The following is a 144179-nucleotide window of genomic DNA, read 5'->3' on the forward strand; positions in this document are numbered from 1 at the left end:
GTATCGATGACATATCCTTGCTGAATACCATATTTGATTCCCACTGTTCACTCTCCAGGGTCCTCATTAATGAACGGAAATGTACCCTGTTACCATTTCGTGCTGTTCATCACGTTGTAATTCCACAAGCAACGTTTGTTGCGCGCCAAAAATTATTGGGGGGTCCCGTCAAGCAAATGGTTCAAATGGCTCTGAGCACTAAGGGACTTAACTTCTAAGGTCATCAGTCCCCTATAACTTAGAACTACTTAAACCTAACTAACCTAAGGACATCACACACATTCATGCCGGAGGCATGATTTGAACCTGCGACCGTAGCGGTCGCTCGGTTCCAGACTGTAGCACCTAGAACCGTTCAGTCACCTCGGTCGGCCCCGTCAATCGCTGCCCAGTGAATATGGCTGCACTCAATTAGTGGGAGGTGACGAATCGAATTCAAGGGGCGATTCTCAACGCGAACGCCATTCAGATACTTTTCTTCACTAAGTGCGGATCTTAGATTCCTACACTTTCAGCAAAATGCATTATGTTACACAAATATATCCACACCCCGCGATGATGCCGTGCAAATTGATGTCATTCTCCGATCGTTTCCTTTGGAAAAATTATATTTTTCGCCTTCAGTATGAATTGGTTGCGAGACCCCGTCCCCTTGGAGTGTTGTAACGTCCACATTTCGAAGTGAGGGCTTCAGCGTTATTTATACGGCGTAACATCTTAACATGTACCCGTGCTACTCATTCTAGTACATCTCGTTTATTTGCGTGTCTTCGACCGGCCATTCTGACTGCCCCTGACGAGGCTGTCCGGATCAACTCTAAATTGAAGCAAATACGTGAATTTTACATTACAATAAGTTTTCTGGGAGCTTAAATTTTATCAGTGAGTCACCTTACCACTAGATCTTTGCTTTCTCGTTGGGACTACAATCATCTCTCTTCGCAGTTGGAACGGCCGCGCCATTGATATCCTGGAAAATAGTATGCTTTCACGTTAGTCTTCGCATCCTCCCTGTCGAAGTCGCCTCATCGTGGTATAGAGTCATTCACAATCTGATACCGACTAACGACCGCCTCTATCGAATTACGCTTAGTTGCACTGGTCTTTTCGACACATGTCATCAAGCTGACAAGTACCATACAGACTTGTCTCTTGTGAACGAGAACACAGGCACTGAATTCGATTACAATTGGATTTCCTTACCCGATCAACTGAAACTACTTTCTCCGTTGAACAGCTTCTGTGAGCGGACTTTCCCCTTTTCCCTCGGAAGAGGAATCATTCGACAATGTGGCTCCTCGGACACTATGCCCACTGTGTAGTAGGTGTGACAACGATCCCAAACCCTGTGTTTTTTTATCAATATGTGATGAACGCTCATAGGAAGTGGAAGAAGCTTCAACGTTATCATGCTTCATTTGCAAACAAGTTGGCAGCTTGCTATAATCGACAAGGAACTGGATAGCTTTGCTTTTATGTTTCTTTCTTTTTCCTTTCTCTTGTTCTGGAGACCTCCCCATGTGTTCTTCCTAGAAAACAAATCTCCTTTCTTTTGAGGCCCGTTATTTATGTCCGCCAATTTTCTTTTCTTAAAATATAAAAAAGAATATAAAGAAAGATGTAAAACGGAATATCAAAAAACTGATAAAAAATCGAGTACCATGTGCATTTGTGGGACGAGCACAGCGGCAGCGGAGGGAATCATGGCGAGATCACAAGATTTCGACCTTTGTCCACCTTGTCTCGACCCAGCCTGAAGCAAACTGTGTCTGTGTACCGTATTTGATTTGTAATCAGAGAGTATTCGGTCATGTGTTCGAATCACGCCACTGCCTAAATTTTGAATAAAAATCACCAGCCATATGGGCCGAAGTCATCCGGCACAAGAAGTCATCTTCTTGCTGTCAGAGGCCTTGTGAAAATTGGCGGAGGAGCGGCAGAGGTTCAGGGCACTGTCTTGCTCTTATCGTGTTAAACTGTTCCTAATGACTGAAGAATCAGCAATGATCAACGGGATAAGGATGCAGAGGGAATGCAGAGGGAATGAAAACCACTGCAATAAAGGCAATATGGCACTGTAACTACAAGACTTTTTTCCCGTAACTGAAAAAAAAGTGTCATGACGACCTCTCCATTGGCAAAAGATTTCGGAGGAGTTCCCCATCTGGGTCTCTTGGAGGCGACTGCTAATGAAATGTAATTAAATAAAATAATCTGAAATATCATGGAGTTGTAGTCAGCTTCAGAGTGAGGAAGCCACAGAAAATCGTACTGTCACGGATTAGGGATGAGTTACGAGTAGTCATTGAAAGAAGACAGGTATATCGCTGAACTGAGCTCTTCTTGTTGCTATTGTTGAGCCCAGGCAGACGTCACAGAATGTCAGTAGTGAATTGTCTATGAGCAGGGCTGTATGGAGATGCGAAGCAATGTCGCCTCGTAGTATTCATAATTGCAATTCTGCGTTCTGTTCTGAAATTAACGTTAAAAGTATCTACTTCCATGAAGTGAAATAATAAGTGAGTTACAGAAAGAAAAAATGAATATAAGATATTGTTTCAAGTTCTGACCCGAAATAGCATTACAGGAAAACAATTCTGCAAGAAGGAAATGAAGTCCATATAATTGTACGACGAACTTCTACACAGGATGCAACGAACAATTCATACGTTATCGCCCTTTAAACAAAATAAGAGATACAAGATACTGTCATAAGATTCCAAAAGTTATAAAAATAGAGAGCAGTTCTGTATTGAAAAATACTCTGTAGCAAGTCTATTTGATTACACTGCGATTGGGAACCAAACGATGGTTTTGTAGGACGTACCTATTGGTATTACAACTTCCAATTCAATACATTTAAATGGCACTTATACTCTCATTTATATAACTATGTAACATCTCATCATTGGGGTGTAAAGTTAGTTCGTCTCCACGTGGTGCACCCTGGGTATCGGTTAATTGAACTGACACAGCAGACGGCAGACCCAACGAAGAATTCCTTCCACCCATCACAGACAAAGCTCTATGCAAGATATACATACCAACTGACTAATGATCTCGGACCGTGCATCCGAATCTGCCATTTCAACATTGAGGGCACAAGCAGAGCAAAATGCCAAGTATTGCAGAGAATTTTACACGATAATGACATTGACCTGGTAGCCATACAGGAAACTCATGCTGAAAATAGAGCCCAACTTGATGCTAGATGAAGGATACTGGGATATGACCTACTTGGAGCCACGTATGACACACACTATGGCGTTGCGACATATGTGCGTGGGGACATAGAGGACGCCTTTCTAGTTGAAGCCTCCATTGCAAATGACATCCATGAAGTTGTCATCAAAATAGGAGAAGTTACAGTAACTAACATTTATAAACCTCCTGCTACTACATGGCCGGCTGAAGTGATAAAGGTCCACCCACACCCATGCGTATACGTTGGAGACTATAATAGTCACCACGGAATGTGGAAATACAGTACGAATGATAGCAATGGAGGAACATAATACATATCTGGTCTTTGATGCCAAGTACGGAGGGACATTCAGATCAGCCGCACGGAACTGCGACTATAACCCGGATCTGTGCTTTGTTTCGAAGGATACAAACGATAAACCACTGACAGCCTCTAGAAGGGTCCTGACGGACTTCCCTCATAGCCAGCACCGCCATGTGCTTATTAATATCGGTATATCCATCCCGATAATAAGGTCTTACCCTCGACCTTGAGGAATTTTACAAAAGCTGACGGGACACAATTCTCTGAACAGCTTGATTATACCTTGAACTGGATCCCTCCAACCAGAAAGAGCTACGAGAGGTTTGTGGGAGCGGTCATTAACTCTGCGAAAACTGCGATCCCAAGAGAGTACCGCAAAAAATACATTCCCGGTTGGACTGGGACATGTGGTGTCCTGTACGCGGAGTTCCTCAAGAAAGGGGACCGGGAAATAGAGGATGTACTATTACATAACATCGACTTTATTAGACGGCAAAAATGGGAGAATACTGTTGAAAATTTAGACTTTTCTAAGCCGGCAAGCCTGGTCGCTACTGCGTAAACTTGGAGGCGCAAATCCACCTGAACGTAGAAAGGGCGAAATATCTCCCAACAAGGTTGCATCCCGCATAGTTTCTGCGTCTAGAGCCCCACGAGATAGAAAGCACACAACAAAAGTGAAGAAGGACTTAAAAACATTAAAAAGTACCCGTGCAATGGACTCAGAATATTCACCAGATATTCCTATCGAGGAGGTTACCAATGCCCTGAAGAAGGTTAACCCAGGCAAAGCTCCGGGTTTCGATGGTATCCACCCTGTGTTCCTCATACATGTCGGAGCCTACACAAAACAATGGCTGGCTAAGTTCTTTACGGACATTCTCCAAGTGGGTAACATTCCTCCCTCACTTAAACGAGCAAAGATCATCGCAGTCCTGAAACCTGGTAATCCAGGTAATAGACCAGATAGTTACCGCCCCATTGCCCTTCTCAGTATGGTCTACAAATTACCAGAAAGACAGCTCCACAGCAGAATAGGCCAAACTTTACCCAAAAAAATCCCTATCGAACAAGCAGGATTCCGTCCCTATCGCTGCTGTACAGATCAAGTCCTATCACTGACAACATACATAGAGACGGGGTTGCAGAAGAAACGTAAAGCAGCTGCAGCATTCATAGACGTAACAGCAGTCTATAAGACAGTTTGGAAACAGGGACTCGTGTACAAATTAATCTGTGCCGTCCCCTGCAAGAAGATAACCAACCTCATTGACGATATGTTGTCAAATAGAACCTTCCAAGTAATAATGGGGAATGAGAGAAGTAAACAGATGAAACTCAATAATGGACTCCCACAAGGCTCTGTCCTTGCGCCCCTTCTTTTCAGCCTTTACATCGCTGACATGCCTGCAACCAGATCGCGCAAATATCGTTATTCTGACGACTGGGCTCTGGCAACAGGCCACGGAAATATAGAAACTGCCGAAGATATTCTTACGAGTGACCTAGGGATTCTCAGTTAGTACTTTAGAAAATGGAGACTACAACATAGTGCTACAAAGACGGAAGTATCTGCCTTCCATTTGTACAACAAAATGGCCAACAGAGAACTACATGTATATCTAGACGGGAAAATACTGCATCACAACAAACACCCAAAGTACCTCGGGATTACCCTAGATAGGACACTAACATTCAAAGAACACCTGACGAAAACTGCAGCGAAACGTAAAACACGCAACACCATATTGCAGAAGCTTTGTGGCACCACTTGGGGCTCCACAGCATCTACCTTAAGAACATCCGCAATTGGCTTGGCGTATCCAGTGGCAGAATACTGTGCCCCAGTGTGGCTCAACAGCAAACACACACTCATGGTAGATATCCAACTTAATGCAACAATGCGTGTTATATCAGGCACAATCAGGCCAACTCCTACAGTGTGGCTGCCCATTCTCAGCAACATAGCTCCTCCTAACCTGCGCCGAGAACACGCTCTGGCTACAGAATTTCAAAAAATCATGACCAACCCTCAATTACAAATCCATGAAGATACTCACGACATCCAAGGGAACCGACTCCGGTCTAGGTATCATCCACTAAAGACCGCACAGGCGCTGCACCAAACCAACTTTAAAATAAATGACCGATGGAAAGAGGAATGGTAGATCAGAACAGCAGTAAACTGCCACAGTATGCTATGCTATCTTTAGTAAACTATGCTATCTTTAGCAGTATGCTATATTTAGTAAACCAAAAGGATTTCATTGTCCTCGCAAAGTTTGGTCAACTCTTAATCGGGGATGCGTAGACTCCTTACACAGTTGGGGTAAACTTCCTTCGGCCGCTTGCGACTGCGGCGCTGAGAGACAGACGTTCAAGCACATCGTGCAGGAATGCCCACTAAGGGCATATGTGGGTGACCCACAGGACTTCCTAATGGCGACCGAAGAGGCAATCGACTATACATTATCTAAGCTGGACGTTTGTTTGTGATTGCTCTTCTGTGAGTGTAAATTTACAATTGGTGGTGTCCTTATATACAAACTGTTACATTTTGTTCTGTTTATACATATGTGTTTTTTTAAATCGTGTTTCTGTAATTTTTACTGTGATGTTATGAGCCATACGCTAAATAAATAAAATAAATCTCATCATTACTCATTTTTTAAAATGTTATTTTTTCTTTGTATTAGATTCTGTTACAACATGTTTTCAGCACGGTTTCGCCACACGTTGAAGACATTCACCACAGCACTTCTCGAACACCCGACCGGTCGAGCAGTTTCTGAAATGCCCGTGTCGAGCCTCCGCTCCTTCACAATCTCCCCTCGGGCAGAGACAGGTAGATTGCGCTCATTCCCCATGCTACACACGGACCGCAAGCCCACTGATACTAAACGCACCGCGCTGCCAGTTATTACTCGCCACGTTACGATGCTATAGCCGGCCTGGTTTCTATAGATATTAATTCGCTGCCAATACGTTCTGACTGATCGACGTAGAAGAAATTTGGAACGAGCATTAGAATCAGAATTTAAAAGATCTTAAGAGGTCAAATAAGGCAGGAGGGATAGACAGCGATCCATTTCAATTTCTAAAGTCACTGGGGAAGTGATAACAGAACGACTGTTCAAGTTGGTTTGTAGAATGTATGCACACTCATACATTCAGCTTAAAAACCCATGCATTCAAGATGCTGAAAAGAATGATATATAGAAGAATCAGAAACAGTTTGAGAAAGTGTTAAGCGATGTTTGGTTTGGCATTATGGAAGGTAAAGGCACTAGAGCGGTCTTTCTGACGTTGCTGTTAATACTTGAAGCGAGATTAAAGAAAACTCACGACACGTTCATGGGATTTGTTGACCTGGAAAATGCGCTCGACATTGACAAGTGGTGCAAGAGCGAAATTCCAAAAAAAGACGGTAAGCAATAGGAAAAGACGGTAATATATAATATATACAAGAGCAAAGAGGGAGGAGAAGAATGGAAGACCAAGAACGAACTGCTAGGATTAAAAAGGATGTTAGACGAGGTTGTAGTTTTTGACTCCCACTGTTCAATCTACACATCGAAGAAACATTTACGGAAATAGAAGATACGTTCAAGTGTGGGAATAAAATTCAGTGTGAAATTATATCAATGATAAGATTCACTGTTGGCTTTTCTGTCCTCAGTGAAAGTGAAGAAGAATTACAGGATGTGTTGAATAGAATGAACAATGGAATGTGTGCCGAATATGGACTGAGAGTAAATCGAAGGGAGATGGAAGGAATGAGAAGTATCAGAATGAGAACAGAGAGAAACTTAACATTATTATTTGTAATCACTAAATAGATGGTACCTATTCAGCAAAATAGCTCATTATCGACGAAGAAAGGGAGACAAGAAAAGCAGACTATCACTGGCAAAAAGGATATTCCTGGCCAGGAGAGATTTATTAATATCATACATATGCCTTAAGCTAAGGAATAAATTTCTGAGAATGTACAAATTTGAGCACAGAATTGTGTGATAGAGAAACCTGGACTGCGGGAAAGCGAAAAAGGAGGGGGTCGAAGCATTTGAGGTGTGGTGCTACAGAAGAATATTGAAAATCAGATCGTCTGGTAAGTTAAGGAACGAGGAGGCTCTGGGTGGAATGGGTGAAGAATGGGATATGTGGAAAACACTAAAAGGAGAGAGAATAGGACGACAGGACATCTGTTAAGTCATCATGGTATTAGAAAGAGCTGTAGAGGTTAAAAGCTGTAGTGGAAGACAGAGGTTGTGATATATCCAGCAAATAATTGAAGACATAGGTCTAAGCGTTACGCTGAAATAAAGAGGCTGGCACAGGAAAGGAATTAGGGGTGGGCCGTAAGAAATCAGTCAGAAACCGATGACTCAAAAACAAATAAAAAGAAGAAAAGTATTGTCATCTATATTAAAAGTACGCTGCTTGTTTTATGACTTTATAACGAAGCTTGAATGGCTTATGGTTTTGCCAGCCGCGGTGGCCGAGCGGTTCTAGGCGCTACAGTCTGGAACCGCGCAACCGCAACGGTCGCAGGGTCGAATCCTGCCTCGGGCATTGATTTGTGTGATGTCCTTAGGTTAGTTAGGTTTAAGTAGTTCTAAGTTCTAGGGTACTGATTACCTCAGAGCCATTTGAGCCTTTTGAGCTAATGGTTTTGAATTTACCATCTGTATACACAGTAACATGATACGTATAGTCTACTGCATTTACTCAGTTGTGGGGATGTTTAGATGTTGTTTAACTTGATTTCCAATCCTGTACATTGTAATTTGTATATATGTGTAACAGCAAGATATCTCTGTACGTACGTTTGTTAGGTATCAAGATTATTATCATAGACTGTAATTAAAAACCTAATTTATAAATATTTCTGGTGAATTACTGAAATTGCACTAAAATAATTATTTACTAGGTCACTGTAAAACTTTACAAGGGCTACGTTGCAAGTTTTGAAAAAAGAAAAAAAAGTGTAGTAGATATTGGTTGAAGTAATTGTGTGGTGGTAAAACAGGTAGCATAATAAAGGAGAAGATAGGGTACAACATATAAGCAGTTGAAGGAAAAATGATTAACATTTAAAATAAGTAAAGCAAAACGGCTCTTGCTAGTATTAATTTGATTACACAGTGAACAAATTTTATTGAAGTCATATTAAAGGAGACTTGGTCGAAAAACGTGCTGAAAGGTAGCGAGATAACAAAATTTGTTAAGAAAAATGCGATTTCGGGTTGTTGTTTGAGCATCCTGGTAATTTCTGCAGGCGGGAGGGTGGGGACACCTGTCCAGCGCTAGAGGAGAGAGATTATTTTTAAGGAACCGAGAAACCAGAGAAAGGACTATGGCGCGAAATAGCGAGTCCTAAATTGCGTATTATTAGTGCAGTGAGCAGTCTGAGGTAATAAGTTGACGCTTAGGAGAGACGTATATTGTGTGGATGTGTGAAATCTCATTTTGCAGCAATGGCAAGGGCCTGACATGTGTTTGGAGTATCTGGGAAACGCCATATTTACTCAATTCAAAAAAATGCAGTTGAGAGTGACGCAGACACCAGATCACTAAAGCGTATGTGCAGGACCACACAATTATCTGCAGTTTTTTAGAAAAAGTATGTACCCTACGTGCTCCACAAGACTGGCTACGTACAGCCGATGATTAGTAAAAATTTCCATAGGACACTTAGATATTTAGATATTCTAATGCAATTAAATATTCCTAAGATATTCTTGCAGCACATGGTGATAAACTTATTCAAATTGGCAGTGAGCGAATGCTTACTTTGCCTCACGGTACGAAATTATTATCGTAACTTCTTTGTAAGTGTACTGAACATCCTGCAGTGCCGGCGGCCGTTGTGGCCGAGCGATTCTAGGCGCTTCAGTCTGGAACCGCGAGACCACTACGTTCGCAGGTTCGAATCCTGCCTCGGGAATGGATGTGTGTGATGTCCTTAGGTTAGTTATTTTTAAGTAGTTCTAAGTTCTATGAGACTGATGACCTCAGATATGCTCAGAGCCATTTGAACCTTGGTGCAGTTGGCGTTATGTTCTGTTAGGAAGACTGATTTGCTGCTTTGACATGAAAAGCAGAGGCATTTACTTCCGTAGATCCTAGATAGTAAAAACTTGTACCGACACTCTTTTTACTGTTTAATCTGTTTGTGTTATATTCCAGAGGTATCAGACGCCTTGTATGATTTTGCAAAGGATTTAGGGCACTAACCGAGTACTGGGGCTTGTAATGAGAAAGCAATACGTATCCAACCCCAAAAATGCACATAATCCCATAATAGGTTTCCATTTTATAGTATTTCAGTCTCACTAAACAGTGGAACATTTCTCTTTTCTTAACAGAAGTTGGCCAGGTTATTTGTAAGATTTGTGGACTGTTCTTTCGGTGCTGCACACATTGCAGAAGTGGCAATGAATTAAAAATAAGAGAAATAAGAACAAAGAAATTTCCCGAACGACCATTAACATATTAAAATTCAATAAATCATCACAGGCGACAAACTTCCAAACAACTCCACTGAACAGTGATTTCGAAATGGGTAGATATCATACGTTCAAACTCTCCTAAATGAGCCAGCATATTTACACACATGCATTGACGCAGAACGCAGCTCTTGTAACACAGTAAACACATGCAACAGCGTATTAAGTTCAACTGAAATTACTGAGGCAGAGTGGTGTAATGTTACTTCGCTGTAAATAAATATCAGATCACGAGGCTATCTCTTCTAATAACGCAATGCGCCATGATGGTGCAATATGGCAAACGCTGAATAAACCAAAACTGCACTCACCATTAATAACTGCGGTATTACGATAAACAGTTAAGCTTAATCACGAACTACATTGGTAGTCAAGGCCTTGCAGAAAGCTTAGCAGCTCACTATGATTCAAGCTCTGTTACACTGAATGATAATTATTTTCTGCATGTTAACTACAAATAGGAATGAGACCCATTTCAGAATAGTTATACGCAAGACACGAATGCTTGCAACTACCTTGCCCACCTCCGAATCATTTTTATGTAGCAAAATAATGGCGTAATCTGCATCAGATTATTAATGAAAATATTAATCTTCTGCTCGATAGCGGTTTTCTTAGCTATGCTGCAAGGTCTATTGCTGATTGTTGGTAAGATTACTCTGTTACTGGATCTTATTCCACTAACGTACGGAAACAATGTGAGTTTTATTTGTGTTCACCTTTTAATTAGAATCCAACATCCAGCATACTGCTAACCCAAAATAGCATCTTCATATGACGATAGTAAGCCACATAAATGGTTTGTACTGGAGCACAGGAATAACTACGACTTCTATCTCGAGTGGTTATTTACAATTAGAGCTGTCTACGTCATTAATCAAGTTAAAAGATGTTCCAAATGAAATAATTTTCTGTCAGATAGCATATTCAGATATAATCCAATAGGGTAAAAATCTAAAAGCTGACAGTTCGATTAATTTGGAATAATGGTTTATAAGTGTTTGCTTGAACTCTATTTGAGAGCTGAAGGAATTATCGGTGACGCTTCAAAATAAAAATTAACAACCGCTCACCTAAGACACAGAATTACAAGAATAAATTGTTGATCCATATCATGATTTTGCATCTCAAGGTTAAAAACCGTTCGTGGCATTTAAAGCTTTCTCTGTTGCATACATAAGAGTGAAATGATAATTTTGTGTGTTCACATATGTTAATGATTTCCTACACCGCAGAAGCTCCTCGCGATACAGCAATATCATTTGGGTTACCTACATTACAGGGGCAAGCGGCGAGACAACGTACAGCTAAATCGGTGGTTCCGATCTGGCCTTCAGAGGGTGTCAACTTTGCCGTCCTACTTTGCATCGCCTGTTACGTGTGGTAAAACAGAGCGCTATTTGGTATCTTTTCGCCCACCCGGTATTTATGTTGGCTGCACAGCGCAGCAAAAACAGTCGACTCGAGTGTCAATTGGTGAGTGGACTTGCGGAGCCGACTATCAGCTTAATAGCGACGACGAGTGCCAGCTGAAAACAGCCTGAAACCCGGCTTCCAGGGCGCAGTTCGTACACCAGTACATTCACACGCGATTTGACTTACAAGGGGACCATGTGAGAATGGGAATTTTGTATTCTTTATATTTCTGGTACGTGAATTTCGGAACTCTAACCTCAATTACAAAAGCAGTATGTTACAACTGTCAAAAATTTTCAAGAAAATCTGCTTTGATGATTTACCACAATTTTTAGTATGCCAGTTTCATTTAACAGGTCATGTATCTGTTGAATCACAGACGTGCCAAAATTTTAAACAGCGTGGTGTGTTCTGTTAACATTTCCATGAAGCTTAAAATATATGAGGATGAAAAAGAACTTAATTTGTAATGATTTTTCTTTCAATTTAGACACCAATTTACATTTGCAACGAAAACTGGACTTTTGTGTGTGGCATGTAATTATCAATAAGAAAACGTGAATTTTTTCGTAGAAATATCATTACTTTCTTAAGTTTAAATTTAAATTCGCGTAGGTATTCGAACTCAACGACAAAAAAGAAGAATATTAGCCGAAACGAGACACGAGCAATCAAGCGCTACAGACTGTTTTCCATCTTTATCCACTTTAAACTTCATGGAATTGATAACAGACCACGCACCTCTTTCGAAAAATTTCGGTCAGCCCGGAATCGAACCGAAAACGCCGATGAGGCAGGTGAGCATTCTACCACAAAGCCACCTGGCCTATCGAAACAACTCGATCTCACTTTAGAGTATTAAAGAAGGTCGCAGATCATTAAAGTCACTTTTCTCGAGAATTTTTTATAGTTACATCGAAGGTAGAGATTAATAATTTGGCGAGGCAGGACGTTATGATCACTGACTACCGCGAGATTAAATGTCGTCTCATAACGCTGAATTTTGCGCTCGGCGGCGGAGTGTGCACTGACGTGGAACTTCGTGGCAAATTAAAACTTTGTGCTGGAACGAGACATTAACTCGGAAACTTTGCCTTTCGCGTCAGAGTGCTCTATGACCCAAGTTCATCAAACATGACCTCCTTACATCTTTACTTCGGCCACTGCCTCATCACCAACCTTCCAAACTTCATACAATTTTAATCTGCCATGAAGTTTCATATCAGCCCACACTCCGCTGCAGAGTGAAAATTTCATTCTGGAAACATCCCATAGGTGGTGCCTCCGCAATATCTTTCTTCCAGGAGTGTTAGTCCTCCAAGTATTGCAGGAGAACTTCGGTGAGGTGTGGAATGTAGGAGATGAGTTTACTTTGGAAAAACAGCTATGAAAATGGGTCGCGAGTCGTGCTTGGCCGAGGTCGACGAGAAAGAGAGGCTGTGGTGCCTACGTCACAGCACACGATACTACAGGTCTTACGATTACCAGCAGTCACGTCCAACGGAGAGCGAGTAGCAATTTCAGACGACTTTAATAATTCTTAAATAAATGAAATCCGTCGATAGCACAAAACACAGTTAAGGCCTTTAGTGGGTAACTTCACATTAACATGTTGAATTCCTTTAGGTCCTGCACGGAACATAGCATTCGCGAAGTACGGCGAAAAAGGGGACTGGTTTTTCATCACAAGTCCGTTTCGGAGTCCGTATTTCTTGTGGGGTACGTGCTTCGTTTTGTATCCCGCCTGGAAGGCACGAGCACAAGCAGGAAAAGGTATTAATCTCTCGGTACTGCAAATGCAGTTAAAGCACCTTTACTAGTGGATAAACAAATGCAAACGTATTACATAACTTGGAAGATGGTGCGAAGTTGAAGCGCAGTGTCCTGGCTGTCTGCACCTGATGAAATGGGCAAAACTGTAGCGATGCTCGTAGGGCTCTCCAGCGCCGGCTAGAGGGCGCTGTCGTCGGCGTCTGTCGTAGTGCCAACCTAAGCAGTGGCATCGTAGCTATCGATACCACACTTGGGTATCTCAGTCGATAGAACCCTCGTCTAGAATTCGAGTCTCCGTCCGGCACACAGTCTGAATCGGCCACACAGTTCATTATCAGCACATACACCGCTGTACAATGAAGAGTTCCTTCCGGGCTTCTTATCAAATTCCTATGCGACTTGATTCGTGATTTAGTGTCACAGTGTTATACTGGGGTTAGCGTTATAGGCCCACCGCTGTTCTTATGGTACAATGACACAAAAAAACGCAGCGTTAAGAAGTAGTTGCGCGACATAAATGAAAGTTGGTAGGCGTGTTTCTATATCGGAAAGATAATAGCCATCCAGATTTCGTACCAGTCGCATAAGACTGGTGCTTATAGTACCACTATGAAGATGCAAATCACGTTTCCTGTAAATACACACTGAAACGATGATGAGCGTTAGATACGATTGAGATTGGACGTATTGAGTTGATGTTAGTCAAGAACGCCTTTAAGGGAACAAGAAAGCCATCACTGAATTTGATCGAGGTCGTTTAATAGGGCTAGGAGAAGCTGGATGCTCCTATTAGTGTGGAAAGACTTGGCTACAATACAGCCTCTGTACATGTTTGCTGGCAGCGATAGCCAAGCGAATCTACTGTCGCAAGAAGACTGGACTCCGGATGGCCACATGGTACTAACGAGAGGAAGGACGATCGTGTTCGACATATGGCTCCGGCGCATAATATCGTATCTACAGCAGCAATCTGAGCAGCAGTTGGCTCCACAGTGGCCCAACGTTACTTCAAGAACAGCTCCAAGGCAGATTCCCTGCAGCGTACATTTCACTGACACCAGACCACGGCCATTTGCGACTTCAGTGGTATCAAGCGAGAACTCATCGCAGGGCGGGGTGCTGGTGAGGTGTATTTCCTGATCTGGTTCTGTTTCGGCGTCAGTGATGGCCGTGTGTTGAATAGGAGGACGCCAGTTGGGGGCCTACAACCATCGTGTCTTCGTGCTAGACGCAACGGTCGTACACCTGGAATTGTAGTCTGGAGTGCGATTTAGTATGACAGCAGGAGCAGTCTGGTGGTTAATCCACGCATCCTGACTATAAATTTGTTCGTCAGTCTTGTGATTCGAACTACTGTGCTGCCAATCATGAACAGGAGTCCAGAGGTGCTTTCTAAGAGGATAATCTCGCCCACATACCACTGTTCCAATATGCTCTACAGGCTATCGACATGCCTCCTTCACCTCCAGATCTGCCTCCAATCGATCGCGTATGAGACATCATCGAACGACAACTCCAACATCATCAACTTCTAAGTAGGCTGTTTAGGTTTTTATGTAGGTAACGCCACGTAGCGCTCTATATGAAAATCACTGGCTGTGCTGTGTGAAGTCTGTGGCTGGTTTGCATTATTGGAATATTTGCTATTGTAGAGTTGGGCAGTTCGATGTGAACAGCGCGTAGCGTTGCGCAGTAGGAGGTGAGCCGCCAGCAGTGGTGGATGTGGGGAGAGAGATGGCGGAGTTTTGAGAGCGGATGATCTGTACGAGTGTCCATCAGAGACAGTAAATTTGTAAGACTGGATGTCATGAAATTATATATATATATATATATATATATATATATATATATATATATATATATATATATATATATATATAATGGCTTTTGAACACTATTAAGGTAATATTAAGGTAATACATTGTTTGTTCTCTATCAAAAAATGGTTCAAATGGTTCTGAGCACTATGGGACTTAAGGACTTAACATCTGTGGTCATCAGTCCCCTAGAACTTAGAACTACTTAAACCTAACTAACCTAAGGACATCACACACTTACATGCCCGAGGCAGGATTCGAACCTGCGACCGTAGCAGTCGCGCGGTTCCGGACTGCGCGCCTAGGTTCTCTATCAAAACCTTTCATTTGCTAAGTATGCCTAACAGTAGTTAGTGCCTTCAGTAGTTAGAATCTTTTATTTAGCTGGCAGTGTTGGCTCTCGGTGTATTGAAGTAGTTCGAGTAACGAAGATTTTTGTGAGGTAAGTAACTCATGAAAGGTATACGTTATTGTTAGTCAGGGCCATTATTTTGTAGAGATTATTGAAAGTCAGATAGCGTTGCGCTAAAAATATTGTCTGTCAGTTTAGCCGGCCGGCGTGGCCAAGCGGCTCTAGGCGCTTCAGTCTGGGGCCGCGCGACCGCCACGGTGGCAGTTTCGAATTCTGCCTCGGGCATGGATGTTTGTGATGTCCTTAGGTTAGTTAGGTTTAAGTAGTTCTAAGTTCTAGCGGACTGATGACCTCAGATGTTAAGTGCCATAGTGTTCAGAGCCATTTGAACCATTTTTGTGTCTTTTTACTGTTGATCAGAACAAGTAAAGATAGAAATGTCGGAGTACGTTCAGTTCTGCTAAGCTGTTTGAAAATCAAATAACTTAAGAGGTTTATCAGCACAGTAATTAACTAATTTTTCTAAGGGGCTGTTTCAAACTAACAGCATTAACTGTCCCCTTATTGACTAACCCAGTCCAAGAGGCATGGAACTGCATACCACAAACTGACATCTAGCACATGTACGACATGAAGCATGCATGTTTGCATGCTTGCATTCAACATTCTGGCAGCTACACATGTTGTTAATGTACCAGCATTTCACATTTGCAATGGTTTATCTGATACATTAAACTGTGATCTTGCAACGTTAATCACTTAAATATGCTACCTGTACAAATGTATTCTCGAAATTTCATTACTCCACATTAATTGTATTTTGTTGTTGCGATTTTTGTCCGTCAGTGTATAGAGTAGGCTTAGAAGACTATCTGAGAGGCCCTCTTTAGTATGTGCAGATGATACATTTGTTTACCATCCAGTGATGTGGTGATAAGATTGAAACGAATTACAAAATGATTAGTACAAGATTTATACATTGCACAGAATGTGATAACTGAATCTGAACACTGTGAAGTGGTAATATCCCCACATGAGTCCGAAACAAATTGAGATTGGACGATAAATCACACAGCATAAAAGCTGTCGATTCAACTAAATGTCTAGATATTATAATTACAGACAATTTAGTTTCGAACAATCACACAGCAAAAATTGTGAGTAAGCGAACCCAAGATGACGTGTTGTTGGCAGACCACCTAGAAGATGCAACAGATTTACTACCGAGACATCCTGCATGACGCTTCTCTGTACTATTCTCGGGTGTTACTGTGGAACATATGATCCTTACCAGACTGAACTGATACAGTAAATCGAAAAAGTTTAAAGAAAGGCAATTTGTTATGTAGTAGTGCCGTTTTGTAGTATTGTCGTTAAGGTAAGGGCATTTTTTGTGACAGTGAGATCTTTTGACGTTGTCCCAATATCCTACTTCATCACCGAGTGGCAAAATATTTAGTGAACGTCCGCTTACACAAGGACAAATGACCTTCGTGATAAAAATAAGAAAAGTTAAACCCCACACGGAACGACTTGGGTGCTTATTTATCCTTGGTGCTATTCTAAAGCGGAATGTGGTGTTATCTGTCATGTTTGCTCGGGGTGACTGATTAACTGTGTGTTTCTGGGTGCCGAGTTGTTGTTTGTGTTTTCTACGCAATATTTCGACGATCTATCCAGCAGCACCTGAAGCAAACTACTGGATCGTTCGTTTGTTTATTGTGCAAAAACTGGAATCAATAACTCGGATGGACACAAGGAAGCACACCATCAGCCTGAAACTTGAAGATTTTTTTCTTTTTATATTTTTTCGACGATGACTTGTGTTACACAAGACGGAAAATTTTTGTCTTTGTAGGACTTGAGAGTGGGCTGAGTCTTAAATCTAGGTAACGAAATAAACACATTACATATAGTCAAATGGCAGATATATTTTTTTCTACAAAGTCTGAAAGTCGTTCAGAAAACTCCCTGTCAAACACCTAAATAAGAACAGCAGAGTAAGCATGGCGATGCAGCTGTAGCATGTAGATAAATAGTAAGTTATCGACCTCTTACACCTCATACGTAGAACAGACCTTAGCGAGAAGGACTTTGGACACATGGAATTCTACCACAAGTTTCAGTTCAGATTTATACTAATTTTGGCTTTCCTGCTATCATGAGTAGCAATGCAATCATTAGCTTGAAGTTGTCATAGGCGATTGTGTAGCCGCTGGTATAATCTGTCCCACGTTCAGCCCACAGGTGGCACGAAACATGATAAGAGCTGCCCATCCTCTTGCCACTCGATGTTTCGAGGAGTATCCTCGCTCCAGTTCGTCACAATAGGTATCTCCTCAGAAAGCTCAGACTCGACTGCTGCACTTGTGATATTTAATAACGCCCAACTCAGATCCTTAAACAAGTACAATATTTTACCCACTTCACAAAACGTATTGGAATATAGCTATTTTGCATGTCACAACAAACAAGATAGTTACTTAACTAATGCTATATAACAGCTAGCAAATTTTCGTACAGAATGCGGTAGCAGTCACTTTCAAATACTGCTTGCGCCAAGGATATTAGTAGAAAGTAGTACTGTCTATACAATGAGCATTCGAATGCGCAGAACAGAAATTTTGTCCACAACATACGTTCTCTTCTCCCCTCCCCGCCAGATCACATAATTTTGGGGCAGTGCGTGTTTTCTCCTAAAGTGCTCTACAAATTTCATGTCACAACATCGTTAGTGAAGATAATGTTCAGAAATAACCATGGATTTCGTATATACGTATCAGAAACACCCCGTCTACTTCCAGTTGATATCTAGAATGAACTTGACTTGAATACATAGTAAAACTGGAAATCATCAAGGCCATATCGTCAAGACAACTGAAGTTAAAAAAATATACAGTAAGTACTTATGCAGAAAAAGTCTCTTAAAGTTTGCACAGATGTTTTAAAATCATGTTACTGAGTATAGTTTAGTCCTGCATGTCGTCGGTTTAGTGAAATTCACCGAAAACCGTAACATAGGAGATTCTCTAAGAAATTAGACTCTATCTGATACACCATTACGTAATGAACGTTAAATATTTGTTGAATGTGTTTCGGTCTCGGTTCTACAGATCCCTTAGTAACGTGGGTGTCATTTCCTGTGAGCTCAACACATGTCCACGAGTCTTTATTTTAGTCTGTGTTTCCCTCGCTGATTAAATGTACTGCTGATTCTTATTCCACCAATCCATTGCCAGCATGCTTCTGGCATACCACACTACTAAATACTTCCACTCTACCCTCTCCGGTTCAGTTCGTTATTCACTTCCACATAGTTCTGCCCTCCAGATGTACATTTTCATAAATTTCTTCCTCAGTATTAAGGACTATGTTTCCCTAATAGGTTCCCTTTAGCGACTAATGTCATCTCTAACAGCACTACTCTGCATTCTCTATCCTCCTTGGTAAGCTGCCTTGTTACCTTACTTCCAACGTAGCAATAGCCTTTCACTTCTTTCACAATTTTCTGGATCTATTCCAATCTGTGTCTTCTCCTGCCGATTTTACTTTCTACTGTTCCGTCTAGTAACATGGATGTTATCTTCTGTTGCCTTAACACATATATTGTCTACCTGTACCTTTTTTTCATCTGTGTTTTCCTTGTATTCCATTTTCGCTGATTCTATGGAGAATCTCTTAATTCTGCATCTTATCAAGCCACCTGATTTTCAACATTCTTGGACCATGCAGCACCCCATCTCTATTTTCCCACAGTCCATGGTTCATAACCATACAATGCTGTGCTCCAAACGTACGTTCCCAGAAACGTCTTTTTTAAATTAAGGACTATGTTTGAAACTAATAGACCTTTTTTTGACCAGGAGTGCCATCATTGCCTGTGTTAGATTTTTATGTCGTCCTTACTTAGCCCGTCATCGGTTACTTTGCTTCCAAGACGGCTGTATTCGCTAACTATTTCTACTTCCTGAACATCAGTTTTGATGTTAATCTTCAAGCTACTCTCAAATTCTGTTACTCCTCATTGCTCTTTCCTTTCTTCATTTTATTCTCAATCCATATTGTGTACTCGTTGAACTGTTGATACCACTCAAGACATTCTGTAATTCTTCTTCACTTTCATGTCATCAGCGAATCTAATCATCGATATCTTTTCACTGTGATTTTTAATCACACTCTTGAACCTTTCTTTTATTTCCGTCTTTGCTACTTCCATGTATGCAGGGTGTCTCGGGAGGACTGGTCAATAATCAGCGATATGACAGGAACGATTATTAGATGGAAGAAAACTAGATACTGCGAAACAAATCCCTTCTACTGCAAGTTCTTTGCCTTTCATATTTTAGGAGCTGATAATATTGACCAAACAAGAAAACGTTATCTAGTAAAAATTACTTCTAAATTGCATACCTTACGAGCTACGAGCACTTGTTCTATAGAAAAGGTGTTGTAGTATAGACCAATTGTTTACTAGGCTTTTCTGCTTTGAATGATCGTTCCGATCGTATCCTTGAATACTGGCTGTTCGTCCTGTAACACTGTATATATTGATCAGTAAGGCCAACAGACTGCATCCTTGTCCTAAACTTTTTTTTTATCTCTCTCTGTCTTACGCCCTATATGTTTCCGGATTTCTCTCCTGGTCTTCCATTATTATTGCACCATTTCGGATCTTGTACATACTACATATTAGACATGTGTACCCGCACGTTACACATATTTTTCTAAGAATTTCATATATTTTGTACCATTTTTCGACGTCTAACTATTTTTCTAAGATGATGTATCTGACGAAGATTTGTTGATTTGCGTCCATAGTCAAGGGCAACATCTGATCTTCTCTTCTTGTTGGATACATGTGCTGTTAGGCAGAGTGCTGTGATACTTCTCTCATTTATCGGGTTTTGCTATGTGTCTTCCGAAAATCTGACCGTATATCTCCATTCTCATAGATTTTGCACATTAATATGCATCATCGTTAAGGTAACAGCAACTTAATATGCTGATTCGGTAATGATTTGAAAAGTGAGGAAGAAATATTATCAATAATTTCTGAATTGTTTGATCATATAAAATCCAAATCTCTGTCAAATCCGGACTATAATGCTAGACCCCTATTACCTCCAAATGGATACCTTTATCCGTCTTCTCTGTCAACCTATCCGCTTTCTACCCTCTGTTTGACATGGGAATTCCTGTTGTATCGTCTATGTCAGTGTCTTTGCTTTAATTTGACCAAGGGTTATTTGCCTTTCCTGTTTGCTGAATAAGTCCTAACTACCATTATGACATTTTTCATGCAGTCATTTCGCATTACCTTCCATACACATACTATTGATTTCGTTCCTCCGTCTCATGTTTGTGTATTCTGACCCCTTTTTATGGGTGCTTGTTCCTCTTCAACTGAGTTACCTACTGTGATTTTTACTAGCGCAATACCTACAGCCTCAGAGAATCTGAAACGGTCATCATACCTTAATACTTCACACTTCGTACATTAATTCATCTTGGCGATTTCTCTAACTTCAGCCTACTCTTCATTATTACTAAATTGTGATCTGAATCCATTTGTACTCCTAGTACGTCTTACAATGACTTATAAAATTATGTAATCTTTGTCTCACCATGATGTACTCTAGCAGGTATCTCCTCGTGCAGGAGACGTTTTCCATGTGTATCTCCGCCTCTCGTTATTACTGAACCGTAAACTTAGTATTATTAGGTGAAATTTATTGAAGATTTGTAGGAAGCTTCCTTCTCTCGTTGGCACAAACAAGTTCGCATACCTCCTGAAACTAACTTGATGAATTGTGTTTATAAATTAGTTTTACAAAAATAACCAACAGTTTTGAAAGCGGTAAATATCTTAGAGACGTGTTTGACACAGCACTAAATGCAGTATATCTTCAAGTTTTATTTCCCCAAAACACCGTGAGTTTCCAGACATCCCTTAGGTGGCGTATGTGAATGAGTTATTCCAAAAGTCATCATGGAGTCATATACGGTGCAGAGTGTGGGTAGTGATGTGTGGTTTCATGAATCCAAATCCCCTACTGCAATTCAGAGACAATTCGGGACTAAATATCTGAAGCCAAAACCTTAAAAATTTAACGAGTTCGGCAGTCTCACATTTGTAATCCGGGTAAATCAACGAAACGTACCACCTTAGAATTGAATATGCCCAGTGTTACAGTTTTTAAGTTATTTCATAGACATCTGTGATTGAAACTATACAAACTGGGACTAAAAAAATGGCTCTGAGCACTATGGGACTTAATGTCTATGGTCATCAGTCCCCTAGAACTTAGAACTACTTAATCCTAAATAACCTAAGGACATCACACAACACCCAGTTATCACGAGGCAGAGAAAATCCCTGATCCGGCCGGGAATCGAAACCGGGAACCCGGGAACCCGGGCGCGGGAAGCGAGAACTCTACCGCACGACCACGAGCTGCGGACCACAAACTGGGAATGTTGAAAGCTTTAAGAGAAAGTGACAAAGAAAAAACGACCTGCGTTTTCTGCAGAAACGCTAAAGAAAATCCAAACTGAAGATGAATCCCTGAATAAAACTGTGTTAGTGACGAATCAACCTTCCATACTTTGGAAAGTGAATCGGCATTACGTTCTGATATGGTTTGAGCAGAAACCATGTCACGTAATGGAACATGCGTGGGACTCATCTTAGCTGAACATTTTTTGACCTGTAAACTGTAACTAGATTTCCCGTACTGTATGTTTTTTCGAGTGGATTGTGACTGGCATATCGTACCTGAACATGCATGAAAATTATGCCTCAATTACAACATGATTGGCCACGGAATTTATTTTGCAGCAAGATGGCACACTACTACATTATGATCGTGAAGTTTTCGCTTATCTTCGTAGGAATGAGCCTACTAGGATGCGACGTGGTGGAAAAATTTCCCGGCCACGACGATCACCTGATTTAACACAAATGGCTTTCTGTGTATGACGTTACGTTACAGTTTGTTCCTCCTCTTCCGGGAAACATCGACACGCTGCGACAGTGGATAAAACAGACAGTTGCCACCATGCAAGAAGACTTTCTTAATAGGATTGGGCGGGAAACTGATTACAGATGGGATATTTGTGGTGTAAAATATAGCTCCACGTACATTTGTAAATAAAACTGGAAGATATACTGCACTCAGTACTGTATCAAATATTTCTGTAAGATATTTAACTTTTGAAGTTTACTTTTGTATAATTAATTTACACACATCGAAAAAGTTTTGCATCACCACGGTTCCAAGAGTTCCGGAGCCTGTACGGAAAACTGGAATAGAGATCAACATAAACATCATTTCCGCCCTTTTTATTGTTCATGACTACCACACAATGCATGCTGTACCACTATACAGCGAGACCTTCAGAAGTGGTGGTCCACATTGCTGTACACACCTCTATTCCTAGTATTATGGTTCACATGGTTGAAATGGCTCTGAGCACTATGGGACTTAACATCTGAGATCATCAGTCCCCTAGAACTTAGAACTACTTAAACCTAACTAACCTAAGGACACCACACACATCCATGCCCGAGGCAGGATTCGAACCTGCGACCGTAGCGGTCGCGCGCTTCCAGACTGTAGCGACCAGAAGCGCTCGGCCACTCTGACCGGCCCTAGTATTATGTCCTCTTGCACTGATGAATGCCTGTATTCTTCTTGGCATACTATCCACAAGTTCATGAAGGCACTGTTGGTCCAAATTGTTCCACTCCTCAACGGCGATTCAGCGAAGACCCCTCAGCGTGGTTGGTGGATCACGTCGTCCATATACAGCCCATTTCAATCTATCCCAGACATGTTAGATAGGGTTCATGTCTGGAGAACGTGTTGGTCACTCTAGCCGAGTGCTGTCGATATCCTGAAGGAAGTCATTCACAAGATGTCCACAACGGAGGCGCGAATCGTCGTCCATGAAGACGAATGCCTCACCAATATGCTGCCACTATGGTTGCACTATCGGTCGGAGGATGGTAATCACATATCGTACAGCTGTTACGGCGCCTTCCATGACCATCAGCGCCGTACGTCGGCCCCACGTAATGCTACCCAAAACAGTGGGGAACCTCCACCTTGCTGCCCTCGCTCGACTGTATGTCCAAGGCGTTCAGCCTGACCGGGTTGCCTCCAGACACGTCCCCGACGACTGTCGGATTGAAGGCAAATGCGACACTCATCAGTGAAGACAACACGATGCCATTCGGCATGTTGGGCCCATCTGTACCGCGCTGCATGGTATCGTGGTTGCAAAGAAAGACCTCGCCACAGATGTCTGGAGTGAGGTTGCGCATCATGCAGCCTATTGCGCACAGTTTGAGTAGTAACACGACGTCCTGCGGCTGCACGAAAAGCATTATTCAAAATGGTGGCGTTGCTGTCAGGTTCCTCCGAGCCTTAATCCGTAGGAAGCTGTCATGCACTGCTGTGGTAGCCCTTGGAAGGCCTGGAGCCTGAGCGAGGCATGTCCTTGACAGTTCCTGTCTCTGTGTATCTCCTCTATGTGAGAACATCATTGCTTTGGTTCACTCCGAGACGCCTGGACACTTCCCTTGTTGAGAGCCCTTCCTGGTACTAAGTAACAATGCAGACGCGACAGAACCGAGGTATTGACCACCTAGGAATGGATAAACTAGTGACAATAAGAGCAGTGTACCTAAGCCTGTTGGAATGAATGGAAATTATTGGCTATTGGATCCCCTCCATCCTATTGGCCCTTCTCGTGCATGGTCGTTTACATCTTTGAGCGGGTGTAGTGACATCTCTGAACAATCAGAGGGACTGTGTCTGTGATACAATATCCACAGTCAACGCCTGTCTTCAGGATATCTGGGAACAGGGGTTATGCGAACCTTTTTTTGATGTGTGCATAAATATCCTGTATTTGCCTCTCTATTGTGACATACCAATCCCTCATGAGTAATAGATTTGTATCTTTATTTATTCACGGTAAGGAAGCTAATACATGCTACCCAAAACCGCAATGAGAAAACAGAAACAGTTGCTAATTTAGCTACTCTATAGTGGGCAATGTAGTGCTTTTTCTGACACAAACAAAAACTTTTTTAACTTTTATAGCTTTTCTAGAACGAAGTGCAAAATTTTGTACGGGACTGTAAAGAAGTTTCGAAGAAGACTCTAAGAACATAAATGTGTGGAACTTGATAAAACTTTAACAGCAATTGTCCTGTCATAAAGAGAATGAGGTCTCAAAAACCTCTGCCGCACTGTCCCAAAAGTGTTCTAAGACATCACTCAGTTATGTTTCAGTGCTCGTTATTATGTTGGTCATATCGAGTGCCCAATATGCCTACTCTAAGAACTCATACATGGTATAAGGCGACTTACGTACAAATAGACCTATATTACAAGCAGACTCTCGTCACAGTAGAGACCCGTGTTCTGTGGAATTCCATGTCTTGATCTGTAGACTGTGTCTCTTTGAAGACTTATTCTTGTAATTTTGGCCACAGTTAAAAGTACGCTTATGTTAAACTTGGTGAGATTGTGTTCCCCGAGCGATCGATTGAGTGGTGTCCGAATATGCTATTATGGTAGTCGTCAACTATCTGTACTGGAATGGGCAGGACATCTGTCATGTTCCTAGCACATGAATTGCATGCCCAATAACGGGCTGCAAAATAGTGATGAACTATAGGTTCTTAAGGCTTTTGAGATTCCCGTAAACAAAACAGACACTAAAGATACACGAGTGGGCGATGAAAGTACGACCCCAAGTCAAGTGTTTTAGCCACCAACCTTCTTGGTTACTGCAGAGGCCCAAAGAAATTTTAGATTTAATGCTCTATTACTGCATAAGTTTTAATCTATTAATACAATAATTTTAATTGCGCACCACAACTATGTAACTGCATTTACGGATGGTTCTAAAAAGAAAACTCCATTTGTTGCTCTGTTGTTTTCTCCCATCGTATCCAAGATCCGACTGCTTCAAGAATTTACTGTCCTCGATGCGGAATGATATGTGATATTGTGGGCGCTGGAGCGGAAGTGTTGCGAGTGCCAAATTCCTCGTTTGTTCCGATATCCTGCGTACCGTTCACTCTAATTCCTTTTCCCGGCAGTTACAATAGTCCAGAATGTAAAGGCCGCTCTTCTCCACTTACACAGGCTAGTAAGGTGTTTCTGCTAGGTTTCAGGGCACATGGGTATTAAGAGGAACGAAATATCACAATTAGCCGATAGGGAGGCGAGTCGCGATACTCAGATATGCTCACAACAACAAAAATTGTAACATAAACGAAAGCTGATATTCATGTTTCTACAAGGTGTATAACTTTGCTTCCGCCGTTTGCCGATTGGTGGCGACAACGGTAACTAGCAGTCGAAAGAATCAGATCACAGACGTCAGGCAGTTAGCTTGGACCTGGGTCCACATAACCTCATTCAAACATTAGTCGATTTGTGTGTGCATCATAAAGTTGTTCTTGATGGAAAATGCCAGTTCACGAGACTAATTCTCGTCATTTGCGGGCGGTGTTACTGTTTTGTTTCAATATGAAGAATACAGCGGCTGAGTCTCATTGAATGCTCTCAAGTACGTATGGTAAGGACGCTATTAGTGGCAGAACGTGTCGTGAGTGGTTTCAGCGCTTCAAGAACGGTGATTTTAACGTCGTAGACCGGCATAGTGGTGGAAGAGAGAATATTTTCGAAGATGCAGAACTGAATACATTGCTGAGTGAAGAATCGCTTCAAACTCAAGAAGAATTGACACGATTAGTGGGAGTGACAAAGCAAGCCATTTGAAAACGTCTGAAGGCTATGGGCATGATTCAGAAACAAGGAACTTGGGTCCCGTGTGAGCTGAAACCAAGAGACGTTGAACGGCGGTTGTGTGTTTGTGAACATTGGCTTCAGAGGCAAAAACGGAAGGGATTCATGCATCGTATTGTTACTGGGGACGAAAAATGGGTTCATTACGATAACCCTAAACGCACAAAAATCTTGGGGATATCCCGGCCGTGCTTCCACGTCGACGGCCAAACCGAATACTCACGGCTCCAAGATCATGCTCTGCACTTGGTGGGACCGACTCGATGTCGTGTACTATGGGGTGTTAAAACCAAGCGAAACAATCACAGTTGCTCGTTATAGAACGCAATTAATGCGTCTGAACAGAGCGTTAAAAGACAAACGGCTGCAATACAGCGTGAGGCCGATAAAGTGATTTTGCAGCACGACAACGCTCAACCCCACGTTCCAAAAGAGGACAAAACGTACTTGGAAACGTTAAAATGGGAAGTCCTACCCCACCCGCCGTGTTCTCCAGACATTGCTCCCTCTGACTATCATCTGTTTAGATCAATGGCGCATGGCCCACCTGACCAACACTTCCGATCTCATGGAGCAGTACAAAGTGGATCGATTCCTGGATCGCTTCAAAAGATGAACAATTTTTTCGACGAGGGATTCGTACACTGCCCGGGAGATGGGAGAAAGTAGTGGCCAGCAATGTAAAATACTTTGAATGATACTAGTTGGGGAAAAAAAGACGGAAGCAAAGTTGTACACCTTGTACATTTGAAAGATGACGTCTATTCAGCCGTCCAGGGTGGCCGAGCGGTTCTAGGCGCTACAGTCAGGAACCGCGCGACCGCTACGTTCGCAGGTTCGAATCCTGCCTCGGGCATGGGTGTGTGTGATGTCCTTAGGTTAGTTAGGTTTAAGTAGTTCTTAGTTCTAGGGGACTGATGACCTCAGAAGTTTAGTCCCATAGTGCTCAGAGCCATTTGAACCATTTTTGATGTCTATTCAGATTTTACGCCAGTCTGATAAGAGTGGCGCTAGTAGTGCCCTTATGAAGATGCACATTAAGTTTGCTTTAAATACACGCTGTAAAAGTCGTGAGCGCTAGTTATCTTTCAGGCTGAACGAAGTGAGTTGTTAGTCAAGAATGCCTTTCAGGTGACAAAGAAGCCGTTATCAACACCTCATTGGGTTCCAACGAGGTCGTGTAGTACAGCTACGGGTACCTTGATTTTCCTTCTGCTATATTGAGGAAAGACTTGGCAGGAATGTAGTCACTGCACGTGATTGCTGGCAGCAGTGATCACCAGAACGTGCGGTCGCAAGGAGACCTGGCTCCTGACTGCCACGTAGCTCTACCGAGACGGAATCCCATCGTGTTCGGCGTATGGCTCTGGCGCATCGTATTGCATCTGCAGCCGCAATATGAGCAGCCACAGGCACCACAGTGACACAACGAGCTGTTACAAAACGGTTACTTCCAGTACAGTTCCGAGACAGACGCCCTGTAGCGTGCATTCCACTGACACCAAACCGCCGCCATTTCCAACCTCAGTTGTATTAAGCGAGATCTTATTGGAGGCTGGGCGCAGGTGTGTTCTGTTTACTGATGAAAGCTAGTTCTGTCTTTGTGCCAGTGATGATTAGAAGGAGACAGTGGAGAGCCCTCAGCCAATCTGTCTAAGTGCAAGGCGTATTAGACCTTCACCTGGAGTTATGGTCTGGGCGTGACAGGAACATTCTCGTGGTTGTCTCACACACCATTCCTTCAAAGTAGTACATCAGTCTCATGATTCGACTAGTTGTGCTGCCATTCTTGAACAGCATTCCAAGGGTTGTTTTGCAGCAGACCGCCGATGTAACCGCCGATGTAACCCAACATACTCTACAGAGTGACGACACGTTTCCTTGGCCTGTTCGATCACCAGATCAGCCTCCAATCGATCACATTGGAGACATCATTGGAGCGTCAGCTCAAGCAGCATTAACCTTCTCTGTATTTACCGACCAAGTGCAACAGTTACGGAAATTCATGCCACAAACTGATATCCGGCACAACAAAATGCATGCACGTTTGCACGCTTGCATACATCATTCTGGCAGTTACACAGTTTATTAATCTACCAGCATTACATATTTCCTTCGGCTTATCTGGTGCTTACATTAACCGTTGATTCTGTCATGTTAATCACTTCAGTACGTTACCTAGACGAACGTATTCCGGAAATTTTATTACTCTACGTAATAATTGTTAGGTGCTACGATTTTTTCCGTCATTGTAGTTCAGTGCGTCATCCCCTAAATGCTGTTGCCTTGCTGTTGAGGTTGGGTCATTCGTTAATTGGAAGAGGGGTGGCTGGACGTGACAGACAATGAACTGCGCAGGTAAATTCCTCAACGCGGCCGTGACGTACGTCCTTCCAACAGCACCAACGTGATGAGGTCCAGATGACGTAGATTTTCCCAGCGTGACAGATGTTGATACTCTTTACGGTTATGGTTCAAATGGTACTGAGCGCTATGGGACTTAACTTCTGAGGTCATCAGTCCCATAGAACTTAGAACTACTTAAACCTAACTAACCTAAGGACGTCACACACATCCATGCCCGAGGCAGGATTCGAACCTGAAACCGTAGCGGTAGCGCGGTTCCAGACTGAAGCGCCTAGAACCGCTCGGCCATCCCTACCGGCTTTGTGGTTATGCATAAGGATTTCATCTTATTTCAATCTCTTCGCTTAACACACAGGTCCCGGCACATTTCTTCTTTCTCCGGTGAGACCTTCAGTGTGTGGTGCCTGTGACGTGCGGATTACGGTGCGCCACATTTACGTAGACTGTATTTCATATTCTGACAGGACGGCAGCGGCTCATTCGTCAACCGATTTGACACCTATTTTAAGTGACAATGAGACGAATGTGGTACATCTTTTAAGATTTTGCGAAAGTCCGACCTTTTCTCTACGATTCTTGGACGAAATTTTTAATGTGTTATTAGGACGAATGGCTCCCCTACGTTTTTTGTTAGTGCCAGTGACATATTCCATCGAATCTATTTTAGTTCTCTACTCGTCCTGCTTGTGTTTTAACTGACATTTGTATAGCATTTGACCATTTTAATTCTCTTTTACATGATCTGAGCTGGTATGATTGCGTTTGGGATCTTGGGTTTGATTGGGAGTAAATGATTGCAATTTGTTCCATATTGTTTCTTACATTTTTATCAAATTTTCTTTGTTTTACCAGATTATTTTTAACTAAGTTTTGCCTAACTCCTCTAAATCTCGAGTGCAGGCACACACTCTCACACTGTCCTTCCAAAGTCGCCCGTCATTCATCTCAGTCACCTCACCAGCTGCGTACATTGCGAATGTTAGTGTTTGACTATTCGTCAAAGATGCTACATACGGCAACGAAATATGACACAGAACCGTATCATGGTATTCCACTTATCGCAAACAACATATCCGTTATTGCCACGGAGCTGTTGCTGCAGTGATATATGAAATGAATGAAATACGTTGAAGTGCAGTATTCTCAGAACATACAGCCACAACCCTCTTGTATATTAAAGCTCCATCGTGGTGACATGCGAAATGCGTGTTATTACTACTAAAATATCAGATGCATTTCTCTTATCAGTCAGTGTTCTTTCTCTTTCGCATATTTTATTCTTCACACATCCAATTTGTTGAAATATTTTCTATAATGTTTGCAAAGACAGATGTAAAAACTTGGCACAATGAGGGTATATTTCTGCGCAGAACCTCAGTGCTGATTGAACTATTTGTTAATATTCGCCATAAACGAGAAGCATGTCCATTATTTGGACTGTCGTTTACGTTGCCAAACTTTTACAGCTTCAATAGCATGTTTTCCGATCGCTGCAACTGCAGAGCACAGACGATGGTCTTCAAGTGCACAGACAAACACAACTGTGTCAGAGTTTGAGGTTGCTTGCATTTGGTGCACGAGAGCACTCATTTGTTCGACCTCTTCTCCTGAGTGTAGAACAGTGATTTGTGGCGGTTTTATCTTCTTAACAATTGATCAAGTCCCACACATGTTATGGGGTTTATGTATTGTTCAAAGGCTCTTTTCGGTGCCACAAGAAACAATTTTTCATTTCATTTAAGAAAAAGAAATCTATCTCTTAATTCGGCAGCTACTAACGTTAAAACTTACTGGTATGCTACAGATAACTGGGAATATTGTTGACTGCAGATTACTGAAAAAGCATGACACTACAGGGTGAAACAGAGCTCCACCTACAACCTCAACTCATTGTCCAGAGATACCTGGTCTATATTTGCCTCGTTACAGAGTCATCATCATCATCTTCTCCTTCCAAAGATAAGGTGTTGTCTCTAACCATCCGTCCATCCATCCACCTTCTACGAGGTTGATCTTTCCAGGCGGCCGTTAATTCATTATGTTTTCGGCAATCTGTTTTCCGACGTTCTGTCAATATGAATCTCCTATATCACTCGATTGTTTCTATCTTGTCAACAACAGAAAAAAATTCCAAATCTCATTTTATTGTTTCTTTCCTTATTTATCCATTTTATTACAACTTCTTACATATCTCATGAACCTCACCTCTGCTGCCTGTATGATTTTTCTTTTTTTGTTGCCGTCCATGATTCAGAACCATGTGCAAGCGTAAGTACAACAATAACATTATAGAATTTTAATTTTATATCTGTTTTTGTTTTTTCTTTACAAAGTTCTTCCAATTTTTCCGAACATAGCCGGCCGCGGTGGCCATGCGGTTCTGGCGCTGCAGTCCGGAACCGCGGGACTGCTACGGTCGCAGGTTCGAATCCTGCCTCGGGCATGGGTGTGTGTGATGTCCTTAGGTTAGTTAGGTTTAAGTAGTTCTAAGTTCTAGGGGACTTATGACCTAAGATGTTGAGTACCATAGTGCTCAGAGCCATTTGAAACATTTCCGAACATAGCTTGATGTTTATAACCTTCTTCTGAATGTCTTTCCCATAGTCAAAGCTAGATAACTGAAGTAGGGTAACTGTCTTTAAATTTTCTCATTTATTATTGTTTTCGACTTCATTCTTTCCTTTCAAAGCTATTAACTTGTCTTTCCTACAGATATGGTAGAGTTGTAATACATCGTGATTTGACTCAGTCTATATTGCACTTCGTAAATTATTGTCTGTGCAGATATCTGGTCATCAGCATATAAGCAAAGACTACGGTTTATTACCAGAACACACGGAAAATTAAACAGGTCTACTAAAGAGACTGCTTACATTGCGCTTGTCCGCCTTCTTCTGCCCCTCAGTTTGCAAGATCCGGGCGGTCGCAGAGGGTGGGCTTACTGGTAGTTGGGAGCTCCAACGTCAGGCGCGTAATGGGGCCCCTTAGGGAAATGGCAGCAAGAGAGGGGAAGAAAACCAATGTGCACCCCGTGTACATACCGGGGGGAGTCATTCCAGATGTAGAAAGGGTCCTTCCGGATGCCATGAAGGGTACAGGGTGCACCCATCTGCAGGTGGTCCCTCATGTCAGCACCAATGATGTGTGTCGCTATGGATTGGAGGAAATCCTCTCTGGCTTCCGGCGGCTATCTGATTTGGTGAAGACTGCCAGTCTCGCTAGCGGGATGAAATCAGAGCTCACCATCTGCAGCATCGTCGACAGGACTGACTGCGGACCTTTGGTACAGAGCCGAGTGGAAGGTCTGAATCAGAGGCTGAGACGGTTCTGCGACCGTGTGGGCTGCAGATTCCTCGAGTTGCGCCATAGGGTGGTGGGGTTTCGGGTTCCGCTGGATAGGTCAGGAGTCCACTACATGCACCAAGCGGCTACACGGGTAGCAGGGGTTGTGTGGCGTGGGCTGGGCGGTTTTTTGGGTTAGATGGCCTTGGGCAAGTACAGAAAGGGCAACAGCCTCAACGGGTGCGGGGCAAAGTCAGGACATGCGGGGACCAAGCAGCAATCGGTATTGTAATTGTCAACTGTCGAAGCTGCGTTGGTAAGGTACCGGAACTTCAAGCGCTGATAGAAAGCACCGAAGCTGAAATCGTTATAGGTACAGAAAGCTGGCTGAAGCCAGAGCTAAATTCTGCCGAAATTTTTACAAAGGTACAGACGGTGTTTAGAAAGGATAGATTGCATGCAACCGGTGGTGGAGTGTTCGTCGCTGTTAGTAGTAGTTTATCCTGTAGTGAAGTAGAAGTGGATAGTTCCTGTGAATTATTATGGTTGGAGGTTACACTCAACAACCGAGCTAGGTTAATAATTGGCTCCTTTTACCGACCTCCCGACTCAGCAGTATTAGTGGCAAAACAACTGAGAGAAAATTTGGAATACATTTCACATAAATTTTCTCAGCATGTTATAGTCTTAGGTGGAGATTTCAATTTACCAGATATAGACTGGGACACTCAGATGTTTAGGACGGGTGGTAGGGACAGAGCATCGAGTGACATTATACTGAGTGCACTATCCGAAAATTACCTCGAGCAATTAAACAGAGAACCGACTCGTGGAGATAACATCTTGGACCTACTGATAACAAACAGACCCGAACTTTTCGACTCTGTATGTGCAGAACAGGGAATCAGTGATCATAAGGCCGTTTCAGCATCCCTGAATATGGAAGTTAATAGGAATACAAAAAAAGGGAGGAAGGTTTATCTGTTTAGCAAGAGTAATAGAAGGCAGATTTCAGACTACCTAACAGATCAAAACGAAAATTTCTGTTCCTACACTGACAATGTTGAGTGTTTATGGAAAAAGTTCAAGGCAATCGTAAAATACGTTTTAGACAGGTACGTGCCGAGTAAAACTGTGAGGGACGGGTAAAACCCACCGCGGTACAACAACAAAGTTAGGAAACTACGGCGAAGGCAAAGAGAGATTCACTCCAAGCTTAAACGCAGCCAAAACCTCTCAGACAAACAGAAACTAAACGATGTCAAAGTTAGCGTAAGGAGGGCTATGCGTGAAGCGTTCAGTGAATTCGAAAGTAAAATTCTATGTACTGACTTGACAGAAAATCCTAGGAAGTTCTGGTCTTACGTTAAATCAGTAAGTTGCTCGAAACAGCATTTCCAGACACTCCGGGATGATGATGGCATTGAAACAGAGGATGACACGCGTAAAGCTGAAATACTAAACACCTTTTTCCAAAGGTGTTTCACAGACGAAGACCGCACAGCAGTTCCTTCTCTAAATCCTCGCAAAAACGAAAAAATGGCTGACATCGAAATAAGCAACTGGAATCACTCAAAAGAGGAAAGTCCACTGGACCTGACGGGATACCAATTCGATTCTACACAGAGTACGCGAAAGAACTTGCCCCCTTCTAACAGCCGTGTACCGCAAGTCTCTAGAGGAACGGAGGGTTCCAAATGATTGGAAAAGAGCACAGGTAGTCCCAGTCTTCAAGAAGGGTCGTCGAGTAGATGCGCAAAACTATAGACCTATATCTCTGACGTCGATCTGTTGTAGAATTTTAGAACATGTTTTTTGCTCCAGTATCTTGTCGTTTTTGGAAACCCAGAATCTACTATGTAGGAATCAACATGGATTCCGGAAACAGCGATCGTGTGAGACCCAACTCGCTTTATTTGTTCATGAGACCCAGAAAATATTAGATACGGGCTCCCAGGTAGATGTTATTTTTCTTGACTTCCGGAAGGCGTTCGATACAGTTCCGCACTGTCGCCTGATAAACAAAGTAAGAGCCTACGGAATATCAGACCAGCTGTGTGGCTGGATTGAAGAGTTTTTAGCAAACAGAACACAGCATGTTGTTATCAATGGAGAGACGTCTACGGACGTTAAAGTAACTTCTGGCGTGCCACAGGGGAGTGTTATGGGACCATTGCTTTTCACAATATAAATAAATGACCTAGTAGATAGTGTCGGAAGTTCCATGCGGCTTTTCGCGGATGATGCTGTAGTATACAGACAATTTGCAGCATTACAAAATTGCAGCGAAATGCAGGAAGATCTGCAGCGGATAGGCACTTGGTGCAGGGAGTGGCAACTGTCCCTTAACATAGACAAATGTAATGTATTGCGAATACATAGAAAGAAGGATTCTTTATTGTATGATTATATGATAGCGGAACAAACACTGGTAGCAGTTACTTCTGTAAAATATCTGGGAGTATGCGTGCGGAACGATTTGAAGTGGAATGATCATATAAAATTAATTGTTGGTAAGACGGTTACCAGGTTGAGATTCATTGGGAGAGTGCTTAGAAAATGTAGTCCATCAACAAAGGAGGTGGCTTACAAAACACTCGTTCGACCTATACTTGAGTTATGCTTATCAGTGTGGGATCCGTACCAGATCGGGTTGACAAAGGAGATAGAGAAGATCTAAAGAAGAGCGGTGCGTTTCGTCACAGGGTTATTTGGTAACCGTGATAGCGTTACGGAGATGTTTAATAAACTCAAGTGACATACTCTGCAAGAGAGGCGCTCTGCATCGCAGTGTAGCTTGCTCGCCAGGTTTCGAGAGGGTGCGTTTCTGGATGAGGTATCGAATATATTGCTTTCCCCTACTTATACCTCGCGAGGAGATCACGAGTGTAAAATTAGAGAGATTAGAGCGCGCACGGAGGCTTTCAGACAGTCGTTCTTCCCGCGAACCATACGCGACTGGAATAGGAAAGGGAGGTAATGACAGTGGCACGTAAAGTGCCCTCCGCCACACACCGTTGGGTGGCTTGCGGAGTATAAATGTAGATGTAGCTGTAGATGTAGAGTATTGCTGTGTGATGTAGGATCCGAATCACATAGGGTTGAAGGAGGACATCGAAACAATTCAATGAAGAACAACTCGTTTTGTGCTATCGCGAAATGAGGGAGACAAAGAACTGGATGTGACACATAAATTGGAATGGCAATCATTAAAACAAAGGCGTTTTTCGTAGTTGCAGGACCTTCTCAATCACTATCTTCCTCCTCAGAGAGTGTAAATATTTTATTGGCGGCCACCTACATAGGGCGAAATGATTACTATAATAAAACAACGGAAGTCCGAGCTTGCACAAAGCGACGTAAGTGTTCATTATTCCCTTGCGCTGCTCGAGATTGGGACGGTAAAGAAGTAGCTTGAAGGTGCCTCGGTGAACACTCTGCCAGGCACTTAATTGTGAACTGCAGAATAATCTTGTAGATTTTGCTGTAATCATATAGATTTTGATGTAATCAAGAACATTATGATGTAGATGTAACACAGTATTTAATGGTACGCTAGACCCTATTTAAATTCTTAAGAGTATTTCATATTTCCACTGCATTATTAGGTTGTCAATGTGCAAATTAAATAAATGGGGTGATGGACTGCACCCTTGTCAAACACCTTCATTTGTTAAAATTTCATCTTACATTTTCTAAAGTTATAATTTCTTTAGTGTTAGTATAGACTCTTTACGAGATCAGTTAAATGTTTAGGTAAATATTTTAGCTGCAATGTCTTCCACAAAAGTTGTTTTTTACCTTATGATAGGCTTCCTCATAATCAATAAATAATAAAGGCGTTTCTGTGCCACATTCCCGATGTATTTCAACATTTTTCCCTAAAGTAAGAATATTATCATTACACGAACGTCCCTTTCTGAAGCCTTACAGTTTTTCTGAGATTAATCTTTGTTTAAGAATTTACCCATAAATTTTTCATCCTGCATTTAGTAAACTAATCCCCCTACAATTTCCTGTGTCTTTCCTAGTGTCTTTTTTTAAATATAAGAAACTTAGCTATGTTCCATTATTCAGGTAGAGAACAGTTCTTCCAGTACATGTTTAAAAAATAGGATAAGCAAAATTCTAAAATGTTTCCTTTGTATTTGTTTAATTTAGCATTAATGCCAACTAGGCCAATAGATTTTCTATTTTATGTTACATTTATGACTGGTTTTAATTTTTCTACATCTGTTTGATCTACAGCGTTATTATCAATTTGTACAGAATAAATTTCTTCACTATCTGCATCGTACCACATAATTCTGAAATAGTGTATCAACTGAGTTTCTGTTATTATATTAATGTTCGCAGTATCTTTGTCCATTTTATTCATAAGTTCATAAGTTTAAACGCTATATTCCATATTTTGAGAACATATTGTCCAACACTAGCAATGAACTTTTCCCAAGATTTACTATGATGCCTTTTTAATACATTTTTGTTTTATTTCTTTTTTGTTTATATATTCACATATTTCATTTGTTCATGTTTGTAAGAAGGTGTTATAAGAAATTTGTTTTTGTTCAATACTGTTAGCAATTTCTGTATTCCATATTTTCAGACCCCTATTCTGGTCTGATTCTTTACTTTTCCCTAGTATCTCATTAGCTAATTTCAACATTGCTGTTTTTAGTCTTTTCCTTTCTTCTACAATATTACCTTTGGTTTCATGCATTTGCAATTACTGTGTGGGTTTTTGTTACTATAAGTTTCTTATGATTTCTTCTGTAGGAGTTGAAGTTCATATTTTAATTTTTAGTTTTGGATTTACTTTATAACTGTTTGTTTTCTTCATCTTGCCCATATTTCAAGCTTTGAAGTAACTAGGAAATGATCAGTGCCTCTACCATGACATCTAAATATATAGTATCTTAAATGTGAGAGTTTATTCTTTATCAGCTATTACATAGCCAATTATTGAGCGTCAACCTCTTATGTACCCATGTATTTATTAATGCTTTTTTTCTGATACATGTGCTTGTAGATTTTAACTTGCCATTTTCATTTAAACTTATTTCACCAAATATGCCTACTGTATCTAGTGTTGGTACATTTCCAGTCCTTGCATTTAAGTCTCCTAATATTAAGGAATGGTCAGCAATATTGTATTGATTTTCGTGTTTCTGCAACTCTTCATGAAATGTTTCTCAATGTTCATGTTCTCCTTCTTCAGGTAGCTATACTCCTGTGGCACATAAATGTTATCTATCAGTTCTGAATCTGCAATTACTAACCTTTCATTTATGTAGTCATAAAAAACTTTCCTTTCCATTTCTTCATCTATACGAACACCTACTTCACTCATTGTTCTTTTCGTTTGTTCAAATACAACGTAAATTAATGTGCAATTATTTAAATCTTTTGTTATCCTCAGGTTCCTCTTTGTTTCTGTTATTCCAGTAATATTTAAATATCTTTCTTTCAATTTTTGTATAAGCTCTGATTCCTCTTACATTCCAGGTACCTACACCTTTTGCATTATCATGGCCTTGTCGTCGGCTTTGAGGAGTATCCGTGTTATTCCTCAGAAACATGAATTTTGGTTTTTTTATATTGATGAGTAACCAGCTCGTCGTTACAGAGTAATAATATAACTATGACGTATTCAGTAAGTTACCCCCAATTACCATCGTTTCTGCGCAAATACCTTACAATAACAAAGAAGACTGTACTTCATAATCACCAAAACCTACAACAAATACTTCTGGCGCTGCAGTCCTGAACCGCGGGACTGCTACGGTCGCAGGTTCGAATCCTCCCACGGTCATGGGTGTGTGTGATGTCCTTAGGTTAGTTAGGTTTAAGTAGTTCTAAGTTCTATGGGACTTATGACCTAAGATGTTGAGTCCCATAGTGCTCAGAGCCATTTGAACCATTTGAGCCATACAACAAATACGGTTTCTCGTTGCAGCCTAAGCACAGATACAAACGGCCTGTGATTTCGTTGTTGTCACTGCAGGAAGGGCTCAGGGTACGCGTTGCTGTATCTCCGTAGCGGGTAATCAGAGACGCTTATACCAACATTCCCATGAAATATCGCTGGACCAACTCTGAAAGTTTGTGGTTCGAGTCCTCTTTCACCTCGTATATTTACTGGGTCTGAACACATTGCTGCGTTTACTGCCTCCACCTGTATACTAAATTTTCCGTTCAACGATATTACACACTTTTATCTCTACATCTTCCACTTGTGACGTCGGCATACATATTGAAATATACTTGTCGTTGTTTGTGCCGAAAGCCGTACCTCCTCTCCATTTTATTGATTCTTACTATACCTAGATTAAGCCATTCCATTTCCCTTTTCACGTTTTTTAGCTTCGCTATCATTTCCGGTCTTCTTCAAACTTTTTAACCTTTTTCTTATCTTGCCATAGAGAGTTCAACACGCTATTTTGCTGTATACGATCGTACATACACTATACTTTTAATCTACTTGTTTCCATTCTCTTCTGCATTCTCATGTGATTGAGCATCATTGATCGTTTCGCCCCTAGAGCTAGTTTCCCATTCGAATGACGAGAAGGTCCCTTGAGGCTATATTCATATACCTGAGGTCGTTAACGGAATGTGGGCGACTCTTTATTTTAGTATTTCAGCTTCACATTGTTAAAACTTTGTAATAAACTTAATGGTCTCCAAATTAAACAAGTAAATTATTAAGATTGTGGAGTGTAAATCTTATCTACAAATTAATACTACACATTATATGTAAGCATTCAATATACTGACTTGCAGCATACTCCTACTCACTTCAATTTACTAGTCCCTTCTCCCATAAGTACATAGTCATAAAATCACAAAAGAAATGGCCAGTATATTTATGCAATGATTACAATATTCATATTTTTCACATATATGAAACGTTTCCTATTACTATTGTAATTCTAATCTACATCTATATCTACATCTACATGACTACTCTGCAATTCACATGTAAGTGCTTGGCAGAGGGTTCATCGAACCACAATCATACTATCTCTCTACCATTCCACTCCCGAACAGCGCGCGGGAAAAACGAACTCCTAAGCCTTTCTGTTCGAGCTCTGATTTCTCTTATTTTATTTTGATGATCATTCCTAAGTATGTACGTTGGGCTTAACAAAATATTTTCGCATTCGGAAGAGAAAGTTGGTGACTGAAATTTCGTAAATAGACCTCGCCGCGACGAAAAACGTCTTTGCTTCCATCCCAACTCGCGTATCATATCTGCCACACTCTCTCCCCTATTACGTGATAATACAAAACGAGCTGCCCTTTTTTGCACCCTTTCGATGTCCTCCGTCAATCCCACCTGGTAAGGATCCCACATCGCGCAGCAATATTCTAACAGAGGACGAACGAGTGTAGTGTAAGCTGTCTCTTTAGTGGATTTGTTGCATCTTCTAAGTGTCTGGCCAATGAAACGCAACCTTTGGCTCGTCTTCCCCACAATATTATCTATGTGGTCTTTCCAACTGAAGTTGTTCGTGATTTTAACACCAAGGTACTTAGTTGAATTGACAGCCTAGAAAATTGTACTATTTATCGAGTAATCGAATTCCAACGGATTTGTTTTGGAACTCATGTGGATCACCTCACACTTTTCGTTATTTAGCGTCAACTGCCACCTGCCACACCATATAGCAATCTTTTCTAAATCACTTTGCAACTGATACTGGTCTTCGGATGACCTTACTAGACGGTAAATTACAGCATCATTTACGAACAACCTAAGCTAACTGCTCAGATTGTCACCCAGGTCATTTATATAGATCAGGAACAGCAGAGGTCCCAGGACGCTTCCCTGGGGAACACCTGATATCACTTAAGTTTTACTCGATGATTTGCCGTCTACTACTACGAACTGCGACCTTCCTGACAGTAAATCACGAATCCAGTCGCACAACTGAGACGATGCCCCATAGGCCCGCAGCTTGATTAGAAGTCGCTTGTGAGGAACGGTGTCAAAAGCTTTCCAGAAATCCAGAAATACGGAATCAACCTGAGATCCGTGCGAATAAAGAGCTAGCTGCGTTGCACAAGAACGATGTTTTCTGAAACCATGCTGGTTACGTATCAATAGATCGTTCCCTTCTAGGTGATTCATAATGTTTGAATACAGTATATGCTCCAAAATCCTACTGCAAACCGACGTCAATGATATAGGTCTGTAGTTCGATGGATTACTCCTACTACCCTTCTTAAACACTGGTGCGACCTGCGCAATTTTCCAATCTGTAGGTACAGATCCATCGGTGAGCGAGCGGTTGTATATGATTCCTAAGTATCAAGTGATTTGAGTTGCTTCGCAACCCCTAAGGTATCAACTTCTAAGAAACTCATGTTAGTAGCTGTTCGTGTTCTAAATTCTGGAATATTCCATTCGTCTTGCCTGGTGAAGGAATTTCGGAAAACTGCGTTCAATAACTCCGCTTTAGCGGCACATTCGTCGGTAACAGTACCATCGGCAATGCGCAGCGAAGGTATTGACTGCGCCTTGCCGCTTGTGTACTTTACATACGACCAGAATTTCTTCCGATTTTCTACCAAATCAGACTTTCAATGCACTTTGCTATGAAAAGTAAGTGGAACTCGTTCACAAATTTCTCTTTACATTCGTAACAGCTGGAGTAATTTAGGACAGGATATACCTATAAGCAAATTTGAAAAATTGAACCAGAAACAGACTAAGGTAAAAGAAAACGGATCACTAAGGAGTTATGCAAAACTGTCCCACACTGATGTACACAAAGGTATCGCCGAAAAATGTGACATTTTAAACTTAGATGGGTGATGGATGCATATCTGACGCTACAGCGAAATTTCACCGTTCAGCTGAAACAAACAGTAAACTGGGGCATGTCCATACCAGTACATAAAGTCTTCGCGACTTTCATTCCTGTATCCAGTTGGACAGTAACTATGCCTCGCAGACAGGCACATGAACGACATACGCAGGTGTCCGAATTGGAGGAAAGACGTGTATTTGGGCTCAAAGTAACAGATTGGAGAAAACGGCGAATCGCTCAGCGCGTCCTTTGCGCAGACTACCATTCACCGCTGTACATCAACCAGTCTGTTTGCAATGTAGCGTCGGGCACTCTCGACGTGGAATCTCATTGATGGGACCAGAATTGTCTTCAGTCATGTGTACCGCTTCGATGACCAACGAAGACGTGTCTGGAGACGCCCTGGAAGCAGTGGGATGCCAAACTGAATGTGGTCCGCTATACGGCCCGACAATCAGGACTTGAAAGCAGAGGTGCTATTTCATTTCACATGAGGACCCCGTACCTTGTCAGCGCAGCGGTACATCGACGATATTCTGCGACTCGTTTTGTTGCCCTTCGTGGTAAGTCATCCAGGCCTTACATTTCAGCACACAATAACAGTTTTTACTGTTTGTCTTCTTCCTTGCAAATTCTGATTTCACAAGCACGCTCGCCGTATCTCTCCCCAATTGAGAACGTTTGGAGCACTATGGGCAGGGCCCTCCAATCAAAACGGGATTTCGACTATTTATCGAGCCATCCGGAAAGAATTTGGTACTATATGACCTCATGATGACATGCATCAGGTTTATCAATATTATCATTAAGGACCATGCCACATAACTGCTCGCATAGGGGCCAGAGATGGATAATCGCATTATTAACTTGCTGAATTTGTCTTTCCCCTGAATAAATCACATAAATTTTCTGAAATTATAATTATTTGTTTGTCTGTCTGCACGTGTAAATCACATCTACCGATTTCCATCCGATTCGGCTAATCCGTTCATGGTGTGTCGTTTTCTTTCTTCCCTTTTTTTCTTTTTCTTTTTTCCTATATTGTGTATGTGCAACGCAAAGCGTAAGCCAAGAGAGCTATCGAAGTCAGACGACAGTCTCATGTTGAGGTTGAGAACATGCGCAGTAGACTATACCCACTCCAGAAATGTACACTATGTCTAATGAACGGTACACAGAAAAAAAGAAAACAATGTAAGTAGAGGTAGGAAGCTACAAATTTACAGGACACGGCCGATATCCTTTCCTATCTTTCTCCCCTCTAAGTTGCGCTCGGTCAATATAGAAGAATCTCGCATTCAACACTATGGTACACAGCAATCTCCTTCTTCCCTTCCTCCTCCCTCTAGTTATTTATTTTAATTATTCTGCTCTCTTGTGCTCTTTCTGTTGTGCTCCCCAATCCGGGGACTGCTTTGATGCAGCCCTTTCTCTTTTCCCCATTTACCCATACTAAGGCTCACACTACGATGGCCAGCGCACTGGTATAGTATGTGAGAACGGCTTCTCAAAGTATCTCTGCATATCTCCTTATTTTGGAATGGCAGATTTTCATGCATTTTTATAATGTGTACTTTATTTACGCATACTGAATTTCATATCTTTTGATGTATAATACATAGCCGAACGCTTAGTATAGGCAACCCTGAGGCGGACGGGGGCAAAAAAAAAAGATTGTTTGTCCTTACATTTCTTACACGCAGCACATGCTGTTTTTATTAAGGGCTTCACTTTCTCCGCGTCTGATATTACGGGCTGCATGTTTACAATACAGAAATTGAGATCTCGCAAGAGTCATTCATTATTCTATTTTAGTGAGAGTTCTCATATTTTCATTGGATCTTATTTTCGTTTAGTGGGAGTAGCAGAATGTTCATATACGTGAAGAACATGGCAATGGAATATCCGAGTACGAGCAAGATCTCTTACCTGGATACACCAGAGGTGGTGATATACAATTTAACACCCCACGCTATTGTTTCAAACGATAACATATGTTTGGCAGCATTAGTGGAGATATATATTTCCGACACCACGGTGAGTGTTTTAAAATTCAACCTTACTGTCACGGAATTATTAGAGCTGCCTTATATATATATATATATATATATATATATATATATATATATATATATATATATATACTTCTCAAAATTTATCGGTGCTGAACATTTTATCATGATGCCATCTTAAAGTGCCTACATGACACTATTACATTTATGTATCTACTGTTTTGTTATTTCGTCTTGACAGAAAGTTTTTCTTTGTTGTGTCGGAAAATTTGCATCAAATTAATGTACAATTTATTATTTATAAAAAAAAATTATCAAGTATTCTGTCCATTCGTGGCCTATTGACCAAACAGACACAAAGAATGACATTTCTACACCATCTGCACAACAATGTTTGCGCTGGATAAGCTAGGGCTAATCAAAGATTATATGCAGAATAACGTATAGTCAATGAATGCAAATAATAATTTTTATGGATTTCAGTATTATATTATTTCTACATTAAGTAGTTATTAAAAAGCATGTTTTATTACTTTAACAATCTATACATCGCTGAGGAAATTCAACGGTGTTCATTTCTTCTCTTTCAGCTCTTCCGTTCAATAAATAGTTTCCATTTAGCGTACCATCTATAAATGAAGCATAAGAACTTCATTGGGCATATTAGTATCTACCACACAAATAATTTTTTTTTAAAAATCGATCTCAGCCACACTCTGTGATGTTTCTTCCTCTGCTTTTGACTGTAGGATTGTCTACCATTTACAAGAAACAGTTAATTCAAAAGAATTAAATACTTTTATTTGCGCTATGATGTAAAAGGTACAGTTACCATTTTTCTATATCACATATCTCCATGATAATATTACTAACATAAATTTTCGATACAATTCTATTTTGCCCAACCAAGCAGAGTAAAATTTTAAAATTGAATTTTATATTTATATTTAATATCGGTTTTCATTACCAAATTTGTTGTGGAGACTGGAAAAGCAGTAGCTGTACCACGTTCTGAAGTCCATCCAAGAATCTCTGACTGACGTGGCATGGGCTGTAGCGCCGGTTGTTCCACCTGGATAAGAAATAAAGTAATCAGTTATTGTACACATGTAAATTAATCATGCACAGTTCGTTGCATATAACTTCACAAACCTAACAAATTTCAACAGTAAGCAGTGACTGAATGAGTGGTGTAGTTAAGAGTGCTCCTACCAACCAAATAACTGTGCCTGACCAGTCTGCGTCAATGGAAAATAAAGAAACGAAAACACACACCTTTCTAATATTTGAGGGAATTGGATACATGTCGTAATCTACTTCTCTCCCTTGTGTCTGTCCATCTCCGCCTCCGTCTCTCTTTGTACATCTCCTCCTCCTTTCCCATCCTCTAACTCTCTCTGATCGTCTTCTCCCCCCCTCCCCCCTCTCTCTGTGTTCTCCTCTCCCTAATCTCTCTCCCCCCGCCCTCTCTGTCAATCACATCTTTCCCGTTTCCTCTGCCCATCTTCTCCTTCCCTCTTTCTTCTCAACTCCTCCTGCACCCTCTCTCTCCCTTCTCCCTTTCTGTCTCCTCCATCCCATTTTCTATGGCCACTTCCTCCCACCCCCTGTCTTTGTCCTCTTCCTCCCTCTCTCTGATCTTGAACCTTGTTTACTTTTATTGTAAATTCAGATTCTGTAGTAGTATTATATCCGTAAACAAATAATCCATAAACGCAACTTTGCTGTTTGCTCACATTTCTCTACTATATACTTTATATTCATATATTTATATATTATTACACTGACGTTTAAAAATTTAAGTAAATCGGAAACAAAAAATTTCAAATTTTTTGTTACAATGCCTTCTTTATATACACTCCTGGAAATGGAAATAAGAACACCGTGAATTCGTTGTCCCAGGAAGGGGAAACTTTATTGACACATTCCTGGGGTCAGATACATCACATGATCACACCGACAGAACCACAGGCACATAGACACAGGCAACAGAGCATGCACAATGTCGGCACTAGTACAGTGTATATCCACCTTTCGCAGCAATGCAGGCTGCTATTCTCCCATGGAGACGATCGTAGAGATGCTGGATGTAGTCCTGTGGAACGCCTTGCCATGCCATTTCCACCTGGCGCCTCAGTTGGACCAGCGTTCGTGCTGGACGTGCAGACCGCGTGAGACGACGCTTCATCCAGTCCCAAACATGCTCAATGGGGGACAGATCCGGAGATCTTGCTGGCCAGTGTAGTTGACTTACACATTCTAGAGCACGTTGGGTGGCACGGGATACATGCGGACGTGCATTGTCCTGTTGGAACAGCAAGTTCCCTTGCCGGTCTAGGAATGGTAGAACGATGGGTTCGATGACGGTTTGGATGTACCGTGCACTATTCAGTATCCCCTCGACGATCACCAGTGGTGTACGGCCAGTGTAGGAGATCGCTCCCCACACCATGATGCCGGGTGTTGGCCCTGTGTGCCTCGGTCGTATGCAGTCCTGATTGTGGCGCTCACCTGCACGGCGCCAAACACGCATACGACCATCATTGGCACCAAGGCAGAAGCGACTCTCATCGCTGAAGACGACACGTCTCCATTCGTCCCTCCATTCACGCCTGTCGCGACACCACTGGAGGCGGGCTGCACGATGTTGGGGCGTGAGCGGAAGACGGCCTAACGGTGTGCGGGACCGTAGCCCAGCTTCATGGAGACGGTTGCGAATGGTCCTCGCCGATACCCCAGGAGCAACAGTGTCCCTAATTTGCTGGGAAGTGGCGGTGCGGTCCCCTACGGCACTGCGTAGGATCCTACGGTCTTGGCGTGCATCCGTGCGTCGCTGCGGTCCGGTCCCAGGTCGACGGGCACGTGCACCTTCCGCCGACCACTGGCGACAACATCGATGTACTGTGGAGACCTCACGCCCCACGTGTTGAGCAATTCGGCGGTACGTCCACCCGGCCTCCCGCATGCCCACTATACGCCCTCGCTCAAAGTCCGTCAACTGCACATGCGGTTCACGTCCACGCTGTCGCGGCATGCTACCAGTGTTAAAGACTGCGATGGAACTCCGTACGCCACGGCAAACTGGCTGACACTGACGGCGGCGGTGCACAAATGCTGCGCAGCTAGCGCCATTCGACGGCCAACACCGCGGTTCCTGGTGTGTCCGCTGTGCCGTGCGTGTGATCATTGCTTGTACAGCCCTTTCGCAGTGTCCGGAGCAAGTATGGTGGGTCTGACACACCGGTGTCAATGTGTTCTTTTTTCCATTTCCAGGAGTGTAGTTGACCAAATGGCTAGACACTACAGTGTCCGAGCTGGCACCCACCGGTGGCCTGCGCTTGTCTTTAGAATGTTCTTGACCTTCCCATGATCAACGCTCACACAGATTTTCAGTTACTTATCTCTAAGAAGCTTTCACGTCGGGACTTTATCACCAAAGTAGCAGATGAACTTGCTCCCCTCTACAACTGCAGGCAAGAGCCTGTATCCTTTGCAAGAACTCGATATCAGTGCTGGCCAATATGGAAAAGATGTTGTCAAATTTAGGATTTTATTCTCAGTGTCTCAGATGAGCTTGCAGCCTCTTAATGACTGCAGAGAGAAAATCTCCTCTTTCAGGGACTCGATACTGGCACTGGCCAACATGTAAGTAGAAGGTCTTGTCAAATTCATGTTTCCTGCAAGCAAGAAAACAACAAAAGGGAAAGAAAATCATCAATCGTATGCTTCAAGTGCAACAACTATGTGTGCAAAAGCTGCCGAGCAAAAACTCTTCTCGAATGTCTGGATCTCAGACTAGGCAATTCTGTCAAGTCCTTGTTGTTAAATATTACGAAATATTTATAATTATAAGCTGACGTTATTTGTTCTTATGTTTTAGTTCCTTGATTGCAATAAGCAAGAAAACACAGAGAGAATTTTAGTCGCCTGCTGCATTTTAGAATCTTTCACAAATATTTGGTACTTACCTTCTTTTTCTATACAAGTAAAAGTAGTATTAATACTCACGTAAACAATATGTTTTGATCCTGTTTCGATCTTTTTATAATGAAATCGTTATAATGTTGTTCACTTACTTGTTTTAACCACGATTGATGAGAGATTGGGGAATCTCTTCTGTAAAATGTAAAAAAGAAGCTTGCATCTGAAAATTCATGTTTGACAGTCTGCTATTCATTTTACAGACATGTTGTCAACATGGAGACACTCAGAACATCACCCAAACACGAATAAAACAATGGATATCTTCCATGGGTCAAAAGTGAGCCACATGGTACTACTAGGGGTACGGCGAAGTTCGGTACTTCTAGCGCTAAGCCGACAAATACGCCATTATCAACACCTTATTTACTCTGAGCGAGGTCGTGTAATACGGCTACAAGAAGCTGAATGGTCCTTCCGCGATACTGCAGAAAGGCTTGGCAGAAATGTAGCTACTGTAGATGATTGCCGGAAGCTGTGGTCACAGAAATGTACGGACACAAGAAGACCGGGCTCTGGACAGCCACCTGGCACTACTGGGGAAAATGGCATCGTGTTCAACATCTGGCTCTGGCGCGTCGTATTGCATCTGCTGCAGAAATTTGAGCAGTGGTAGGCACCACAGTAACATAATGAACTATTACAAATTATTATTTCAAGGACCACTCGGAGCCACATTCCCTGTAGTGTGCATTCCACTGACCCCAAACAGCTGCCATTTGGAACTTAACATGGTGTCAAGCGAGAGCACATGGAATGGAAGGTCTGAGGTGAAACTTCCTGGCAGATTAAAACTGTTTGCCGTACCGAGACACGAACTTGGGACCTTTGCCTTTCGCAGCAAGTGCTCTACCATCTGAGCTACCCAAGCGCGACTGACACCCCTTCCTCACAGCTTCACTTCTGCCAGTACCTCGTCTCCTGCCGTCTTAACTTCACAGAAGTTCTCCTGCGAACCTTGCAGTAGTAGCACTCCAGGAAGAAAAGATATTGCGAAGACAAGGGTTAGCCACAGCCTAGGCTATGTTTCCAGAATGGGATTTTCACCCTACAGCGGAGTGTGCGCTGATGTGAAACTTCATGGAGATTAAAACTGTGCGGTGGTAGAGCACTTGCGAAACGCAGATGTCCCGAGTCGGAGTCTCGCTCCGGCACACTGTTTTAATCTGCCAGGAAGTTTCATATCAGCACACAATCCGCTGCAGAGTGAAAATCTCATTCTGGAAGGTCTGAGGTGTTTTATGTTATCTGATGAGTGCTGGCAGTGATGGTGTGTGTTGGGTAGAAGGAGGCCAGCTGCATGCCTGCAACCAACCTGTCGGTGTGTTGGACACACTGGACCTGCGCCTGAAGTTATGGTCTACGGTGCTATTTCGTATGACAACAGGAACAGTGTCGCGATTTTTGCACTTACTCTGACAAGGGGAGGCCGCCAATTGTGAAATTCAGATTCGATTCATACTGCGCATAATAAAAGCTCATGGCCAGAGGTGTAATGTGGCAAAGCACCAAGATGCACTTCTCAGCCGTTGTCGAGAAAATCGACAGTTAAAATAAACCGCTGCGGTGAAATACTCTCTACGATTAATGGATTTCCACAGCGTCGTGGCGCAGCGGTAAGCGCTCGGGTTCGTAATCCGGAGGTCGCCGGATCGAATCTCGCGCCATGCAACCTTTTTATTTTTTTTTAGTATTTGTTTTTTGAAATTCAAATGTGTACACACACACACACACACACACACACACACACACACACACACACACACACACACACACACACACACACACACACACACATATATATATATATATATATATATATATATATATATATATAATTCCCGGCAATCTGTTGCAACAATTATGCATATAATAAGTTGTTGAAAGTCGTTTGTCGTGGAAAAACTGGCGACTTCGAACATCATTATGTTTTCCGCAAACAAAGTTGTATTTCATAAATGTTATTAATTGTCTTCATAATGTTAACCACGTATAGTTAACGGAAGACGTAGAAACGATATTCCGAAACGAATACGTATAGCGTAAGTCAAACGTTCGAATTGGAATAGAGACCCCACGAACACAAATTTGCTGTGGCAGGTATGAAATATAAACTTCGTTACTCGCTCGTTACACTTGAAGGACAGATGTTGAATGGGCCGAAATGAGCCGCCGCATAACAGCGTAGTTGCCTGCTAACTTCGAAGGAAGGTAGATGCGGTCCCTAGCGCAACTTATAACATCGTCGAAAATCGGTGCGGACGTGAGAGCTTTGGTACACCCTGTTAAACAAACGGAAAAATGGAGGCGGTACAATTGGAGAGCGATCTGCCTTCACCAACATGCATAATTACAAAAAACTAATAATAAAAAAAAATTGCATGGCGCGAGATTCGATCCGGCGACCTTCGGATTACGAACCCGAGCGCTTACCGCTGCGCTACGACGCTGTGGAAAATTAATAATCGTAGAGAATATATCACCGCACCGGTGTCTTTTAACTGTCGATTTTCTCGACAACGCCTGAGAAGTGCATCTTGGTGCTTTGCCACATTACACCTCTGGCCATGAGCTTTTATTATGCGCAGTATGAACCGAATCTGAATTTCACAATTGGCGGCCTCCCCTTGTGAGTGGAAATAAGTAAGTAAATGTGGTGATTCGTCATGTTGTGCAATCATTCATGAACAGCATTCCACTGGGTGTTTTAGAACAGTATACCGTTCTCCCGCGTACAGTTGTTGTAACTCAACATGCTCTACAGGTTGCCAACTGTTGCATTTGTCTGTTCAGTCACAAGATCTGTCTCCAGTAGACACATGTGGGGACGTCGTAGGGCAACAACTTCACCGTCATCGACAAATAACGTTAACCGTTTCCGAATTGACTGACCAAGCGCAACAGGCACGAAACTCCTTTCCACAAACTGATATCCGGCGTCTGTACAACACAATGGATGCACCCTTGCATGTTTGCGTTCAACATTCTGGTGGTCACACCGGTTATTAATTTACCAGTATTTCATATCTGCAATTACAGTATATGCTTACATTAATCTGTGATCTTGCTGTGTTACTCACATAAATAAGTTACTTAGGCAAATGTATTCCAGAAATTTCATTACCCTACACTGATTATTTTTTGGATTTCGACTTTCTTTCCATCAGTGTTTTTATGGAATCCTCAGAGCGTGTGTCCCAATTTTCTTTTCTAAGGTATCGCCTCATTTACTTTGGACAACTGTATTTATCTAAGAATAACATTTCGGAGTCCACCACTGTGAAATTACTGCTTTAATGCAAAGAGCTCCAATCGACTTTGTGGTTGAAGATAGTTTTAATTAGATGAACTACATTTGTTTTGTGTATTGGACATCAGACACGCTAGTTCTCCAAGATAGAAGCACTAGCTGCTCGTTCGCTCATTTGCTCATCGTGATGTCTTTCATAGGGACAGCTGTTTCCGCCGAGTTTTATGTGGTGTGTGAACCCCTTTATCTCGGAATTCAATCGAGGCCCGTATTGCTCATGTGGCATTCACTGTATACGCAGTACTGTCAGATAGCTCTGGGTACCTCGGTCTAACGAAACATGTCAGGCCACGCTGAAGGAGCTGTTAACAGCTGGGTGTGGATTTGGAAGGCGAAGAAATATGAGGGCCAATGGATACCGTGGAGCTGGTACTCAATGAAATTCAGAACAAGGAATAAGTATCTAATGTTGAGTCTGGAAACAGTATAATCCCGCTGTATAAGGTAGGCACTTACGTTAAACTTAAAAAAACCACTGGTAGATTTTCAGCATGTTAACGCCAACGATTTATGTTTTTAGCGATATTTAATATATTATTTAATTTATAAGATGTAAGCAGGATTTCAAATGCAGCTGCTGCGATGAGCAAGTCCATATACAGTGTGTTACAAAAAGGTACGGCCAAACTTTCAGGAAACATTCCTCACAGACAAGGAAAGAAAATATGTCATGTAGACATGCGTCCGGAAACGCTTACTTTCCATGTTAGAGCTCATTTTATTACTTCTCTTCAAATCACATTAATCATGGAATGGAAACACACAGCAACAGAACGTACCAGCGTGACTTCAAACACTTTGTTACAGGAAATGTTCAAAATGTACTCCGTTAGCGAGGATACATGCATTCGCCCTCGCATGGAATCCCTGATGCGCTGATGCAGCCCTGGAGAATGGCGTATTGTATCACAGCCGTCCACAATGCGAGCACGAAGAGTCTCTACATTTGGTACCGGGGTTGCGTAGAAAAGAGCTTTCCAATGCCCCCATAAATGAAAGTCCAGAGGGTTGAGGTCAGGAGAGCGTGGAGGCCATGGAATTGTCCGCCTCTACCAATCCATCGGTCACCGAATCTGTTGTTGAGAAGCGTACGAACACTTCGACTGAAATGTGCAAGAGCTCCATCGTGCATGAACCACATGTTGTGTCGTACTTGTAAAGGCACATGTTCTAGCAGCACAGGTAGAGTATCCCGTATGAAATCATGATAACGTGCTCCATTGAGCGTAGGTGGAAGAACATACTGACGTAACTAAAATAAGCTCTATCATGGAAATTAAGCGTTTCCGGACACATGTCCACATAACATCTTTTCTTTATTTGTGTGTGAGGAATGTTTCCTGAATGTCTGGCCGTACCTTTTTGTAACAGCCTGTATATTGGGTACTCACGCAGGCCACAATGGAAGCCGTGAAAGCAGGCTACATCCATTAGTGGATTAATGAAGCTGATGGGAAGCAAAGTTTCCAAGGATGAAGACATTTCTCATCACAACAGTACGCCTATTCGCAAATGTTGTTCGTCAATTAAAAAAGTTGGAGATTTGTAGAAAAAATTATTAGAGTATTTCCCCTACTCGACGAGTTTGGAATCATCGCACTCCCCCTAATTCGAAAGCAAATTAAATTTTTACGAAAGACTTTGCGTGCAATGAAGTGGTTGCATCATCTGCAGAAAGATCTTTTGCTGACCTCCTATGAAGGCACTTCATGGACGGGATGAGCACTAACGTACGTTCATCGCCCTTCCCTGGTATTATAACTCAGACTTACTTAAATGTAGCCAGTCATGGACATATACCTCTCCGTCGAGCTGTCATATACACAGGGCCGATTGCAGATCAAGAAGTCACTTATCGTCTGGCTCTTCCATTTTCCCACGTATAATTTTGCAGGTGCCAGTTTTAGCGCTTAATTGTGATACTCCCTGGTGGCCTTCCACGCTAGGTGTCCCAAGTGACCCCTAATAATTGCGGTACGTCCTTTACAGAAAACGTTTAGCTATGGTACCTCTGGCACCCCTTAGCTGGGCGCCCCACCCAGCGGCTTGTGTCGCTTTTACCTTATACCGATCCTGTCCACATTAAACCTTCTTGAGTTCCAAACACAATTAAAATAAACTATGAGACATTGATACTTCCTGTTTGTGGCATCATGTGAAGCTACTCAAAGAGTTTTGTGTACCAATGATTCCTTTTTTAGAAGGTTGCGAATAATTACTCAGAAAGGAGTACACCTCAAGATACAGCACAATGTGTGGTGTGAAAGTAAATCATCCCTTGTTGTCGAAAGAATCTTCCAACGTGAATTTGAAAGGGAACCACCAGATGTTGAGAAGATTAAGGCCAGTACGACAAGTACCTAGCCACTGGGATTGTAAACAGACAGTCAGGTAGAATAAAAGTCTTTTATGTCACTAAACTATCACAAAACGTTTGGTCCTTAGACTATCGAGTCCGGTCAGTAGTGACCATCTTCAGATCCGTTTTACAACATGTCCTAATATTATAAGTTCACAGTGATATGGTCCTAAAGTACACACAAAATCAGATTAGCATCGTGACACTAAAATATGGAGTAAATTAGGCCACAGTTCCCGCAGAATCATAGCTCCTATCGCTGCTGTTATGAGCAGTAGCGATAGAGACAGTATGTCAGAGTACGACAAACGGAGCTGTGGCCTATGTTCACAGATGCTTAATTGATTTTGTGCATACTTTGTGACGATGCTACAATGGATTTATACTATAGTGTTATAAAACAGATCTTAGGATGGTCATTCCTGTCCGAAACCGTAGTCTAAGGACCAGAAGTATTGAAATCATTGGCAGAAATAAAATAAATTCATTCTATACTTCCTGGGTCCCTGTTTTAATCCGCGACCATGTCGCAACTTGTGAGACAGTCAGGTGATGGCACATAACGCACATATGACGAAACGGTAGAGGAGACCAAAGTCATTCCAAAGAAGTCCATCAGAGTCAGTTTGCCGTGCATTACGACAGCTAAACATCCCTCGCCCAACAGTTCACAAGGTGCTGCGTAAACTACTTCACTTGCACGATTACCGAGTTTACACTGCGCAAGCACTGAAGGGAAACGTCTTGTAGCTACACTATGAATTTGCTGTTAAGATGCTAGACCGGAACGGGCACAGCATTCACATCTTGGGGTCGGAAAACTCCCACGGTTTACGGGAATCTCGCAGAGTCATCGATAAGGTGAATATGTGATGTGCGTTGATGAAAGACAAACATTTTTGGACGATTTTTCTTCATGGGGCTAACAATAACGGCAACAGTTTTTCTGGATATCTTTGAGAGATTTGTTGTCCTCAGCTTCTTCCCCTTCAACAAAATGTGATATTCCAGCAGGATGGTGCATCACTGTACCGAAGTATACATGTTCGTGACCTCTGGATCCAAATGTTTCCACAGCGGTTGGCAGAACGTAAATACCAAGAAAGCGGCCACCGCGGTCTCCGGACATAACTCTTCTCGATTTCTTCCTGTGAGGTTATGTGAAAGACAATGCGTATGCCTCGCCTGTGTGATCTTGGACATAAACCCCTCTGGATTTCTTCGTGTGGGAGTACATGAAAGACATGATGCATGCCTTCCTCAGCAGGGCACTCTCCGCAGGAATTTGTTAATGCAATAGCCTCCATCACGCCTGACATGCTTAGGTCCACATCGGTGAGATAGAGTATCGTCTAGTCATTCTACTGGTTACGAAAGGAGTACTTTTAGGGTTGCCTTACCTGATGCCAAACACAGCAAGTATTTGTCTAATAGTTTTTTTTAATGACATTTGAAAATCAGAAAATTTTTGTGTGGATTCCCCCAGTATATGTGAGCATTTTTAAACAACAGTAGGGTAAACGTCACCATGGTTCATAGTATTTGAACCGAAATTATGTGATGCCAATGGACTCGCCAATCAGTGGTATTGCGCAGGAGACCTTTTACTACTTTCAATATGCGCCAAAATTCATAGAAACTTTACTTCAGCCAGACTTCGCTTCTTGGTCGGTGGACTGATAGGTTAGAGCAGTTTCATGTACAATAATTTTCTTATGCAGGTCATACAAGCTGGATTATTTTCCTGTATGGCCCACTACGGTGTTACAATTCCCATTTTCCCAAAAAGTCAAAGGTCCTGCTCATTCAGGACCTCCAGCCAACCACGCTACAACGAAAAAAAAAGTTACGAGGTGCAGTTTCTAATTTAAAGTAAGAATGACTAGTCCATGATACCCTAAAAGATAGGTGTCAGTTTTCACTAAACCACAAGGTGTTGTTAGGTGCTCTGGACCAACTGCTTCGTAGCTGGACCTAGAGGGTAGCAATTTTGGGAAATTATCTCCGAGAAACATACTGTACAGAGCTGTGCTGACCTGCTCAACATAGTATATGTTATTTGAGTACACTTATCAGAGTACAAAGTCGCAGAAGGCTTCTCGTTCCGTAGAGATCACAGCAAGGCAAAGTAGGTTGTAAATCGGTGACAGCTTACAGCGAAACGATCAGTCTGCTTTCCTTGCAACAGGAATGTGATGTGAAACTATTTACAACGTTTTAGTGTCACTCCAGTTAAAGTAGCATTGATTTAACTACCAAGTTATTCATTCATCAGTACAGTAATAATCTTTCGGCATTTAATAGTTTCTGTTAGTCAAGCAAATTAATGACGTATAATTATTACCGAAAATACATTCTCGAAAGATCACCCACCTCTAATCATTCCGTTTCAGTAGTTGGAGAATTATTCTCATTACCACTGCCTTCCTAATAGTCATTGTGTGTGACAGATACGTATTTACCAGTATCAGCGAGCTCTAATTAATTAGCCACATTGCAGAGATTTATTAGAAAAGAAAGTGAGTAGCACAGTGAGGAAAAGCAGCGTCTGTAAAAGACGCGGGATACTTATGTCCTTTCCTTTCATTGTGGTTCTGTATTTTCTGTGGTTGTTAAAGAGAATGACAGAGATATTCTAGAAACGGAAAGAACTTATTTCATTGTTTGGTTTTCATCCAACAGAATGTTATCACGCATCAATGTGACGCTTTAATTAGTGGTGAAATTTGTGTCCCTGTGAATGGCAAATTCGAAGTCAAATGTAATAACAGTAAATTAAGATAATTAGCGACCATCACCGATCGTCTGATTTCATTTAATTCCGGAATAGTTATCCATATATCTAAATGGAAACGGGGACGGAAGATAATTTCATTTCATACCTTTGCTCTACTATCAAATGGTTGACGTTTTCGGACTAAATTCAATGGAGTGAGGAGAAATGACAATTATCGGTTGTTTGGTTTCAGTCAGTTGGCGCAAACGGCATTTGTCCCCGAAAATTAGAGCGCATAGTTACGACAATTTCATTCCATTGAAGTGATCTATTGACAAGGATTTCTCTCCTTTCGGAGAATAATCTAAAGAAGGAACATTTCTGCTAAACGTGATAAAACAACTTTTAGATCAGCTTTGGAGTTATTTTTTCAAACTGAGGCTAATGTGTGAATGAAAAATATTCGAGTAAAGAATCTGTGAGAAAATTTTTTCCTAGAGCCTAAATTTCTGGAACCCCAAGCAAGAACCAGCACATCCTCCCGGCGGAGGAGACAACTTTGTACACATCATCTCCAAAGTCCTCTCAGTTCTTACAGGGAGGAGGTTTAGATCGTTAATGAGCCCGTAATGCGTGGAGATACGATTGCAAGACGGTTGTCACGGCCTGCTCTAAGGAACAAGTTCTTCGGCCATCACACTGGACTCGCATTCGGGAGGACGACGGTTCAATTCTGCGTCCGGCCACCCTGATTTAGGTTTTCCGTGATTTCCCTAAATCGCTTCAGGCAAATACTGGGATGGTTCTTTTCAAAGGGCACGGCCGACTTCCTTCCCCATCCTTCCCTAATCCGATGAGACCGATGACCTCGCTGTTTGGTCTCTTCCCCCAAAACAACCCAACCCCTCTTCGGCCATTGTGAAATCGTGAAGGCAGTGATAACACTAATGGGTTTGAAGAATATATCCGCTCTAGCTGAACTTTTATTTTTAAGTAAAATTAAGGTCGTTCTCCGCCCTAAACACCATTATCTAGTGCCTTCTGTATACTATTAAACAGCAAAACACGACACAATAGTTAGTCAAATGACAGCAATAAGCATTATCGCAAACAACTCGTATACATAAATGTTCAAAACAATTCGTCTACACGTTTCGTAGAAGCAATAAGCTAACATAATACAGTGTGAATTCGTCTGTTATTAAAACAGATATATACATTGCGTAAAGTAAATAATGTTGAAAGACAATCTGTCAACAAACATCGTAAATACAACATAACATTATAAATACTGTTTGAAGTAAATTACAATTGAGGAAATATATCGACTTTTATAGTAAACGAGTTCACAATATTATATTAGTTTATTGGTTATATATTTGAATCATTAGAGATGAAGCTAGTGGCTGCCGTTTGATTATGTCTCATGGACTTTGTTTTTTGATACTATGTAGACAACACTAGATAGTGTTCTCGCGGGCTTGAACCAGTCGTGGTTTCAAATAAAAGAAAAGTGCATCGATGCAGACTATTTCTTCAGGATCATTACCACAGTTGTGTAGTCATCACTAAGATGTTCTACATGCTAGACAACAAATTAAAAATAACAGCATTGTTAGCAGAATGTATACAGTCAATGTAGACAGAGTTCTAGCGACATGTGCTGACCCGGTCCGTAGCGGCTGTAAAACGAAGTGGCGTGTGGTGGCGGCTATCGTACCTTGGCTCAACAAGGCATGCCAACGCGCTGGAATTGTGTGGTAACCTAGTCCAAGCGGCGCTATGTTAGATACTAAATTAGCGCAGCTGTCTAAGCACCGTCAGTGTCGAGCACCGACAGAAAGAGCCTGTAGCACCTAACAGCAGCATAGAGGTGAGGCACACATGACGCCAGAGAAGGATGTAGAGAAGTGGCACGTGGAGGCGAGTCCGCAGGAGAATGGTATGGGCATGCACGGCTATGGGCAGCTGGGCAATTACTCCCTTCTTATTCATTTTGAAAAATGCCTCTTTTTGGTATGTACAAGTCCTAGGCAAGCGCATGGTTACTGTGCTCACTTCAGTGCCGGAGCAGATAGATGCTTAGCAGACAGGTTTATTAAGATCGCAGGTCTATAAAATAACTTTCATATTTTACATTACTAATTTCCAAAACATTCTGAAACTACCAAACAGGTCATAAAAATCAGCCATCCACTATCACGTGAATGTTCGCAGACAATTAGAAGGAAGATCCCTGGTTCCAAGCAGAGTTAAATTCAAAGTGTGGTACAAGTGGGATTTGCAGAGCCAAGCAATTTCTCTTCCTTCACTTAAGAGTGGATGGCGATCACCACTGGAGAGATAGACACTCCCAATAAAGACATTTATCGTACCCAGTCCTCTTGAGCTGAACCAACAATATAAAGAACAGATACATCCTAACATTCAAAGCCCACTGTGTAGAAACGAGCCTCAAAGTAAAAGCGCGGAATAACATCATCCGCAAACTTACAGGAACCACCTGGGGTGCCCAGCCAAAAGCGCTTAGAACATCTACCTTGGCACTATGTTTCTCCGCCGCAGAATTCGCAGCACCCGTCTGGAAAACCTCTGCACATGCTGCACGTGTAGATACAGCCCTGAACGAGACAGAACGCATTGTTACAGGCTGCTTACGACCTACTCCTGTCAATAAGCTGTACCAAATTATGGATATAGCACCGCCACGCATTCTAAGGCAAGCTGCAATGGAAGTGGAGAAGAAAAAACAAGAAATCGACCCAAACATCCTTATTCGGATATGAGCCTCAACAGCCAAGACTGAGGTCCAGAAAAAGCTTCCTACAGAAAACTATGGCAATTCGTTCATCTCCCAGAACTCGCACAGAGGAGCTTTGGCGAGACTCCCTAGCTGAAGAGAATCACATAACGGGCAAGGAGGAAACAGCCGATGGTTCACACCTGTCATACGTGACGTGGAAGACTTTGAACAGACTGCGAGTTGCGGTGTCAAGGTGTGAAGCCAACCTCAGGAAGTACGGCTTCAGTAATGAGGAGGAAACTTTTCAGTGTGGTGACGTACAGGACGAACGACATCTGCTAGACTGCAGGAACCTACCGGTTGCGTGCACTATCTGTAATCTTGCTGCAGCCAGCGAAACTGTAGTGATAACGGCCGAATACTGGACCCGTGAAAAAATATAATCATCTTGGTGCTTGTTTATCTGCTGCTTGTTTGTATATATTATTGAATCTGTGTCATAAATACCACTGTACATATTTAATTTTGCAAATTTTTTATGTGAATCAATACTTACTAGATTTTCTAATTATTTTATCTCCTGTACTCGAAAAAATAAAATAAAAAACAAAATAAATCAAGTTATCCTCTAACACACGAACCAGTAATCAACAATTTGCATTTACAACAAAAATAGATTCTATAAATAAACTTAAAAAAAACGAACGTTGTGCTTGAAGCACCTGATTTTAAAATAAACAACACATTTTAATTACAGGTGCGGCCAAATTAGTTACACAGCTCGAGTGCGACTAGTTTAGTCACACAAATTCACAGAAACGTAACTTGAGTGAGGTCTTGAAAGAAGATGTTTTCATGTAACGACCGATAATCAGAATGGCGAGCTAGAATAGCCACTGTGCGACACAACATAATCATGCACACGCTAATCGGACGATCATATAATTTCTTGCAGATCGACGCTTAAGCTGAGAACTGCTGCCCCAATGGCTGCCATCAAGTAGGTGCTATGACGAGTTTGCTAAGAGTAAGGAACAAGCGGATTCTATGCACTAGACCCCCTCCTCCAATTTCTTGAATCTAACAGACAGGAACCCAACCCGACACCAAAGAGGACACAGACTTGTTGCAAGCCCAAACCCAGAGAACAAGTCGGATTCCGTCATGGCGGAGACATAGCTTTAGCAACGAGCAGTCTTCAACGCCCCAGCCGACACTCCCTCCCATTGAACCCAGAGTAACAAAAAGCGCAACTTTTAGCAGCGGGCCAAGGTTACTGTTGGCCGCGACGTCCTGGCGTTTATTCCAGCTGCTGTCAAACACACCGCTCGCCCGCCCGTCCTTTCGAGAGCGCCTCCTGGCAGCGACAGCGCTTAAATGTTGCCCAACAGGCCTGCCCTGTGGAGGCGACAAGCCGCTCGAGAAGCTACTGCGGGCAGAGAGGCTAATAACGAGCGGCAACTCTCAATATCAGAACGTGCCCGCCTGGCACAAAAAGCTGTTACTATGTCTCGAGGCATTTATCAACAGTAAATGTTGCCCTTTGTAGGCTGCCAAATTTTCCGTTTACTTGTTGCTTCTAACCAATCTCGACAATGAAATTATCAAGCACATAAATAGTATATCTATGCAGCATGCTGTAGAAGATGCAGCATGTGACTTAATCTATCAATCCGCATGTGAAACTATACAACAACATTGACATGTGGAGGAACCATGTACAAAAGTAGTTGAATAGTACGTGGTTCTTCCTCATGTTTTACAATGTCTCATTTCGTGTTTGAAGCAGATCATGCCAACGATAACGTGGCGTTCCACACGTGGACCGATAGACTGATTTACATGCCACCTCACCCACAGAATTTTGCATTGAATATTATGTACGAACTTGATAATGACTTCACTGTTGAAACTTGTCCAAAGCAGAAAATAAATGGAAAAATGTACAGCCTCAGCGGACAAGGTTTTCTTTCGATAAATTTTTTTCTTTCATCTGATCAGAAGGATGTTTGGGTGGTATAGCAAGGAACCACTGTTAGAGCTGATGAAAGTCAAATGTAAAAGCTTCCACACAATAGTAAATACGTGATATAGCCGTCAGTGAAGTTTTCAGTATAGTGTACGTGTACGAGCAGTCTCACTTCCTCTCCATCTCAGTTATGCCCAAAACTCTGAAGGCTGAACCCGAACTCCACCGACGAAATATTGGAGCTTTTCCAGGGATAATTCCTGAATCGTTTTGTATTACGTACGTGTGAAGTCGAGTTTACGCACTCCACAGTGGTAGAGTCATTTCAGAAACGTCATGCGTTGCAAACATGACAGACAGAATAGCAGAAAATTACAGTCACACACGTACAGACACACACACACACACACGCACACACACACACACACACACACACGCGCGCGCGCGCGTAAGCACAAGGTTTACAATACGGTTTGCAAACTATACGAAAGGACGACACAAATAGGTAAATAAAGCATATACATAAACGATCACACAGAGAAAGAGGGAGAGAGAGAGAGAGAAAGTTATCAGAGGTCACATTTTGGGTCACACTGAAACGAAAACAAATGAATATAGAGGAGTCTGCAGTTAAGGACGGGTACTTCGAAAACAGCTGTAAAATAATACTTTCGCGCAACATAATTGCGTTTGTTCGTAAAGTGATTTGTTCACCCATGAACCAAACTAACAGGAGCATCATCTATGTGCAGATGACAAGCTGCTGGTATACAGCAACGTAAAGAGGATCCTACGGAGCCCTACTATGTGGAAAATACGGCTATAACAACACACGAGTTATGTTACACCTAGATTACTTAAAGTACTTAAAACCTGTTTGCATCTTAGAAAGCTGAATAAAACTATCCACTGATTGTTGCAAAAAATTGCTGGGTATTTATAAAACTCATTTGTTTGCGTAATAAGTGGGCATGAATTTCCACACTTGTTTCCAGTTTTGAAATGTTTCCTGCTCATAAAGCAGGGAGCGTAAAGTGCGAGGTCACGATATGTAAAATTCTTTCGCAATTTTTGTTTTCTTCCCAAAGATATAACCTTTAAACAAGTTAGTTAAACTTCAACAAATGAATTTGGAACAATTTAGAGTCAGTGTTAAAAATTATCTTTAAAACAGTAAAATTATTATTTAACACAGAGGAAGTTCCGTACATGTAAATTCAATTACATTTTTATCATTTTTACAATGAAGAAATACAGGAAATTTTCAACCAACTATGAACAATCTCCTCTTCTGAAGAAAACACGCCGATCCATTGGCTTGGTATATCACTCCAAAATGTCTTTTCAAACATCATCGCTAATTCAGTGACTACTAATTCAGTTACGAGAGCCAACGCCTTCACTCTTACGAAATCCAACCGAAGAAATCACCCCTTATCGCATTAATATTGGTTGCAATCTATTGGAAGCAGAATCTACTGCTTAGCAACTGAGAACAAGCAATAGCTGCAAGATTACGGCCCACGTGGGAGCTGACGCGGGCTCGCTCGGCGTTAAGATCACTCCTCCGCATCTCCACAAGCCCTCTGTCAGAACGTTGCAGAATCCGTCACGGCCGGCCAGTGTGGCAGAGCGGTTCTAGGCGCTTCAGTCTGGAACCGCGCTACCGCTACGGTCGAAGGTTCGAATCCTGCCTCGGGTATGGATGTGTGTGATGTCCTTAGGTTAGTTAGGTTTAAGGAATTCTAAGTTCTAGGGGACTGATGACCTCCCATAGCGCTCAAAGCCAATCCGTCATCCAGTGACGAAGTAGGAATGTCTGCACCGCATTCGCAACTTATCAACACGGCTTCTCAAACGTGATCACTAATTTAGTGATTATTAATTCAGTTACGAAAGCCATCACCATAGGCTTCCTCTATCCTTGACTAACAGTGGTCCAAATTTCTCTTCCAAACAATGCGCGTTGCAGACGTATACTGTCAGCAATTTCTTCCACATTTGCATACTAATATCTGATACCAGTAGAGCTCTTTTTGCTGAAAAAATCTCTGCCCGTGCTGGGTCATGCTTTCTAAATATGAAAATTCTTTCAGATCTTCCACCACTGTGTCACTCCTTCCAGAACGGCTATGGCGTCTGCAAACCGTCTCTTTGGCGCCCTTGCAGTTTAATTACCTTTCCATAAGTATTTTCTCACACTGCATTGGTTCTCCGACGAAAAAGTCAAACAAACTTGGTGGTAGGCTGTCTTACACCCCTCTTCCACTCCTGCCTGTCTCGGTTTTCCATTGTATTTACTCCCACCTGTTTTTCTGCAGATGATTCGTCTATCGGTACTACAAGTGAACAGGATTCCACAACTCTTTTGTCGGCTTCTGTGGGAGTCAACATAAACAAAGAAGGAGAGTAGTTGCGATGGCAGGTGTCAGAAATCCAGAATGATTTGTGCATAGCAGTTGTAGATTAATAGAACACTTTATTTCTACAAAGTAAAGAAACGTAACTTAACTTAATGTTATGGAGTGGCTACCTATGCTTCCTTTGCCTCCAACACACAATTACATTTACTATTACTAATCACAGAACGCAGGCTAAGTACGAGGGTCACTCCAAAAGAAATGATCACTATTTTGGTAAAAATACAGGTTTCATTCTGTACGTGTGAAAGTTTTACAGTGTGTAGATAAATCCTTCCCGCTTGTTTTCAAACTTAGTTCAACCTGTACCTATGAGTGGCGCCGTCACAACATGTCTTCAAGATGGCTGCTACACTTGACGTTCGTCAGAAGCAATGTGCTGTCATAGAATGCCTGTGCTGTGAAAACGAGACAGTGGGAAACATCCACAAGAGGTTGATAAAGGTGTATGGAGATGCTGCTGTCGATTGCAGTACAGTTAGTAGGTGGGCAAGCAGGTTACGTGATGAAAGTGGGGACGGCAATATTGAGGATTGTTCTCTCAGCGGCAGGCCTCGTGCTGCACACACTCCAGACAATGTGCATCACAGTGAACGAATTGTCACGCTACGTTGGGATAGGGGAAGGAAGTGTTTGCAGAATACTGAAAGTGTTGGCGTTAAAAACGGTTTGTGCCAGGTGGGTTCCCAGGACGTTGACAGTGGCTCACAAAGAAACAAGAAAAACGGTATGAAGCGAGGTTTTAGAACAGTACGAGAAGGGTGGATGGCTCTGAGCACTATGGGACTTAACAGCTATGGTCATCAGTCCCCTAGAACTTAGAACTACTTAAACCTAGCTAACCTAAGGACATCACGCAACACCCAGTCATCACGAGGCAGAGAAAATCCCTGACCCCGCCGGGAATCGAACCCGGGAACCCGGGCGTGGGAAGCGCGAACGCTACCGCACGATCACGAGCTGCGGACGAGAAGGGTGGAGATGAATTTCTTGTGACAGGTGATGAAACATGGCTCCATCATTTTTCACCAGAGACGAAGAGGCAATCAACGGAGTGGCATCATGCAAATCCACCCAAGAAAAAAAATTCAAAACCACACCTTCTGCTGGAAAAGTTATGGTTATGGTGTTTTTCGATTCCGAAGGACTGTTGCTTGTGGACGTCATGCCAAGTGGAACCACCATCAATTCTGATTCATATGTGACGACACTGAAGAAAATTCAAGCTCGACTGAGTCGTGTTCGACCACATCGTCAGAAAATTCAAGCTCGACTGAGTCGTGTTCGACCACATCGTCAAAAGCAGGATGTTTTGCTGTTGCACGACAATGCACGGCCACATGTCAGTAAAAAAAACTATGGAAGCAAGCACAAAACGCGGATGGACAACACTGAAACACCCGCCTTACAGTCCTGACCTGGCGCCATGTGACTATCATCTCTTTGGGTAACTGAAAAACTCTCTTCGTGGAACAAGGTCTGAAGATGATGACACCGTTGTGCACGCTGCCAAACAGTGGATGCAACAGGTTGGTCCAGAATTTTACCGTGCGGGTATACAGGCACTGATTCCAAGATGGCGTAAGGCACTTGAGAGGGATGGAAATTATTTTGAGAACTGAAAATATTCCAGAATGAGATTTTCACTCTGCAGCGGAGCGTGCGCTGATATGAAACTTCCTGGCAGATTAAAACTGTGTGCCCGACCGAGACTCGAACTCGGGACCTTTGCCTTTCGCGGGCAAGTGCTCTACCAACTGAGCTACCGAAACACGACTCACGCCCGGTACTCACAGCTTTACTTCTGCCAGTACCTCGTCTCCTACCTTCCAAACTTTACAGAAGCTCTCCTGCGAACCTTGCAGAACTAGCACACCTGAAAGAAAGGATATAGCGGAGACATGGCTTAGCCACAGCCTGGGTGATGTTTCCAGAATGAGATTTTCACTCTGCAGCGGAGCGTGCGCTGATATGAAACTTCCTGGCAGATTAAAACTGTGTGCCCGACCGAGACTCGAACTCGGGACCTTTGCCTTTCGCGGGCAAGTGCTCTACCAACTTGCACTTGCCCGCGAAAGGCAAAGGTCCCGAGTTCGAGTCTCGGTCGGGCGCACAGTTTTAATCTGCCAGGAAGTTTCACTGAAAATATTGTTCCTAAAGGATGTTTCTACACACTGTAAAACTTTGAAACATGTAGAATAAAAGATGGATTTTAAAAAAATATATAGTGTGCATTTCCTTTGGAGTGACGCTCGTATGATGATTATGACGTATGATGATGGGGTTCCATACTCCTTGACAGAGCGTAGAGGACGATGCGGGAGACCCGCACCGCCCTACTAGGCAAGGTCCTAGCGGAGGTAGTTTGACATTTTCTTCCTCCGACCGTAATGGGGATGAATGATTATGATTAGGACGACACAACAACACTGAATCATCTCGAGGCAGGTGAAAATCTCTGAACCCGCCGGGAATCGAAGCCGGGACCCCGTGCTCGGGAAGGGAGAACGCTAGCATGCGCTGCTGACTAGGCTAAGTATTGCCCACTACTGATGCTCTCGAATTATGCGATCGAATTGGAGCCCAACCAGCGATGGGCGGCGGGTTAAGTCAGCGTTAACAGGAGATCTGAACTACGTCTTCATGGAGGTGTGGCGCTGCCCGCTCTTTTCGTTGGTGCGCGGGACAGCGCCTTGTTAATGCCGTTTCGCGGCCCTGCACTGGTCGGTGTGCTTTCGATGCATTAGGACAGCACACTTGGTAAGGGTCGTAAGCGGTTTATACAATGAAATTTAATTTGCAATAAAAACAGGGAACAAAATAAGTAGGATTGATGTATTAACTAAACAAGGAGCTAAAAACCCTAGCTGTCTTTCTCCAATATTAACCAATTTATTTATGGTTAAAAATGGAATGAGGCAACAGAAAAACAACAAAGGAATTAAAACATATGTAGACGGTTATATAAACATTAATGTATGCTAACGACCACACTATTGTAGCTACTTCAGAAGAAGAATTGCAAAGAGATATTTTTAAGTTATACCAAACTGGCTAAATTTATTATTTAAAAATATTTAGAGAAAAGACGAAAGTAACGGGATTCCGAGGGCAGCAATGGGTGCGCTCAAAAATAGTGATACAAATAAAATCATCGACAAAGTAGGCTATTTTAACTGTGTGGGCTGCAGCTTTTCTTTTGACAATGATGAAGGTATCAATAATGAAACACAAAAATTTCAGGATATCCGTGTGAGCCGTGGGCGCAAGACGCTACCGATTACTCCTCTGGTTGAGGTTGGCACTATGTGCGATCGCGAGCGCCTCCTCTCGGAGCGGGTCCTAACGAGGGAGTGAGCGGGAGTACGGGAGTCTGGGGCGAACAGCAGGGGAGAACGGACATTGCGCCTGCACTCTGAGGCGACAAGAAAAGAGTTGTTATGCACGGCCGAGAAGGGAGCGTTGAGCAAGGCGGCAGTCAGCATCGATTTCCGGGGAACAGAGAGTTGCGGATGTTCAGCGAGCAGACACCGGCTCCGGTAGCAGTGCTCCGGTTTGTGGACGTGACGTGGGTCGTATTTTGGCGCAGTATAGTTTGCTTGGTAGGCATCTACTGCTCCGTTTATGCCCACGTGTGTTGTTCTGTCCGTATGTGCATTGAAAAGGTTACGCTCCGGCTGGAACAGTGGCTTCATGCAAAAAAATGGCTCTGAGCACTATGGGACTCAACTGCTGAGGTCATTAGTCCCCTAGAACTTAGAACTAGTTAAACCTAACTAACCTAAGGACATCACAAACATCCATGCCCGAGGCAGGATTCGAACCTGCGACCGCAGCGGTCTTGCGGTTCCAGACTGCAGCGCCTTTAACCGCACGGCCACTTCGGCCGGCTGGCTTCATGCACCCTGACTCATTTGTTTTGCTGCAGGCAGCTGTAATTTCAGAGATTTTTTTGTCGCGATTGTCTTAGCCCGGTGGTGCCTAGTATCCGCGAACAAGACAGCTAACGTGTGACCTGTTGTTTTGGGTTTTGGAATCCTGTTTGGGCAACCTAGTTATCACGCACACAAATGTATTGCTGCCGAGTGCGGTTAGTCCTAATCTTGTGGAACTGAGCTTTCATTGACTGGCTCGTCTGCAAATTAATTAATTTAACCTTTGTGGTGTTTTTTTGCTCTCAATGGTGAATTTCTTGTCATTCATTTGTGTATGTTTCGCCGGTAATGATAACTGTAAGATAGCAAGGTCTTGAAGGGCTTGCGTATCGTGACTGTATTTTTGCCAACCGTTTAATTTGATTTCTTGTTTATCGGTCTGGTGAAAACTTAGGCCAAGTTTACTAATTTCCGCCTGTGGTCCAGAAGTTGGTTTGAAGGTAAATCCGTTGGTAAATCTTTACTGGACCTAACTGTTAACTGATCTTGCGTTGAACTAATGCCATTATTAAATCGTTTCTTCTGTGCTATAAATTGTGTTACCATAGACAAGGAGACAGGGCACATTCTGTGGTCGAGCGGTAGGCACGGTTGCTGCTTTGCGCGTGGCGTCTTGTCGCTCGCTATCATTTCCCGTGTTAGTACGGGCGGCGTGAGATTTGTTTGCTCGCGGCTGTACGGCGGCTAGTCAGCTGTGCCTGCTCCCGCTTCAGGATGTGCCGTGTATCGTAAGGCGTACGCCGACTTTCAGTCACTGTTACTCCTGTGTTGCTGTCGGTCGCTTACCGAAACGTTAGTCTGTTTTAGCACGGTGGCCACTGGGCCGTGACGATGTCGGTTGATGACCAGCGTTGGGGCGGTCGTCCGCTCTGAGTGGCTTCGGTCGCTTGGACTTGGCAGTTACCTTCTGGTTAAACAGATCAAACGTGTTTATTTGCTGTAAATACCTAAGTAGTTTGTGAGAAAAGCTTTTCATGATTTTACACAATTCAAGCATTTTGGTAAGGCATTTTCCTATCTATGTTTTATTTAAATGAGAATTCTTTATTGGGGTTATTCACCTGTTGAAGCTTAACATGAAATTTCTAACTTAGCTTTCATGATTTTAGTTAATTTAAGCATCTTGTAAAGCAGTCCTTTATCCAAGTTTTATAGATTGGTAATTCTTTATTCGGGTTATTCGCTGGTTGAAGGTTAAAATATGTTTGTAACCAAGTTTGTCCTTGCTTAATTGAGATTTGTTAAGAGCCTTTATTGCTGGAAGATTATTAAAGCTTGGGTGCTTGTAATTGTCAGTACTGTTGTCTATGTTGTGGGCTACCCTTCCACTTCCACAGCCAAGCTGTCCTATCTACCAGTACACCGTGGAACAATAAAAATAACATTGAAGAAAAGACAACTAAGGAAACGCAAATATAGTATAAAACACTAGCTGTTCCAGTGCTATTTTACTGATCTGAGGCCTGAGTAGCAAGCATAGGTGGCGTAAATCAAATAATAGCGTCAGAAATGAAATTCGTTATAAAAGTTAAAGGTTGAAGATAGAATAAGAAACGAAGATAAACCTTAGCTGAAATATTTGCAGTAACAGAAAAATCGACACATACGAGTAGACACAATGCAATACGATACATATCCTAAAAAAGTTTCGCAATATGTGCCAAAAGGGGTAAAGTATGTATGTCGGCCCAGGAAGTGTTGGAGCTAAGACGCTGAAACAGGAACCGAGTCCTCCAACCTAATGCATGACTGTAGCTGACGATGATGGTTCGTCTTTCCGTGAAATTAAGTCACAATCTTATAAGTATTGCGAGCATAAAAGATGGAAATGGCTTCCCAGCTGAAGATCCTACGCAGGATACCCGGTTGTGCTAGGGACCATTTCCGTGCATCCGTTTCCGCGTTACTTCACTCCGCCAGAGGCAGAGGAAGTGCCCTGGCGGCCGTATTTACGAGCAGACCAGACCCCGCTATGTGACTGGCCGGCCAGCTGCCATCCATCAAGGCACCAGCGTAGGGCAGGCAGCTGCTGCCGCTCTCAGCGTTCCGTCCCAGGCCGAGGGCAGTGTTTCCTGCCCTGCAGAGAGCACGTCTGCAACGGAGGCCACTGCAGCAGCACATACCCCGCAGCGGCAGCGTGACTCTGGTGCTGCACTCACTAAGCGAGCAGTAGAGTGTATTGTACTTTTAATGATGTGGGAACTCGCTTACCCAAAAATCGAAAAAGTATCTAGATCAGTGGTTCCCAACATTTCTCAGACCATTATCACTGCAATCAGATGTTAGCTAGTCCACCCGCTGTCCCTTCTCCCAATATAATAAATCAATATTAGCAATTTATAAAACTTTAGGAAGAAAAAAAATTTTCTGTAGAGACTTTTGTTATCAACAAGAAATAAAGGAAATCATATCTAGTTTGTGTAGGCATTGTATTAAACCTTGACCTAATGAGTTAATGACTCAATTTGCACTGCATGTTCATACCCATCTTTATTCGTAGAATGCATCGGAAGTGATAACTACAAGTTCTTACTCCTTCTCTGATTTGAAAGCTAACTACCAACATTGAGGTTAGACAGTTGTTACAAAGCATATATCCTCTACACCACTCCCCTCAATAGTAACACTTGCATCATTAATGCCCCCCCCCCCAAAAAAAATCAACCAAGTAAAAATAAGTTCGCTATACTCATGTGTTTGTAAATGACGTTGTTGCTGGATTCCTTACTTCTGAACTGGTAAAACCGAAAAACTTCACGCTAAAAGTGCTTTGTGTCTAAGCACTACTATTACTACTACTACTTCTACTACTACTACTACTACTACTGCTACTGGTAATATTAATAATAATATTTTCTAACTCTTATAGATGTTTAGTAGCCATTACATAGTTACTGTCAAGTTGGCCTCCACAGTCGGCTGAGTGGCCGTGCGGTTCTGGGCGCTACAGTCTGGAGCCGAGCGACCGCTCCGGTCGCTGGTTCGAATCCTGCCTCGGGCATAGATGTGTGTGATGTCCTTAGGTTAGTTAGGTTTAATTAGTTCTAAGTTCTAGGCGACTGATGACCTCAGAAATTAAGTCGCATAGTGCTCAGAGCCAATTTTTTCGCCTCCCCATTATTTCATTTATTTCTGCAGAAGTGAAGAACGAAAACAATTTCTCGATTATTGTGGGATTTTTCATGAGATATTGAAGCATATGTGATGTATACCTCTCAATGTTAGTATCACAGATGCATGGTACAAATTACGGAGGATATGTGTAGGCGGTGAACTGTGTGAGGAACATGATGTTCATCCCTTCGCTTCTCAAGCTGTGAACTCCCCAACACGTTAATGCTACTATTTAAACAAAGTTTAGTTTAAATATTTTATCCATCTTCAGCTACTGTATTACTATACATCGAAAAAAATCAGCAAACTCTTGCATAAAAGATATTTTATCTTCTTAAGCAGTTTCAAGCAATTAATGCCCTTCTTTCACAAGATTACAATCGTTGTATTAGTTGCGGGTGTCAACAATAAGTCACTTATAGTGCCTGTTCATAAATGGTATAAAGAAGCTAAACAACAAGTGCAGACATCACACCGTAACAATCAATTATTGGTAAATGACATAATCAGTATTACAGTCTTACAAAACAGTGATAATAGAAATGACCTCATAAAGATAATTTAGTTTTGTCACGGAAAAAAATTGAAAACTTTCGTTTTTACCCCTCGGAATATTCAGTTTTAACCCTCACAGGTTGGGAACCACCAGTCTGGATAATGTGCGGACCTCATTTGCCAGAACCTGTTAGACGCAGGAAAAAAGGAAAAGGAATCCACATTCGGAGTAAAACAATCTAAGCTTGCAGATCAGTAAACAGTGCGCTTGTCAAGGTGACCAAAAATGAAAGGAAGGAACGTTGGTGTTCAGCGTCCCGTCGACAGCGAAACCATTAGCGACAGAGCAAAAGCTCGGATTGGTCGGAGTATTTCAAGGATGGCGGAGGAAATCGGCCGCCTCTTTCTAACGAACCATCCTGGCTTGTGCATTAAGTAATTTGGAGAAATCACGGACAACCGAAATCAGCATTGCTCACCAATCTCTTGTCGTGTCAATGAATGTGAAGGTGTGGGTCAGCACGAAATATGCTCCAGCGCGGAATCTATGGATGGCGTTAAGTCGTCAGTACGATGTCCCAGCGCAGAACACCAGAATGATCGCCCCTCAGCGATCGACCACTTCAAGTCGCCCCTTAGATAACCAATTACTAAATCTTTGATCATGCGACCATCCAACCGACTCCCTCGTTTGCGTCAGCACGGCAGCAAGCTCAAATCAAACAAAATGTTATTTAAGACTGTCCAATCGCTTTAAACTGCAATGTTAAATAATTTCCCAGCACAATCAATTAGAGGGCCAGTCATGGTTCACCATCCACCCAAAGTTTGTTCAGAAATTCCCATCCGACGTCCAAAGGTGATAGGATTATTTACACAGTCTAGAATTTGCAACATGTCTAGCGAACTCAGCGTTAACGCCACTAAGTTCCGTTCCCGCAGCTGCAAGCCTGGCCTCCTCAAGAATAGTGAGGTCCCACCAGATGTTATCAGATGTTGAGCCACCCCTTATGCCCCAAAACCCCCCAGCTGGGCCACGGACACTACTGCACGTCACAGCACCAAAAATTCCGTTCTTTTAGTGACGCGAGAGTTCCGCAAGATCCACTCTAGTTGCCTGACCGCCCTCTTACGCTAGTGGCTTAATCCGGCCAGCGGACTGTCTCGTTATTCCCAGTGTTTCTCGCATCGGCCGCAAGATACCCAATAATTTCTTTGGCCGGTGCGACATAATTTCGAAGAGACAACAGCTGCAATTTTTTATTAAGTAAAATACACAGAATCAAGTGAGGTAATCAGAGTTACATAAAGTGACGAGATTCGCGGGTCTTACGTAACGTCAGTTATATGAAGGAGCAGACAGTGCGAGCCTATTAACGAATGAGTCAAGCCAGACAACTTGTAACCTTTCATAGTGTGCAATCCACTACAGCTTTATTCTATATTTATAGTATTTGATTTGAAGTATCTACCTACTAGTGGTCAAAAATACGGGGTGTGTCCACCGTTAGCCGCTATAGCGATTTGTTGGGAACACTCCCAGTTTTAACTCTTCACGAAAGTGTTCCATTGGGTTCAATTTGGAAGTCGAGATAGGCCAGCCTATTTCAGGAATGTTACAGTCCACAAAATGTTGCCTCACTGACGCTGCCTTGTGTCACTGTGCCCAGTGTACCATGCTGTTAAGTGTGTTCGTAACACCACCTCCTCCGTATTTTTCTGTTGGCACCTCACAAGACGGCAGATTCCTAGAGGCATTACCCCCTACCCAGACCCTTCCATCGAACTGCCAAAGGATATAACGTGATTCATCACTCGTTTCAAGTCATCCACTGTTGACTGACTTCGCTATTTATGCCACATGAAGCGTTTCCTATGAGTAGCTGCTGCACCACTGTACCACAATCTTTTTAAGCCCTAGGCGCTAGCTGAACTCCTAGCAGCACTTCGGAATTAAAATGTGACTCCTGGTGATTTGATGTGAGTTTTACAACTGTCTGCAGTGTTCGATGGTCCCTGTCTGTCAGTACTGAGGTTTACCTGGTCTTGGTTCGGACGTAGTTATTCCTTCGCGTTTACTCTCTTTACATTCATATGACCAATAGTCGACCTGTACAGCTTTAGAAAGGTTGAAATGACCCTAGTGTCAAGGGTGATCGAAGCAACGCCGACGCTGGTGAATGCGGTATCGGCAACCATCCTGTCGGCCGCACCTTGAAATACACGCGCTGCTAGTTACGCCGCCACGTTTCCCACAGCCGCCTCCGCGGCACAAAGGCACTGCTACCAACGATTACTTCGCTGCCAATGAGATGCAAACATTCCCTCTCCGTAGCTCCACCAGTGGTTCCACATCAATTCCAACATTCATGCACTGGGACATTTTGTATGTTTGCCAGATGAATAACATTTACAGACATTCATCGTCGTCAGCGCTCGACATCTTCTGAATAGACATTGTATTGAAGAATGACAGGTTTATAAATCTTTTGTGTCTGTACATATTCCTACACTAAAATCTATTGTTGACAGCTGACGCTGCGAACTTCAGCAACAAAGTTACGTATTATTTTCATTATTTGTTGTTATATGTAGATCAAATTAATATCTTAATTCTCTGTCCATGAGCGGCATCTCTTCCTTGCTCTTGGATTCACTAATGAACCGCACAGCTTTCAAAGGAAGACTTAACAGTGAAGAATACTAGAAAGGAAAATAATGTCTTATTTGACAGGTGAACGACCCAGTTGTGGAAGAAAGATTTATCCTTTCTGGGGTAATAAAACTGCACAGGTTGGTCGAAGCAAGTGAATTGCCACAGGAATGATAACTTTGTTCAATATAAAGGCCTTTCAGATATCAGATATTGATACAGAGCTGAAGACGATCTTCCAGAAAGCCTAGGTCTGGAACATGGTGTTGTATAGATTTGTAACGCGGACTAGTGCCAATCTGGAGGAAGAATTTAAAGTATCTAAAATGTTGTGCTATTGCCAAAAGGGAAGTATTATGGGATAGATAAAGTAAAAAATGAGTCAGCAATGGAACCATAGATCAGAATCACGTTTATGAAAAAGAGAAGACGATACGGAAGCTTCAGTATGTAATTGTTACATTCAGCAAGCTGATACCATTCTTTTATGTCGGGCATATTACTGCCAGTTTCCATTCTTATGGCAAAGTCTCATTCTTTCATATCGACCGTATCAGTTTATATAAACTGAGGAGCCAAAGAAACTGGTACTCCTGCGTAATAAGTATAGGATCAACACGAGCACGCAGAAGTGCCGCAACACGACGTGGCATGGATTCGACTAATATCTGAAGTAGTGCTGGAGGGTATGGACGTCATAAATCCTGTAGGGCTATCCACAAGTCCTTAAAAGTACGAGAGGATGGAGATCTCTTGTGAACAGCACGTTGCTGGGCATACGCTTAATAATGTCCATGTCTCGGGATTTTGGTGGCCAGCAGATGTCTTTAACCTCAGAAGAGTGTTCCAGGAGCAACCCTGTAGCAATTTTTGACGTGTGGGATGTCGCAGTGTCCTGATGGAATTGTCCAAGCCCATAGGAATGCACATTATACGTGAATAGATTCAGAAGATCAGACAGGATGCTTACGTATGTGTCACCTGTCAGACTCGTATCTAGCCGTATCAGGGCCCCATATCACTCCAACAGCACACGCCCCACACCATTACAGAGCCTCCACCAAGATGAACAGTCCCCTGCTAACATGCAAGATCCATGAATTCGTGAGATTGTCACCATACCGGTACACGTCGATACAATGTGAAACGGGACTCGCTCGACCAGGCAACATGTTTCCAGTCATAAACAGTCCAATGTCGGTATTGACAGACCAAGGCGAGGCGTAAAGGGTGTCGATGATGTTCCGTTGAATGGTTCGCTCGCCGACACTTGTTGATGGCCCAGCACTGAAATCTGTAGTAATTTGCGGAAGGGTTGCACTTCTGTCACGTTGAACAACTCTGTTCATTCGTTGTTGGTCCCGTTCTTGCAGGATCTTTCTCCGGCAGCAGCGACGCCGTAGATTCGATGTTTTACCGGAATCCTGATATTCACGGTCCACACGTGAAATGGTCGTACGGGAAAATCCCCACTTCATCGCTACTTCAGAGACGCTATGTTCGATCACTCGTGCGCCGACTGTAACACCACGTTCAAAGTCACTGAAATCTTGATAATCTGCCATTGTTGCAGCAGCAACCGATCTAACAACTGCGCCAGAGACTTGTCTTATATAGGTGTTGTCGACTGCAGCACCGTATTCTGTCTCTTTACATATCTCTGTATTTGAATCCACATGCCTGTACCAGTTTCTTTGCCACTTCAATACGTCTCTCAGTGCAAGCTGGCACCTCCATCTTTGATTAATTCTCCGGTTACTATGTCCCCGGCCTTGTTGTTTCATGAGTGTTTTGTCTGCAATCTTCCCATCTTCCTCAGTCACTTACCATTCTTCATCTTTCCCTCCCTTCGTGGTGTCGGTAGCTAGCATGTCATTTTAGTATGGCGTTTCAGGAGTTCTAAGAAGAATTCTTTCCCTCTTTCTATATTCTTTCCTTGTCACTAATCAAGTTACCGTTCTTATCTCTAACGAAAAAATCCCCATTTCCAATTTTTGATGCATAGGAAACATTGTATTGAATTCTTGTTCCGGATCGCTGCCACTACTTGTCCTAATAAACTTTCCGGAAATATTTTCTTCGCTTTGTCTCCCTTCTGGTTCTACGAAAATTTTGCCTTTTCTGCTGATTCTCCCTCTCAGCCAGCCACTCATCCCTTATCTACCCTCTCTTTTCTGTAGGCTCTTTTCTGTAGTTTTCTCTTCTTCATTCTCTTTTTTCTTCCCAATATTTCCTCTGCTATGCTTAGACTGTGGCCTTTATTTTTTCCCACTTTTCCTCCATGTTCTCCCTTGCCTCTAGGTTTTCTTGGGCCCCAAATCTGTTTGTGATTACTACAGCATATTTTCCTTTAACTGCAGTTTCTTGGGGTTCTCTAACATTCAATGCAGGTTCTAGTGTCTCCTTAGTCTGCTTATGCATATAGGTAAACATCATTTTTCGTTTACACTCAACAAGGAAATGGTCTGATACACAGACGCCTCCTTTATGCGACCTGATGGACACGACCCTATGGTTATGGCGTGTGTCCACCAACATGAGATCACGTTGGTAGTTCATTCCACCTGTATGCACATGTTAACATATGTAATGTCTTGTGTTCGAAGGTAATACGTAAACTTTCATGCCATATTTGGCGGCACATGTCTCTTGTACAGTACGACAATTGCAGTAGATTGGGAATGTGGCGTTCTGCAGATGGAGATGTGACTACAGGAAGTGTATTGTGAGTAATTGAAAGAAAAGTTATCTTAGGTGATAATTTAGTCAGCTGCATTTGTTATTTGAACTACTGCGTGATCTATCTGAATGTAGCAAAGAATGCAAGAAACCTGAGAAATGTCTTCATCAACTGGCCACAATGAATCGTCATCAACCTCACGATGGTCAGGTAAGTGAATATTTTATTGTACTGCTTGGTCTCATTATTTACAGTATGGACAGTGTACATCATCCTGGAATTCTATGCAGCTGGAGATAGCGCATATTGCTGAGTCAGAAGGAGTAATGTTACAAACTGCATAAGATCGTGTCTCGTCTGATGTGCGCTAGCCTCTACCAGCGTCAGGTCTGACTCGACGCGTCAGTTGCTCTCAGAGCAGACCGTCCGACAGTCTGCGGATTCGTCGTCTCCGCCGGAATTTCCAATAACCAACCGTGAACACACACACACACACAGACACACACACAGAGAGAGAGAGAGAGAGAGAGAGAGAGAGAGAGAGAGACGTCTGAGTGGACGGAGCCTGTGTGCGCAGGCAGCGGTGACGCCACCAGGACAGGTGACGTCGCCTTATTGGCTGTCACCCCACACCCGACCCTTCTGGAACTCTGCCTTCTCCACGCACCGGCACGCCACCTTGGCGACACCTGTTGCAGGTAGCGAGCTCTCGTGACTTTATCGACCGTGATGCTGTAATGGTTGACCCCCTGGAGAAGTATTCGAGTCTACTGGAATCAAAGCTCCTTCTGACTCTCGTAAACTACGTTTTCTGTGGATATCAGAAAATATTAACGTGGATGCTCTACTACCTTTGAACAAGAGACGGCCAATTTTGTTCCCCATCCTACGTGTACATGAATTTGTGATATGTAAAGATCTTGTAGTGACTTTAGACGCTGATTTCCTTACACTCTGTCATGTTAGTATCTCAGACGTTATCAGCAGGGTGTGCCGGTGACAACACTGTTGTTAACAATAAGTTGTACTGCATCAATTGACTATTTCTGGTAGAATGTTTTATACATTGTAAATGAAAAAACTCACAAGACTGGTGTACTATTCTCCTATAAATGTTATTATACAAACAGGTTTTCGGCTGTTACTCCATCAACAGGCAATATATATATATATATATATATATATATATATATATATATATATATTTATGGTTGTGAAATATTTGGAAAACAAAGATATCATGCTATTGCATCTGCAGAAGACCTAGATCGGTTTGTCTGATGACAATTATAAATGTCTTATTTTAGACTAGAACGAGAGGAAATATTTCAGTAAAATTCGAAGTAATACTATTCAGATTAGATAAAATGTATATTACATTAAATAATCGTCTACATGAGCAATTGCAGTAATTTTTCAGAGTAGAAATAAGATGTATAGGTTAATTGCTGTCCTTTCCACCTGTAATGAAAGTTTTATTAAGACCAAACGCGTTTCGTTTTATTCTAAAGCATCTTCAGTACTCATTTTAAAAATATGGTATTTCTCTTTCACAATTTTGTTTGCTAAAATCGCGAATAGTTCGCACAATTTCCTTACTAATATTAGCAGTTTCAATTCTTATAGTTACAGTTTTGTGTTGTTTACTTCAGTCTTCCTGTTCTTCCACTGCATGTATCGGTTTTAGTTCCCAGCACTTTCACTACGCCAAATATATCCACGTTTTTGCGTTGAGGAGAAGCACTTTCGCCTCGCCATTTCAGGTGTTTTGTTTTTCTATTGCGAAATGTGTTCGACTATTCTTTGCTTTTGTTTTGGTAGTCGTCGGAGCGCCTCCTATCGCTCTATAAGGGTTCACATTTTCGAACTAGAAAGAGAATGAATGAATATGTGTGTGTGTGTGTGAGAGAGAGAGAGAGAGAGAGAGAGAGAGAGAGAGAGAGCGAGAGCTAACATGTCCTAACTACACTGTGTTATGTATTGCTTTACGATGGTAGAGTAATTGATAATGTAGGGGGAGCGGGGTATAGCCTGCTTTGTGATACTATTTTGTGGTGTCCAGGGGGGGTGGAGGAGGAGGGGAAGGCGGGTTGTTCTTTCTCTTCAGTACGTTTTAATAGTCTAAATAGCGTATGCTTGCTGATCTTTGTCTGGTCACTCATTGTGTGTTTCTTCTCTAATATTGTTTTTTGAAGTAGAAGTTCTCTTGTAGATTTATCTGATGTTGATTTTTGCTGGATCTATTTTCGTGTCCTTTTCTGTTATGGTACGGTGGTGCCATATTCCCACGTTATTTCCGGTTCCTTATATCTTATTATGAAAGTTCTGCCTGTCTGTAGAGAAACATCAACCCCCACCCTACATGTCACCAAATAATATTGCAGATCAGGCAATATCCCCACCCTAGATCACTCATCACGCTCTCCAGTTACTCTAGCGTTCGTTCAAGCGTGTGTATATTGCCGTGCCAAACTGGTCTGTATAGAATTTGCCAGAATTAAAATTGATTTAGGATATTCCACTTTCCACCTATCAAGGACAGCATTTACTTGTTCAGTAACTCCATTGGAATATACCATCGAAGTTTTCTATATATTACCTAACTTCCCTTTCTTCTCTGAACAATTTTAATTTCACAAGTAGTTCATTATTTATCTAAGCTAAATTTTTACATCATATTTTACTAAACTAATTCCTCTTCCTTTTATTCTTAATCAAATATAAACAGCTGTTATATTTGAAAAGCAACTGACATAACCTGTGGTGCACTAATTTAAAACGTTTGACTCCACTTAACTTTCACAACCACATTTATCTTTGTATCTGACTATAGAGTTAAGCCGATAAGTGCGAGAATTATCGCATAATCAGCTGATGAATGCAGGTTGCCGAATAGAATAATATAGAGATGAAAGGAAAAGAAAACTGATGGTGTGTTAGAAGACGATCGGTTTGGCTTTGGGAGACGTAAAGGCACCGGAGACGCAATTTTGACTCGGTTGATAATGGAAACAAAACTAAATAAAAAACAAGACTCGTTCATAGGACTTCTCAACCTGGAAAAAGCGTTCTACAATATACAACGGTACAAGTTTTTTTTTATATTCTGAGACAACTACTGGTACGCCATTGGGTAATGCGGGTAATATGCAATATATACAAGAACCAAGAGGGAACAGCAAGGGTGGAAGACCAAGAACGAAGTGCTCTTATTCAAAAGGCTTTTCAGTCTATACATCAAAGAAGAAATGACAGAAATCGAAGAAAATTTCAAAAGTGGAACTGAAATTCATTGTGAAAGAATATCAGTTCTAAGCTTCGGTGAATGGAATGTTCAAATGTGTGTGAACTCATAAGGGACCGAACTGCTGTGGTCATCGGTCCCTAGGCTTACACACTACTTAAACTACCTTAACCTATCTTATGCTAACAACAACAACAACACACACACACACACACACACACACACACACACACACACACACCAATGCCCGAGCGAGGACTCAAACCTCCGGCGGGAGGGGCAGCGCAATCCGTGACATGGCGCCTCAAACCACGCGGCCACTCCACGCGGCTGAATGGAATGAACAGTCTAATGAGTGCAGAATATGGATTGAGAGTAAATCGAAGAAAGACGAAACTAATGACCAGTTTCAGAAATAAAAATAGTTACAAACTTAACATCACGTTTGATGATCACGAAGTAGATGCATTTAAGAAATTCTGTTACCGAGGTAGCAAAATAAGATATGACGGACAGAGCAAGGAAGACGTAAAAAGCAGACTAACTCTGGTGGAAAGGACGTTCCTAGCAAAGAGAAGTCTGCTAGTATCAAACATAAGCCTTCATTTTAGGAAGAAATTTCTGAGAATGTACGTCTGGAGCACAGCTTTGTATGCTAATCAAACATGAACTGTGGGAAAACTGGAACAAGAGAGAATCGGAGCGTTTGAGATATGATGCTACAGAAAAATATTGAAAATTCGGTGGACTGATAGGGAGTGAGGAGGTTCTCCCGAGAATCTGAGAGGAAAGGAATATGTGGAAAACACTGATACGAAGAAGGTACAGGTTGATAGGACATTTGTTAATACATGTTACTTGAGGAAGTTGTAGAGGGCAAAAACTGCGGAGGAAGATATAAATTCGAATATGTTTAGCAAATAACTGGGGACGTATGCTGCGAGTGCTACTCTGACATGAAAGAGTTCGACGCTGGGGAGAAATTCGTGGCGGACCGCGTGAAACCAGTCGGCAGACTGATGACTAATAAAAAAAATGGAATTAAAAACGATAAACCGTGTGTAAAATAATCAATATTTCTAAAATATTACATCTGTGTCGTGTATTTTCACTCAGATCTCACATAAATTTATTTTATGCCTGTAACTTCTCCTTCTTTGCACACTAGGTGCCAACATCTCCATGAGGCTTCTACTAGGTGAATGTGGTCGGGGTCCTATTACAGGATGGTAGTAGGATTATTGCACCTGATATCTTCGTCTACCATGACTGACGACTGGTTAGTTCATTTGGTCTGTGTTACGCAGAGGAGCCTTATCTAATAGTATGGGCGCCGTGGAAGAGCTGAGTCCTAGTACGCTCTGAGGCAGCCATCAGCCAAGAAATACTTGTGGGCTACTGATAATGATCGAGTCATTCGAAAAGGTTTTAACCAGTAAACAATTCTGCCTATGACTGAAATAATCTTCATATTTGTTTATTTTCAAGTGTGAATTTAGCCTCAAGCTAGCCTCACATTAACTGAATCTGCATGCAAATAGATTCTTTAATGTTAACGAATTCAAGAAAAATTTTCTTAATGACAGATTATTTACCGAACTGCACTCAATCATATGACATTAATGTAATCAATGTGGATCAAGACTATGAAGAACATTGGCTTGAAATAATACGAGGGAACCATCATTCATTTCATTTCCAAACACCTGTTATTTTCAGTTTCCGCCACCATAAACGTGATGTGGAATGTCCCAATAGAGTAAAATATTTAAGAGACCATTAAATTTATAATGCGTTGCACTGAGACGTGCTCCGCATTTACAGGTGTCTATAGAATTGTAAATTTATGTTATAAAATTCGTCTTTAGTACAAACGGTTTTGTGAAAAAGTTGGAACTGTGACCCACATTTTAGAGAAGGACTTTATCCAGTTGTGGATATCAAACAACTGATTGTGGTGAAATATGTTTACACCTGCCTGATTTTTAAAACTAAGAATATAATCCTAATGTTTGTTTGGACAATATTTCTACATTTATGATAATTTCTTGTTTAGTAATTGAAACGCATTCACTTACAGTGGTACATCACACAGTATATTGACATATATTTATGAAATGATTACCATTTAAAAAATAATTAGGGAAAATTCTTCATATATCATAATTACATACGTCATTATGGTATCATTATTCAGTCCCTTTAAATCCACTTTGCAATTAACAAACTTTAAGCAAATGTTGAGCGTACACCACACAATTTCGTAGTATGGTGTCTGGCAGATACTTTCTTTCTAAAGACTGTTTGTTAAAATATTTTCTAGGTGTATGTTTCACACGATTTTGTGTCAAAGTTACTCTCAGAACTGTAAAAGAGGTACAGAAAAGTTAATTTCAGTGGCATGTCTAGTTTTATTGTCATTCACTTCCTTCCAAACGATTAGTTTTATAAATTAGGCATTAAGAGTAAACAGTACCGCCTGTTACATATGTTGCAAATGACGCAGATAAGTGAAAAACCTTTTCGCGGACAGCACTGTAGTACTTACATAATTACGTTTGTCACGGAAAAGTATAAATCTAAAAGAAAATTAATTTCTCTACACTCTGAAAAGGTGGCTGGTAACTTTTTTCCATATTTAGGAGTTTTATTGTATCTGTATACGAAGAGCTTAAACTAATTGCTTTAAATTTCCCCCTTTAGAGAAGAAAGCGAGAGGCAACAATTGGCGACCACAATTTCAGCTCCTCTTAGTAAACGCAAGCGCAGTTTTGCGATACTTGTATTTATGCACGACCTCATTGTACTTCTAAAGTAAATTTTGCGTCGTTACACACTGCTTGCAGTTAGGTCCGAAGGGGACAGAATATGAACCAAACGCAAGGTCTTGTATTTTGTGTAAATTGGATATCTACACCTCTGCAATGGCACTAATAATAAGAAATCCGCTTTAAAGGAGTCATACCGATAAGGTTGAACGCGTCACTTCTGAAGAAAACACTATCCCTCACAGGACAAACCCCGTAAGCACTACTCTAAGCTTCATAACTATCGATATGTATCGTTCTCATGTCATTAAGTTGAGAGTGGTCATGCTGCTCTCTCGAAGAGAAGCGGTTAGAAAGAATACTGCCAAGCTGACGGGGAAGTATAAATCCATCGCAGTTTTTGTCTCAATGGAACAGCAAATGGATGATATCAGTGAGGTAAGTACGCCTCAGCATCAACCAGCTAAGGGTCTTTTAATTTAGGGAAACTGAAGACTACATTTGAATGTGCAGTAAAATTAATACACGCAATAGAAAAAACCAGACAACTGCAGGTATTACTAGCTCACTGAAGGTTCCATTATTGATTATATAAATAATAATAATAACAACAATAGGAACTTCGTGTGGCTCAACGGCATCGTGCAAGTCGTTCTATTGGACGCCCCAATTTGGCGTCTTGCTTGTCCCTAACCTAACACAAAAAATGAACCGGGGAATGGGGACACACCGTTTGAAGTGGAATACGAATACGTGTTCTGCCAGCTAAGCATCATGTTGTCATAGGACTTCCTTTTCTAACCCGCAACTATCACAACAAAACTGCTTCTTTATTACTATAAAAAGCTACAATTTAGCACTATCTACTCAGATAATACTCTCATTGAAAGATCCGCGTATCGTATGTTCTCTGAAACATATTACAGGTTCTACAGTCATTAAAGGCTTCAATCAATTCCAAGATATCGTCAGCACATGTGCGTTTTTGTAGAACGCCTCTTCAACTTCTTGTTTGTCCAATTCGTTATAATATTTTATTCCATTCGACATTCCCCTTATGCAATCCAGCTGCCATAACCAGAATCTCACCTACCCGTTATCTTTCGAACATGAAGTCTCTCCTTTCCAGTTTTCAAGATATTATTTCTAAATGGCGGCCTGCCTTCGTATATCGAAGTTGAAGAAACAAACCAGCTGCTTACCTGATTCTAAAACGAGGTCGGTCCACATAAAAGAGAATAAGTTAATTGTTCTTCGCCCGTTTCCGTCGAGACCTTGCGCAGGATGAAAATCGTCGGTGTCATTATCCTCGGAAGTTTAAGAGATCTAACGCTGCACTGTCGTACAAGAAATAAGTGCCGCACTTCATACTCGTGACAGCACAACGTTAACCAATAAACATAATCCCACTTTGCCATCTTTTGACGCTTTCACTGTGCTTTGACAGACATTTAGACTGCCTTATTTGAGGGTGAATGTACTATGTTCCCTGAGTAAATACAGACTAAAGGAAAAGAACGACGCACCACGAAGGAATGATCCGAATAGGACGGAAATCGGTAGATGTGATGTATATGTACAGACAAATAAAAGGGTTGGAACTTCAATAGAAGCAACTATTTATTCACAATCGATACAAAAGAGTTACATATTTTCAACTGTTACTGTCATTCAAAGTAGTCACCAGCGTCGTGTAGAACCCGTTGCCAGCGGTGTGGAAGGCGTAGTATACCGTTAGCAGTGCCTGTTGATGGTGAGAATGGAGCGGTCTAAAGTTATGGTCATTCTCTTGTACTACTGTGATGGTGTTATACTAATGCATTACGTTCCTCCACGGCAGATCGTCAATGCACAGTATTACTGTTCGTTTTTGGAGCATCACTTACGACCAGCATTGCGAAAGAAGCCGGGACACTTTCTGCCCAATCCGCCCATCATTTTCACCACAATACGGGGACGCATACAGCGCAAGCTGTGGCTGCTCTGTTCGCTCGATGGTACTGAGAAGTGCTGTACCACCCACCATACTCCCCGGACTTAAGTCCTTGTGACTTCGATTTCATTCCGAAGGTGAAGGAACCACTTCGTGGTATTCGCTTCAGAACTGTTCCAGAGATTCGACAGGCAGTAGACCGCTCCATTCGCACCATGAAGAGGCTCTGCTAACGGTATACTACGCCTTCCACATCGTTGGGAACGGGTTCTACACAACGCAGGTGATTACTATGAAGGACAGTAACAGGTGGAAACATGTAACTCTTTTGTATCGGTTGTGAATAAATGGTTGCAACTACCTAAGTTCCAACCCTCATACATAATTAGAATTTCACAAAAACTGGACGATTTATTGAGGAGAAAGAGTTTCGCAATATCGCACTAGTCCATCACTGGCCCTTGTAAGAGCAGTTATCCGGCTTGACGTTGATTGACAGAGTTGTTGGTTGTCCTCCTGAGGGATATCGTACCAAATACTGTGACCCCGCCCATGATGCTCCAGACATCCTCAATTGGAGAAATATCCGACGGCCCTGCTGGACAAGGTAGGCTTTGGGCGAAAGCAACCAACTCTGTGTGCTGCGGCTGATAACCAAAGGAGTCCTGCTACGAAAGCAAATGGCATCCCAGACCATCACTCATGGTTGTAGGACCAAATGGCGGGCGACAGTCAGCATGATATTCCACAGCTGTCTGGAGTGTCTCCAGAGACGTCTCCACTGGTCGTCGGAGCTCAGTTATAAACGTGAATCATGACTGAAAAAAATTTTACTCCAGTCGAAATGACCATCCTGGAGAGCAGTGCGATTCCAACGTGACTGTTGCCCGTCAACGGCCCGACAGCCAGGAGTGACGTTCTGGAGTGCCATCTCTTTCCATAGGAGAACGCCTTTGAATGTCATCCAAGGCACCCTTACAGCACAGCGGTACGTCGATGATATTCTACGCCCTATAATGTCACCCAGACTTTGGTTTACATTTCGGCAAGATACTGCCCACCCTCCCACAGTGGGAGTTTCTACAGCTTGTCTTCGTGCATGCCAAATCCTACTTCGGCCAGCAAGGTCGTCGGATACCTTCCCAATTGAGAAATTTTGGTGTGTCATGGGCAGGACACTGCAACCGGGTCTAGATTTTTCACGATTTGACACTTTAATTGGACAGTATTTGGCACGATAACTCTCAGGAGGACATCCAGTCTATGTGAAGCCGAATAACTGCTTGCATAGGGGCCAGAAGTAGATCAAAACACTATTGACTTGCTCAATTTGAAAGGCCGTTGCTCCTGAATCAACCATCCATGTTTTTCTGAACCTGTAACTATTTGTCTGTAAATGTACGTCACATTTACTGATTTCCATCCGACTCGAATAATTCATTCGTGATGCGTCGTTATTTTGTCTTAGATTACATTTATCGTTTAATTTATCGCTTATTTATGTCTCTTTACCTAAGGCCTCACATCAAAACTGTATATGGTGCTATTTTAATGGAACGGCTGCGGAGATAATAGGGAAGAGTGTTATAAGTTGGTACAGTGCTCTAACTTTTGCCTCTAGCCAGCCTTCTAATAGAAGTATTATATATTTTTATTCCATTTTTAATTACGGCATTCGCTTTTTATGTACTGCAGTCTTGTTCTGATATTACGCAATTTCCTCCGGAAACTTCCTTTGAGAGTGTGCTGAAAAGTAATGCCTCCGAATTTTTCGTGTGAAAAGTCTTAAGGCTCTTTAAATCAAACGAATGTTACAGTCATTCGAGATCTTTATTTTTCATGTCTACACATTTATTTCTCAAAATAGTCACGCTGGCAACTAACGCATTTCTCCCATCAAGAGACCAGTTTGTTGATAATGTCACTGTTGAATATCTTTCCTTGCTGACGGAGTCCCAACGTCACCTCTGCTTACTCCGCTTTTTCACTATTAACGTGAATTTCTCTACCAGCAGCTGTGGCCGAGCGGCTCCAGGCGATTCAGTGTCTAACCGCGCTGCTGCTACGGTCGCAGGTTCGAATCCTGCCTCGGGCATAAATGTGTGTGGTGTCCTTAGGTTAGTTAGTTTTAAGTAGTTCTACGTCTAGGGGACTGATGACAGATGTTAAGTCCCATAGTGCTTAGAGCCATTTGAACCATTCTGAATTTCTCAAAAGTGTTCTTTTGGTTTTAAGAACTGGTGAAAATTGATTGGGGCCAAGTCAGTACTGTATGGAGTGTGATCGATGACATGAACTCAAGGCATCGTTTATTGAAGATGTTGCAGCGCTCGAGTGTGGTCTGGTATTGTCATGCTGAAGGATGCTGTGCTTCATGCGAGGACGAACTCTTCGAATTCGAACTAGATTACAGCAAGTTGTTTCTCACGCACCGACGTATTTACATTACACACCGCCGTATTACATGCTAGCTACACAGGGCCGCAAATATGTAGAAACTATGAATAAAGATGTAGAATATTAGTAACGTTTCTTTTATTCTGAAAGCTTTGAAAGTATTCATACAAGAGATTCGGAGACATTACGTTTCAGCACACTCTCTTGGGAGCTAATATTCGACTGAAATTTGAAAGCGCTACAATCGAGAAAATCTTGTCCATGCCGTATTTAATTGTGTGCCTGTTAGATAATTTGCCTGCTATACACCACACATAAGCACGTAAATTTACATTAAGCAGACGTATTATGAGGAAGGAGTTACAAATATAAATTCAGTTTGAAACAGAAGCTATGCGAAACTACAAAGAAATGGCTCAAATGGATCTAAGCACTATGTAACTTGACATCTGAGGTCATCAGTCCCCTGAAACGAAGAACTACTTAAACCTAACTAACCTAAGGACATCACACACATCCATGCCCGAGGCAGGATTCGAACCTGCGACCTTAGCTGTTGCGTGGTTCCGGACTGAACCGCCTAGAACCGCTCGGCAACCGCGGCCGGCGGGAAACTAAACAAATTTCCAAGACTGATACAATTATTTAGACATTAAAGAAACTCATTTCATTTGCCAGTATCACATGTTCCAAGACCTTCTCCTGCTTCAAGGTAGAAGGAGGTGCACTACTGACGAATGTTTGGCTCATCTGTCACTTGTTATGTAAATAGTCCTAACAGTATGTAGCACTTTACTCATCTTAAAGTCCTGTACCTGAAGAATTAACCATACACTCCAAATATCTTGAATATATTATAAGGCACTTAAATGTGTAGAAAGCGGAAGAAGAATTTTCAAACATCAATAACATCAAGTCTGACAACCAACAAGAAATGTAGAAAATGGAGGAAACTGATTGTGGCGGCGTCTGGAGTGCGTTCCTTCATGCGATTTTAAAATCATTCACTACACTGAAGTTTCCACGAAAAATCGTCGTGTGCTCTTATGTACACTATATAAAACACCTCTCCATCACTTGAGAGCTAGTAGTTTCATTTCTCCACCCACATTTCTGTTTCACGACTAATTGTTCCGGCATTCGCACAAAGTTTGCTACATGGTCAAAAGAGTCATATTGTCTCAGATCCACGTGGCGTTTTATATTTCAATATAACTAAAAGCACTGCGTCTTCATGCCACGAGTGGCCTACCGGGACCGTCGGACCGCCGTGTCATCCTCAAAGTGGATGTGGATAAGAGGGGCACGGGGTCAGCACACCGCTCTCCCGGTAGTTATGACGGTATTCTTGACCGCAGCCGCTACTATTCGGTCGAGTAACTTCTCAACTAGCATCACGAGGCTGAGTGCGCCCCGGAAAATGGCAAAAGTTCATGGCGCCTGGATGGTAACCCATCCAAGTGTTGGCCACGTCCAACAGCGCTTAAATTCGGTGATCTCCCGGGAACAGGTGTATCCACTGCAGCAAGGCCGTTGCCATTTTAATATAACTGTATTGCCAAAATTAAAGAACAGCTAATTGAACTTAGTTGTCGTAGTTTGTTTAGCTAGTAAGTTAAGAATCACGTTTTTGATGTGAATCTAGATATTGTGTGAGTGTGTGCGTGTGTGTGTGTGTGTGTGTGTGAGAATGAGAGAGAGAGAGAGAGGGAGAGAGAGTGAAAGAGAAAGAGTGAGAGTGAGTGAGAGAGAGAGAGAGAGAGAGAGAGAGAGAGAGAGAGACGGATACTACGTCGTTTCGGTGGCTAGTTTTGTAGTATTTTTCAATGATATGATTCAAGTTTCTGTCAGTTTACAATTACTAATTTTCATCGATATGGTAAGTTACTTTGAATGAAGGAGGACGCCGTGACCGCAACTACACTGCTGGCCACCGTAAATGCAACACCAAGAAAGACAAGAGGTAGCACAACAAAATTTATTTTGTAGATAACATGTTGACCAAGTATCAAATGATTACGTTTACAGACGTCTGTGACCTGTGGTTCCTGCCAGAATCAGTAGCCAGAGTAGCCGCCATTGTTGGAGATCACCGCTGCCACACGTCTCGGCATTGAGTCAAAGAGACGTTGGATGTGTTTCTGGGGTACAGCAGCCCAAGCAGATTCCACACGTTGCCAAAGATCATCTGGTATGGCAGTTGGGGATGTAATCTGGGTCACTCGTTGAGCAACCATGGACCACATGTTTTCTATCGGCGAAAGATCCGGAGAGCGAGCCGGCCAGGGAAGCAATTCAATCTGGTTATTGACGAGGAACCTTTGGACAATGCGTGCCACGTGTGGTCGCGCATTATCCTGTTGAAATATGGCTGTGGCCGAGCCCTGAAGGTAAGGAAGGACAACTGCCTCCAGCACCTCAGATATGTAGCGCCGTCTATTTAAAGTACCGGCAAAGCGTACTAGAGGCGTGCGAGAGTAATATCCAATACCGCCCCATACCATAATACCCGGTGCAAGACCAGTGTCGCGGTGCATAATGCAGCTGTCCAGCATCCTCTCTCCACGGTGTCTCCGCACTTGAATCCGACCATCGTGGTGCTGCAGACAGAAGCGTGCCTCGTCAGTAAAGACAATGTCATTCCATTCTGCCGTCCACATCCGTCTGTCATCACGCCATTGGCGACGGAGACGTCTGTGGTTCTGCGTCAATGGTAGACGAAGAAATGGACGTCTTGCGGACAGACCACTCTGCTGTAAACGGCGTCGAATGGTACGGGCAGACACTGGATGATGGGATACAGACGCAATGTGCTGTGCTATGGTTTGGGATGTCACTGAGTGATCCGTCACTGCCATGCGCACAATTTGCCTATCAGCACGTGCAGTGGTGCACCGAGGTGAATGCGATCGACCACGTCTGTCCGTCGTACCCTCCTGCATCCAACGGTCACATATCCGCATTACAATTGTTTGGTTTCGTCCAACACGACTAGCGATTTCTCTGTATGATAATCCACAATCTCGGTAAGCCACTATCCTTCCTCTGTCGAACTCGGGTACTTGATCAAACGATGTTCGCTGTTGTCCACGAGGCATAACTGATCGTCTTGTGAAACAACCACAAGGTAAACACACGTGCCGAACGTACACTCGTCGAAATCGCCAAGCCTTAAATGGCGTTATGAGGTGGCGCCACAGGCGCGCGTGATGTGCGTCTGCGCTGAAATTCTAATCAGTTGCATATCTCATCGCTGCAAACCCATGGTGTAAATTTCACTTGATTCGGATGCTTCCTTCAGGGTGTTGCATTTACGGTGGGCAGCAGTGTATATGTCTGTTGGCGGAACCAGTGAAGCAGTGGTAACCTAGCTCATCTGTATTTCCACCCGTAATTGCTTACGAAAATGATCTATCATGTCAAGGAAAGTCGCAGCACTGATCGCCATGCCGACAGTCCGTGGCAGCTACACATAGTCAAGCTATCAGTGCGGATGCTCGAGTTACTGCAAAGAAGTTCTGGTTAAATGTACGTGACGTGAAAGTACGATATGCACAGTGTATCGAACTATATGTTTGTCCTCTCAGAAATTTAATCGCTTGGGGTCAGTAAGACCCGACATGGTTCTGGGCATAGTCATCCTGAACCCATCGATTTCATACTCAAATGACAGTCGTGGAGTCCCAACGCCAGAGAACGACAGTACCGCGGAGCGATAAATCTCAGTCGTTATAGATCACCTTTCTTCTGCGTTCAGATATTCTATAATTGTTCGTAGCATAAAACTATCTTCTCACAAACGAACAACTACCAAATGTGATTTCTCAATAAGGAACCTGCAGCGTACTATTCCTTTTATTGAGAATGTAGATGATTTATAATTTTACCCCCAACTACTTTGTGCTGTTGCGCTGTAATGTAAACCATTTGCTTATCAATGTGTGTGGTATACTTAATGTCAATCTGAGGTTTGTTGCATGCTACCTTCATGATGTGCATTTATAATGGTATATATATATATATATATATATATATATATATATATATATATATATATATATATATATATATATATAATTTTACTCCCAACTCATAGAGTAGTTGGGAGTATAATTACAAATCATCTCCGCTCTCAATAAAAGAAAGAGAAGAGTAGGCCGTGGGTATAAGGGGGGGGGGGGGTGAGGGGAAAGTGATGACTCTAATTATAGCTCAGAGTGGTTTCAAAAAATTATTGCTCTGTGTAAAAGACGCTTTACAATTCTTGAGGATGTAGTGAAGTTGTGTAGAGAGTAACAGGTACAAAAATTTGAAACACCTGATAATTATGCCTAATCCATGGTTTCGCTATTCTTGGTCTGGCGGGACACACTCCAAATGACATATGACCTCGAGGATTGCGGGTAGTGGCAGAAAGGGTTGTCGTGTAAAGCATAACTCACAACACTTGGAGCAGATAGAGTGTAAGAATTTATTATATGTTAAAAAATACTGCACGCCTAGAACCCCCACTGTACACGTTTGCAATGATGGACGAGAATGGGAATGGAATACAACTCTGAGGCATAAAGAGTAAGATGAATCAAATTTTTTACACCTGTTGTTTAACAAGTAAGGAAAAACTACCATATTAGGTAATAATAGGAATGCCAGTGGGGGGATAATGGCGGAAGAGCTTACAAATAAAAATAATCGAAATTGACTTGCATTGATGTCGAATCCCAAGTTTTCGATGACGATTAGGCAGACTACTGACAGCAATGATATCATGTATCCCGTCGTAGGAGGTGAGGTGGGAAATGGACTTATGTACAAATAACCAAAACTATTGATACTTTCTTTTGTTTTTACACTGCACACTGTTTAATACGTAGGGACTCCAGAAAGGAATTTATGCTTGTTCCCTCACGGTAAGACCAAAACGCAACAACAATGGCACAATTGTCAGACAGGAGTACATGTTGCGGGTTTTGTGCAGAGACAGTTCTGCTTCGTTATGGATAACAGGTGTACCACAGTATGCGACTGATGCAGCTTGGCAACTGGAAACGTACTCCATAGCTGATCTACGGGTGACAGTACGATTTCTTTAGGCAAAACGTCTAAATTGCACATGCATTCACCGTGGGATCCTGGTGGTGTATGTACCAAGTACAACTTGACGAGATTTTACCAAAGAAAGTAACTTCACAGAGTGGTTCTCAAATAGCTTCGTGTCGAAAGAGCGGATTTGTATTGTCGTTGGAATGATCAATTGCTAGAATGTTCCGACTATTTTTCACAAAGACTTGGTGAGTAAGGTGAAAAATAATGTAATGTATTTGTGATACTTTGACGTTGAGTGGAGCGTTCAGTAAATAATACTTCCCCTGTCATAATAATGTTTGTCTTGCTTTTTGAGGTCCCGTTGCACGACAGTGGAACAAATAATTAACCAGGCAACACAAGACAATAACCTAATTCAAATAAAAGTGACGCATCTCAACAGTTAGTACCATAATAAATTCCTATCCTGCAGTTGGAGTGCCTTGCGGTAAAACTCCTCTGCAGGAATATAAATGCAGTTAGAATAATTCTGTCGAATAGACCACTGAGTGCAACCGAAATGCAACGGAAAATTTTAGGCACTCGCATTGAGGACCTCATACTTCTTACTGTTTATTGTCAACTCCCACTTTTCGCACCATGCCGATACGTTGTCCAAATTAACTTTTAATTCATTTTGATCTTGTAATGAATTTTCTAATTGGTAAATTAAAATATCATCTGCAGTTAAAGAGGGCTGGACAGATTAAAAACAGCATAGGGCCTATAAAGCTTCCATTCACGAGACGATATTCCATCCATTACTACGAACTGTGACCTTTCTGGCTGGGAATCACGAATCGCGTCGTTCACCTGAGATGACACTGCACAGTCGACCTATGCAGAACGGCATCAAAAGACTTCTGGGTCTAGAAACAATCAACTTGAAAGAAACTGTCAATGGCATGCGACTTTTTGTGTGAATGAAGAGGTCGCTACGTTTCATAATGACTTTTTCTGAATCCAAGTTGGTTATGTGTAAATAGGTACTTCATAATGCTGGAACACAATATGTGTTCCACAACTGCAATGCAAATAGATCTAAATGATATGGCTCTACAATTCAGCGTATTACATATTCGAGTGACCTGTGTAACTTACCAGAATTCACGTACGGATTTTACGTAAAGCGAGCGATTGTATATGATTACTATAAATTAGCTATAGCATGTGTTCAGTCTGGACCCCAACTCTTTCCCCTGCTGGGCGAGTTCAGTTGCATGGTTGCTTCCAAATTACCCATGTTCCCAGCTTTCCTTGATTCGAATTCAGCAGTATTTATGAGCCATTTATCGGTTCATGGTGAAACGTCCCCTTTTGAAAAATTTATACAAGACTGTGCTTAGACTGATACACAATATTTTTAGCGCAACGCAATCTGACTTTCAATAATCTCTACAAGAGAATGGCCCTGACTAACATTAACCTGTACTTTTCACAAATCACTTACCTCACAAAAATCTTCGCTGCTCAAGCTACTGCAATACAGCGAGCGCCACTACTGCCAACTAAATAAAAGATTCAAACTATGGAAGGCACTAACTACTGATAGGGATAGTTAGCAAATGAAAGATATTAATAGAGAACAAAGAATGTATTTACCTTGATATCATCATATATATAGCAGTTCATGACAAATTACAAAACTCCGCCATCTCTCTCCCCACATCCACCACTGCTGGCGGCTCACCTCCAACTGCCCAACGCTACGCGCTGTTCACAGCCAGCTGCCTAACACTACAATGGCGAGTATTACAACAATGCAAAGCAGCCACAGACTGCACACAGCACAGCCAGTGATTTTCATACAGAGGTGGCGTTACCAATAAAAAGACCTAAACAGCCTACTTACATAGCCCCCATGCTCCCCACAAAAAATTTTACAAATTGTGTTGGACAGTGGCCAATACAGATTTGAAGAAATTTTTCATAATTACAAGAACAAAAATATCAAATGCACACACTTATTGATACAATGTTGGTCAAAAGCAAAAATTTTCTCGCAGTCCATAAAGACAGTCCTGATCGTTGAATTGCAGTGTTTTTCTCAAAGACTGACCAGTAAAAGAAAATGTACACAGAAGTAGTGGATTTCCATACAGTCTTGAAGAAGTAGTGTTGTCCTTCCAACGGAAAGACAGTGTTGACTCTTGACATGCTGACAGGTTTATGGGCCACAACAGAGCAAACCCACAGCAGAGTCAATCGAAGTTTTGAAGAATATCGTTTGGTAGGTCATCACAGAGCAGACCCACTGTAGTCCTCGTAGAGCTTACGGTATTGGTGGGCCACCAGAGGCGCAGACCCACTGCAGTCCTTGTAGAGATAATGGTACTGGTGAGTCAGCAAAGATGCAGCCCCAATGTAGTCCTTGTAGAGATGATGGTACTGGTGGGTCATCAAAGATGCAGACCCACTGTAGTCCTTGTAGAGATGGCCAGCAGCCATATGTTGTGACTGTGCAGGTGCACAATCACCATTGAAGAGTCTTGCGGATAATTTAGCAAGTCCATAACCACCACTTGTGCACTCACAAAGTTTTTGGAATTGTCCTCAGAACCAGCAATGCTGTTATCCAGTCCCTTGCTGAATTATTAACACACGTGCAAACACTATCAGTCCCTACTTCTCACATATTGTCCATATACTATGACCAACAGAAACGTGTGCAGTGAAATGTTACTTAATTTGAAGAACTGGTGTTTATACAATTATAAATTTACAACATAAGAATACAATTACAAAGGTACAAAATACATTATTAAAGAACATAACAATACAGATAACATTTGTAGTAATAGGGGCTTTACAAAAGAATAGAAATAAACATATACATCAATGTTATAGGAATTTTGACATAAGTACATACATAAAAGTTCAGAGTAACTTTCGAAACATCAACTTTACACATGAGCATTAAAATAAAACAAAATAAATAATGTCTAAGCATATTTACAAGGTAAATAACATATTATTAATGCCAATTATATTTGTGGATAACAGTATTCCTCATCATAGTGAATGTAGCTTAGTATTAGAAGAGAAAAAAATTCTATGAAACTACACAGAGACAGGAAGAAAACAAATACACAAGGGTACACAAACACATAGGGGGATAACACAATGGAAAGGACAGGGTTCGTTTTCAGTGTAACATTTGGTACTGCAGTCGAACCTAAAACTTCATTCCATAGATCGTTCCTCTTATTTCGACATTTGCACCTGCCAAAAAATCCTATCCAAGCATGCTTTCTATATTCTGTTCACATATTTCTTACCTCATTATTTATTTACCATTATCTTACCTCATCATTTATTTCCAAGAAAATCCTACCTAAACCTGTTGTCCCTAAACCCTACTTTTTTGGTTCAAATCCTCTTTCAAAACACTATTTTGGCCAAACCATCATAGTGGGATAACACAAAAGGAAAGGACAGGATTTGTTTTCAGTGTATCATTTGGTACTGCAGTCCAACGCAAAACTTCATTCTGTAGATCTTTCGTCTTATTTCAACCTTTGCTTCCACCAAAAAAATCCTATCCAAGCATGCTTTCTGTATTTATTTCACATATTTCTTAACTCATTATTTCCCATTATCTTACTTCATCATTTATTTCCAAGAAAATCCTACCTAAACCTGTTGTCCCTAAAACCTACTTTTTTGTTCATATCCTCTTTCAAAATACTGTTTTGGCCAAATCATTTTCTTATAGATTTTCAATGTATTTCTTCCAATCCATCATAGTTAGTTTCTTATATAGTCTACCCCCTCTTAAGCTAACTTCAATCTACTGAGCTCAGATGCTAAACTAAGGGACGAGGCAATGCAGCATCACATAAAACAATTAATATAAACAGCAATTAAAAAAACGCAGATTTGCGAAGCAAGCAGCATTAAGAAATTAGCAAAGCAATTGTAATATTACAACTAATCTAAGGCAATGTGCAGCAAACAATAAAAATAAATCATTAGTAAAACTGGCTTAACAGCGTAATACAAAGTCAAATTCAGTAACATTATGCCTGGCAAACAGCAGAAGCAAAAGCAATAAATTATATCTAAACATGACAACGCTCAAGCAGAAAAATATTACAGTAAAGACAACAATGCAGATAAGGGAAATGTATAATCACATCTTAATGTCTAAGTAATTAAAGTGGTGCACCACAAGAAGTTATTCTACCAAAAAAAATTACCCAGTAGTTGAAAAGAAAATTCCATATGCAATTCCTGTGAAGGGAAATATCTTTTTATGCTCCTTCGTTTTTTTGAATAGATCATAAAATTATTTACTGGATCTGGAGACAGAAAATATTTATATTAGTACATCTATAAAATTTTATTTTAACCAGTGCTGCAGTCCAGCTAGAAACTAGATATTAAACAAAATGAGTAAATAAATACATACAGCAAGCCATATGGCATTTCTCTCAATTCTCGTAGATAGACACTTGTCCTAACCAGGTGTGCAGATGTAAGAATGTTTCCAAGTTATTATTAGCGTCTCGTATTTACGATGCTTTCTACAAAGGAACGTCAATAGCAAGGATAATGGCCTCCCCTTTTTTTTTTCTACCTGTGCTTCCGGAAAGGCACACCCTAATGGCTTGTTCTCCAGGTGTCTGACACAGCTGGGTGCCGGCGACGCATTACGTGCAGGTGGTCACTGAACTTTCTTACCGAAATATTTACGACACCAGTTTCCGCTACAGTGACAGTCTCATATAAAATTTTCATAGGTCAAGAATTTGCGTTACAAATCTGTAGAAACAAAATCGTATGAATATAACAGTGTCCAAAAAATTTTCGCCAGCATTGTGATACATTCACGCATTTACACACATTTCCTACCTCTTAAAGTACGATTCTTGGTTTCCAACATCCTTTTTCACAAGTCAGTGTTCCTAACCGCTACTCATTACTCCTTACCTTATTACACATATATATATTCGTCGACGCTTGTTTAATATTTCATTATATGAAATACGTAGCATAATCAAATTCCTCATATAACATCAAATTGTTCATCATAAACATACCTCAACAGCATAATACACATCGTCGTCATAAAAATAACATCATAATACCTCAGTCAACTCTCAAAATCGTCGTAGCTTCCTCCAATAATTTCAAAACCTAAATAAATTCTCTGCTCATGTCAATAGTGTCATTTACCTCAAACGTACTTTAAAAATCATGCTCCCTTACCAAATACATCATTCAAAGCTCTCATAGTATCACAATGGTTCCAGAAAAATATGAGCATTTCACAAAGTACTGACAAAATGCAATTTCATAAGTGTGAAGTTATTCAACTGTGTAATTACGTAAACATCTGTCACTGATGTAGTAAAATAAATGTTTGTCTCTCGCAGGTAAATAATCAGATAGCTGTGTAATTCTGTGTTAGAGAAATATGGTACCGATGTGTAAAGTTGTATAAGCAAATACCATATTAGCTAGGGCTCCTTGTGCGTGCCAAACACATGGTACACAAAGTAGGCGTGTACCCCCCCTGAGGATTAATGTAATTATACCCTCAGGTGTAACAGATTATTGCAATGGAATGAAATGTATCATGGAAAAACTTCGTATCATTGTACTTCAAGTATCTTTAAAAATAAATGTTTTAAGTACAAAATTAATCACTCAAATGCGTGTACTGTAGCGCTAAACTGTGCGTCTTGTTGTAAGATAATCTCTGTGAAAGTCTCGTAGTTATCGTCCTCCGAAAGCTAAGTTCTGCAGAAGTCAATGTACTTACCTCATGATACACAAAAGTGAAATGCTTTGCGTATAGATATCTTAGTTATTACGCTTATTGTTGTGATGAAGAAAGTACTGTGCTGTGACGTATTGTTGTGCCACGGAAAAGGCTGTCTCATTGTAGCTATACCACAAAAGTTACTACTAAAACATGTTTTTCTTTCCAAAAGAATTCAGAAAACTGTTCAGATATAAAACAGATACACCGCAAAAGCAACATTGTAAATTGTCACTCATTAGTAGCGTCGTCATAAAATCGTGTAGCTGTCACATAAACTAACCTCTGTGTCATCTGGTATCTCTCAGAAAGCACTTTAAATTCAGAATGTATTTTCAAGTAAACCAAAATGTTGCATTAAAATCTCATTAACAGTAGTGGTAAATGTTCTAAGTATGTGAGCCTTATAGTCGTTACGTAATCGTGCAACAAACAAGCAAGAATGTACAAATACAACACTGTGTAGTGTGTTCACTACAACAATGCATTCGTAATTTCTGTTTAAATAAGTTCTCTTGGTTCTTGACTGGATAGTTAACTGTAAAACATAGTTGCATGTTATTCTAAGATTGAAAAAGAGTACTAGTAACGTGAAGTGAAAAATTTTATGGCAAAGACTAAGTTAAAAAACAGATTATCTCTCGGTAAACGGTTTTACATGTGAAATGTGGTGTAAACCTTTACTCTTCATAGTACACAGAGTTTCAACTTCAAAGCAATTATCATGTTGTATACATCGGTTAAGAATACTGGAATTTTTCTCAAGGTTAGCGTCTATGTTATTTTTCTCGGAGCCAGCCGGCGCAGGTGTCTGCCTGCGGTGCAGGTCATTGTCTGTTTGTTGGCGCGCGTCGTTAATGGGATTCGGAGACCGAACTTCTACAAATTCGCCTTGCCGAGAGGGCCCTGCTCTGTTATAATCCCGCCAGTTCTGATGAAATTCAGGTCTGTCGGTATGTCGGTAGATTTCATAATTTCTTCCTTGTCCGTCACGTGGTGGAGAATTTCTCCCTGAATCGTCACTGTGCGCCAAACTGTTGCGTCTGAAGTTATTCTGCCTCCTTTTTTTTTTATTTTTTAACAGCTTATAGTAAAAATCATTGTGTCGGCGACTAGCATATCGGTCATTGTTAGGTCGTGTCGGCGGTTCCATCTCAAAATTCGGTGCACATTGCCAATTTCTTTCATAACTTCCGAAATGCCCTGTGTTATTATGTTGCGGCTTTTCCGTATCTCTATGTCCCTCTTCCCATGTTGGAGCGCGAGTGTCCTCTGAAATACGTAATTCTTGTATTACCTGTGTCAGCTGATCTTGTACTTCCCGGATTTCTCTTTGGTGTTGCGTATTAATTTGATTCAGATTTTGTTTCAGTTTCCTTATTTGTTCGCTCTCTTCTGTGTCATTAAAGACTACCGGTTTTGTGTCATTCAGATCATCATCTACCTTTGTAGATAAATTAGTGACCTGATCCGAAAGTTCGGCTACTTTCTCCGATAGTGAACACATTTCCTCAGTGTGTTTTTCTGAACAAAGTTTCAGAGTGTCCATTTGTGTTGAAATCGAATCTACTGTGTCCTTTAAGTTTTCCTGAGTTTTTGCAAGTTGCGTAACCGAATCGGTAGATGCAACTGAGTCAAATTTAGCTTGCAAGGTCTCATGATTTTCATGAACAGTAGTTTGCAGTTCTTTTATGGCTGCTTCGTGATTCTGTAGTACATTTTCATGACGCGAAAAAATAGGTTGGAAATGCTCACAAATTTGTGTTTTTACGTCGTTACAGACTTTTTGACATTTCGATTCGATGTTACGTAACTCAGTAGTTAAATCTTCACGTGTTTGTTCTAGCGTGGTGTGAAGATTTTGTTCCATTGCGTCTAACTGTTGCTGTGTTTGTCTCTGATGTTGTTCCATTGTGTCTAACTTTTGAAGCTTTTCCTGTGTTTGTCTCTGATTTTGTTCCACTGTGTCTAACTGTTGCTGTGTTTGTCTCTGGTGTTGTTCCATTGTGTCTAACTTTTTAAGATTTTGTTCCACTGTGTCTAACTTTTGAAGATTTTGTTCCATTATGTCTAACTTTTGAAGCTTTTGTCCCATTTGTTGCATTAATTGTAAGAACAGTGCACTGGTGTCTGAAACATGTTCCTCAGTGCTATTCGGCAGTGAAGTTGCACCGACAACATTTACGTTTTGACAAGCAGAAAATGTGTCTTGACTTATTTGAGAAAACGGTGAGGATCCAAAACCTGAGTCTACAGTATTTGCGAGATTGTTTCCTGTCATTTCGGATTCCTGAGGCGAGCTGTCGCCGACCGATCGATCGATAATGCTTCCCTGTTCTCTAATTGTTTCGCTGTCTACACCATTGTTTGCCGCCCGCTCCATTTCCCTATGCACAATTACCAAATTACTACTTTGAACATTAGTTAATTCATTACACGGTGGCGCTAACACACTGCTTTCGTCTTCGCTCTCATTTCTCAATTTACTTTGGAGCCTAGTGTTACGTTTTTCACACGCCATTATTGTCACAATATTTCACACGACAACACAGAAAAACACAATTTGAAGAGCAAAAATAGGGGAACACATTAACATAGCACTGAAAATAACATCTAGTTAATTGCAGCTGCGAAATACTTGGTGCAAATCTACATGCGTGCCACACCTGTTTTACTGTACAACAATGAAAGACTGCAACTACAATGGAGATTCTCTCTACAATTACGCGCTAGCAATAAACAAAATCTACACTAATTACACAAACTACAAGAAAAAAAATCAGAAGATTCCAGTGAGGTATCCTAGGCTAAGGGTCGACATATGAAACGTCCCCTTTTGAATAATTTATACAAGACTGTGCTTAGACTGATACACAATATTTTTAGCGCAACGCAATCTGACTTTCAATAATCTCTACAAGAGAATGGCCCTGACTAACATTAACCTGTACTTTTCACAAATCACTTACCTCACAGCTCAAGCTACTGCAATACAGCGAGCGCCACTACAGCCAACTAAATAAAAGATTCAAATTATGGAAGGCACTAACTACTGATAGGGATAGTTAGCAAATGAAAGATATTAATAGAGAACAAAGAATGTATTTACCTTGATATCATCATATATATAGCAGTTCATGACAAATTACAAAACTCCGCCATCTCTCTCCCCACATCCACCACTGCTGGCGGCTCACCTCCAACTGCCCAACGCTACGCGCTGTTCACAGCCAGCTGCCTAACACTACAATGGCGAGTATTACAACAATGCAAAGCAGCCACAGACTGCACACTGCACAGCCAGTGATTTTCATACAGAGGTGGCGTTACCAATAAAAAGAACAGCCTACTTACAATGGAATGATTGTTGATACAGGTCTTCCCGCCATGCTTTCATCGCTAGGCCTTGGCGACTTGCAAGAGTACGCAGAGTGTTCGGGTTGGGTTGTTTGTGGGAAGAGAGCAAACAGCGAGGTCATCTGTCTCATTGGAGTAGGGAAGGACGGGGAAGGAAGTCGGCCGTGACCTTTCAAAGGAACCATCCCGGCATTTGCCTGGAGCGGTTTACGGAAATCACGGAAAACCGAAATCAGGAAGGCCTGACGCCAGACCGAACCGTCGCTCTCCTGATTACGAGTCCAGTGTGATAACCACTGCGCCACATCGCTCGGTTCAAAAGGATGCAGAAGACATTTCCTGACGGAGTTAAGATCTCTGCGTTCGTGACCTTGCGCTGTCGCGGTGCGTGTTGCTCGGTGCGGCTTAAAGTCTAACTACCAAGGGGCATTCAATACGTAATACAACACTAATTTTATACCCCAATTTAGGTTTAATAAACATGGAAATTGGTTCCGAACATCGTAGAAAATTTCAGCTTCTGCCCCGGTGGTTTCATGAAGTTCCGATTGGCGGCGGCGTTAAGCGAAGCCTTTAAAATTGTGTATGTAAGGGAGGTGAGTTCCAAACAGAGAGCCATCATTGGCCTTCTCTGGGCAAGAAGTCAGAGCATCGAAGATACTAACAGGCGCTTGCAAAATGTCTACGGAGACCTGGAAGTCAAAAAGAAGCACTGTGAGTCGTTGGGTCAGGCGACCGTCAAGATCGTATAAAGGTAGTGCCAGTTGTCACATCTCCCGCGTGCCGGCTGAACGCACACATTGTGATTCCTGTAATTCTGGAACGTGCGAACACTTACATTCGAGGTGCTCGACTGATAGCAATTGGATTCCTTGCTTCTCAAAGGCTCGTCTCTGTTGGTAGTGCCAGAGCGATCGTCCACCAGTTGACTTACTCAAAGGTGTCTGCCCTCTGGGTTCTTCGCCCCCTAACAGAACACATAAATAGTGACGAAGGACCATGTGTGTGGAGCTGCTTACTTGTTATGAGGCTGATCGTAACAATTTTTTGTTAAACATACTAATAGGGGATGAAACTCGTGCTAGTCACTTCCAACAGGAAACAAAGCGTCAAACCATGAAATGGCGCCACACCACCTCTCATCTGAAGAAAAAGCCCAAAGTCGCATCCTCATTCAGTAAAGTCATTCTGACGGACTTCCGGGACTCTGAAGGTGTTACTGTGTTTGACGTCCTTCGTCATGGTACAACGATCAACTCTGAAGTGTACTGTGCTATGCGCAGGAAACTGAAGAAACTACTTCAGAGTGTTCGTCGCCACATAAATGCAAACGAGCTTCTTCCCCACCATGACAAAAAATGGTTCAAATGGCTCTGAGCACTATGGGACTTAACTTCTGAGGTCATCAGTCCCCTACAACATAGAACTACGTAAACCTAACTAACCTAAGGACCTTACACACACCCATGCCCGAGGCAAGATTCGAACCTGCGACCGTAGCGGTCACGCGGTTCCAGACTGTAGCGCCTAGAATCGCTCGGGCACACCGGCTGGCTCCCTCCATGACAACGCATTGTCTGACACAAGACTGCGCATCTGAGAGGAACTTATAAAACTTCGTTTTACTGCTGTTCAAATGGCTCTGAGTACTATGGGACCTAACATCTCAGGTCATCAGTCCCCTACAATTAGACTACTTAAACCTAACTAACATAATGACATCACACACACCTATGGCCGAGGCAGGATTCGAACCTGCGGCCGTAGGAGCAGCGCGGTTCCGGACTGGAGCTCCTAGAACCGCTTGGCCACAACGGCCGGCTTACTGCTGTTACTCGTCCGCCGTACAGCCTGCATCCTGCACCTTCCGCCTTCCATCTGTTTGGTCTAATGAAGGACACGCTCTGCTGGAAGCAGTATGTGGACCATTTATGCAGCAAGACGTTGGCTCTGACGTCAACTAGTAGAGTGGTACCATGGGACCACTTATTGAACGCCCCTTGTAGGTGCCATGATGCAAGTAGCGCAATCTGAACAGCGTAGTAATTGAGAGCGGTGGCTGATATTTTATTTCTTTCGTTAACTTGAGGCACTGTTGAAGGATATCAACGGAGGAGAACCCAGTCCCAAGTTGTCTTCGGGACGAGCGGCCTAGTCGTAGACGATGGTACTTTCCCGTGAAACGCTAATTGTGCCTTTCTTCGTTCACCATACACCGACTGGACCAACCAAGAAGACATTTTGAAACAAACGTTTCTAACTTTTTGTTTACCACTGTGACTTGTGGATCTCAACTGTTGTTTAAATTGAGAAACTTCATTCTATTTATCCGTGTTGCTGCATGGCAGTCTGATTTTGGTGGCATTTTCAATTGTAGTTCATTAAACTGTTATAGCTCTCCTGCTAGAATAATGCGATAGGTTTCTTATATCTTATGCTTTCATTTATTTGATGGCATTATGTGCGTAAGTTATTATTGCCCAGGGCTCCATCACTGTTTTTGCTACTGTGTCTCAGAATTGCCTGAAGTAAAGTTAATAGTTCTGTCATTTAATGTTACCACCATTATGAATATACGCGTATACTGATGGAAAAAGACGCAAGAAAAAGGAAGAGTTGCGTGAGGAAAGCGAGAGTTCGCCGGGAGGTTTCTACATTTGATAAATTATATCTGTCGAGATTTAGTGCCAGTCCCATAACAGTGGAGCCAATAGCGCCTTTCTGAGAGTACAAATCAGCTTCGCTTTAAATACACGCTCTAACGCTCGTCAGCGTTATTTATCTTTGAGATTACACGTGGTGAGTTGTTTTTAGTCAGGAATGCCTATAATGCGACAAAGACTCTTTTATCAACACCTCACTGACTTTGAATAGGTAATAGGTCTACGTAAGCTGGATGTACTTTCTGCGTCATTGCAGAAAGATTTTACGGGAATGTTGCCACTAAACATGATTACTGGCAACGGTGGTCACGAGACTGTACTCCATAGACCGGACTCCAGAAGGCTATGTGGCACCTCCAAGAGAGAAGACGATCGTATTTGGGCCGTATATATACACTGACGGAAAAAAAATCGCAAAAATAATATAATAATTACCGTAGAGTAATGAAGTTTTTTAAAAAATACATTTGTCTAGATAACATATTTGAATGATTAACATTGCAAGATCACAGGTTTAAATCAGCTCAAGATAAGACACTGCAATTGTGAAATACTGATATATTGATAACCTATCTAACAGCCAGGATATTGAACGCAACCATGCAAACATGCATGCATTGTGTTGTACAAGTGCCGGATGTCAGTTTGTGGGATGGAGCTACATGTCTGCTGCACGACATCAGTTAATAAGGGGATGGTTATTGCTGGTTGTGGATGACGCGACTGTGGATGAAGCGATTTGTCACGTTCCGTGCGGCTCCCCCCGTCGGAGGTTTGAGTCCTACCTCGGGCATGGTGTGTGTGTTGTCCATAGCGTAAGCTAGTTCAAGTTAGATTAAATAGTGTTTAGGTTTAGGGACCGATGACCTCAGCATTTCAAAAATTTGGATGACGCTGTAATTGTCGTCCGAAAATGTTATATGTATGGTCGATTGGACGCAGATCTGGTGATCGAGCAGGTCAAGGCTACATGTCGGCACTCAGTGGAGCATGTTGGGCTATGCCAGCGATATGTGGGTGAGCATTATGCTCTCCGGAAACAACTCCTAGATTGCTGTTCATGAATGGCACAACAGGTCGGATCACCAGACTGACGTACAAATTTGCAGTCAGGATTAATGAGATAATCACAAGAATGCTCCTGCCCTGCCTTCCAATGACCTCTGGCTTGGCACCACTGAACTCGTAAGAGCCGATGGTTTGGGGTCAGTGGAATGTACGCTACAGGACGTCTGTCTCGGGGAAGTCCTTGACGTAACCGTTTAAAAAAGTTCCGTGTGTCATTGTGTTGTGTCACTGTGATCCCAACTACTGCTCAGATTGCTGGTCCAGATGCAGATGATCGTCCCTCTTGGTAGTGCCAAGTGCCCATCCGGAGCCCTGTCTTCTTGCGACCCTACATTATGGTAACCGCCACTGCCAGCAAACAGTTACAGAGGCTGCTTTCCTGCCAAGTCTTTCAGCAATATCGTGGAAGCTACATCCAGCTTATCGGAGCCTTATTGAACGACCTCGTTCAAACTCAGTGACGTGTTGATAGCTGCGTCTTTGCTGCCTTAAAGGCATTCTTGACTAACAACAACTCACCGCGTCCAGTGTCATAGGTAACAAACGCTCACGACTGTTCCAGCGTGTATTTAAAGAAAACCTGTTTCTCATCGTCATAGGGCGCTAATTACGCCACTCTTAAACGACTGGCATGAAATCTGAAGAGACGTCATCTAAAATAGGCCTACCAGCTTTCGTTTATGTCGCACAACTCGTTCTTGTTTCGGAATTGTAGAGGACTTCTTGCTGACTATCTCGATATATTTATTTTATCTGTTTGCAAACTCGTATTACATAAGAGTTGCCCAAATGCGATGACCCTACACAGCTAGTATAATGAGCTGCACACATTATGACGAACACCAGCAGCTTACTACATGTTGCATGTATTAACGCACGTTTTGGTGAAAGTTATGGTGCCACTGGTTCACGTGTTTAATTCGCTGTCTATTTGTGCGTCCTTATCATTAGCGCCTCGCACCAGTTCTGTGTGTATTCTACGGATTTTGATGCAGCACTGGCCTCAAGTACAAAAATTGTTTCTTCAGCTAGAATAGTTTTGTGTTTCACTCTTCCTCTCCCAGCTCCTTGCCCTCCATCCTTTCAGTTTGCTGTACATTTTTTTCATGCAGAATTTTGAAATGACAAACTTAGTAACTTCTTTTCAGGGATGTTATCAAGTAATATTAACATCGCTATCACTGACTGCCTTTAGCCGCTGGTATACTTTACATGCAACAAGAACCTGTTGGAATATCGTTGTGGAAACTATTAAAAGCATCTCGCGTTTAAGTGACTGGTACTGACATGTGTAAGCCATCAACAATAGTGGATAATTATGCTTCTTCTACTTCTGGCTTGCCTTACTCGTAACTAGCTAGAAGAAACCGACAACAAGTAGCGAGAGTATGTCATCAAGATATTAACAGTGTCGGCAGACGACGAGCGAGTGGAGGCTGTCGGACACGAACGTTAATTAGCGTGGGGTTGGTGTTGCTGCTCGACACGTCGCTAATGAGTACCGCACCAGCCAGTCGGGACACTTGCACTGCAGACAGAAGCAACGTCACTGGTGACAAATTCCTGCATTCAGCACTGGCGACGCAGCACGCACTCGCGAATCCATCCGTCTACTTTCACAAGTCTATTCAAAGAGCCACCTTTTGGTGTATGTTGGCAGGTATTTCATGCACCACAGTCACTCCCACTCCACCCCCACCCCACAATAACCCCTTACTGTTGCAATCGGAAATGGTCAGCAAAGAAAACGGCTGTTGGTAAGTTTCGTGTTTGGTCGAAACTCTGCATCTTAGCTTCTTGGCCTTTTTGCAAAACATACACTATCTGTGAAAGAGTATCCGGAAACCAGTACGTAACGCAGAATTCACTACTAGATCTAACGATAACTGGACCCGCCAGAATAAAAGTATGTATATTTAGGACGCACAGACAAGTTTTTCGTTAGTTGTGGTTCAGAGATTTATTTTAGGGTGTCATTTTAAAACTGTTAGTTTCGAGTTACTTAAAAATAAGTGAACCTCCCTCATACCTATTTATTCTGTTATTGTGCGCACTATGGCATTATGTACTATTTTTGAGTTGGACGTCTTTACGGTAGTATTACATTACGACTACCTAACACGGCAGTTTCCGTTAGTTTCATTGTATACATTTCTTCAGCAAACCGTGCTGCAGTGTGATGTCATGGTAATAAAGTTATTCCCGCTGTATCTCCAACTTTGAACCATAGCGGACATCAGTTATGTCTGTCTTCTATGATTCTATGGTTTACGCTTTTATTTATCAGACAATATGTCTTCATTCGATTGCTAGGCTCCTAATTTTTAATGCTATAACGCCACATGTATGAATGTGGGCTTTTAACATATGATTCACCTTAATAATAACAGATAAGTAATACTCTTACAGCGTATATAGCACTATAGTTGCAGCCCAACCCTTCTTTTTCTTTTAAATGTACATGGACTTATACATAGACTCTAGACATTTGTTCCTACCTATGATGTGATATTTCACTTCTGTCGTTCATCAGTGCATTATGCCTATTTTCTTTTAACAATACTGAAACAATAGTTTCATTTCGTACATGAAGTATGTACATAACTGCAGATATCAGTTCATACGCGTGTTTTCATGTTTTCAAATAACTTTTTAAGTACCGTATTTTCTGGTGTCGGTGTAATCATCATTTGTGCATTATTTGTAATATATTACATCGCTTGTGATTTTTTTATGTACGGGGGCCTGAAGATGATACTAATGTAGTGAAGGCATTCACGTCTTTATTATATGGTATTACAGTATGGCTGTTGGTTGCCTTTATTTCTACAACTTTATGACCACAGACAGTGCCTAATCCACTTGTTGGTCTTCAGTCCAGAGACTGGTTTGATGCAGCTCTCCATGCTACTCTATCCTGTCTTCAGTCCAGAGACTGGTTTGATGCAGCTCTCCATGCTACTCTATCCTGTGCAAGCTTCTTTATCTCCCTACTGCAACCTACATCCTTCTGAATCTGCTTAGTGTATTTATCTCTTGGTCTCCCTCTACGATTTTTACCCTCCACGCTGCCCTCGAGAACTAAATTGATGATCCCTTGATGCCTCAGAACATGTCCTACCAACCGATCCCTTCTTCTGGTCAAGTTGTGCCACAAACTCCTCTTCTCCCCAATTCTATTCAATACCTCCTCATTAGTTATTTGATCTACCCATCTAATCTTCAGCATTCTTCTGTAGCACCACATTTCGAAAACATCTATTCTGTTCTTGTCTCAACTATTTATAGTCCATGTTTCACTTCCATACATGGCTACACTCCATACAAACACTTTCAGAAACGCTTTCCTTGCCATTGCCAGTCTACATTTTATATCCTCTCTACTTCGACCACCATCAGTTATTTTGCTCCACAAATAGCAAAATTCCTTCGCTACTTTAAGTGTCTCATTTCCTAATCTAGTTCCCTCAGCATCACCCGACATAACTTGAATACATTCCATTATACTTGTTATGCTTTTGTTGTTGATCATCTTATACGCTCCTTTAAAGACACTGTCCGTTCCGTTCAACTGCTCTTCCAAGTCCTTTGCTGTCTCTGACAGAATTACAATGTCACAGGCGAACCTCAAAGATTTTTATTTCTTCTCCCTGATTTCAATACCTACTCCGAATTTTTCTTTTGTTACCTTTATTGCTTGCTCATTACACAGATTGAATAACACTGTCTCACTCCCTTCCCTACCCTGCTTCCCTTTCATGCCCCTCGACTCGTATAACTGTCATCTGGTTTCTGTACAAATTATAATAGCCTTTCGCTCCCTGTATTTTACCCCTGCCACCTTCAGAATTCGAAAGAGAGTATCCCAATCAACATTGTCAAAAGCTTTCTCAATGTCTACAAATGCTAGAAACGTAGCTTTGCCTTTCCTTAATCCATCTTCCAAGATAAGTTGTAGGGTCATTATTGCCTCACGTGTTCCAACATTTCTACGGAATCCAAACTGATCTTCCCCGTGGTCGGCTACTACCAGTTCTTCCATTCGTGTCTAAACAATTCGTGTTAGTATTTTGCAGCCGTGACTTATTAACTTGATTGTTCGGTAATTTTCACATCTCTCAACACCTGCTTTCTTTGGGATTGGAATTATTATACTCTTATTGAAGTCTGAAGGTATTTCGCCTGTCTCATACATCTTGCTCACCAAGGCTGTCAGTAGTTCTAATGGAATGTTGTCTACTGCCGGGGCCTTGTTTCGATTTAGGTCTTTCAGTGCTCTGTCAAACTCTTCATGCAGTATCATATCTCCCATTTCATCTTCATCCACATCCTATTCCATTTCTATAATACTGTCCTCAAGAACATCGCCCTTGTATAGACCCTCCATATACTCCTTCCACCTTTCTGCTTTCCTTTCTTTGCTTAGAACTGGGTTTCCATCTGAGCTCTTGATATCCATACAAGTGGTTCTCTTTTCTCCAAAGGTCTCTTTAATTTTCCTGTAGGCAGTATCTATCTTACCCCTAGTGAGATATGCCTCTACGTCCTAACATTTGTCGTCTAGCCATCCCTGCTTAGCCATTTTGGACTTCGTGTCGATCTCATTTTTGAGATGTTTGTATTCCTTTTTGCCTGCTTCATTTACTGCATTTTTATATTTTCTTCTTTCATAAATTAAATTCAATATTTCTTCTGTTATGCAAGGATTTCTACTAACCATCGATTTTAGGATCCGGCAGCAAACCCGAAGAGACTTTCAAGACTTATAACGCCGGGAAAGCCCACGCAATCACATACTTCATCCCTCTTCTACTGTATTTCTTTCCCCTATTCCTATCAATCGTTCCCTTATGCTCTCCTCTGGTTCTTTCAGTTTATCCAGGTCCCATCTCAATAAATTCCCACCTTTTTGCAGTTTCTTCAGTTTCACTCTACAGTTCATAACCAATACATTGTGGTCGGAGTTCACATCTGTCCCTCGAAATGTCTTACAATTTAAAACCTAATTCCTAAATCTTTGTCTTACCATTACATAATCTATCTCGACGCCTCTTCCACCTATACATCCTTCTTTCATGATTCGTTAACCGTGTTACCTATGATTAAGTTGTGGTCTGTGCAAAATTCTACTAGGCGGCTTCTTCTTTCATTTCTTACTCCCATTCTATATTCACCTACGACGTTTAGTTCTCTTCCTTTTCCTACTATCGAGTTCAAGTCACCCATGACTATTAAATTTTCGTCTCCCTTCACTAGCTGAATAATTTCTTTTATTTCATCATACATTTCTTCATTTTCTCCGTCATCTGCAGAGATAGTTGGCATAGAAGCTTGTACTACTGTGGTAGGCGTGGGCTTAGTGTCTACCTTGGCCACAATAATGCGTTCGCTATGCTGTTAGCAGTAGCTTACCCGCGCTCCTATTTTTTTCATTATTAAAGCCACTCCTGCATTACGCCTATTTGATTTTGTATTTATAACCCTGTATTCACCTGACCAGAAGTATTGTTCCTCCTGCCACCGAACTTCACTAATTCCCACTATATCTAACTTTAACCTATCCATTTCCGTTTTTAAATTTTCTAACCTACCTGCCTGATTAAGGGATCTGACATTCCAGGCTCCGATCCGTAGAACACCAGTTTTCTTTAACCTGATAGCAACGTCCTCCAGAGTACTCCCCGCCCGGAGATCCGAATGGGGAACTATTTTACCTCCAGAATATTTCACCCAAAAGGACGTAATCATCATTTAACGATACCGCAAAGCTGCATGACCTCGGGAAAAATTACGGTTGTAGTTTCCTCTTGCTTTCAGCCGTTCACAGAACCAGCACAGCAAGTCCGTTTTGGTTAGTGTTACAAGGCCAGATCAGTCAATCATCCAGACTTGCCCCATGCAACTACTGAAAAGGCTGCTGCCCCTCTTCAGGAACCACACGTTTGTGTGGCCTCTCAAAAGATACCCCTCCGCTGTGGTTGTACCTACGGTACGGCTATCGCTGAGGCACGCAAATCTCCCCACGAACGGCAAGGTCCATGGTTCATGGACAGCAACATTCCTTAAAATTACTGCCCGGCTCAATCGTGACCTGAACCCAATGGAATACCTTTGGAATGAGATAGAACGTTGACTTCGCTTCAGATCCCAGGGTCCAACATTCGGAAGTACAGGAAAATCGGTTTGCCATACCCTCACTGATATTGAGATGCATCACTGATAGTTTCCCCAGCAGAGTCGAAGCTGTCATAAGGCGAATCGTGGACGCACAATACATTAATGTGTGTGAATTGTTAAGGACCAAACTGCTGAGTTCGTCGATCCCTAGACTTATACACCACTTAAAGTAACTTATGCTAAGAACAATACAAACACACATGCCCGAGAGAGGACTCGAACCTCCGGCGGGAGAGGCCGCCTAATACGTGACATGGCGCCTCAAACTACACGGTCAGTCCGCGCGGCACAACACATTGATGTCCGTTAATAGCTGTCGAAACACTTTTGATCAGCAAAATTTTAAAAATGGCTAAATCAGCAACCGTTGAAAATCTTCACGGTAAATGATAACAGCCAAACAGTCGCGGGATAAAGGTTTACTGAAATCGTTGATCATGGGTTGAAACTATCCAAAAAGTTTTTGTTTCTAAGCTGCACCAATTCGTTAAGAATAAATCCATCTTTTTGCGATAGATGTTTCAAAATTTCTAATTCCTCTAACAGGTCCAGTTTGTAATCCTTACTCACTTGGTGTAGCAATTCTACGTCATCCGGTTTACGTAGCGATAGATGTTTCGATAGATTCAAACCCCCTTTTTGCACTTATATATTATAGTCTGGCTGACTGGAAGCTAGTCTTCTTGTCTGTTGATGCAGGTGAGATGCTCCATTCTTGTCTTATTGGGATTTTACGTATTTTTGATGATTGTTGTTCGCGGTTTTTGATGTGTAGGCCTACCTGTACGATTCTTCATTCATGCCGAGAGATAATTTCGATTTAATACAACATTTTGTTTGTTTTCGATAGCAGTCTTCAATTTGCGCGAGATTCTCGCGCATAACACTAGCGCCCTCACTCGTTGGATATGTTCCTTAGCGCAAGCTTCACCTGCTTGACACTAGGACACAGGCAAAATGGTGTTCATATTTTCTATTGTATGCAGATGTTTTAAATGGTTCTGATATGTTTTATTTATTAAGACAGAGGGTTTGAAGTGGCATAACCTTTACAATTTTAACGCGCATGAGTATGTATCCCGAGTTTTAATGTACGCGAGTGTCTCGCGCATACCACACGTGCCCTCTCTCGGTGAAACTGTCTGCCTTAATGCTTCCACATCCTCTTCACGCTAGTTCACATTCCAAGTACTGATAGTATGCCATGTTCGCATCGACCATCTCGTCATAAATATACTGTACTGATTGAGGTGATATTTTGACTACTGACGACGCCTTTGGCACGATTCTTTTATGCACCTCCGCTGCAGAATGTCATTTTAGTAAGTGACTAAAAGTTTTTGTGCTTGTAATGCGTTGGTGATTTTCATGGTACTTAACACTATAGGTGTTAGTAGGCACCCGCCCCGATGGGGAATTGAAATACAATAAAGAAAAAAAAAAAAAAGTTGGCACCCTCCCTCCCTTCCCTTTTCCCCCTGTCCCCTTCCTCCTCCCCTCCCCCTATCTCCCCTGCCCATGGCATCTGCTCTCCCCTCTCCCACCCCACACCCCTCCTCTCTTGGCAGATCCCCGGAGTCGTACACGGTTAGTGAACATTCGCGCGCCGGAGATCAACGCCTCGTGTTCTGTGTGTGCCGTTGTTTTGTGCTTAAGTGGTTCAGTGTTATTCGTTTTGTGCACCTACGTTCACGTGTGACAATTTTCGTCTCTGTCTGTGTCCAAGTGTCTGAACAATTTTATCTTGGACTCTATACGCCCGTGAACGACACCTTGTATTTTAAAAAGTGTTTGTCTCCGTTTATATGTCCACCATCTTTTTTTCTAATTGTCTTCATTTGTATCTTTGTGTTTCTCTGCGGCCAAAGAGCGGCGTGGTATGCTGCTGCAGGCCTGCCTGTAAACAGGTTTCAAAATAACAATAAAGAAAAAATATATATATAGGTGTTTTTTTTTCTTTTATCTTAGTTACGTTGATAAGTTTTTTGCTACTGAATTTCTCTCTCTCTTCAGGTGTATTTAGATATACCGAAACCGTGGTCAAGGATTTCAATAAATCTTTACCCTGCAACTGTTTGGCTCTTATCATTTACCGTGAAAACTTTTGATCAGATTATTTCGAAGGAAGGAATATGATGGTTGACTCTTCTAGGAATGTACCCTCTCTGAATTTTTACAGTATAATGTTCCGTGGTGCACAGCTATCGTACATTCTGTACGTGGCGTGGTTTGACCATCGCCGTGACGCAACGCACGAATCCGTGACGAAACATGTTTCTCTTCTTACGATCTCCCCCGCTTCACCAGTCCTACGTGGTAATTGCCCCAGACTGGGCAACAGTACTCAAATATCGAACGAACAAGGGCTTTGTAAGCTACTTCCGACTCTTCTAGGTGACAGCTCTTGATGATTCTGCCAATGCATCTCATTCTGGCATCGGCCTTTCCTTGGATTAGTATTACATGGTTGTTCCACTTTAAATGGCACCGTAGGCAATTCTTCAGATACTGGGTGTGGTTCCTGCCAGTGATTCTTTGGCAAACTGTAATAAAACGACAAGGACTTACGCGTAGTTCCTTTTTCCTATGTAACTTTATAACTTCGTAAGTATTGACGATATTTTAAATTTCTTTTTCTCGACCCAGTACAGCTAGATGCGTACCACCATTTACTTTTATTTACTAGTTTCCATTTTCTTCAGACAAAATAGAAACAAGATCTTACAGTGTTGTCTTGTTGAAATTTTTTCTATTAAAGTCGTTGTGATGTAGTTGTTTATTGCCGTATTGTTTAAATAACAAGTGATTATATTTAATAGACCGCTCAGCTAAATATACTGGCTCTCTGAATTTTGCGCTGGTGTTCCAATAGAAATTTCAATACATTTCGCTTTTCATATTCACAGTTACTTTCAAGTTAACATAAAATAAAGCGTTTCCTGTTGCTGTTAGTAGGTTACACTTTTCTTAAAAACATTTATTTCTGTTAAATTAGATTTCACGAATGTGTTTCAAAACGGAAGATATCGCTTGGTGCATTCCGTGTTCTTTAACATCTCAAGGTCAGCAATTGTTATATTAAATATGCATGAGGACACAAATTTAAAATAATGTTGCTCATATACACTTTCAGAAAAAATTGCTACCTCATGAATATCTTGTCTTGACAAACACTTCAAGATGATATTTCTTACTTGAGAGTACAAATATTGACACACTTTTAGAAAGTTTCAGTACATTAATTGATTCCAACACTGATATTAAGTCATTCAAACACGGTTTTCTTTCTAATAATAGTTACAATATCGGCAGAAGATTTGGCGTGGTTTCGAGTTTCTTCTGTCGGTAGACGGCCGTGGACCCGGTGAATATGTGATCCGTTGAAGTGAAATCCTCATTCCGCTCGAAAAACAGCTGTTAGCTCTCGCCCGACCCTTGCGTCGCTCATGGAACATAGAAAGCACATAACAAACTCTTTGGAGTTTTCTGTTAAACAGTTATTATCATGAAGATCATTTACATTTATATGTAATGCATTATGTAGCCTTCTCTACCGCAAGTCGTGGAACCATAAAAATTGAAAGTGTTACAGTCTTAATTCTGTATTACTAGACTTTTAAATTTATTTGTGCACAATATTCCATATTTTTGTAGGATAAGGGTTCCACCTTGTTTGAAAATATACTGATTTTTCTTTTTACCCAAACGTGTTTCAGCACGTCTGCGCCATCATCAGCGGGTTTTGGTTTATTGAGAAGATTATTTTACGTTATACGGTTTGCAGGACGAACTGTATGGTGTCATGTTTTTTGTGACTGATTCTCCTTTTTTTACGTTCTAAGGACACTGCACACACACATTAATGTACTTGATTACAAGAAGTACATTAGTATGTGTGCGCAATGTACTTGGAACCAAAAAGACGAAGAATGAGTCATAACAAAGCATGACAAGCTATCAGTGCAGGATACCATGCAGTTGGTCCTCGAAAACCATATAATGTAAAACCACGTTATCAATAAACATAAACCCACTGATGATGGTACAGAGATGGTGAAACATATTTGGGTAAAAAGAAATAGCAGTGTGTTTCCAGAAAGGCGGAATCCATATCCAATTTAACTGCAAATGCGGAAGAAAGGACAAGAGCTGTAGATCCCAAAGATGAATACTCCATATAATTGTTTGGTTATGTTGAGGCTAAACGGGCAATCCTCGCGCCTGTTTTCGATCGTTTGTAATTCTTTCCACATGTCGCAACACTTTTCTAACTTCTGTGTAGACAACAGTGTCAGACACGAACTGCTTTAATAGAGCTTCTGGCGTCATCCAATAGGCACTTTTTACATCATATGAACAGTACAGATTCTGTACCATTCTCCGTGATACTCATGAAGTTCCTTTTACATTTGAAGATCTCTGTTCCTCGTGATGACATGTTTAGCTCTATTTACTGGGAACTCTTCAGTACACTGAAAAATTAGGTCTGATACCTCGTAAGTTCGTGGTGAAATATGTCGAAAACTTCTGGAACGCAATGAACGCTGCAAAAACATCGGAGCTGTTAACCACTATCTTATGTTTCGTTGACACACACAGTAAAATAACCAGCTTACCTTGCGGAGGTCACTAAAGCACACCCGTGCCGTGACACTGCTCTCAGGTGCACCAAATCGAATCCTGATGGCGTATGAAACTTCTAGTGAAAGTACTTGCCCGGCAAGAGGAGAATAAGTGACATCGTAAAGTTCCTGATCACCAGTCGTTGCATACAACATCCTTGATTTAATTTCCAAAATCTCCGCAATGTCTCGTGGTGTGAGGGCATGTGACTATGTTGATGGTGATCCGTTCGTTAAATGCAGACATTAAGCTTTTTCGTGCTTTCTGGTGGTATTGGGTAGTAGTGGGTTATTTCGCAGATTAGGATTCGTCCTCCCCCTTCTCTCATCAACGCTGTACAAGGCAAATGTAATACAACACTACAAATGCATCCATTACATCCACTCATATTGTAACCTTCCCACAATAATATTATATAAATAAAAATGAACCAGATGTAACCTCCCCTCGGAAATAAGAATTAAATGAATTTTAAATATTGTAACCTCTGAACAAAACTGGTTCCCATTCATAATCTCTGTGCATTCACATTTAATGTACCCACAAAATTCTTTTCTCATTGAATGTTAAGTTCGAAACAGAAAAATTCCTAAACCCAAAAATAATAAAAAAATTCAGTAACCTGGTAAATTTTATGACAACAGTAGCGCTGCGCCACGGCCCTGTATTCTGAATAAAAAAAAGCAAAAATTCTTACCTCAATAAAAACTGCGAATACATCTGCTCTTACCTAAAACATTTACGGCACAGCTCCGTGCAATGGTGGCCTATGCTTTGTGATTCATGAAAGGAAAGATAATCCATTGAATAAAATCTTTAAATTGAAATGAATGCTTTTTTTAAAAAAAATACTTTATATTATAAAAATTATTATTGGGGTATTTTTTAAAAGAAATTGGATGACAGTGAACATACATTACAAGATATGCGCAAGGTTGCTTCTTTTAGCTTCTACAATAATACTCATCCTTCAGAGTCCCGACCAGGGCACACTGCCGAGACGCGCCGACATGCGCAGACTACTGCCGACTACCGCAGACTGACGGAGACTACTGAAGACTAATGCCGACTAGCGACAAGCAACAACTAACTACATACTGCTCTCTGGTCAGACTCTCCGGCCCTGACTAACATTAACCTATACCTTTCACAAATCACTTACCTCACCAAAAATCTTCGTTACTCGAACTACTGCAAAACAGCGAGCGCCACTACTGCCAGATAAATAAAAGATTCAAACTACAGAAGGCACTAACTAGTGATAGGCATAGTTAGGAAATGAAAGATTTTAGTAGAGAACAAACAATGTATTTACCTTAATAGTGTTGAAAAATCATAATATACATAACAGATCATGACATCCAGTCTTACAAATTTCCAAACTCCGCCATCTCTCTCCCCACATCCACCACTGCTGGCGGCTCACCTCCAACTGCGCAACGCTACGCGCTGTTCACATCCAGCTGCCGCTGCCCAACACTACAGTGGCAGACAACAATGCAAACTAGCCACAGACTGCAGACTGCACACTGCACACAGCACAGCCAGTGATTTTCATACAGAGCGCTACGTAACGTTGCCAATAAGAAAACATAAACAGCCTACTTACAATATACATGTATATATAAGTGCAGAACATGAAATAAAATATAGTGCACATGCACTGAGTACAGAACATATCAAGCAAAGACAAAATGTGTACACAATGAGTACAAAACATATTAACAAATGGCAAAAGTGCACACGCACTGTAGTTCAGAATATATCAGCAAATCACAAAATGTATACGCAATGAGTACAAATCATATTAACAAATGGCAAAAGTGCACACGCAATGTAGTACATACGGAATGAGTACAAATCATATTAACCAATGACATAACGTGCACACGCACTGCAGTTTTTTTTTCTACTATTTTACAAGAACTACGATAGGAAAGGGAAGGATTGCATCATGGTTGTAGCACATTAGGTTGCACGCAGCTGCGTTGAATGTCCATATCTTTCTACAGAAGTACAACACCAAGTGAGACAATCTGAAGTTCTTTTCCCTGAAGCATTAATCAGTGTAGCCAAGACACTGAAAAGTCGTATTAACATTCCATGTTATCATTTTGGTAGTGCATTAGGTACACCAAACAGTGGGACCATAATAACATCTCCATCGCTCAAGGTGGTGGACAGCATGTCGTGTCAACACCACGTTCTTGTAAGGTACACCAACGTATAATTAGTGCAAAAACCAAATATAGTGCTCCATGAGCATGAGGATAGACAGGACAAACGGATATTACAGTAATTTCTGGCAATTAGATCAAAGGGGGAAGGACATTAAGTCTTACGCCAGTCATCATTGATAATCACTAGTCTATCAACTGATTTGATTAATTAGAGGCACTCATCGCCCAGTTACTGAACATTTCTGTACCATGTATGAAGTATTACAGAATAATGTTCATAAGTTATCTATTTACAAAGAACATTGGCACTCATTGACCAGTTACAAACCATCAAAAGTCATCATTCAAAACAGGAGCTAATGAGTGTAGCATCAAGCTACTAGTATTCATATATATAGCATAAAAGTGACATAATACAAATTTAAAATATAAGAAACAGTGGCATTCGTTGGCCAGTAAGTATTGAGTATTACAAAACATTTATGATTCAAGTGACATATGACATTTAAAAATAATTATTGGCACTCATTGGCCAGTTACAAATCATCAAAGTCATCAGTCAAAACAGGAGTTTAAGAGTGTAGAGCATGCATGCATTATAACAAAATATCATTCACTATTACTCAGAACTCATCATTCAAGTGACATAAGACATAATTAAAATGTAACACTCTGTAACTATTACTCAAATTCTGTGATTAGAAAACTTCATTCAGTATTACTCTTAACTCTTTTAAATTGGTAGCATTGTTTGGGACTAGTAACACATTTTTTTTGTGCTAGCAATGCTTTGCGTTGGGATCGATAATTAATTGCTGGGGCATAATAATATTTGCATTTGACTTATTGCTGCAAATGAAGATGTGTAACGTCATTCGTCATGAGTCAGCTGTAGCAAGGTTATGAAACAAATAGAGTATATGTGATCACATTCATGAATGACACAGGTTTAATGTGCCTATAGCACATAAATTTCATGAATAATTTCTCCTGCAAAAAATAGAAAAATGGATTATTAAGCTGAAAGAAGAAACGCATATTATGCTGAAAAGTAGTGAACTTCGAATTAACAGGTAATGAAATGTGTATAAAATATATATGTTCTCTAGCTGTCCTTTCCAAAACCTTCAGTCATCATACCATGCGACATAAGACACACTTTCAAGACGAACTGCAACAAATACTTAAATAGCTACATAGCATAAATACATAAACTTCAACATTATCCTCATCTGTAAAGAAAAACTTCATTATCATCACCTGCAAAGAAAAACTTCATTATCCATATCACTATAATTCCATTATTATCACCACCTGTAACGAAAAACTTCATTATCCATATTAGCATATTCTGCATCACTATTCATCACCATTCATTATCATCTGCAAAAAAGTCACTTCATTATTCATTATTCAACTATTCATAGTATCGAGTTCCTTATTTCCAGCATATTTCATCACTAAAACTAAGATGTGTAGTTCTGTCTGACAGTCTGCATCAATCGCCTCGTATTCTCCAAGAAAAAATTAGTTAAGACTGCTATCATACGATGTGTGTAGTATATTCTTGTTAATGCTTGTTGATTCTGATCCATTTACACTTCGTGACGAGGTATTGTATCTTCTTTTGTTCATTGCGAAGGTGAAATTCCATAATTTATTTCTTTTACACGTTATTTCTTTCTGAAAATGATGAACAATGATTAATGTCTTGCATTTAAATCATATACCCATTAAATAAAAACTGGTTTATAATGATATAATTGAGCATACAGCATAGTATGACAGAAAACGTAATATGTCATAAACATAGACAGTGTACAGGTGCAAAAATGTACACAGAGTATCACAATGTAGCAGCAAAAAAAAATGTAAAATAGTCACGATGGTGAGATATCATAAGCCAAAATGTCAAAGTCAACTAGTGTTTGTTACATCTTAAATATTTCATAGTGCATACAAACAAAACAGTAAAACAATCATACATACATGAAACATGGAAAATGTGCATGGTCTGATGTGTAACAGCAAGAAATGCCTCTCTTTGTTCAGTTTGTATGTTGTGTAGTTGATAGAGGCGAGAGTTGAAGACTTTAATGGAGAAAGAATTTGATAAAATTAATATGTCACTAGATAGAATCGCATAATTGGTCATAAAATGTGTAAGTTTATCTGGAAAAATTTGCACGGTCTGATGTGTAACGACAAGAAAAGCGACCTGCTAACCTTACCTTGCCGGGCACTTGCCAAGAAAAAATACGATAATCATCAGTAAATGTTCATGTGAATATAATTGCATAAGTGGTCATAAAAAATCAGGAAAAGGCATTACAGTGTGATAAATCATAAAGTATGTTCATTCAATAAAGGGTTTGATGTTGGAGATATGGTGATTCCCTTTGGTTTTTCTGGTTCTCAGAGTTTCGACGTGTACGACATTCGGGTGAGGAATGCTGCGAATTCGATATGGACCTGCATATAGAAGCTCAAATTTACTACATCTACTTTTTCCTCTATTAGATAAATAATGTGTGCGTTTTAATATCTTCTGTCCAATGTGAAAGTCACGGCGTGTACAAACCTGTTTTTGTTGTCTTCTCCGGCGCTCTGCGGCACGTTTGATGTTGTTCAGCGCAATGTCAATTATTTCGTGGTGTCGTAGTCGACGAGATGTAGGAAAGGTTACTAATTCTTTAATTTTGTTAGGTGGTTCAACATTTTTCAGTATAACAGACGGAGATAGCATAGTAGATTCATTTGGTATGGAATTAATTACATCCTGGAATGAGAGTATGTGTGGCCGGCCGAAGTGGCCGTGTGGTTAAAGGCGCTGCAGTCTGGAACCGCAAGACCGCTACGGTCGCAGGTTCGAATCCTGCCTCGGGCATGGATGTTTGTGATGTCCTTATGTTAGTTAGGTTTAACTAGTTCTAAGTTCTAGGGGACTAATGACCTCAGCAGTTGAGTCCCATAGTGCTCAGATCTATTTGAACCAAGCCATTTTGAGAGTATGTGTGTGTCCCAATCAATATATTTTTATGGCAGTATATTCTGCACAGTTTATCGATTTCTTTCATTAATCGTTCACAAGGGTTCGAAGAAGCATGGTACCTGGATATATAGATCGGAGAAATGTTTCCAGCTCGTAACATACGTGTCCATATAGTAGATCGAAACTGTGATCCATTGTCGGAAATTACTTTCAATACATGCCCTACATGAAATAAAAAAGGCTCTACAGATGCTTTCGAAACAGTTTTAGCAGTAGCTTTGCATAACGGAGTGAAGGTAACAAATTTTGAAGTGAGATCAACAGCGACAAAGATGTAGCAAAAACCTCTATTAGTTCTGGGAATCGGACCAAAAATGTCTACAGCGGCCATGTGTCTCAATTTAACAGGTACAATGTGATGTAATGGAGGAATATGTGAAGTCGTATCTGACTTAGCTTTCTGGCAGATTTTACATGACGCTAAAACTCGTCGAGTACGTTTCTCCATGATGGTAAAATAAGTTCTGTCTCAATATAAGAAAACATTTTCTGGCTCCGTAATGTGCGTAACTTAAATGAGTATACCAGATTAATTTGTTAACAAGCTCGTCAGGAATGCATAATAACCAATTGTTGCTGTCAGCGTGAGAGCGGCGAAAGAGAATGTTGTTGCGTACAGTGTAATGGTTGCTAATGGTAACATTATTCCTATCTTGCCAAAGATGTTTAATTTCTTTCCACACGTTGTCTTTACCCTGCTCTTGTGCTATGTCTTGTAATGACGACGAAATGAAATTCTCAAATGCAACTTGTTGAATGTACATGACGCTGAAATTTGCTTTGCGGAAGTTGGTTGCGATGTCTTACTGATTGTTGCTGAGAGAACGAGTTAGTGCGTCTGCTACAATATTTTGTGTACCCGGAATGTGAACAATTGTAAAATTAAATTCCTGCAAGAAAAGTTTCCATCTACTTAATCTGTCGTGTGTAAATTTAGCCGAAAGTAAAAACTGTATCGCTCTATGATCTGTGTAAACGGTCGTATGTCTTCCATAAAGAAAATGCCGAAATCTCGTAAATGCTCATACAACACACAGTGTTTCAAGTTCTGTAACAGAATAATTGCGTTCAGCAGGTGACAGAATGCGACTCGCAAAGGCTATGTTTTTAATTACTGTAGTGCCATCTTCTTCAATTTCCTGAAAAATGTGTACGCCTAAAGCGGTGTGAGAACTGTCGGTGGCAATGAAAAAATTTGTAGTAAGATCTGGATGTGATAAAAGTGGTGCATTCTACAAAGCTTGTTTCAGGTTCACAAATTCAGAATGTGCTTTCTTATCCCAGGACCAAATAGTGTTTTTATCTGTCAATTGACATAATCTAGGGGTGTCTAAAGCAGAGTAATGAATAAATTTACGAAAAAAGTTAATTAAACCCAAAGAGCTGCGTAGTTGTTTCTTCGTCGTAGGAACAGTAATGTCACGTAAAGCTTGAAGTTTTTCCGGGTCAGGCGCAATGCCCTCTGCTGAAATTACATGTCCAAGAAATTTTATAGAAGTTTTACCAAAGTGCGATTTACTGAGATTAACTCTGAGTCCTTGTGCACGAAAAGTTCGTAACAGTTGTTCAAGAATCAGATTGTGTTCAGTCCAGTTAGCTTCTGCAATAAGAATGTCGTCTACATACGATGTGATGCTGTCTTTCTGTCGGAAGTATTGTATTCAAACCACGAATAAATGCTGCTGAAGAAATAGTTAAACCGAACGGTAATTTACAAAATTGATAAGTCACCAAAACAGAGAAAAGCCGTGTACTTTCTGCAGTCCGGATGGAGTTGAATTTGTCAAAATCCCGATTTCAAATGTAATGTGGAATAAATAGCATTACCATGAAATTTCTTTAGAAGTTCTTCAAGTGTCTGTGGGCGATCTGTTTCATTAATAATAATGTCATTGATGTGACGCGAATCAAGTACGAGGCGAAGTGAACCATCCTTTTTCTTAACACTATGGAGCGGGCTTATGTACGGACTAACTGCCGGTTCAATAATTCCTTGGTCAAGCATAGCTTGCAATTCTTTCTTAACTTGTTCTCTGTGAATATACGGAATGGGATAATGTTTGGCTTTAAATGTGTCGTGCTGTTTAACTTGAAATTCATACATAAAACCGTACATAGTACCAGGAACGTTGTCAAAAACTGGAGCTTGCTGTAAAATAATTTTGCGTAGTTGTGTGCGTTCGTCGTCTGTATTTGCACTGCTCTGTTTAACTTTATCAGAAATCATCTGTATAACGTCATAGTTGGCTCCGTCTGGAGTATTATAGTTGTGTACGTACGTATCTGTGAACAATGTGGAATGACAGTCTGTGTTACGTGATGCGGAAATGACCTCTGTACGATTAATTGTTTGTTCTTCTGTAGATAAAGAGTGCTGAAATTCTAAATCCAGTTGTACATTTTCATCCTTTAACACTAAATAGGAGTTTTGAAAGTCAATAACTGCGTCGTGTTGTACCAGAAAATTCGTTCCTAAAATAACGTCTGTCGTCAATAAGGGAACAATCCAAAAATTTGAGTGAAATGTATGACCTGCAATACAAAATGATAAATGTGTCTGTAATTTAACATCTACTCCTTTACCAGATACTACTCCTTTTACTTTAGTTTTAGCTAATGGTAACGTAGGATAGCTATTCTCTTTGTTACATTCGTTGAAAGTTTCCTCATTTATAACTGACATAGGAGATCCAGAATCAATTACTGCTGAAAATTTGGATGATCCAATTTTTACTTCGATGACAGGGTGTGAAATGGTTTTTTGAACAACTGGTCTTTCCTGCAAAAGAGTGTCTCGGATGTCGTCAAAAGTAATAACATTTTCGTGAACAAGATTTTGTCAAAAGTATTGCTTGCGTTGCTGGAAGATGCAACCTGTACTGTATCTAGTCGAATTCTATCTGACGTGCTATTATTTTAGGGAGGATACTGTGGCATTTCAACTATTTGTTCTGTTATTTCTTCCTGACGTATTACGTTCGGGATGGAACCTACTGTCTGGTTCATTCATGATAATATGTTGTTGCGGATGATTTTGCTGTTGATAAGACCGACTGTTATTAAACGTAGGCTGAAAAGTGTGCTCATTACTTTTACGTCTGTCATGATAGTCATTTCTATACGGTGCATTGCGATAGGAATTGAATAGTGTTTTCTGTATGTACTGATTTCCTTGTTGCTGTGCGTTACTATTTGTTGGAGCTGATGCTATACGTGCACACGGCGAAACATTAAAGCTTGATTGACCTTGTACATTACATTGTTGGTTAGGTATGCTAACCGGCTAACTTTGATGCTGTTGTGGTGAAAAATCTCTATTGTTACCAAAATGCGTTCGCTGTTGCTAATAATTTTACACATACTAATGATTAAATTTTTGTTTGTTATTAAAGTTCTCGTGGTTGTGATTTCTGGAGCGTCTAATGAAAACTGTCACTTTCGGTATAACTTGTCGTATCAGGTTTTCTTTACTCTTTCATAATTATAGATAGATCGATAGTTGAAGAGCTGTTTTGATAGGTATAAAGAATAGTAGAAGAGAAGGCAGCAGTGCAGAAAACTAAAGATGAAATAGCACTACTACGGCTCGGGGCCCTGTGCACGCTACGGCACATATTCATTAAAGCGTAATGAATCCCCTGAGGTCAATTACGCGCTACAAATAAATTTTAGTTTCTGCGTTACAGACAATGGTGGTGAAAATTCAAAAACAAATTGTGGTATCCACTCCAATTCTAGTTTCTGCGTTACAGGCCAAGCTGATGAAAATACAAAAGCAAATTGTCGTATCCAGTCCAAAGCGTGTACCTGTCCTCTGTCATTTTTAAATACTTTAAATTTTCTCACTGATAGAAAATGTTTTTAATCAAAATTATCGTCTCTGTACGTCTGAACCGGTTCAGGATTGTATGAGAATCTATTTGTCTGCGATTGTTCGAAATGTAAGTCACGTATTCTCTGTAAATTACCTAAATTATACTGGCTGTGTGAGTCTGACAAATGTTCGGAATATTCCGTATGGTGTGACGTGTTATTGACTAAAACATTTTTCATCTCTGTCACTTCTTGCTGTAAAGTTGACAATTTTCTACGTAATGTATTATTGGACGAATCTATCTCACTGATCGTCTGCTGTAAATTTTGGAATTCAGGTGTTTGATTAAACGAAATCGGTGAAGTATCGTCTGATTTGCTGTCATTATTACTTTCAATAACGTCAATACGACTGGCCAATTCATCATATTTTTCAGTCAGTATTTTTACCTGATCATCGTTTTTAGTGTCACAAGCATTAATTTGTTTTTGTATTTTACCTGCGGTTTCGTTCAATTTTTTAATATCTGCTTTGATGACATCGGAATCCTGTATTAGTTCTAATTGTTCAAGTCTGTCGGTCACTGAAAGTCTACTGTATGTGTATGTTTTTGATTTAAGATCGGAAATTTCATCACGCAATTCGGTGTTCAACTGTTTGATAGTACTAATTTCGTCTGATACGGTAGCAATATTGTTGTCTACGTATGTTTTTGCTTTCGTAAACAATTTACGTTTATATTCCTGTCTCTGTGCGGTAATTGTTTCCATGACTTGTCGCTTTACTTTATTCTGTTCCTGTATAAATTTACGGTAACGCGTTTCACTGTTTTGTAGGTGGTGATTAAAGCGTTCGTCAATTTGGCTGTTCTGTTGTTCAAATTTCGCGTCTACTTTTGCATCCAGTGTGCGCGAAAGTTCTGCTGACATTAATTTAAGCTCGTCGCGTAACTGTGTTGCGTTTTCAGAGCATTGTTTACCGACTGCACTAATTTCGTCTCTAAATGATTCTGTTGTAGCTGCTTGCGTATTTCTTAATTCTTGAGCAACAGATCTAATTTCTTCACTACTTTTCCTAGCACAAGCCTTAATTTCTTCACGTAATTGTTCTTTAGTATCGTGACATTGCGCGGCAACGGCTGTAATCTGTTCACCAAGCTGTCTAGAATTGTCTAATTTTTCATTCAATTGTTTGGAATTGTTGTCTAGTTTTTCATTAAGGTTGTCTTGTTTTTCATTCAACTGTTTAAGTCTTTCACTAAGTTATTTGAAATTTTCACTCTGTTGTAGCAATACTGCCACAATTTGATCCAATCCAATTTTACCTACTCTATTCTCTGTGCTGTTTGATGGCATACCTGCAATTGTCACGTTTTCTGTAACCATTTGGTCATTCTGTAATTCTTGAAAAGGTTTGCAAATCGAATGTGCACTGTCGGTCACTAAATCGGAATCAAATAAATCTGTCTTACTTCGAGTACACTGTTCATTTTCGTCAGAAAAAATTATCTGTTCACAATTCAAATTTTGCAAATCGGGTGTGTTAAACTGGACAGCGTTCATTGTAACAGAACGTGCCGCGTCATCAATTGTCGTTAAATTAACAGAGGACACAATTGAATTTATTGGTTCATCATTACGATCAAAATTATTACTAGTGGTCGGTACTCACTGACTGTCTACAATTAGCGGATTATCATCATTACACTGAGTGTCGCAAGTATTACCGGTCAAATTATTCGAGTCGGCTATTTCACTCATTGCACATCGCGATGTACTGTTAACGGTTTTTCGCGGCATTTTCACTAATCAAAATTAAGCACAAATGAAACACGGACTATGCAAAAATGCAACAAACAATTACAACAAAGAGCAACAAATTGCCGGTGATCTGTGAAAGAAAAATTGACAGATTAGTAAATGTGTTGCACCAGATGCAAACTACATTTAAGTAAATAAGAGCAGATATATGACTACTTCTCAGAAGATTCCCAAAGAAATACGATCCTGGCAGGAGGTCGCTAAGTGTAACCTCCCCACAATAATATTATATAAATAAAAATGAACCAGATGTAACCTCCCCTCGGAAATAAGAATTAAATGAATTTTAGATATTGTAACCTCTGAACAAAATTGGTTCCCATTCATAATCTCTGTGCATTCAAATTTAATGTACCCACAAAATTCTTTTCTCGTTTAATGTCAAGTTCGAAACAGAAAAATTCCTAGACCCAAAAATAATAAAAAAAATCAGTAACCTGGTAAATTTTATGACGACAGCAGCGGTGCGCCACGGCCCTGTATTCTGAATAAAGAAAGCAAAAATTCTTACCTCAATAAAAACTGCGAATATATCTGCTCTTACCTAAAAGATTTACGGCACAGCTCCGTGCAATGGTGGCCTATGCTTTGTGATTCATGAAAGGAAAGATAATCCATTGAATAAAATCTTTAAATTGAAATGAATGCATTTTTTAAAATGAAAATACTTTATATTATAAAAATTATTATTGGGGCATTTTTTAAAAGAAATTGGATGACAGTGAACATACAAGATATGCGCAAGGTTGCTTCTTTAGCTTCTACAATAATACTCATCCTTCAGAGTCCCGACCAGGGCACACTGCCGAGACGCGCAGACACGCGCAGACTACTGCCGACTACCGCAGACTCACGCTGACTACTGAAGACTGATGCCGACTAGCGACAAGCAACAACTAACTACATACTGCTCTCTGGTCAGAGACTCTCCTAAGTCTTGCCTGTTGCAGGCAGCGCATACATCGCATACCTCTTACAATATTCTACAAATATACAAGACAACTGTCAGGTATTCGCAAGGTAAAATAGAATCTGCACGGAGGAATGGGATCCTTTTCGAAAGGAGCTTACTCCATCGCATGGGATAAACCAGTCACTATACGACACGTACTGCTTTGTTTTCAGAGTGACGCAGTTCTCACACTGCACAGGATATTTTTGGTCACAAAGATGAGAATAAAAGCGTTAGCTCTGGCTTTCAATCTGGTTTTATAAAATGGCTCCTCCACGTATGTAATATATAATTCAGAATTATTTTTAGCAAAGTACTCTAAGAAAAAAGTAAATGTACATGACACAAAAGGCCGTTGGCGTACATAATATTCCCTTATTCTTTTATTGACGTAGGTACCAGAAAACATGGCTACGTAAGTGGTTTCGAACGCATAGTGAGGATTTTCTTACTATTAGTGCTCCTCTAAGCAAACAGCCTACTTGTTGTTTCCATATTATGCACAACGTACCGTTTACTAATACAGTCAGTATTAGGTGTTGTTAGCAGTGCTTTGACTGAAAGCATAGCGTGATTACTGTTAGTTCCTTGAAAAGCTTTTGGGACTTATGGTACAGAATAGCTCAGAGAAATAGGGCATCCTCGAAGTAACTTAATGGCACAACATGGCAGGACTATAATTATTTCTGAGAGATAATTGTTCATAAACCACAAAAAAATATATCAGGACTCTTGCGTGTTGTCCTAACACAATGTGATTTCTCGTTGGCATTTTTCGGTTTTACGGTTTCAGCTTTGTTCGCTGATGAATGTGGCTGGCGTGGACGACTGCATCCAGTATTCGTCACTCGTTCCAGATTTGTACCCTACGGCTCTTTGACGTCACGCCCAGATCTTGTTACGTCAGCGAAGCGCAGCTGAATGAGTGTGGGTGACAGAATCCCCCACCTGCTACCAGAACAGCTTTATTTCGGTTGACAGCCGCCGCAGCAACCCAAGGCTACTCTATAAATTTTATCACTTTCTGGCGAAAACTAGAAATTCCCTCTCAATATCCCGTGTCTGCTATCGAACTTCAGTACTCGATATTACCACATGTTATATCCTGTTCATATGTTCGGAGATGCTTTTAAACAAGTTCTTTGAATCTGCAGTTGGTACCTTTCTACACCAAATACAGGATCTTCAGCCAAATTTACACAATTTATGTGCATTTATGAGTACAACAAGAGGAAGTAATAAAACAAATTACGTTAATGAAGACAGGGGAAAATATTGTGAAATGATAATTGCAAGAAGCGCAAATGGGCACCATTGGGAGTATTTACTTTACTGTTTAACAGAGAAAAAAGTACCATTATACCGATACGTTAAATTTTAGGGGAACTTTGTAAATACGCCAGAACTAAATATTTCAGCTCCCTATTAAAAATAACATTTATTCAACTAACAAAATTTTTCAAGACAATAATTCCCTTCCTGCCTCTGCTATACCGTCTAGAGCGAAATCCTATGGAACTGGTCTGTATTCTTGCAAAGAATAAGATCCTTATTCGTAATACGTGAAGCATCTTGCTCTTTCACCCGAAAAGGTTGCCGCTGGTGCTTCTGCTGCTAATAAATAAATATCGTGTATTATCTAGCCTAAAGCAAGATATTAGACTTAAAGCGCTACTTCGGGGACTTGCACGTCGATTTCGCACTTTTATAATGAAGCAGCTTCTCATTTTGTCAGTCTAGTATGACGAGACATTTTCACCTAAGAGAGATTGAGGTGGTCCCGCAAGTCTAACCCATAACTCGTAGTTAAAGGCCAAAAATGGTATCCACTAAACTACATTTTTCCTTCATTTTAAAGTAGGACCTCATCCCTCAGCTTCAAACCTTTCTTGCTCTGAGCTGTAGCTTAGGTAGTTTTTGTAACAGTTCGAGGTAATTTCTCGACTGTATAGACCACAAGTGACCTGTACCAAAAGGTTAGTCCCAACTTCCTCAGCACTACTGTGGTATGTTGTAACTATACGAATGTCTGTATAGCCGGCCGAAGTGGCCGTGCGGTTAAAGGCGCTGCAGTCTGGAACCGCAAGACCGCTACGGTCGCAGGTTCGAATCCTGCCTCGGGCATGGATGTTTGTGATGTCCTTAGGTTAGTTAGGTTTAACTAGTTCTAAGTTCTAGGGGACTAATGACCTCAGCAGTTGAGTCCCATAGTGCTCAGAGCCATTTGAACCATTTGTCTGTATAATACAGAAATACACTACCCGAAAAAAATTGAACACCCTTTTAGAGGATTATAATTCACTTAACATTTATCGTTGCAGAGGTGGATACAGAGTATATGAAATTATTACGTTTACAGATAACAGGTATCTACCCTTACTGAAACACCCATATTAGTACGTGAAGTAGTCTCCAGTGGTGACAAAGCAGGTGCTGCCCCTGGCATCCAGTCGATGGTAAATTTTTCGAATACTGTCTTGGGATACGATAAGCTACTCCTGCTGGACTTTATTGTAAGAGTTGTTGGCTGTCGAGTTGCACGAATCATTTCTCGTCCCATCGTACCCCACAGAAGCTTGATTGGGAATAGTGCTGCTGAGGGATGTTGCTCCACGTCTTGTAGAGCACGTTGAGTTTCACGGGCATTGTATGGGTGAGGATCTATATCTACATGGATACTCTGCAAGTCATATTTAAGTGCCTGGCAGAGGGTTCATCGAAACACCTTCACAATTCTCTATTATTCCAATCTCGTATAGCACGCGGAAAGAATGAACACCTATATCTCTCCGTAGGAGCTCTGATTTCCCTTATTTAATCGTGCTGATAGTACCTCCCTATGTATGTCGGTCTGAACAAAATATTTTCGTCATCGGAGGAGAAACTTGGTGATTGGAATTTTTTGAGAAGATTCCGTTTCAACGAAAAACGCGTTTCTTTTAATGATTTTCAGCCCAAATCTTGTATCATTTCTGTGACACTCTCTCATATTTCGCGATAATACAAAACGTGCTGCCTTTCTTTGAACTTTTTCGATGTACTCCATCAGTCCTATCTGGTAAGGACCCCACACCGCGCAGCAGTATTCTAAAAGAGGACGGACAAGTGTGGTGTAGGAGGTCTCCTTAGTAGGTATGTTACATTTTCCAAGTTTCCTGCCAATAAAACGCTGTCTTTGGTTAGCATTCCCCACAACATTTTCAATGTGTTGTTTCCAATTTAAATAGTTCGTAATTCTAATACATAGGTATTTAGTTGAATTTACGGCGTTTAGATTAGACTGATTTATCGTGTAACCGAAGTTTAACGAATTCCTTTTAGCACTCATGTGGATGACCTCACACTTTCCTTATTTAGGGTCAACTGCCACTTTTCGCACCATCCAGATATTTTTTCTAAATCGTTCTGCAGTTTGTTTTGATCTTCTGATGACTCTATTGGTCGATAAAAGACAGCGTCATCTGCAAACAACCGAAGATGCCTGCTCAGATTGTCTCCCAAATCGCTTATATAGATAAGGAACAGGAAAGGGCCTGGGGAACGTCTGAAATCACTTCTGTTTTACTCGATGATTTTCCGTCAATTACTAATAACTGTGACCTCCCTGACAGGAAATCGCAAATCCAGTCAGATAACTGAGACGATATTCTATAAGCATGCAATTTCACTACGAGCCGCTTGTGTGGTAGTGTCAAAAAGCCTTCCGGAAATCCAGGAATAAGGAATTGATTTGAAATCGTTTGTCAATAGCACTCAGCACTTCATGTGAGTAAAAAGCTAGCTGTGTTTCACAGGAACGATGTTTTCTAAACCCATGTTGACTGTGTATCAATAGATTGTTTTCTTCGAGGTAATTCATAATGTTTGAAAACAATATGTGTTCCAAAATCCTACTGCATGTCGACGTTAACGATATGTACCTTTAATTTAGTGAATTACCTCTTCCTACCTTTCTTGAATATAGGTGAGACCTGTACAACTTTCCAGTCTTTGGGTACGGATCTTTCGACGAGCGAACGGTTGTATATGATTCTATGAAGTATGGAGCTACTACATCAGCATACTCCGATAGGACCGAGCGAGGTGGCGCAGTGGTTAGACACTGGACTCGCATTCGGGAGGACGACGGTTCAATCCCGCGTCCGGCCATCCTGATTTAGGTTTTCCGTGATTTCCCTAAATTACGCCAGGCAAATGCCGGGATGGTTCCTGTGAAAGGGCACGGCCGACTTCCTTCCCCATTCTAATCTGATGAGACCAATAACCACGCTGTCTGGTCTCCTTCTCCAAACAAACAACCAACCAACCAACTCCGAAAGGAACCTGATAGGTATACAGTCTGGACCAGAATACTTCCTTTTATGACGTGATTTAAGTTGCTGCACTACTCCGAGGATATTTACTTCTACGTTACTCATGTTGGCAGTTGTTCTCGAGTCAAGTTCTGGAATATTTACTTCGTCTTCTTTTGTGACGGTATTTCGGACGACTGTGTTTAGTAACTCTGCTTTGGCAGCACCGTCTTCGATAGTATCTCCATTGTTATGGTGCATAGAAGGCATTGATTGTTTCTTGCCGCTAACATACTTCACATACTACCAGAATCTCTTTGGATTTTCTGCTAGGTTTCGAGACAAAGTTTCGTTGTGGAAACTGTAATAGGCGTCTGGCATTGAACTCCGCGCTAAATTTCGAGCTTATGTAAGGGATCGCCAATCTTGGGGATTTTTCGTCTGTTATCCTGTTGGCACGACACATCACGTTCCTGTTGCAAGAACGTCAAAAGAATGGGTCTAACAACATTCTGTGAGTACCGATTGCTGGTTAGCGTCCACTTCAGAAAAACCAGATATGAACGAGCGTTGTAACGTATAACGAGCGTTGTAACTCATTGCACTCCAGAGCACAAGTCCTGGGGTAGGACCAATATGTCTTGGACGAATGCACACTTTGAGAGAGAGCACACAAGACTACGTCGTACACGTACACGATCATCACTTGCGTGCAAGCACAACTCGATTTCACTGCTGAAGACCATGGCACGCCATTACATCTTGCAAGTGATCCTCTGAATGCACCAGTTGAGCCGTACGCGTCGACGCTGTGGCGTGGCTGGAATACGGGATAGAGGTATGCATGCCCATAGTCTCACTGCTGATAGCCCGTTCGCTACAATTCGTGTTGGCATGTCTGTGCAATAGCATCTGTAAGATCTGCCACTGCTGACAACGATCGTGGCTAGCGTCTGTGTTACGTGGACGTCCGGGACCTTATCTACTGGCGTGAGAGTATTCATGTGATCACTGACACCAGTCTCGTTGCACAGATGACGCAGCACGTTCAGCGTGTGTGCCAGTTCTTCGAAAGGACCATCTCGTCATTCGGAAGGTCTCAATGTGACCCCTTTCAAACGCGCACGAGTGAATCTCCATGGCATGGTTGCTTGCTTGCTTCACCTGACTGTACAACATGGAGCCTTCTGGCTGTGAGCATCCTCTATTAAACGGTAGACACATATGGCGCTATGCCAATACGCTATGTGTTGGTGGACGACGCCGAAACCATTATCAGTGTATCTACTATATGCTAGGTGATATATGCTGTCATCGGATCAAAATCGACGTCGTCTTTCTAGGTGAACTAATCTTTTTTTTTCGGCAATGTAAATAAACCCCATTAACTCTTTTCTGTCTCGAAAACCATTCGAACTAGGGCATATGTCCGTACGAAGTGTTTTGTTGAGAATCAATAATAAAATCACCTCTCAGAGTTTGTACCTTCCCACCTAACTCATCCTGCAAAAAATGGTTCAAATGGCTCTGAGCACTATGGGACTCAACTGCTGAGGTCATAAGTCCCCTAGAACTTAGAACTACTTAAACCTAACTAACCTAAGGACAACACACACATCCATGCCCGAGGCAGGATTCGAACCTGCGACCGTAGCGGTCGCGCGGTTCCAGACTGTAGCGCCAGAACCGCTCGGCCACCAGCGGCCGGCTCATCCTGCATGTTACGGACTTGTTAGCATTCTTGCACGGATAACATGCACCGAACTGAACATGTAACTGTAGTTGGCACCTGATGTTCACCGTTGTTCAATATTTCTTGTAAGAGAATGTATGAGTTCCTTAAATTTTATGTTAACATTAACCTATTCCTTGACTATGAAATATTATTTTTAGCATATTGTCAAAAGTAGCTTTATGCTATCTGCTGGTGCAGTTATAGAATTCAGTCTTTATAGAATTAATGTCAGTAAAAACATGAAAGTAGAAATGAATAAAGGTGAAGCAGAAGTTTAACACGTAGAAAATTATGTTAGAAAGGTAATTAGAGTAATACAATGGAAAATGAAGTCAGTTGTTGTACACAGGGCTGTGGCAACGGAATAGTGGCAAATTCAGGTGGCATGGATGGGGAGTACTTAAATGAAACGACTTGTGAGAAAGATAATAGTCTTTGTGGCGTGGTAACTGGGAGAACGACAACTTTATTTCGTTGAAGGAAAATATTAACGATTTAACTGGGAGAATGACCACTTTATGAGGTTGAAGAAAAATTTTAAGGATTAATTAATGATCAGATATGCCATATAAAAGGTAATAAAATAAAGCAAAAATTACTGAGACATCATCAGAAAATAGTTTCTAAACTTGGTGCTATTTGGAGGGACTATGCTGACTGGTTGGAGGAACAGGAACACAGCCTTTTCAAACGATGACTTCGGATCTTGCCACAGTAGCTTGGAAACCCATAGGTACAACAAGGTCTTCAATAAATTACTAGAAGTATAAATACTAATTTAACGTTTATTGTGAAGTTATTTCAGTATTACGAATACGGCGTACCAAAGACTACAAATATTAAGTATGTATTAAAAGCTTAAAATAAGTGAAATTTTGGAATACGGCGTACCAAAGACTACAAATATTAAGTATGTATTAAAAGCTTAAAATAAGTGAAATTTTGTAGATGAGAGCACAGTGCATGGACTGTTAAATCAGGTCAGTGCACAGCAGCAGTTCTAAAGATGTGTCTAATGTTGTGTTAGGAGACGAACTACCACCTCCAGTTGTTGCAGCAAGGTGCAGCTAGGTAGATGCTGTAGCGCTTCACAGAACAGTATGTAGGCCTTGGTGATGCGTCACTGTCTGGTGTGCAGCAAGTCTTACGAGGACATTTACTGCTTGCAAACAAACAGGGCATCTAGATTATTATACAATTAAAAAGATTATTTTCTAATAATTACTCACTGTAATCTGTTTAAATTATCACTCATTTATGTAATTCATATTATTTTAACTTAGTTTTTCTTTCAGGAAGATTATGGTATTGTATGTTTCTTATGTCTGTGTCATCAGCTGTATACTGAATTTATCGAAATGTTCGCGAGGAAGACAGAAAGGACGCCAACAACACATGAACGACCTGAGCGCCCTGTGGGTCAACATATGATTCTGCAAGTTGCCATGGAATACAAGTAAGTAGGCATGACATGGCTGCGTCGTGAGTGCTGATAAAAAGAATAAACTAATTGCTTTAATGCATTTAAAAAGTGTAAAACAATATAACATATATTAGACATTTAGAAGGCCCAAACTCTTTACATTACCTGAAACTTAGCAAAGACAACAACTATCACACTTTTGACATTTACAGAAAACATAACAGCACAGATAACGTAATAAATGCCAACTCTTGCCTTTCTATAACACAAAACCATGCCTCCTTCTACTCCATGATTAATAGAATAATCGATTTACCTCTAGAACCATCAGCTATACAAAAACAACAGAGAGCACTATTACATAGCCCACAAAACTTATTTTGATCCAGATATAGTGACTAAATTGTATAAAAACATGCAAAACCGAAACCCATCACGATAATGATATACAACTTATCAGCGGAACCCAAACAAAACGTAGAACAAAGTACATACTTACAATTTACCTATGACGAATATCAAATAAGATGAATGCAGCATTTGCATTCACACTCATGCAACGGGCTTTTCATATAAATAATGATTTTGCAACGCAATTATCTTCAAGCACAACCAAAATCTTTTAATGTTCCACTTCTGGAAATCACAGAATCACCTTTTAAGATTCCAACAATTTCTATATCGGTCAAACCGGACAAAATTTTAATAACAGATTTAAAGAACACACTAGAAACAGTGGTAGTAATCCGTGAAGCCTCCATTTACACCTGAAAACTCAACACCACAAAGCCGAGAAAATTGAAACTGCGTTAGAAATATTATATGAAAAACTAAAAGGACTTACTAAGAACATTCTTGAAGAACTGGACATTTACATTCGTGCTACGACACATCCACAAGAACATCTAAACGAACACACAGATTTTAAACACAAATAATATCTCGAAAACTTCATTCACATAGTAGAATACGAAAACAATTCATATGGTATAAAAATCTTACCTAAGCTATTGACGAAATATAAAGAAAAGTAATAGCAACGAAATTTAACATCATTCCTGATAATTTCTAAACTCTTTGTAAACATATAGCATCATACTAAAGAACTGTCAAAATTGAACTGTCAAAATATCTGACAAAAACGTATACTTTTACGTTTTGTAAGTAAAATAAGTATTATACTTATCAAGGCATGCCACAAAATAATTTACTATAGACGCAATAGGGTAGTCTCTTCTGTTGTGGCGTAACAAGACAGCTACGCCACACTGAAGTAGCCGAAAGGCACGCGTTAATCTCACGCAGATGGGCGTGAGGTCTGAAACAGGATACGTAATGAATGCTATAAAGAAAAGTACGTAGCTCCTTGAATACTTAACTTTAACCCATCCTTGTGGTACATCGCTCTTGACTATACAAGTGAGACTCTTTAGGTACAAGCTATGTAAGGCTAATGGCGCCTTGCTAGGTCGTAGCCATGGACTTAGCTGAAGGCGATTCTAACTGTCTCTCGGCAAATGAGAGAAAGGCTTCGTCAGTGTAGTCGCTAGCAAAGTCGTCGTACAACTGGGGCGAGTGCTAGTAAGTCTCTCGAGACCTGCCGTGTGGTGGCGCTCGGTCTGCGATCACAGACAGTGGCGACACGCGGGTCCGACATGTACTAATGGACCGCGGCCGATTTAAAACTACCACCTAGCAAGTGTGGTGTCTGGCGGTGACACCACATCTTCCAACTAGACGTAATTACTAATCCAAATGTAAATATAAAACAGCCCCGATTTACGAACAGATAATCTTACCAATCCTATCTCTGGTCACTTGATAATGGCAATAAGCTAAAACAGACCTGTCCATGAAATATTTTTAAAAAATATTACCTTATTGCAGCTAGTTTTGGAGCATTACTTTGCTGTCTTACGCAAGAGCATCTTAAATTTACAGAACTTCTGATATATATGAAAATTAAATAGTTGGCAACAGTGCAGATAAGGCATCAGTAGTGTCGGAGTTTTCTAATTTTTTAAACCTTCTAATTTTAACAAAACCGGCATATTAAGCAATATAGTTTTGTCGGCATATATGTGGCGCTTATGACACATCTCTGCTTCCATTCTAGTACATTTTGTTGCTAAGTTTTAAAGTACGATACAGAAAGATTTCCATCGCTGGAAGCTAGTAAGAAGGTAGCATCAGACGGTCTTAGTGATTAAGAACGGTGAGGTGAGTAGAAAGCCCCATCATGCTATAACACAGATAGCAGGGATTCACCTATCAGTCTCGGAACCGTATTACTCATATTTACTGTTTAAATGTTAATATACATCTCCAACCGTGCTCCTGATGTTACTTGCACTGAGAACTTGTTAGCAACAACTTTTATAACTTCCAGTTCGCCTTTAGAGACTAATTATGAATTCCAGTAGCTATTGATAGTCATTGGTAGATAAGATGAGACACAAGCGCGCCCGAAGCAGGCAGACGCCAAATTGCTAAGATACACTATATGATCAAAAGTATCCGCACACCTGGCTGAAATGACTTAAAAGTTCGTGGAGTCCTCCAACGGTAATGCTAGAATTCAGTATGGTGTTGGCCCTCCCTTAGCCTTGATGACAGCTTCCACTCCCGCAGGCATACGTTCAATCAGGTGCTGGAAGGTTTCTTGGGAACTGACAGCCCATTCTTCATGGAGTGCTGCACTGACGACAGGTATCTATGTCGGCCGGTGAGGCCTGGCACGAAGTCGGCGTTCAGAACCATCGAAAAGGTGTTCTAGAGGATTCTGGTCAAGACTGTGTGCAGGCCAGTCCATTATAGGGATGTTATTGTAGTGTAACCACTCCGCCACACGCCATGCATTATGAACAGGTACTTGATCGTGTTGAAAGATGCAATCGACATCCCCGAATTGCTCTTCAACAGTGGGAAGCAAGAAGGAGCTTTAAACATCAATGTACACCTGTGCTGTGATAGTGAAAGCAAAACAACGAGTGCAAGCCCCCTCCATGAAAACTACGACCACATCATAACATCACAGCCACCGAATTTTACTGTTGGCACAACACACGCTGGAAGATGACGTTCACCGGGCATCCGCCATACCAACATCCTGCCATCGGATCGTCAAATTGTGTACCGTGATTCGTCACTCCACACAACTTTTTCCACTGTCCAATCGTACAATGTTTACGCTTCTTAAACCAAGCGAGGCGTAGTTCTGCATTTACTGGCGTGATGCTTGGCTTATGAGCAAGTGCTCGACCATGAAATCTGCGTTTTCTCACCTCCCGCATAACTGTCATAGTACTTGCAGTGGATCCTGAAGCCGTTTGGAGTTCCTGTGTGATGTTCTGGATAGACGTCTGCCTACTACATATTACGACCCTCTTCAACCGTCGGCGGTCTCTGTCAGTCAACAGACGAGGTCGGCCTGTACGCTTTTGTGGTGTGCCTACAAGTTTCCACTTCACTATCACATTGGAAACAGTGGACCTAGGGATGTTAGGAGTGTTTAAACTTCGAGTACAGACGTATGACACCCAATCACCTGACCACGTTTGAAGTCCCTGAGTTCCGCGGAGCGCCCCATTTTACCCTCTCACGATGTCTAATGACCACTGAGTTCGCTGATATGGAGTACCTAGCAGTAGGTGGCAGCACAATGCACCTAATATGAAAAAAACGTATGTTTTGGGAGTGTCCGGATGCTTTTGATCAGACACTGTAGCTCATTACTAGTCTACGATTAGTTTCTGAGGAGATAGTACATGTGGTAATACATGTGTGTAACATGATTTCGCGTAAAAGAGGACGACTTGTTAAACTATGCCTTTAATGATGTACTTGCATGACCATGTGTTACTCTTATGAGTCTACAGTATTTTATTCTGGGAGGCAACACAAGGTTTAATGTGTGAAGTACGATTTCGCTTAAAGACGGAACACTTTCTTACAAGTGGCAGCGGTAAACGTACATGTACAATCACGTTTCGAATTTACGGTTATGTGGAACATTTTTGTGACTTTCTGCTGCAGTCGGAAAATGATGAGTAGTAGCAGGGAGCCTTCTTGTGAGCGTTAATGGTAGGCTGGCTCTATAAATAGTTTTACTAATTTTGTGATTTGATACATAGAACACAATTAGTTTCCATTCTAACATCTTGCAATAATCACTATTGTAACATTGGAACCTTCCCATTTGGCACTGTGTTACGCTCTGTTTGTTGCACAGACATGGACGCCCACGGCTCATTTGATTTCTACGAAATCAAGGGCTACTCCCAGCATCACACTGAAATCGAGTAAACCCCTAAACGATAGTTCCTTACTACTGCAGCTCGAAACGAACCTCCTTACGAGACGGAAGTAATCTAACGGACTAAATGGAAATATGAAAAGAAATCCTAATGAAACAAGTGGTTAAAAACGTATCGCATAAGTTTTCAATTCATTACTGTTCACATGTGCAAGCTGTGAACTACCATTGTTTTTAGCTTCAGATGACAATGAAGCTACTTCGTTTAGTGAATATTGTTCTCCTTTCTTGCAGGAATTTTATTTTACTTTTTAGTTTCTCTGACTTTCAATTGCCAAATCAACTTCCAGCAGAAACAACTAGTACTTGACACGCTCCAGGAGTTTGCTGGAATTTTCATTCATCTTTCCAATCCGAAATAACAAGTCGGTGTTACTTTAAATGAAGATAGTAGGCAGAACTAGAATTTAGTTTATTCAAATGTACTGAATTACACCCAGTTCTATAAGCTCGTTGTAATGTATTATGTAGTAGAAATTATATTCGTTTAATAAATGGCGACTGATAACAGAAGTGTTGCCAAGAAATTTTCGTCAATCCTTGTCTTCATATGAGATTTGTTTCAGCTTTTCCATTATGTAATTTTTAGTGTGAACTTCCTTCTTCTTCTACTTAATTTTCTTTCAGTACAACAATAAATCACGACCACTTATTTGAGAAACGGGCGTCTACTTAGACGAACTGTTCGCGACTGAGCTGCATTCTAGTATTTGCATGTGGCATCATCGGGCAGAGCGCTACATGTCAACGTGATCAAATCAGTTACGTCTGTATCATCTATACCGTAGTGAGATGCGGCTTTCCTTCCAGCTTTAAAACCAGTTTCACTATGTTACCTACATTTAGTACACAGCAACGTATCACCTGAAGTGAACCAGAAGTAAAGTAGCCAGCGACTATGTTTTTCACTGCAAACCTTTCAAATTTTATGGTGCAGTGTACTTGAAATTTAAGTATCTCAGTAACTATGACAAGTGTCGGGAAAATAGACATTATCGAGCTGTGATACGTAACTTTAAGATACAAAATAACTAACCCTAGAAGTTGACGTAGCTTTTCTGCATTTACAAACAGTGTTTTATACAGTTTCGTGAGCGTTTATTATTTGATTCAAAATGGCTCTGAGCACTATGGGACTTAACTTCTTTGGTCATCAATCCCCTAGAACTTAGAACTACTTAAACCTAAACAACCTAAGGATATCACACACATCCATGCCAGAGACAGGATTCGAACCTGCGACCGTAGCGATCGCGCGGTTCCAGACTGTAGCGCCTAGAACCGCATGGCCACTGCGGCCGGCGTTTATTATTTACAGCAAGAAAATCGGAAAGCTCAATTTAGTCATATACTCCTATCACCTGCTTTCTGAGAATAGCTCGTTACTTTTCTGTGATGTCTTTTGTCTTACTATTGCCCATTATCTATTTCTAACTTTAACTGTACATCAAACAACCGTTTACATACACGTAAGACCAGCAGCTAAAATGTCCAATAAAATAAACAAAATATATGCGTTCGCCTTTGCCTTTGGACACAGCCGTTTAGTCGGTTTCAATATGGCAGGCATCGCGTGTATTCTGTAACTTCGAGACCTCTTTGGGAGACATGAAGTAAGCTAACTGGCAGCAATTCAGTTAGAGAAAATTGGTACTGATGCTGCGGTAGGAGACCCACCGTGTACATTTAACTTGGGAGACCCCCTGTGTAAAATATGGGGTTTACAATTTGTATTTGTCATGAAACTACTGACAGCCAGTGAACATTGAATGCCATAATCATTACATTTACCATCCGTTATAGGGGAACTCGGGGGAGAACGGGATAGCGGGGCACAATGGGAAATTGCTCTTTTCTAGACTACACAGTGCTGCAACCTGTTGTATGGGCATGTAACTATTTCTCCAAATGGAAGGGAAGTTAGGGCAGCCATTTTTATTTAGTTTTAAGTGGGAGATCTAAGTGAATTTTTGTCCGTCACGTTACCGCTTGCGTTGTTCTAACGTTTGGTGAATTTCAACGGCAGGTAAGCTGTTCATTGTTAATTGTATACCCTAAAATGAAACATTCCTTTAAAGTGCATGGCATTTGCTATACTTTACTTGTTTAATGCGTTTAAATATGTCAGTTATTACTCTCTATAAAAGTTGTTAACCCCAAAAGTGCTCTTGGGGCGGAACGGGACGGGGCAGAATGGGATAGTGTGCCGTTCTGCCCCGTCATATTTTGATGCAAGTAGAGAGCCAACTGTATTCTCTTTTCTTTCCCCCTTGCTGTTCCATATGGTGCTAACGTACATGAAAAAGACAGAGAGCAATGGGACGTAAAAGCAATGGAAATTGCAGTTTCAGCCGTTTCATCTTTCTGAATGGGATTTTTAAAAGCATCTAAGCAGTTCAACGTACCGAAATCAACATTGGTAAGATATGTGCGTAAAGCTACGAATAATCCTGACTACATAAATGACAGATCAGATGGGAAATTTAAAAATGGGTTCACTGCAGAACAAGAACATGAGCTGGTAACATATCTCAAGTCAATTGAAAGCTGACTTTTTGGTCTAACAATGAAAGATCTCAGATCACTAGCCTATCAACTATTCGAAAGAAATGGCTTACCACACAGACTGTCTAGCTGGACAAGACTGGGATAAAGGATTTATTACGAGGCATCCTACACTGTCTACTAGCAAGCCATAAAATACTTCTGGTACTCGAGCAATGGGATACAACAAAGTAGCAGTTTCACTGTTTAACTCTCCCAGCCAGCTATGTTCACCGAACAACTCAGCTTTGCAGATATCGCTCGAGTCTGTCAGTCCAATCCCAGTAATTTGTCAAAATACTTGGCGGACTACGAGACGAAAAGGAAAAACCGTCATATTAACAGATTCTCGTTATAAGAAGGAACTGCAGAATGCTGTCGCACGTAAAGTGGGCCTACAGAAAGGACGAGGGTGCACAAATATGAACAATGTCAGGACAGAGACGTCAGGTGCAATGCAGCTTAAGGCAAAAATATCAAACTGTACACCAAAAAAAGGAAAAAAAACAGGACATCAAAGACCTTAAGAAAAATAAAAGAAAGAAGATGATGGAGAAGGGAGAATCAGAGAGAGAGAGGGTGCTGAGTGTCTCTACTGTGGGGACTTTTAGTCCGTTTCTAATGAAGACTGGGTCGCTTGCCAGAGGAGTTTCAAGCGGGCACACAACTGATGTGCTGGCATAGACAGTGAAGATGAAGAGGAAATACTGAGTTGTGACTATCTTCGAAAGGACTAGTAGTTAGTGGTTTGGTGGTTATTAAGCATTGTACATTTTTCAGAATTACATTAAAATATTTCCTTATTTTGAAGAATGACTTTAATTGTTTAAATTACACATTACTTAGTCTGAATTGCCTTTCATACAACATTTTGTCATAGTTTAATATGACATTCGTAATTCAAATTCAACGTTTATGCAATAGTTTAACAAAAAATAGCCTTATCCCATTCTGCCCCATGGGTGGGGCGGAACGGGAAATATGCAAGACTTTCTTTGAAAAATTGTAAAAAATGCAAAATGTATTGTTTTAAGTGATTTTAAAATAAGGTATATTAGGTTACACTACAAGGTGTTTTTTTTTTTTTTTTGTAATTTTGAGAAGTGTTTCCTTGTGTTCCTTTATTTTACACACATTGTTAAACATTAAGTATCCCGTTCCGCCCCGAGTTCCCCTACCTTCGTAATTTTTACACCTCGCATCCCTTGTGTTGAGAAAATGTCGCGAAACAGCGTTTAGTTTTACTTTAATGTATTAACGCTCATGATGCAGTTCCGACCCCTTGTGAAAATTGTTTAACAGTGCCTACACAAAACATTTCGGTAAAGATGTACGGCAGTAAACGAAGAGTAACCTCAAAGACTGATTGATTATCTCTGTTTGGAAGTGTTGTATAAAGGCAGAAAAATATCTACCTTCTTCATTACGTTTTCAGTACAGCTTCCTTTGTTCTTGTGAAGTCCCTACACTTTAAGTTATGTAATCTTATTATTGATTAGGTCAATTTCCCTTTTGAAAGTAAAGTCAGTAAATGTTAATAACTGGGCGAAAAACAGAAGTGGACGTATTGAGGGGCATTTTCCTGAAATTTACAACCTGAAGGCACAGAAAACCAGAAGTAGAATTTATAATGCGTAATTTGAATGTGGTTCCACCTCCACTAGAGTCGTTCTCTCAATCGTAACTTATCTCTACTTTTAAAGCTCCCGTGGTTCTTCAGTTGGGAGGGTTTCGAAGGACGTACAGATTTTACAACATACGCTGTTGCCGCTTTTAGTATAATTAGTATAATTTCGGCAATCGCTATTCTGTGTACGTTTTTGGTTACTGAACTGATCCTGCGGTACGTAAGAGAAACCCTCAACCACCCACGGACTATCTGCTTCTCTTCAGCGTAGAAGCAGTCAGCCGTTGCTAACCTTCATCATCCGTGTATCTACATAGTTTGCAGAAAGCGTCCCGTGCTATAACTTTGTGATGGCACTGTCACGCCGAGGTATTAGCATAGGCAAAGTAATTATCTTGGCGCACATCAAAGGAGAATCTTCATTCTCGTTGCCTGATTAGCGGGATACCACTCAAGGCTTCTTGAGCCAAATTACAGCGCTGCAAGAACACGTCATTAGCTGTCAAAATCAATTGTCAGCTTTCACAGAGCACACGCTGTGATTAAATAGTTAATTCCATTAGTATCAAGTATACAACGATTATACAGAGTCAATCACCTAAAGCTTGCACCGCAGATACCGCGGAAATGGAAAGTGCTATGGACGTGCAGTTTACACAGAATATTTTAGTCGACAGGGACTCGTATTGTTAGCCAAACAGCAGCTTGCAATAATACTTACAAAGTGTAGTTCTTATGCAAACACACATTTCTAAATGGAACATACCTATTTTACTAACAAGCTAAAAGCAGGGTAATCAGAATGTCAGCGATATTTGTTACAGGTAGGATTCTTGTGCGAGTCGTTTACGAGATATCACACTCTGGAAAGTTTCAAAGTCGACACTTGCAGGAGTATGTGTCATTCAGCATTTGTAGTTGATAGGAACATTGTTGTTATGTTTGTTTACAGTGTACTTGTATGTTCCTTGAGTGCACTGGGACTTGCTAATCACTTAGTGTGTGGCAGTCCAAGCAGTAGGTCGTGGGTGGACGACTGGATTCACCAATGCAAAGAAACCGAAATGCTTATGGTGTATGGAGGGTGTAGGAAGAATACAGTTCATTCTTGAACAGTGTATCTGGAAAGATATTCCAATAGACGTCAACAGTATCGGCCAGTTTTTATCAACCTCTTAAACCATTTACTCGAAAGTGGTAGTCAAACACTTACAAACGTAACAGTACTAAACAAGTAACAACAGACTATGAGTAATTTAATGTTCTTGCAGCTGTTGCAGCTGATGTGCAAATTAGCTCTCACGCAATCTCACGAGGAAGTTGCATGAGTCAGGGAAGTGTCCTATACATTCTCTATCTATATAGATTCCATTCCTAACGCATTTATCTTTGTGAAGAGCAGAATGGAAACAATAACGAGAATCCTGTTAACTTCTGTACAACAGCCATTAAGACATGGTACTCAAGATGTATCATATACAGCATGACAGTAACTGAAGGACGTAAATTAGATACAAACTACGGAGTGCACACACTTTACTCAACATTTAAACGTTACTACAGATATTCATATTTAGACTATGACATGTTCGATATACTTGCCATCATTGCTGGAGATGTGGTGCAGACGAATAGCAAAATTCTGTAATCCCGCTGAAGTGTCCGAACATCGATGCTGTCGATGACCTCTTGCATGGCTGTTTTCAGCTCAGCAATTGTTTTGGTGTTATTGCTGTACACCTTGATGGTTCAAATGGCTCTGAGCACTATGGGACTCAACTGCTGAGGTCATTAGTCCCCTAGAACTTAGAACTAGTTAAACCTAACTAACCTAAGGACATCACAAACATCCATGCCCGAGGCAGGATTCGAACCTGCGACCGTAGCGGTCTTGCGGTTCCAGACTGCAGCGCCTTTAACCGCACGGCCACTTCGGCCGGCTGTACACCTTGACTTTAATATAGCTCTACAAAGAGGATCCGCATGTGTTCACATCCGGAGAATATGGCTGCCAATCGAGACCCATGTCAGTGGCCTCTGGGTATCCCAGAGGGAGAATACGGTCCCTGAAGTGCTCCTCCTGGGCGTCAAACGCTCTCCTGCTTCGATGAGGTCGAGTTCCTTCTTGCATGAACCATACCTTGTTGAAATGAGGGTCACTTTGCATAATGGGGATGAAACCACTTTCCAAATCCTTGAAGTATCGTTTGGTAGTCACCGAGCCATCAAGGAACATCGCACTGATTATTCCGTGACTGAACATTGCACACCACACAGTCACCAC

This window comes from Schistocerca nitens, chromosome 7 (genome assembly GCF_023898315.1).
Source record: "Schistocerca nitens isolate TAMUIC-IGC-003100 chromosome 7, iqSchNite1.1, whole genome shotgun sequence".
Lineage (NCBI taxonomy): Eukaryota > Metazoa > Arthropoda > Insecta > Orthoptera > Acrididae > Schistocerca > Schistocerca nitens.